At 38.2% G+C, this 120,734-nt stretch overlaps 5 protein-coding genes, 1 long non-coding RNA gene and 1 pseudogene across 10 annotated transcripts; 4 read left to right on the forward strand and 3 right to left on the reverse strand.

Annotated features, from left to right (window-relative positions):
• Positions 1-1,711: 1,711 nt before the first annotated feature.
• On the forward strand, positions 1,712-7,545 carry LOC128528631 (uncharacterized). Its single transcript, XR_008360969.1, has 3 exons — positions 1,712-1,821; positions 2,050-2,139; positions 7,460-7,545. It is a non-coding gene; the product is annotated as an uncharacterized LOC128528631 (long non-coding RNA).
• Positions 7,546-28,986: 21,441 nt separating this feature from the next.
• Positions 28,987-50,685, reverse strand: LOC128528697 (4-galactosyl-N-acetylglucosaminide 3-alpha-L-fucosyltransferase 9-like). 5 transcript variants are annotated; one of them, XM_053501733.1, is made up of 4 exons: positions 50,150-50,685; positions 42,536-43,148; positions 32,169-32,361; positions 28,987-30,463 (listed from the first exon to the last, which is right to left on the reverse strand). In XM_053501733.1, exon 4 carries the CDS (start codon positions 30,452-30,454, stop codon positions 29,324-29,326), a length of 1,131 nt encoding a protein of 376 aa, XP_053357708.1. In that variant the 5' UTR covers positions 30,455-30,463; positions 32,169-32,361; positions 42,536-43,148; positions 50,150-50,685; the 3' UTR covers positions 28,987-29,323. The 5 variants fall into 5 exon arrangements, with proteins under 5 accessions (XP_053357708.1, XP_053357710.1, XP_053357707.1 ...); XM_053501735.1 differs by lacking the exon at positions 42,536-43,148 and having other exon boundaries at positions 50,432-50,685; XM_053501732.1 differs by lacking the exon at positions 42,536-43,148.
• sh2d4ba (SH2 domain containing 4Ba) lies at positions 43,777-56,480 on the forward strand. The gene is made up of 8 exons (XM_053501738.1): positions 43,777-44,579; positions 45,947-46,106; positions 46,226-46,373; positions 47,248-47,386; positions 47,607-47,901; positions 53,405-53,532; positions 55,370-55,590; positions 56,215-56,480. The coding sequence occupies exons 1-8, from the start codon at positions 44,336-44,338 to the stop codon at positions 56,305-56,307; spliced, it is 1,428 nt and encodes a 475-aa protein (XP_053357713.1). The 5' UTR covers positions 43,777-44,335; the 3' UTR covers positions 56,308-56,480.
• A 345-nt stretch (positions 56,481-56,825) lies between these two features.
• On the reverse strand, positions 56,826-59,026 carry LOC128529229 (immunoglobulin kappa light chain-like). Its single transcript, XM_053502629.1, has 4 exons — positions 58,868-59,026; positions 58,289-58,579; positions 57,979-58,017; positions 56,826-57,540 (listed from the first exon to the last, which is right to left on the reverse strand). The coding sequence occupies exons 1-4, from the start codon at positions 58,917-58,919 to the stop codon at positions 57,212-57,214; spliced, it is 711 nt and encodes a 236-aa protein (XP_053358604.1). The 5' UTR covers positions 58,920-59,026; the 3' UTR covers positions 56,826-57,211.
• Positions 59,027-60,193: 1,167 nt separating this feature from the next.
• On the reverse strand, positions 60,194-62,649 carry LOC128529412 (immunoglobulin lambda-1 light chain-like; annotated as a pseudogene).
• A 5,899-nt stretch (positions 62,650-68,548) lies between these two features.
• Positions 68,549-81,281, forward strand: lbh (LBH regulator of WNT signaling pathway). The gene is made up of 3 exons (XM_053502653.1): positions 68,549-68,722; positions 77,067-77,169; positions 79,667-81,281. The coding sequence occupies exons 1-3, from the start codon at positions 68,694-68,696 to the stop codon at positions 79,898-79,900; spliced, it is 366 nt and encodes a 121-aa protein (XP_053358628.1). The 5' UTR covers positions 68,549-68,693; the 3' UTR covers positions 79,901-81,281.
• A 13,026-nt stretch (positions 81,282-94,307) lies between these two features.
• lclat1 (lysocardiolipin acyltransferase 1) lies at positions 94,308-118,264 on the forward strand. The gene is made up of 7 exons (XM_053502881.1): positions 94,308-94,490; positions 94,640-94,740; positions 107,174-107,346; positions 108,975-109,173; positions 109,670-109,816; positions 110,652-110,768; positions 114,388-118,264. Exons 3-7 carry the CDS (start codon positions 107,176-107,178, stop codon positions 114,882-114,884), a joined length of 1,131 nt encoding a protein of 376 aa, XP_053358856.1. The 5' UTR covers positions 94,308-94,490; positions 94,640-94,740; positions 107,174-107,175; the 3' UTR covers positions 114,885-118,264.
• Positions 118,265-120,734: the final 2,470 nt, after the last annotated feature.

A 120,734-nucleotide genomic window follows, 5' to 3' on the forward strand; every position in this document is an offset into this window, starting at 1 on the left:
AGGTACACTTGCACAGTTTTTGAAGGAACTCTGCAGGTAGGCCGTGCATGCGGCCGTTGCATCCTGGAGAACCCACCACAGAACTTCTGTGGATGTAGACTGCTTCAAATCCGTCTGTATCTTTATAAAATCCCAGAAAGACTCGATGATGTTCAGATTCGTGTTCTGTGAGGCCAAACCAACATTTCCAGGAATCCTTGTTCTTCTCTATGTTGAAGTTATTCTTAATGACACTGGCTGTACAGTATGTTTGAGGACACTGTCCTGCTGAAAAATAAATGTATGGCAAAATAGATAAATCTACGAAAGGTATTGCATGGTGAAAAAGTATCTGCCTGTATTTCTCAGAATTCAGGACACCATTAATTCTGGCGAAATCTCCAATTCCATTTGCAGAAATGTATCCCCAAACTTGCAAGGAACCTCCATCATGCTTCACTGTTGTCTGCAGACATTCATTATTGTACCATTGTCCATCTCTTAGGGAACCAACTTAAAAGTTTGACTGGCATTTTTCTGCACTCCATTTCCTATGATTTTAGTGCACTGTTGAGATATGCTTAGCCTTGTTTTGAGACAGTCACAATTCTTTCATAAAGACCACTCCTGGCCAGATTTCTCAGGACAAAAAAATGGGTGTTCCTGGGGCCCACTGAATTCCACCAGTTCTTTACTGATGACACTGCTAGACATTTTCCAATGCTTCCATGATGTGTCTTTTATCTGCTGTATTATGCTTTGGAACTTTTGCCTGGGAGAGACCTTCCTGGTGTTGTATAACCTTGATACTTGCCACAGAGTAAGACTTGTGACATAGAACTGTCTTCTACAACCTTGGTAGCAGAGTTCGTCTGTTCCCCACCCATAAGACTCGTGAATGGCTGTTTCTGTTTCGGGTTAATTACTTTATTTCAACTTGCATATGAAATTCATGATAATTATCACTTGCTTGGTATAATTGGTTAATCGAGCAACTGATTCTGATCCTACAAATTTCATGACTTTTTCTTGCAAATATAAGAATCGATGCTGGTTTAAAGCTTAAGGGTAGTCATAGACTAAAAATCTATTTGATTTCGATTTTTCTCCCGTTCAATTTGCATTTTTTAAAATTGATTTTTAAAAATTAAAAATCAATCAATTTAAAATTGATTTTTTTAAAATAGTTAAAATATCTATATTAAACAAATTTATACTATTTTTTCATACTTGCCTGAAAGTCTTTTATTTTTAAAAATCCCATATATTCAAAACAATAATCTTTAATAGAAGAAAATCTGCTTCAGAACATGAGCAGGTCTTTCCCCTATTTCTATCTTTGTAGAATAGAGGACAAGCTTTATCCTCATCTTCCTGTTTTTGAGGCTTAGTAATGGTTTCCATCTTGTGGTAAACCCTTTGAACTTACTCTGTTCCCTTGATTTGTGACTTTGATGCAGATAAGCCTACTACCTAGGCGCTGTTCAAGTTGTAAAGGTTTCTTCTTCCACCACTTTGTTTTCCTTTGCCTTTCAAGCCTTTTGGTTTTCTCTATTTAAAAATAGTTGATATTGCTAGAGATTTTGTTTCTGTCATCTTCCTGACAAGTATGATAATTTCTATATGTTTATTTGATGGATGGAAGGATGGATGGATGGATGGATGGATGGATGGATGGATAGGTGGATGGATATAAAATGTGTATGTGTCATTTTTTTTCAGGATGGATACTTTTATTTGATGTTGTAATCTTTATACTCGCATGGTCAGGAGTGATTTATATATTGCGTTGTCCCAGTGGACAGCGAGAAGGATGCTGCTCTCAATGGAAAAAAAATGGAGGTAAGTATAATTTTATTTTGTCTTATTCTATTGAATATAAAACAAAGAATAAAAAAATGCATGTAAACAGGCAGTATATAATATTTATAATAACAAAGAGTTTAATTGAAACAGGATGTAAGTAAGCATTATCATAAGTTTACTAGTTATCAGTAATTGTCAGTTAGCTTCATTGTCATTGACTGTAATTGTTGATGATTTATGTCCAATATTATTTCATTTTTTTAGATTTATGCTGCACTCTCACTGTTGCCTTTTTAATCACAACACTTAGTGCAGTGTCCCTTCATTATCTAAACATCATCACAGAAGATAAAGGTAAAATATTCCAACAATTTATTGATGCAATCATTATCAGATATCTACAGTGGTCTTAAAGTACAAAGCGTAACTGTATTTTCCAGAACTCACCAACATTTCCCAAAACACAGTCAAATTTCACAAACTACAAAAAAACATTACATGAAAAAGATAAATAATTTCACAAAACATCAATTACATACAGTAAATAGTAATTACATTCCAAAAAACACAACCACATTTTATGAATATTTTGGTATTTTGGAATATTTTGTTTATGTGGAAGATGAGTTCAGGCCACCAGAGATATTTATGTAAAGTCATAAAGCTGTAAAGGCTAAGGTGGAAAAATTTAAGCATGTTTCTGATTTCCAAATTTCCTCATTTTTTGTCCCCTGCTTTGGATGCAACGACAGAAACCTTACAACATTTCGTGTGTCCAAATCTCACTCAAACAAAAGCTAAAATATCTCACATTAACACTGACAGTTAATAATAGCAAATTAGCAATGACTTTGCGTAAGTCAAATAGGAAGGTTAACCAAAACCCCATTTTAAAAGAGACTTGTTTTATTCCTGCGTATTGAAACATTTTACTGAGTTCATCCAAGTAGCAGAGTATAAATTCACTGACTAGACAGGAGAGAGAGAAAAGAGATAGTTGAGGTTTGTAAAAAGTACTTTTCAGGGGTAAAAAATGTATAAGGTGGAAAAGTTTTTATTTAGCGTTAATTTATTTTATTTATTTTATTTAATAAGTAATCAACTTTCTAATTTCTGTAAAATTTAATCAAGGTATAAATACTCCAAAATAATAATAAGGGAGCAGAGTAATTTTTCCCACCTTACCTTTTAAGGCTTCACTTTAATTGTATAAAATCCAACAGAGTAAAATACTGTTCTTAAAATTTAACATAAATTAATTTGTTAATTTGTTTAAACACATATTATATATATTGTCAACCACCAATTGTGCAAGTTCTCCCACTTAAAAAGATGAGAGTTCTCTAATTTTCATTATAGGTATACCTCAACTATTTAAAGAATATAAAGAATTTATTTGCAAATTATGGTGGAAAATAAGTATTTGGTCACCTACAAACAAGCAAGATTTCTGTGGGATCAACTGTGGGAGCAATTATTAGAAAATGGAAGACATACAAGACCACTGATAATCTCCCTCGATATGGGGCTCCACGCAAGAGCTCACCCCGTGGGGTCAAAAAGGTCACAAGAACTGTGAGCAAAAATCCCAGAACCATATGGGGGGGACCTAGTGAATGACCTGCAGAGAGCTGGGACCAAAGTAACAAAGGCTACCATCAGTAACACACTGCGCCGCCAGGGACACAAATCCTGCAGTGCCAGACGTGTCCTCCTGCTTAAGCCAGTACATGTCCAGGTCCGTCCGAAGTTTGCTAGAGAGCATTTGAATGATCCAGAAGAGGTTTGGGAGAATGTCATATGGTCAGATGAAACCAAAATAGAACTTTGTGTTTGGAGGAGAAAGAATGCTGAGTTGCATCCAAAGTACACCATACCTACTGTGAAGCATGGGGGTGGAAACATCATGCTTTGGGGCTGTTTTTCTCTAAAAGGCCCAGGACGACTGATCCGTGTAAAGGAAAGAATGAATGGGGCCATGTATCATTTTAAATGAAAACCTCCTTCCATCAGCAGAGGCATTGAAGATGAAACGTGGCTGGGTCATTCAGCATGACAATGATCCCAAACACACCGCCTGGCCAACGAAGGAGAGGCTTCGTAAGAAGCATTTCAAGGTCCAGGCGTGCCCTAGCCAGTCTCCAGATCTCAACCCCATAGAAAATCTTTGGATCGAGTTGAAAGTCCGTGTTGCTCAAAACATCACTGCTGTAGAGGAGATCTGCATGGAGGAACGGGCCAAAATACCAGCAACAGTGTGTGAAAACCTTGTAAAGATTTAGAGAAAACGTTTTACCTCTGTCATTGCCAACAAAGGGTATATAACAAAGTATTGAGATGAAATTTTGTTATTGACCAAATACTTATTTTCCACCATATTTGCAAATAAATTATTTAAAAATCCTACAATGTGATTTTCAGGATTTTTGTTTATTTTGTCTCTCACAGTTGAGGTATACCTATGATGAAAATTACAGGCCTTTCTCATCTTTTCAAGTGGGGGAACTTGCACAATTGGTGGCTGACTAAATACTTTTTTGCCCCACTGTGTGTATATATACTGCTCAGAAAAATAAAGGGAACACTTAGTCCCGGTTTGACTCGAACCATGCATACACATACAAAGAGAGGCATTTAAGTCAAACTGGGACTAAGTGTTCCCTTTATTTTTTTGAGCAGTATACACACACACAGGGGTTGGACAATGAAACTGAAACACTGGCCAATTTGGTGTTGGAGGTTTCATGGCTACATTTGACCAGCCTGGTGGCCAATCTTCATTGATTGCACATTCCACCAGTAGGAAAAGTGTGTGAAGGTTTAGTTAGCGGAGTAATACTGTAGAACAGTTTTGCTTAAAATATTGCAATACAGGCCTCTGAGTCATCCTATCATCCGGGAGTCGCAGGTTCGAACCCCGGGTGATGCTGTTTACCTCTCACAAGACAGCAAGTCTTTGTGATGTATCAAGAGCCACAGTATCCAGGGTAATGTCAGCATACCACCAAGAAGGACGAACCACATCCAACAGGAGTAAATGTGGACGCAAGAGGAAGCTGTCTAAAAGGGATGTCCGGGTGCTAACCTTGATTGTATCCAAACTGTTCGTCGCTATAGTCAAACCTTTTGTCACTTGTGCCAATGCCAAACATCGGTTTCAATGATGCCAGCAGCGAAAATCTTTGGCTGTGGACAATGTGAAACATGTATTGTTCTCTGATGAGTCCACCTTCACTGTCTTCACTGTCACAGAATAACGGTGGGGAGAAGCCCTTTAGAAGCGTACCACCCAGACTGTTGCATGCCCAGAGTGAAGCATGGGGGTGGATCAGTGATGGTTTGGGTGCAATATCATGGCATTCCCTAGGCCCAATATTTGTGCTAGATGGGCGCATCACTGCCAAGGACCACCGAACCATTCTGGAGGACCATGTGCACCCAGTGGTTCAAACATTGTATCCTGAAGGTGGTGCCGTGTATCAGGATTACACCAATACACACAGCAAGACTGGTGACAGAGTGGTTTGATGAACATGAAAGTAAAGTTGAACATCTCCCATGGCCTGCACAGTCACCAGATCTAAATATTATTGAACCACTTTGGGGTGTTTTGGAGAAGCAGGTCAGGAAACCTTTTCCTCCACCAACATCATGTAGTGATCTGGCCACTATTCTGCAAGAAGAATGGCTCGGCTCAAAATCTGGCCACTGTGCAGAACTTGCATCTGTCATTCCTAAGACGAACTGATGCTGTATTGGCTGCAAAAGGAGGCCCTACACCATTCTAATGAATTATTGTGGTCTAAAACCAGGTGTTTCCGTTTCATTGTGCAACCCCTGTGTGTGTGTGTGTGTGTGTGTGTGTGTGTGTGTGTGTGTGTGTGTGTGTGTGTGTGTGTGTGTGTATAGTATATTTATATTGTATATATACATTATGTATACATACAAAACCTGACATAAATAACATGATTTTTTTGTTTTATCTGTGTGACATACTGTATTTGAATGATGATTTTTAGATCGTTCTGGTTCCATGGCTCTCATAGCATTCATCCATGTTCTGACAGCAATATGTTTGTTTAAACATCCAAGGCACCTACCTGGTGAGTCTAGTAATTAATACATTATGATTGTTTTTTTTTTGTTTGGTTTGTCATGCACATTTGTAAGGTTAACATTAGCTTCTTGCCCCTAAATGATGCAGTGTTAAAGTGCTCGCCCTATCAACCGGATCCTGTAGCCTCTTGCAGCCGGTGGCTTAGAAAAAGCAGATTGCCCGGGGAGCCAGATGCACTTAGCGTTCTGACTTGAATCATGGCTCTACAGACAATCATGGTCATCTGTGAGCTCATGAAACTGGTAGTAGTAGCCTTAAAGTGGGAGCCCCCTAGTGAAGGGTGGGAATTTGATATGACTAAATTAGAGAAAAAATCTGGGAAAAATGCCCCCCCCCCTCCAACCAAAAAAAAAAAAAAACCTTAGGTTCTTAACTTTGATACATTATCCTTTTATTTTTCTATGATCAATATCAACATATTGTTACTTACAGAATTCCTTCACATGATGGTCTACATGTTTGGAGCTGTAGTTCTCAGTACTGTAAATGCCATCGCTCTTGTTACAGAACTCATCCTAAAAGCAGGTATGGTAAGATTCCATTATAAATATGTAGTTTTCATTGTTTTAATATATTATTTTTTTTTTTACCCCTATTGGAGATCAGGTTGTTTAAATGGTACAGTGACGGAGCAAGAAGGATTAATTTTAAGCATACAGTACATTATCTAGAGACCATGTAAAATTTTCCACCATGGCCCTGGAAGTACAAATTAACAAATTAACTTATACGAAATGTCTTTGGTTAGTGTTGATACTTAGATAATACTGCTAATGTGCTTCGTTCATAAGACTACATGTTACAAATGATGTTTATGCTGTGTCAGAGTAATATCCAGAGAAAAGTGCTCTCTGCTCTCTTCTACATACATGACCTCCCAGATGCACATGATGGGCTAGTTTTGATGTGATTGATGAAAAGAGAGTAAGCACCTCCAACTTATAGAGTTGCTTACTTGGTTCCTGGACAGAGATGGCTAAGGCATTGGTGGGATTTAAATTTGTTCTTTTTGAATGGGGAAGAGAGGAGACAGAACTTTCTTTTTAAGTGTGTTATACTGTGCTGTGATGCAGCATGGGCCCTAGTTTAAGTTTGGATTTTTTACATTTAACACCAAACAGCGGGAAGGATGTTTTAGCTCTCATCCTCCTTGGCTGGTAGCAGAAGTGTTCTAGTGGAGAGATAGTGGGAAATACCCAATACCAAACCATGATCCTCTCTGAAAATAGGCTCTTTTGTTAGATTTGAAACCCACCTCAAGTCTCAAAGCCGTTGAGGTGTGGTAACAAAAAGACTCAGCTGATATGTCAACTCGGTGTTGGGGTTAACAACAACGTCATGTCTTTTAACAACTGACATCTGCTGGGGCATGCTTATAAAAGTTGGGCTAGGCTAATACTTTTTCTACTTTCAAAGGAAATACCACAGTTTGTTATTGACCTTAAAAATTGTATATAAGATTTGTATAACCTTTCACCTTAGGATCACCAGGTCCATGTTTTAAAATAATCTACACCAAAAGGTACAATGTAGTGTCTGTTTTTTATTATTATTTAGAAAAAGGGGAACGGACTATTGGAGATCTCCGTCTGATTGTCCTACCACTTGAAATGGTTTTTCTCTTCGGTTGGCTCTTCTTGCAGCTCTACGATTCTTGTGAGTACTCAGAAGAGCAATTATTTATTAGTTGTAGAGTACAAATAACTCACATTAGAAGGTCACTAGTGTGGTCGTCGGTTCGAACCCCGGGTGATGCTGTTTACCTCTCACAAGACAGCAAGTCTTTGTGATGTATCAAGAGCCACAGTATCCAGGGTAATGTCAGCATACCACCAAGAAGGACGAACCACATCCAACAGGATTAAATGTGGACGCGAGAGGAAGCTGTCTAAAAGGGATGTCCGGGTGCTAACCTTGATTGTATCCAAACTGTTCGTCGCTATAGTCAAACCTTTTGTCACTTGTGCCAATGCCAAACATCGGTTTCAATGATGCCAGCAGCGAAAATCTTTGGCTGTGGACAATGTGAAACATGTATTGTTCTCTGATGAGTCCACCTTCACTGTCTTCACTGTCACAGAATAACGGTGGGGAGAAGCCCTTTAGAAGCGTACCACCCAGACTGTTGCATGCCCAGAGTGAAGCATGGGGGTGGATCAGTGATGGTTTGGGTGCAATATCATGGCATTCCCTAGGCCCAATATTTGTGCTAGATGGGCGCATCACTGCCAAGGACCACCGAACCATTCTGGAGGACCATGTGCACCCAGTGGTTCAAACATTGTATCCTGAAGGTGGTGCCGTGTATCAGGATTACACCAATACACACAGCAAGACTGGTGACAGAGTGGTTTGATGAACATGAAAGTAAAGTTGAACATCTCCCATGGCCTGCACAGTCACCAGATCTAAATATTATTGAACCACTTTGGGGTGTTTTGGAGAAGCAGGTCAGGAAACCTTTTCCTCCACCAACATCATGTAGTGATCTGGCCACTATTCTGCAAGAAGAATGGCTCGGCTCAAAATCTGGCCACTGTGCAGAACTTGCATCTGTCATTCCTAAGACGAACTGATGCTGTATTGGCTGCAAAAGGAGGCCCTACACCATTCTAATGAATTATTGTGGTCTAAAACCAGGTGTTTCCGTTTCATTGTGCAACCCCTGTGTGTGTGTGTGTGTGTGTGTGTGTGTGTGTGTGTGTGTGTGTGTGTGTGTGTGTGTGTGTATAGTATATTTATATTGTATATATACATTATGTATACATACAAAACCTGACATAAATAACATGATTTTTTTGTTTTATCTGTGTGACATACTGTATTTGAATGATGATTTTTAGATCGTTCTGGTTCCATGGCTCTCATAGCATTCATCCATGTTCTGACAGCAATATGTTTGTTTAAACATCCAAGGCACCTACCTGGTGAGTCTAGTAATTAATACATTATGATTGTTTTTTTTTTGTTTGGTTTGTCATGCACATTTGTAAGGTTAACATTAGCTTCTTGCCCCTAAATGATGCAGTGTTAAAGTGCTCGCCCTATCAACCGGATCCTGTAGCCTCTTGCAGCCGGTGGCTTAGAAAAAGCAGATTGCCCGGGGAGCCAGATGCACTTAGCGTTCTCACATGAATCATGGCTCTACAGACAATCATGGTCATCTGTGAGCTCATGAAACTGGTAGTAGTAGCCTTAAAGTAGGAGCCCCCTAGTTAAGGGTGGGAATTTGATATGACTAAATTAGAGAAAAAATCTGGGAAAAATGCCCCCCCCCTCCAACCAAAAAAAAAAAAAAACCTTAGGTTCTTAACTTTGATACATTATCCTTTTATTTTTCTATGATCAATATCAACATATTGTTACTTACAGAATTCCTTCACATGATGGTCTACATGTTTGGAGCTGTAGTTCTCAGTACTGTAAATGCCATCGCTCTTGTTACAGAACTCATCCTAAAAGCAGGTATGGTAAGATTCCATTATAAATATGTAGTTTTCATTGTTTTAATATTTTTTTTTTTTTTTTACCCCTATTGGAGATCAGGTTGTTTAAATGGTACAGTGACGGAGCAAGAAGGATTAATTTTAAGCATACAGTACATTATCTAGAGACCATGTAAAATTTTCCACCATGGCCCTGGAAGTATAAATTAACAAATTAACTTATACGAAATGTCTTTGGTTAGTGTTGATACTTAGATAATACTGCTAATGTGCTTCGTTCATAAGACTACATGTTACAAATGATGTTTATGCTGTGTCAGAGTAATACCCAGAGAAAAGTGCTCTCTGCTCTCTTCTACATACATGACCTCCCAGATGCACATGATGGGCTAGTTTTGATGTGATTGATGAAAAGAGAGTAAGCACCTCCAACTTATAGAGTTGCTTACTTGGTTCCTGGACAGAGATGGCTAAGGCATTGGTGGGATTTAAATTTGTTCTTTTTGAATGGGGAAGAGAGGAGACAGAACTTTCTTTTTAAGTGTGTTATACTGTGCTGTGATGCAGCATGGGCCCTAGTTTAAGTTTGGATTTTTTACATTTAACACCAAACAGCGGGAAGGATGTTTTAGCTCTCATCCTCCTTGGCTGGTAGCAGAAGTGTTCTAGTGGAGAGATAGTGGGAAATACCCAATACCAAACCATGATCCTCTCTGAAAATAGGCTCTTTTGTTAGATTTGAAACCCACCTCAAGTCTCAAAGCCGTTGAGGTGTGGTAACAAAAAGACTCAGCTGATATGTCAACTCGGTGTTGGGGTTAACAACAACGTCATGTCTTTTAACAACTGACATCTGCTGGGGCATGCTTATAAAAGTTGGGCTAGGCTAATACTTTTTCTACTTTCAAAGGAAATACCACAGTTTGTTATTGACCTTAAAAATTGTATATAAGATTTGTATAACCTTTCACCTTAGGATCACCAGGTCCATGTTTTAAAATAATCTACACCAAAAGGTACAATGTAGTGTCTGTTTTTTATTATTATTTAGAAAAAGGGGAACGGACTATTGGAGATCTCCGTCTGATTGTCCTACCACTTGAAATGGTTTTTCTCTTCGGTTGGCTCTTCTTGCAGCTCTACGATTCTTGTGAGTACTCAGAAGAGCAATTATTTATTAGTTGTAGAGTACAAATAACTCACATTAGAAGGTCACTAGTGTGGTCATAGTTTAACAATATATATTAATGAAACAAACATATATTACTATTTACATAGTAAATATAATTAACTAAAAATAATTCCTGTAAATTATGTCTGACATTGTGTTCTTTATATGATTTAGGGATGAGATTTACAGCCAGGTAAACTCATGATTATTGTTAATAAATATTGATTTAAATCAACACAAAGTGTTCCAGCAACATTTGGTGATCAGGATAAAATGCTGTATGATGTATGATGCTGTATTGTTTTTAACAGAACAAATCAGAATTCAGAAAATGAGAGAACGGGACACGAGGTAAAATGCTTGAAAATGTATTGAAATATATTTATATTTAAGTTTTTTTTTTTGTTCGTTGGTTCATTTAATTAATTTTAAGTAAAACACACACACATACACACTGTATTTACTTGTGTGGTCTGTTTGTGTGTGTAGGTTGTTCAGGAGATGGAGCTCCGTCAGACCCTACCTCTGACTGACTGATCTGAGGTGGTAAAATAAAGGCACCCAAAGACATTACAGGGCAGCGGCTTAAATGTTAAGTCTTTGGATTACTGATTGAGTACAAACCTTAAGTTTACAATCAGTAAATTTTAGTTATAGATAAATAGATGGTGTCATTGTATCAACTTTACACAACCATGTGTATCTGTGTTATTTCTTTTGCTCTTTATTTTGTTGCTCAGTCGTGGTTGTATAGAAGGTAAAAATAAAACCACTGTTCAGTTCTTCATATTTTCTAACTTGTGCTGAAGAAAAAAAAAAGGATACGTCACTCTGTACTGCACAATTCTAAGCCCTGGATGTTTATTTAAAAAAACAGCTAAACAAAAAATATCTAAATGCTGTGAGGTTTAAGGGCTACAGATGCTACTGTAAATGTCTCAAAGCATGACACGGGGGCATAAGGGCGTATCTTGAGCAGACACAGGCATACATAAGCAAAGCAAGATTCATGCAGAGATCTTGTTGCAGAAACAGATTTAGGTGGCCTTAAAAGTCCGAAGTTCTCTTATTAACACCTATGTTCTACAAATTAAGAATCAAAATCCAGTTAAGCACCATGAAGGAGGTTTGTTCTTATGGCATTGACACCTGTTGTGTCTCCAAAAAATGTATCGGGGCATATGGTGCCCACCCCAGGGAGCTCAGGGCACAAGCTGAGGGAAACCCTGGACCTTAGGAACTTATACATTAGCAGTGCACCAGCACACACTCACTCAGACACCCTGTCATAGAGTATGAGCAATTTTGAAATGCAACCTGATCAGCCTACAGAACATTTTTTTGGACTGTGGGAGGAAAGTGGAGTACTAGGAAGAAACCCACAAAAGTGTTTATTTTTAATAAAATATAAAAGTTTATAGGACTATCATTCTTACAGAAGTGTAGTGTGGCATTAATCATCCTGCAGGTCAACATAAAAAAAAATCTCACATGTCTAGTTCCAGGAAGCAGTGCAGAACAGGAGTGACATTTTGTTTTCTGTATGTAACAATGGCATGTACTGCGTAGAAGCTCATTCGACAATGTTTTTCTTAAAACCTGTTTTAAGAACATAGCAAAGCTAAACCGACTGTGGAGCACATTCTGCCGGTTCCTGGTTTGGTGCCAAACTTTAGACAGAACTAACTTTAATCCCAGGTTAAACATTATATGTCTTTAACCAAATACAGGTTTGATTAGTAAAACTGAACGTTTATTACATACATTACTTGTTTTTCAGTAAGTGCTAAATGTTAAGAATTATCATGTATTATATGCAGAGCATCAATAAAAGATTTATCACTTTTCATTGATCTGTTTTCTTTCTATAGCTTAACGTCATTAGAAAAAAAACAGACTCTCTATGTTAAAACTCAGTTGGTTAGTTAAGGTGAAACAGAAGTAAAAAAAATTTTTTTGCTGTTTGTTTTTGCTGTTAAACATGAAGGTAAGGTTTTTCTAGTCATCTTTTATATTATATATATATTTGATATATTGCTTACTATTTATAATTAATTATATATGTAGGCTATATATATATTTATTTATTTTTTTTATTTTTTTTTATGATTGTAACAGAATAAGCACCGTTTTACAATAAAAGTTCCCAAAACTTTCCAAACATAACTGTGTTATGGCATACCAAAGGAATTTAAATAGATTTTTCCTTATGTTTTTGTACATGCATGGATTCATTAATATCAATCCAGGTCTCCATGTCCATGGCCCCTCCAGTCCGGTTGTGGCCCAGCTGGAAGGCGCCGTTCTCCTGCCATGCTTTAGTAAAAGCCCACTGCCTCTGAAAGGTCTGCAGGTGGAATGTAGAAAGATGGATTCAGACTCTGTAGTAAGTCTCTTCCAGCAAGGAGCAAGCAGACCAGATCTCCAGAGTCAGGAGTTCAGAGGCAGAGTTGGCCTTTTACCAGGTGAGATCTCCAAAGGGAACCTCTCAATCTTGATTAGAAATGTGGTTGAAGAACTTGAAGAACATGTTGGAGTTTACAGCTGTCAAATAAATACAACCCAACTGATTATCTCTCGTGAAGTCATAATTGACATTCAGGATATCAGTAAGTAACCATACAATGTTTTAAATACTTTCAATACTGATATTTTAAGGAGTAATACAAATGCACAACACAATTTTTTTCTTTGTACATCTTGGTTTTTTGCATTCTTTTAGTGCATTTTGTGGTTACAGAGGCAGACCATGCTGTCTTTGCCCATGAGGGTGAGGATGTCAGACTAAACTGCTCTGTAGATTCACATGTACCTGTCAGTTTGAAACACACATCTCCAATGCAGAGATAAGGCACTGGTTCATCTGTACATCACCTATACTTAAAAAAAAATCTTATATAATGTGTTTTCTTCTTATAACTTTTTTATTTACTGAGGTTGTTTACAGCATGTATTTGCATAAACAACTTATTTTGTTTCACAGATCCCTTGCAAAAAGTGGCAAAGACTTTGGCTGGTCCACTTTACAATTGAATTATTACAATAAGCTCATGCTCAAATTAACAATTTATTATTTTTGTTATTTACCTTAATTTCATTTGACCTTTATCCAATGCTCTCTCCTCCTTTCTCCTGCTGGAGACCACCTGCCTTTTCCAAAATATTTTAGGTGGCATTAGTGGTTCGCCTCACACCTCCAGGTTCCAGGTTTGATTCCCGCCTCGGGGTCTGTGTGCATGGAGTTTGCATGTTCCACAAATGCTTGGTGGGTTTCCTCCAGGTACTCCAGTTTCGTCCCACAGTCCGAAGACCTGCAGATTAGGCTTATCGCCGTTCCCAAATTGCCCGTAGTGTGTGAATGATTGTGTGAGTGTTTGTGATGGATTGGCACCCTGTCCGGGGTGTACCCAAGTCTCTTGGGTAGACTCCAGGCCCGCCTTGACCCTGCATTGAAGCAGTATTGATGATGAGAGAGTGCCTGTGTGAGGATAGTGAAATGAATTCTCCCTGGTTTTGGAAGTGAATTTATTTGAACCTTTTATTTGGGACATGATGAATTTGTGACAGTCTTGATGTCAATTCACTCACTCATATCAAGGGAAAGGAGGTTGATCCGAATAGAAGATGTATGTGTGTTTGCTTTGCAATACTTTGAAGCCATCATTTAGCCATGAGATGATTACTGAATATCTGAAATAAAGAAGCCAGACATGATATCCAATGTACTCTGAAGGCTGATTTGTTTATGGATGACATAGACAAAAGGTTAGATGCTCAGTGTACTGTACATGTGGTTGACAAACCAGTCCAATCCCCCGAGAACCCACCTTTACATGGGTGAGCTTGGGGTTCCCATGATCCAGTGTCCAGTTTTGCTGGTATGTAATTGATAATCAAAGTTAAGATGTTAATGTTATGTGCTTCTACTATATGGCTGATAGATGTAGTTAACTGGGGCGTGTAGTCTCTCAGCACAAAGCAAAGATTTCACAAACTGACTCGGTATCTATGCCAGTAGCACTTTAAAAGTCACTGAGCTTTTCAGCAATTACCATTCTACTGCCAAAATTCAATAATGGAGATTGCATGTCTGTGCTCTTGATTGCATGTAAGTAATTGGTGTAGATGACACCTGAAGTCAGTCATTAAGAGGGGTGTCTACAGTACATACATTTGACATTTATAATGGACATTGAGAAAGCCAATCAAAACTGACCCATGTTGTTTTACAGCTGTCTACGGTATCTGGATACGTGTGCTTAAATGTTTAGACATATTTAATGTGAGACTGCTTGGAATGCTTGTCAGTAGCACTAAAGCACAATTTTGACTGTAAGTAGTGGTATAAAATGCTTCAACAGCATACAGGCTCAGTCAATATTCAGACACATGTAGTCAAGATTGCATCATTGTTTATTACCACCTTAGATACAGAATTAAAACAAAAGCAGAAGGTTTTTTTTTTTTTTTTTTACACATTACATCTAACAGCGAACAAAAAAAAAAGTTCTAGTGTCAATTACATACAGATGATTTTATTTAACTGCAGAAATTCCGCTTAAGCTACAGTACTGTTTAACTAACCTGGCTATGTATAAATATCCCTAAATTTCCACCTTTGGACTCTGAATACAACCCTCAGAGATCACAGTGTAAATAGTTTTCAATTAGTGCATTTACAAATTTTTGTTTGATCTGCCTTATAATCATGTAAACTGTACATTTTTTTTGACATATTGGAGATACTCTCTGTGTTGGCACCTCTGGTCATGGGAGTCATGATGGTTATTGCTCGATGGTTATTATAGTACTGAATAACTAATTTACAGTATATTATGAAAAGACTTTCTTACCCCTTGCTTTTTGCTCGCACAAACGGCAACATTCTGCTACCTTCTCATCTACACTACATGTTTACATTTACATTCTGGACCATTGCACAAAGACACTTTAATAACCATTGCACAAAGACACTTTTTCTATGCATATTTGCACACCATTATATTTCTATTTGTACATAATATTTCTATTTTGTACAGCATATTTCTATTTTCAGTTTCTATTTTTAATTCTATTTTTCCTAGTTAATTTTTTTTTCTATTGTATTTCTTTTATTCATATTTATTACTTATTATAAGCTTTAATTCTCTTTTTAAGGTCATTGGCGGTCGTGTAAGCATTTCACTACATTTCGTACTGTGTATGACTGTGTATGTGACAAATAAAGTTTGAATTTGATTTGATTTGAATTTGAATTTGATTTCATGGAATAAAACTAAAAATCTAAAACAGAATCTAAAAAGAAAAATCCGGAAATCACATTGTATGATTTTTTAACAATTTATTTGTGAATTATTGTGTCAAATACGTATTTGATCACTTGTCAGCCAGATTTCTGACCCTCAAAGACCAGTTATTTTGCTTTTAAATAGTCCATATGCTTCTTACGGAGCCACTCCTTTGTTTTCCTGGCTGTGTGCTTTAATGCTCTGACTGAGGGAAGGAGGTTTTTGCCCAATATGTCACAATACATGGCCCTGTTCATTCTCTCCTTAATACAGTGCAGTCGTCCTGTCCCCTGTGCAGAAAAACACCCCCAGAGCATGATGCTTCCAGCCCCATGCTTCACTGTAGATATGGTATTACTGGGATGATACTCATCATTCTTCTTTCTCCAAACACGGTGAATGAAGTTAAGAGCAACAAGTTCTACTTTGGTCTCATCTGACCACAGGACTTTATCCCATGACTCCTCTGGATCATCCAGATGGTCCCTGGCAAACTAGAGACGGGCCTGGACATGGGCTGACTTAAGCAGAGGAAGCTTCCGTGCGATGCAAGATTTTAAACCATGACGTCTTAGTGTATTACTGATAGTAGCCTTGGAAACGATGGTCCCAGCTCTCTTCACGGCATTGACCAGCTCCCCCCGTGAAGTTCTGGGCTGATTTTTCACCATTCTTAGCGTCGTTGATACCCCATGTATCTACTTAGACTTTGGCTGATTGTGGGGTGCACAGGTGTCTTTATCACAGCTAACGACCTCAAACAGGTGCTACTAATTTAGAATCATGAGCAGAGTGTAGCTGAAATATTTAAAAGCAAAATAACTGGTCTTTGAGAGTCAGAAATCTGGCTGATAAGCAACTGATCAAATACTTATTTGACACAGTAATTCACAAATAAATTGTTAAAAATACGTGGAAAATGTGATTTCCAGATTTTTCTTTTTAGATTCTGTCTCTCACAGTGGAAATGCACTAGGCTGAAAATTGTGGACGCTTCCATGATTTCTAAGTAAGAGAACTTGCAAAATCACAGGGTGATCAAATACAGTACTTATTGACCTCACTGTATATATACTAGTACTACTACTAATGAATGAAGAAAGCGCAGTCAAAGCCTGGGGATTCTGCATGACCCAAAGCATGATGTTTCCACCCCCATGCTTCACAGTAGGTATGGTGTTCTTTGGATGCATCTTAGCATTCTTTCTCCTCCAAACACGACAAGTTGAGTTTTTACCAAAAAGTTCTGTTTTGGTTTCATCTGACCATATGACATTCTCCCAAGCCTCTTCTGGATCATCCAAATGCTTTCTAGCAAACTTTAGACAGGTCTGGACATGTACTGGTTTAAGCAGGGAGACACGTCTGGCACTGCAGGATTTGAGTCCCGGGCGGCGCAGTGTGTTACTGATGGTAACTCTCTGCTCTCTGCAGGCCATTCACTAGGTCCCCCCGTGTGGTTTTGGGATTTTTGCTCACAGTTCTTGTGATCTTTTGGACCCCACGGGGTGAGATCTTGTGTGTAGCCCCAGGAGATTATCAGTGGTCTTGTATGTCTTCCATTTTTTAATAATTGCTCCCACAGTTGATTTCTTCACACCAAGCTGCTTACCTATTGCAGATTCAGTCTTCCCAGCCTGGTGCAGGTCCACAATTTTGTTTCTGGTGTCCTTTGACAGCTCTTTGGTTGTTGGCCATAGTGGAGTTTAAAGTGTGACTGAGGTCATCTTTTTTCAGGTGTCTTTTATACTGATAAGTTTAAACAGATGCCATTAATACAGGTAATAAGTGGAGGACAGAGGAGCCTCTTAAAGAAGAATGACCGGTCTGTGAGAGCCAGAAATCTTGCTTGTTTGTAGGTGACCAAATACTTATTTTCCACCATAATTTGCAAATAAATTCTTTAAAACACTTACAATGTGACTTATTTTGTCTCTCATAGTTGAGGTATACCTATAGTGAAAATTACAGGCCTCTCTCATCTTTTTAAGTGGGAGAACTTGCACAATTGGTGGCTGACTAAATACTTTTTTGCCTCACTGTAATAAGTCACTCGCCCAGAAAAGCATGAGTTGCTTTTGAGAATTCCTTCAAATTATGCCTAAAAATGTATTTTTTTTTTTTTTGTATTATTTAGGGAGAAGATTTAAAGATATGTATGTGAATTTTTATTATTAATTATTATTAATCAAAATAAATGTGAAGTTATCTCACATGGTGTCTTGATCAGGATAAAATTCTGTAAGGCAAAGCTTATTTGTTTGTTTGTTTTTAATATTTGTTTCTTTGTTTAAAACAGAAAAAAATTATAATTCTATAGAGGAAAGAAGAACAGGAGTTGAGATATGATGTTAAAAAATTGCATTTTTTTATGGGCAACTGTATTCATACTGTATATGAGATTTTTTGCAGGTGTTTATTTATGTAATTATTTATCTAATGCCCGGTGTGAAGATATGACTAAATGTCCAATTGATTAATTATTTCTGCCTTGTCTATCGCATTACTAGCTAGATGTTAAGCAATTAGTTGCAAATATACACTCAACAAAAATATAAACGCAACACCTTTGTTTCTGCTCCGATTTTTCATGAGATGGACTTAAAGATCTAAAATGAATTCCAGATACACAATATTACCATTTCTCTCAAACATTGTTCACAAATCAGTCTAAATGTGTGATAGTGAGCACTTCTGCTTTGCTGAGATAATCCATCCCACCTCACAGGTGTGCCACATCAGGATGCTGATCTGACATCATGAGTGAGACAATTTCATACACCTTATGCAAATGTTTAAAGATTTTCAAACTTCCAGTAAACATGCCCTGCCTTAGGTCAGTTAAGTTTACCACTTTATTATATATTAATTTAAGTGAGATGTGAAATGTTAAAATAAAAGTAGAGAGAACTATTTATTTCAGCTTTTATTTCTTTCATCACAGTCCCAGTGGCTCAGAACTTTACATGCACTTAGGCAGTATTTGATATTATTGCCTTTAAATTGTTTAATATCTTTAATATTGTTTAACATTTTGCAATAATCTGGTGTAACTGATTTTGGTTTGTAGGCTTTCTTGCTTGTGCATCCTTTTTTTTAGCTCTGCCTACAAAGTTTCTATTGGCTTGAGGTCAGGGCCACTCCAATACCTCTACTTTACTGCTGATGTCTTGAGATGCTGCTTCAATATACTGTATTCACATAATCTTCTTTCTTGATGTCGTCTATTTTATTAAATGCGCCAGTCCCTCCTGGACAAAGCACCCCACAACATGATGCTGCCATCCCCGTGCATCAAAGTTGGAATGCTGTGCTTGAAAGCCATCCCTTTTTCTGACAAACTGGAAAATTTTGGTTTTATCATGCAAAAAGTAAGATGTTTTTCCCCTTGTCTGGTTGCAAACTATAGTTTGGCTGTTGCTTCCTTGCTGAGCAACCCTACGGGTTATGCTGATATGAGACTTGTTTTACTTGTTTCACATGCACAAATGGACTTTAGCACCTGCCTTTTGCCCCTTTGTCTCTTAATAAATGCAAGAGTTTGGAAAAAATTGTCTCACAAATAAAATAGATGTCTTAACTAACTTGCCAATACTATGTATTCATTTGTTACCTTGAAATCTATGGAGTGCTTAAAAATCAGTTTTAGCGACTTTAATCTAAATGTATATACAGTAGACTTCACCTGTATATTGCCCAAGCAATATACAGTATGTTTCAATTCAATATGTTCCATTTTCCCTCCTTAAAAGAACCCCAGATCTGCTCCTTTAACTAAGGCAAATCTATTTACAAAAATGCTTGGCTAAATAAATAGGTTTTTAGCCTAGATTAAAACACTGAGACTGTGTCTGAGTCCCGAACATTACTTGGAAGACTATTGCATAACTTTGGCGCTTTGCCCCTAGCTGTAGTTTTCATGATACGTGGTACTGACAATCAGCCTGCATCCTTAGATCGAAGTAGGCGTGGTGGATCGTAAGACACTAGCTGTTCACTCAGATACTGCGACGCAAGACAATTTAATGCTAATATTAATATTTTTTATATCTACATTTGTTTTCTAAATAAGTTCCCTTTCAAAGGCTACACTCGATGCTGCGTAAAAACGCTATGGGAATTTTTTTTTGTGTTGCCGGTTGTGAAGCATGTGTGTGTCAAACACACCAAATTTTGGCATATATAACCTCGGTGAGGTGACGTCATCTGATAAAGCACACCTGCAGGTTATAAATAGGAGCGATCCGGAACCAATTCTCAGATCTTTTTGTCTTCAAAGGACCGAATATTGTGTTTGTGTGTGATGTGTGCAAGCGAATTTAAAAGTATTAACCCACCAATATGGTGAAGTTTGTTAGGAGATCCATGATCCTGCCCTTTCGGAGTGAGATTTCCACACCGTTGTTTCAGCGCATTCCTGGGTGAAACAGTGCAATCTGGCAGACGTGCACGAGACGGGAATCCCCCTTTCTCTCGCGTCCTGGCTGGATCAGAAAGTTTTCGGTCCACTTCTCAAGCACGCTCCTGCGCTTCTTGTGAATGGATAGAAAAGACTTACTCTCGCTTCCGCAGGTAAGTAACGCATGCGATCGCGTTTCGTATTTGGCCGCCGAAGCGGGATTTTCCTAAGCGCTCGAAAAAAAAAAAAAAAAATACAGATTTCCTGTCGGGTGGCCGGTAAGAGAAGCCTCAGATAAACGCCGCTCTCTCTCTCCCTTCTTTCTTGGCAACCTTTATGATGGAATTCATAGAATTGCCTTATTTATCCCGTGTTTTCGTGCCATCATCTTCTAATTATTTGAATGTTGTTGATGCAAAGGCGTGGTTATATGATGATGTCCCAGTTAGAAGAGACGCTTGGGCTATCTCTCCTGGGACATCATCCTCCCTAAAAAGAAGCATACACTCCCCACCAAGTCGTGTAGACTGACATCTTTCCTGTTGGGGAAGAGCTTCAGGCAGCTGATCAGGCTGGTGCTCTACTGCACACCATGGCGGTTTTGCAGGCTTACCAGGCTGACCTGCTGAAAGACTTAAGCACTGGAGGGGCTCTACAACGTTGTTACTGGAATTATGCTGAGCCACAGACCTGTCTCCTCATGCAACAAAGCAGACGGTCCATGCTATCGGCTGTTTATGGCTGCGATGGTGTTCCGCAGAGTTACCTGTGGCTAAATCTCACGGGAGAATCAAGGATAAGGATCGTGCATTCCTCCTTGATGCTCCATCTCACCCTCTGGCCTGTTTGGCAGGCAGGAAGTCATATGAACAAGCCTTCAGGAAAGTCCTTCCCCGCCATGCTCAAGGGTCGGGACTGCCGGCCACCCAGCCCCGACCAGGTCTGACTGTGGCAAGGCACTAAGCGCAGGACTAGAGCGTTATGAGCCGGGCACCCCCTTGTAAGACTGGGGTGCGGTGCGCCACGCTTTGCAATTAGCCTCGAAGACGTCGGACCTACATATTGTCTCCTTCACAAAGAAGAAGTCCTGAGGTCGTCCAGGACCGTGGGGGTGGCTCCCCCCGGAAAGGGGCACGTAGAATTCCTCTCAGGGATAAAGTGTTCTCCCTGGCACATCCAGGAGGTCAGTGTTCCTGCTCCGCCACCACTGGTGTTTCGGACAAAACCGGTCTCCAAGAAATGTTAGTTTTTCGGTTTTTCCTTGCCATGTTCAGGATGCCGAACAGCTATTACCCCCCCCCGTCTAACCGCAAAGACTCTGCCCCTGGAGAAACTGGCAGCGTGAAAGCTACTGCCAAGTATATCTCCTTGTGTACTGAGCACTGTAGTGAGAGCTACAGGATCCAGTTCTCACATCACCTTCCGCGCTTCAACAGCGTGGTCTCCACTTCTGTCAAACTGGAAAGGGCGCATCTGCTGACTCTGGAGTTACAAGACGTTCCTGGGAGTAGGGGCCATAGAACATGTTCCCCTACCAGGCAGAGAGTCAGGCTACTACAGTCAGTTTTTTCTTGGTTCCCAAAAGGAACAGAGAGGGGGGAACGGGCTGCGTCCGATTTTGGATCTTCGCGGGCTGAACCGCTATCCAAATAAGACAGGTTCAAAATGTTGACTGTCAAAGTGATTGCTCTCAATCCAACCAAGGGATTGGTTGTGACAATCGATCTGAAGGACGCATATATCTCACACGGAAATATTGCCACAACACAGAAAGTTCCTAAGGTTCGCTTTCGGGGGCGAAGCTTACCAGTATCGGGTCCTTCCATTTGGTCTAGCTAACCCGCACATTAGACGACTAGCTATGCTGGCTCAGTCTCAGGAGCTAGCGCTTGGACATCGGGATGTCATCCTAGCTCATCTCTGTTCCTGGATTGAGATTTAACGCCATAAAAGCGTTCTCTTTCCTGCTCAGAACACAACATTTTGGGTGTCACCTAGGATGCGATCGCAATGTGGGCACAGGGGTCTCCTGCGCGTGTCAAATCCATTCCAAAAATTTATCTAAATGGACTTTTGCTTTGTGTGTTAGTTTACAGACCACCTAAAGTCTGTTCAACATTTATTCATGAGTTTTGGGGGTTTCTGTCTACTCAAGTGTCTCAGTATGACAGAATATTGGTGTTAGGGAACTTTAACATTCATGTTTGTTGTCCTTCTAAACCTATGGCTAAACACTTTATGAGCCTTATGGATTCACTCAATTTTGTACAGTCTGTCTTAAGTCCTACACATAATGGAGGCCATATGTTGGATCTAGTCTTGACTCGTGGTTTCTCTGTACATATCTTAGAAATATCTGACGCTGGCATTTCTGATCATTATCCTGTTATCTTTGAGCCTGCTATTTCATATGAATTCAAAGAAGACACTGCAAAAAAAAAATCTTAGCAGGTGTATGGCATGCGCCTGTGATGGGTATCGCCCAAATCTATCCGCCGGACATCAGAGAGGACTCCCGTCTGAGGCCGCGCCCACAGAGAGCTGGGAGGGGCCGATTTAGCCATCCACCGAGAAGAGAGTCAGCGCGAGCGCGAGCTGCCATGCAGGCCTACGCTGCCACTCTGCCCGCTGTCCACCGCTCACCAGCCTGTGCTCGCATGCCCACGGGGCACTGCCCACCAGACCTACACGTGCACAATTTCTTTCTTTCCATTCTCAATCCTTTAACCCTTTCCTTCCCCAATTTTACATAAATAAATTACCCTTTTCCCTGTAAGACCTCGCCTTGTGTCCGTGGTTACTAAGCTTATTTGTAGACATATTTTACAATGTATAAGTATTAAATTGGTAGATAATTTTGCTTCTTTCTATAAATTTATACTTAAAGTAAAAAATTATATGTCAACAAAATAAGAACATTTATGGGCAAATTTTTTTTTAAAAATGTGTTAGGATATAAGCTCAGTAATTGTCTAAATGTGATCATAAAAAATTTAATACATTCGACTGCATTCAACACATTTCTGGTCTTTTTTTTGTCATGTCTATGATGTTCTGTGACTTGGTTCTTGGTTTTGGTTTTCTAATGCTGAGAAATAACAAACACACCCATATGAAAAAAACCTGCATGATTCATATAAAGCAATCATATATCTTCCTCACTTAAACAGGTCAGAATTACATCCTATGTTTTATGTAAGCCCAATACATGTCCGATGCAAAATCAGACCGATTATGGCCACTTTCATACTAAAAAGCACACATACAACTTGTAGGGGATTTTTTGGGTCATATATGAATACCGTATGAAGTCTTACATGAGTTTTGCATGACAATAGTGTGCAAATATGTATGATATTAGTAATAAATAAAGGAAATTACTAATATTCATGTACAAATGATGTAAAGTTCTTATACTGCATTGTATGCTAATCTAATAAAAGTCATATTGGATTTATTTACATTTTGTTTATGTTTCATACAGATTTCATATTGTTTTAATAGGGAAATTGTGTGCCTGCTCTTCAAACTTTATATGATTCCACCTTATTCCTTATATTACAGCAATTAAATTACTATAAATGCCTTTATCACCAGCAGGGTGGATTATTGTAATGGTCTCCTCACCAGCCTTCCCAAGAAGACCATTAGACAGTTGCAGCTCATCCAGAACGCTGCTGCCAGGATTCTGACTAGAACCAGAAAATCTGATCACATCACACCAGTCCTCAGGTCCTTACACTGGCTTCCTGTAACATTTAGGATAGATTTTAAAGTACTTTTACTTGTTTATAAATCACTTAATGGCCTAGGACCTAAATACATTACAGATATGCTCACTGAATATAAACCTAACAGACCACTCAGATCGTTAGGATCGAGTCAGTTAAAAATACCAAGGGTTCACACAAAACAAGGGGAGTCCGCCTTTAGCCATTATGCTGCCCGCAGTTGGAACCAGCTTCCAGAAGAGATCAGATGTGCTAAAACATTAGTCACATTTAAATCTAGACTCAAAACTCATCTGTTCAGCTGTGCATTTATTCAATGAGCACTGTGCTACGTCCGAACTGACTGTACTATCTTATGTTTATCTAATTTCTTAAACTGTTTTATTTTTATTTGAAATTATGTTTTTATTAGTTTTACTTAGTCTTTTATTTTTATTTTTATTAAATTTTAATTAGTTTAAAGTTTTGTTGCAAACTGCATTTATTTTTATTTTAAATGAAATTTAAAAGTTTTTGTTAAAATGTCTTATTGCTATTATCTTTTATTTCATTTCATGTTTATTTTCTTCTTCTATGTAAAGCACTTTGAATTACCATTGTGTATGAAATGTGCTATACAAATAAACTTGCCTTGCCTTGCCTAAATCTACATATAATTATTATACATAATTTAAGTCAATATTAAGATATGTCTGCATATACTAATTATATAAGATTTCAGTCAATGACTTATACAAATTTGCAATGGAACACTTTTATTGCAGCTCAAGCAAAGTGACAAAATACCCTGAATACACTGGCCATCAATCTTCAAAGAGCATTAAGGTTTCTGGATGTTTTTCCGTTTTCTTCTTTTCTCTAATTTCAGTAATTTTGGAATGTTGCTTCTGTAAGACATAAATAAAAGTTAAAAAATTTCTTTTTTTTAGGAAGCAAGCTGGACCACAGTTAATGGCTACTTATCAAGTTAAACAGATCAACAGCAGCTTGGGGGAGGTGGGTGGTCTAGTGTTTAGGGAACTACTGTAGGCTTCCAAATGGAATCCCAGGAGGTTGTGAGTTTGAAATTGATTACCACTATTGGGCTATAAATGTAACCATAGACATAAAATTACTCTACAGTATAGGATGCTAAATGAGAGAATCTGAAGGGGAGGGAGATCTTAAAGGGTTACTCCACCCCAAAATGAAAATTGTGTCATTAATCACTTACCCTCATGTCGTTGTAAACTCATAAAAGCTTAGTTCATCTTTGAAACACAATTCGATATATTTTGGATGAAAACTGAGAGAGGAGGCTTGTAACTGTCCCATTGACTGCCAGGTAAATACCACTGTCAAGACCCAGAAAATCGTTGAAGCATAAAGTCATTATTTATAATTTCTTTCCATACAAAAAGTATTTTCGTCACTTCAGAAAATTCAGGTTGAACCACAGATGGCAGATGGACTATTTTGATGATGCCTTTCATACTTTTTGGGGTCTTGACAGTGGTATTTACCTGGCAGTCAATGGAACAGTGACACGCCTCCCAGTTTTAATCCAAAATATCTTATAAGCCATCCTCATTTTGGAAATAGTCAGATGCAAAAACAACCAGGTTACTTTGTTGTCTTGCCTTTGTATGCTTCCTTTGCATAGCCTGTTTGTCACTGTCAGTTTCACTGTTCTAACTAACAATAGGACCTAGGTTTAAAAATACCAAATATCTTGTTTTGTTTTTAAACGTCTGCAAACAATTCAGTTCAGTATTTAAGTACATGGTGTGTAATTATATGCATGAAATTCATTCAGTTACAATTGAACGCAAACAGTCGGTGTATTCTCAACATCAGTTTCATCTGAATCTGTATATCTTGATGGTGGGAGTGAGGCCCTTTTCTTAGGCAGCTTGTTCCTTTCTCCAACCCCAGAAATTCCTTAATCTTAGCATTGGTATGAAATCGATTGTCTGAAAAGTAGTTCAAAGTAGGAAGAGAGATCAGATTAAGGCAGTTTATAGTAAAGAAACCAATATTTTAAATTTACTGCATTTAATTATTCCTGTGCCTATTACTGTCAATGGTAGTTACACAGCTGCCATAACAACTTCGCACATCACAATAGCTTCATATTATTTAATGGGAATGACACGGTGAAAACAAAATGCATTTTAATGTCTCTGCTTACTGCTTACAAACTTGATAGAGGCCATGTACACCGGCCAGCCATGTTTTGGCTTTTTCCCGCACTCCACAGCAGCTAATTAGTCAGTTTGAGGGTATCCATCGTCATCCATCTTGGTGTCATCATATTTATGTATGGCTTCGGTTTTTACCTCACTATACATCCCAGCATCCTCCCCACTTGACCCACTGCAAACTTTCTCATCACAGCTTGCAAATTAAAAGAGAGTTGCTGTTAATCAATTTGAATTACGGCATTTAATGCGATTTCATTATTCACAAGGTGTCTTGCGAGTTTGATTGACTGACATAATGGCAGACACAGTGCTACTGTATATTAACTAAACATGTCACCTGTATGCAAGTTAGCTGCAACGCTTGTGGAAGATAAGTAGGCCTACAATAGATGATATTTTAAAGATATAAGTAGCGAAATAACCGATTTTATTGGTAAAATACCAACATAACAAACAAAAAAAAATTATCCAGCTATAACCTAGCTAAATGCACCAAGGGCTGTCAAAGCTATTGCAGAGTATTCTTAAATATGGTTCCAGTTACTAACGTTAGCTGTTAGCGAACTAACTGTTGTGACAGATTAGCATTAACAAATTCGAAAAAAAAACATATACTTTGCTTACAAATTGCTAAATGCATAAAGCTGAATCAACACTGCTGCCTGAGTAATTACTACAAGTGAAAATTATTCCCACCTTAACTCCTGAAGCAATCTGTAAATCCAGAGCTGTTGAAGCAACAGTTGAAGTTTTACCGTCCTCTGCGTGCTTGTACGAATGAGCCAGTGATCTGTCTTTTCATTGGATCCCACGAAGAAATTCAAACAGCAACCAATTAGCGTATTGGGCTTGCTTATATGTAACGTTAAGCAAGTAAAAGGCTACTTTGAAATTATACAGTATCCAGAACACATGCAAAACAAATGCTGAAACGAAAGGCGTCCTGCTTTCACAATTGCCGAGAAGAAGAAAGAAATATTCCTAATCACACCAGGTGGGGAAAAAAAAGGTCAAATATATATATATATATATATATATAGATATAGATATAGATATAGATATATAGATGAAATAAAATATATGAGAATGGGGTTAGAAATTAACTGGGGCTCATGGTAATAATTCCATCACAATAAACAAAAATGCCCTACAAAATTAAGATAAATGAGCAAAATTTGCTCAGCAGGTTCATTGCAGCAGGTTATTTTTGTATATGTGACATAAACTATGTTGGGGATGATATGCATAAGAATCATTTTGAGATTTTGAAAAGTTGTATATACTAAAATTAATACTGTGATAAAGTTGTGATGTAGAAATTGTCAAATGAAAATGAAATCTGGTAATGTTGGATTTGAAAGAAAAACTGATGTAAAATATGTAACTTTATTATTATAGAACACACTCTAATAACTAATTTTTATAATCAAAATATGTGCTTGTGTATGTAGTTTAAATGTAGATGTGTGTTTCATCTAAAAACCAGTATACAGTATGATTGACTATAGGCATAGGGCTCCACTTAGGACAAGATAAGAGCAAGGGCATTAGATTAAGTACAGCCTTATACTTCTGGTAATATGCTCGGTTTTATACACATTTTAAGAGATGTGGTGGACATTCATATTAAATTAGCATTCTTTCACTATGTTTAGCATCATAAAAATCAATAAGGTTTTAGTCATGTGTAGGACATATATAACATATATGACTGAAAATACATAAATATTATGCATTTTGCATATGTGGTTTTTGCAACATATATGTCCCTTACAAAATTCTGTTGGAACATATAAGAATCACAGGTGTTTTTTAATAAACATTTCCATATGGGCATTACCACTTCCCGGACTACAATAACTTGAACAACATGTCCATACAGACAAAACTATACTTACATTATTAGGGTTTTTTTCCCACTATGCTTTGCTTTGCTTTAAACCATTAGAAAACTGAACACGGAAATCCATTAAACTGCAAAATGCAAAGATTTTATCTATAATTTTGTCTGGTACTGGGTATCAGTATCAGCATTAAAAACCTAAGCAGGGGCAAATACTCAGAGTTGAATTTACATAGCAAACATCAAATTGTTTAAGATGCAAATTAGAAAAAACTCAATGAACAGGAATGATCTAAATCAACCCAGTCAGACTCGATATTAAAGAAAAGACGCGTTATGTTAATTTCACATTTTAGGCCTTGTAAGACATTCAGGTGTATTTCCAGTGTGCACCAAAAAAATAAAAATAAAACATCCCTCCTTTTGTTCCTTTTGCATATTTGTATTGGAGGATTAAAGCCGAGGGATGTTTAGGTGTAAAAAAGAAAAAAGTGCATTATGTGAGAGTTATTTCAGCAATAAATTGAATCACTTTTCTTATTGTTACTGTTTTTTCTCTTTCTTTTTTTTTGTGCAATGCCCTAACGTCTTCTATGGGTGTGTGCAGGTGTGTTTGAGTCAAAGTTCACATTTAACCATTACAGCTTTTTTTTTTTTATCAAATTAGCCACTTGCATGTGTATACAGTACATACATAGACTCATTAATGAACATCATTCATTACTTCTATAATCAAATATGGAAAAATGGTGTATCACGTTCATCCAAGGTAGGAAAGAACAATATTTTTTAATGTGAAAACAAAATATAAATGCTCTCCGTAAACGTAATAAAAACTTTAAAAGTTCATGAAGAGTTCAAGAATATCCATAAAATAAATAATTATGGATCAATTGTGCTTATAATTTATATTTTAGTAAATATTTTATATTAGTAAATTTTATATATATATATATGTATATATATATATATATATATATATATATATATATATATATATATATATGGAAATAATTTTAATTCTTTTAAAACCTGTAGCTACATGTATGATAAAGCAACTGTCATACTTTTTTTTTTCACAAATGTTATGTTTTCAAATTATGTTGCAAAAGCAATACTTCATAAATTAATTGTAAACAAGAAAACAGTGTGGATAATAAAGAATATTTTACATTCACTTAACCAAATGATTGCAGAGATGACAGGTACGTTGTTAAAATGACAGCATGTTCTATGACACTTTAAGTTATCAGAATAAAGCATGTTATTAATGTTGTATTCAGGAATCATTGCCGATATACAAAGGAATCAAGGAACAGTGCTAAAGGTTTATAATGATATCAAATGTTCAAGTTTTTCTCTATGAAAAATACCACTTGTAGATGTCATGTGCAACTTTATACTCTTTGTGCCTACTAATATATTCACATGCATGACAGATATATATGACAAACTCTTGATTCCAAACGGTAAGTTGCGGAGTTGCGGACACATGTTTTCTCCAATCAAAGTAGTGTCTGTAGGCTTCATCATCTTTGTCTAGCGCAAGCAGATGATTAGCCAGTGCTTCAGCATTAGGAAAGTCATCAATATGAATGAAGGAACTACCCGGAGAAAAGTCTTCATAATTTTGTCTCGGTGGCCCGAGGACGACAGGGACGGTCCCAGCTGCGAGAGGACCGTTTAATTTTTCCGTGATGTAATCCTTGTGGACAGAATTCTCAAAAGCGAGATAGAACTTACAGCTAGCCATAACTGGGAAGTAGTCTTCATCTCTCAAGCGTGACCCAGTCATGCGTCCAAAAATAGTCACAGTGATGTACTTCTTTAACTCGTTGTAGTATTTCATTCTGGTCCCTATTCCTGTATGCGTTGCCATGTTGGACACGAACCAGCAGAGGAGTTTGTCTTTCTTTGGGATTACAATGTCATTTGGCTTTTTGCTGACCGTGAGTGGATACCTCACAGAAATGTCAGCATCACGCCTGTAGCTTAACGTGAGGTTAAAGAGGTTCTCGATACCTGGTACCTTTGGCGTGTTGGTCGGTGATTCTACATGGAGCCAGATCCATCTTTGAAAAGGGGGACGAGGAGATGGTGGAAGGTTCGACAAATCCCAGCTGATGGCTTTGTGGAAAATTAGGACTGCATCCGCTTCGTTGTAAAGGTTTCTGTCATCGGTTAAATGGCAGCCGTCGATGTTGTATATTTTTTTACAGTCACCATAGTCCCACTTGTAGTTTTCAGGCAAGAACCACAGCAGCAGAATGGGCTTTTCGGGAGGCTCAGGAGGCTGCTCCGGCTGAACTTGTGCCGCAGAAACAGGTTTAGAGACATTCAGATCCTTGATAAAGTCAGTCTTAAAAGGAGGAATTTCAGGTGCACATCTTGTTGAGGAATACTGAAAAAATAACAAGCAAGAGAAGATTCCTCCGAGCCAACATGTGGCTACCAGGCAAAGCTGTTGATATTTAGATGTGTAAAACATCATCTCAAATACCTGGAAAAAAAAAAAAAAATAACAGATAGTAGTTGTTATAAAAGATTTTACATTAATTTACAGAAGAGCACTTTAAAGTTGGCAAGTTCTTTTGAATTAATTAAAATTTTGTTGACGGTCTTAACATGCTTAAAAAATCATGGAAATCAGCACACAGGTTGGAATCTGCTTGCCTGAGAGTCTGGGCCCTTCACTGGAGATTTTTATGCATAGCTCATACACACGTGCATGTAAACATGTAGAACCTGGTACCTGGATTCCATTGAGTTGAACAGTTCTCACTATACATGATGTCATAGGTGCAACCCAACAAAACAACAAAAAGTCAGTTTTTTTGGGTTGTTTGCAAAATGCATGGAATTGATTTTAATACCCTCCTAGGGGATCTGTATGATCATTATCAAACTGGGCCCCATTTGATCTCAAATAATTGATGATGGCAAATTCCTGAGGGAGGGAGGGCAAGGACGGAGGGAAGGAAGAAAGGAAGGGAGGAAGGAAGGATTGATTTCACTGACCCCCTCTAAAGCCCTGCGTCGGGGCTCTTATCATTAAAACATCTAAACAGGCTCTCCATAGCGCGCCACGTAACAGGAACATGTTATTCTCCTATGACCTTGTGAAGAAGTGCTAAGAAGACACTCTCCTATCTTGTGTGGTCTTATTGTGCATTTGTCCCTGAAGTTGTTTCTATTGAAGGTGGGTATTTTCCAGTAAAGTACGAGAGGCCTTCAAGTCAAACTGGGACTTTTGATTGTGCAGAACAACCGAACATTATTATTATTATGCGAGTAAAACTTGCTTTGTTTCTCCAGACACCTTCATTCACAAGAAATTTCGTCACAAAGTCCCGGTTTGACTTAAACCCCCCTTTTACTACCATTTTTGTTTGTGAATCGTGCTTTACTGTTCTCTCTCTAACACAAAAGAAAAAACAGAGAACATAAGCGTAACGTATTTAAAAATAACAGCCCAACCAATGGAACTAAGATCAAGAAATGTAAAAACAAACAAATAACACATAACCCCAAAATGAAAAGATAATACGCAAATCAGATACTACAGTAAGACTATGCCAATTTATTAAATTAATTCTTTATTGATTTTTTTTTTCCATTTAAACATGTGGCCTTCATATCAATCAGCCTTAAGCCAGTGAGACTTCCTCGAGCGCTTCATTATTTTCAGTATCCAGCCTTAATTATTTTCACAAATTATTTAATTTTATCTCAGATCTAACATAGTGATTACATGCTTTGAACTATTCAATCCAGTCGAGAAATATCATCTTAAATAATCTGATATGTTTAGCAAAGTGTGAAAAAAGAGAAGCTCCTTTAAAGTTAAGCACTAAGCATGACTGGAACAAGTCCAGTCGCGCAGGTTTCTCCAGCGCTCCCTTAGAAATTACGTAAATCTACTGTGTAAATACTAAGGCATACCAACATATGCTGATGTATGATATAAATGAATCACTCTTCACTTAATGAAACAACTGTCTCAATTATTTAGAAATCAACCTAATAATCACACTTGCCCTCATATTAAAAAAAAAAACAAAAAACATTATATATATCTTAGTTCTAGATATTAAAAATAAGTTTTTTAGGTATTGTGAAAATTTTACAAGGTCCATTTTTAACCAAACCGAGAAATATATGATATATATATATAAATCTTTTACGTTTCAACAAGTGCAGCTTACCCCTCCTCTGTCCCGGACCTTCTCATGAGTTTTCTGGCGGTTGTGCTTCCTCCACTGGCTTTCGGTAGCTTCTGGTAGTAGATTTCTTCACACAGCCGCTTCCCCAGAAGTCAATCAGCTTACCGTCACGCCCTACCTGATGTCATCAGGCAAATCTGATACTGGACCTTGAGCTGTTTGAGTTCACCTCCGCCTGAAGACAGAAACAATCAGATTTGCAGCACAAACATCTGTTAGCTGAGTACACAAAGAGCAGTTCAGCGTCTCTTGACTAGTCAAACCTGAATTTCCTTAGCTTTCATACCCCAGTTATGGGTCTTTTTGTCTGAAATACAGGCTCTAATATAGACATACTGTAATAACGACTAAATCTCTATGTCTCTTAAACATTAAGCGAAAAGAAACGATATAGTAACTTCCTGTTTTTTTCACACTTTTTTTTAAGCCTCTTACATGGTTTCGTTGTGACACCCTCCTCCACAATGAAACTGCGTTTCTGAGCTAAAATCTCACAGATGAACCATAACCGCCTCTCCTGTATAGTCACAAGTAAATGCACAGCAATGTGAGTGAGGTCGCAGACCTGTCTACTAAACGTATAACCTTAACTCTGGGCACTGAGAATGTGTCAGAGATTGTCATTTGAAGTCTAGAGTTTTATGAGCCATTCGAAAACGCATGTTTTTTTAGAAGATGATATAAATGAAGCTTACCCAAAAGGGTTTCCTGGTGAACGAGAGAGAATAAGAAAGAGGAAGCAGGAAGGTGACAACAGAGACTCCTCCCCTTCAACCCGTCAGCCAGTATCTTGTTACACGTACACTCATACACACATACACACTCCACCTGTAACCTTTGTTTTAACATGTTCTCTAGACTATGTAAGCCTTTAGTTTGATTTTTCATGCACGTCATCAAGCCAAAAAGAAATTGTGATAAGGAAATAATTACTATAAGTAATCATCCTTTGGAAGACTCTTTAAAATAAGCTGGTTCTTCCAGGATTCTTGTTTTTTCTTTTTTTTTCTTTTTTACAAACAGCCTTTTGGGCGTTTCTCATGAAGATTGGCACACAGGTTGAAATCTTCTTCCATTAAGATGCCCGTAGATTACTAATGGCCAGCAGATTGCCATTAGAACTAAACACACACTTCATCCCACAGTACACAAACATTGACCAGTCCAAGCACCTGCGGAATTATGATCCCCACCAACCTCTGCCAAACAATGCAAATGAAGATGCAAAAATGCGATAGGATTTCTGATATCTCAAAGCCAGGACAATGCCTTAAACTTATGCTAAAAAGTGGCTAATAACTTTCTCTGTGATATCATATTAAGTGACATCACATTGAGTGACATCAGTATCTGGTTCTTTTTGGAGGTCTTAACAGGCTTAAAAGTCACACAGGTTGTATGTATGTTGCGCACAGCTGGCGATGGCACAGGTACTCATTGTTGCTTGCAACTATATTTTCTATTTAGTTTGTGTGGTTTTTTTTACTTCAAATGTTGTTATAGGTTTTTCTTTAGGACTTTATTATTGAGTCAGTACTAAAACATTTCTTGGTTTGAAACATTAGAATTCCACCTTAAGTAACAGCTATATAAAAATGCCAGAAAAGAACGCAGCATATTACTGTATGTAAGCAGCCACTTTTAAGCTCCAGAAGACTAAATGGAAGCTGATGGGTTTTGCACGTAAAAAAGAAGCCGGTGCGTCAGTCATCTGAAGGATTGTGGGTGGTAAAACTAGTAGGTAATCCTGCAAATTATTATAAATTGGAGGACATAAAATTTTATCTTGTCCAGATTTTCTCACAACTGAAGTTAAACCTGCGCCATCAATGAAAATAAAAATGTAAAGAAGAGGAGACGTCATGAGTGGTTTGTGCCAGATTATGTCAAAGCACCTAGCGCTTTTTGGACAATTAGATCATGTCAATGATCAACCAATAGACATGTCAACCAACAGACCCAATCAACCTGATAGATTACCGTGTATACACAAAGTGGGAGGAAGACACAGAAACAAGAAGGTATGAAAACTGTCCAAACCTGCCTATACAGTATATCTGCCTATATATATCAGCTGTGGCGACCGACCCCTCACCAGGAGCATACATATATGCTTGAATGTAATTGTCTACTACTGGATGTCATAATTATATATTTGTTTTTTTATTCAGGATTTCCATAAAAGAAAAAAAAATTGGGAAAACTATACTACATACCATAATATAGCACATTATTACCACAGTACCACACACATTACCATGGAACCAATGTACTGTAGGTACTGTGGTTGTATGATGGTACAGTATGTACCACAATGACTACCATAGTTCAGCAGATATTGTATTTAGTATGATATGATACCACATAATTGTTTGTAATAAGAGGAGTTTCAGGATACTGTATGGTATTTAATTGATGTTAAATACAGTGTAACCATAGATCACGAGCTAGTTCGTTCCTGAAGCAGGCTCGTATTCCAAAACACTCGTAAACCAAATTTAATTTTCCCATATGAAATAATGGAAACTCTAATTATTTGTTCCACAGCCCAAAAAAATAATTACATAAAAAAAAATTCATACAAAATATAAAGTAAAAATAAAACAAATTACCCTGCACTTTACCTAAAAAGAGTAAAAATAAATCCTGACAGATAAGTGTTTACGTTTATGCGCGCAGGCGCTGTGTGTGTGTGTGTGGTTCTGTCGTTATGTGTGTGTGCGTAATTTGACACCGTGCCGGTTCACAAACACACCCAGCAGGGAAGATGATTACCCACAATTCTGCAGTGCAAGAGAGAGAAATGTACCACATGCACATGTACCATTGTACCAAAGTATATACCATGTTAGAACCATGTACCGTAGTATGGTTTGTGTACTAATGTACTGTCAAAAATACCATGGTACAGGTACAGTATCAGGGGATCTTTGTCATGGTGAAATATCCCATGAGTCATATGAAATCATTGTTAGTTTCCTCATGCCAAGGAAGAATGATGTAAAATGTAATATTCAGATAAGTTTTTCTGAACAAAGAAATTTTGTTTTATTAGCACTTTTGGTTAAATCGTTTTTTGTGGCGCTGCCTTAGAGCAACCTTACCTTCAGCACCTATTAAGGATGTTTGTCTAAGAAGTCCTGTTTCTGCGTAAACGTTCACACGTTACCTATTTGTGATGGCATTCTACTATATTTATACAGCCGTAACATTTAGAAATAGATTTCACCTGTCAAGGAGTGATGAACGTTGTACAGTGAGAATCTGAGCCACAAATTAGGATGGGTTGGAGCATCTTTACAATGGTCTATTTCGAGTTTTCCTGGGGCACCGCTAGGGTGTTGATCATGTGGCAGCACGTAATGTACACAGACTTGCAGATACAGTACATGTCAAGAACTTCAGGTCAAGATCATTCTTTTGATTGTGAAAAGCTGCTTTGAGACAATGACAATTGTTTAAAGCGCTATACAAATGAAATTTTATTGAATTGAATTAGATGTATCTACCAATCATCAGGATGGAAAAAAAAAAAACATCTTAGTGACTTTGATCATGGCATGGGTGTTGGTACCAGATGAGCTGGTTTGAGTGTTGAAGAAACTGCAAATCTCTTGGGATTTTTTACACAAAACTAGTCTCTAGAGTTTCAATGGAACGATGCAAAAAACAAAGAATATCAAGTAAGTGACAGTTTTGGGTTGAATAAGCGAGGTCTTAGATTAAAGGCCAGAGTTGAGCTCCTAGGAAGGATACAATAACTCAAATCATCATAAAGATGCTGTTTCAAACCACGTTAGATTTTGTTGAATGAAAGTTTAAGCAGGGTGCAATGACCCAATCTCCTAATGATACTGATCCCTTTGGTACGTTCTTAGTATAGACTGTTTTTACTGTATCTTAATTAATTTCTTTTTTTCTTTATTTGTTTGTTATAAAAGATAGAATCTCCTTTAAGAAATATAATTCAAACAAAGTGCAGTAGATTTCTACCTCTCCCATGGGCACATCCTTCCCAAAATTAGAAGTCCACACTATGTTGTAAAAGACTATAAACGCTTTTGTGATTCTTGTACCCAATTTGGATTATTAGTCATCAATACTTACCGTATGTTTTCCTTTTATTTGTGCATAAGAAAAGACAATGTTTCTTCTTCCTTTGCCCTTCTCGAATTCTCAAAGAAAAAACTTTGATCCTAAAATTCTAATAACTTTCCCTAGATCAGTGCATTATGGACATTATACACATACATGCTATATTGTTTCTATATTAACAAACGTTGATATAGTGCAAACGAGTTGACATTTTTGGTTCTGAGAATGAAATGAAGGGTGTGGATGTTTAGATAAACAGGAGCCAGGAGAAAAAAAGAAGAGAAAAAAAACATGTGGCTTTTGTTTTGTGTAACTACATTCCTGCAGAACGTGCTTATTATGTTATAATAATAAAGTGTCTATTATTTATTCCTCTTTATTAGTTTTTATAGTAGTAACAACATGGGTAGGAAAAAATAAATGCCATGTTCTTTGCTCATTTATCCATTTTCAGCTTTTCTATAATACATTCTATTATTATTAATATTATTATTATTATTATTATTATAATGCACCCCATTGATATACTGTAGAAGTTGTAAAAAAACTATATATATATATATATATATATATATATATATATATATATTCTAAATAATTTATGTTTTTTTACAGAAAAAATTTAAATGGTGAGTAATGTAGTTTTAAGTGAATAAGACATTGGACTGTTGATCTGAAGGTCCCAGGTTCAAACTACCACCAAGTTGCCCCAGTTGGGCCCTTAACCCCTCAACTGCTTGGATGTATAATGAAATACAAATGTAAGTTGCTCTGGATAAGAGCGTCTCCCAAACTAAATGAAAGTGTCACATGTCGTAAATGTGCAATCATATCTATCTAACTGTAAACACAACTGTCACGACCAAACCCTGTTTAGTGCTGGAAATACCTGTATTTGTATTTAATGTAGTCCAAACAGCTGCGAAAATGTGTCTCTTAATTTTGCCAGGCTTAGGAAGGTCAATGTCTCGCTTTAGATAGACCAGTGTGCACCACACACGCACAACTCGAAACTAGAAAGCCAGCTATTTCAATTTTTGTCTTAGTCTTAGTCCTGGGATAAATGTCCCTGTTAGTTTTTATCTTATTTAGTCAATCTTATACTATTTTTGTTTTAGTCAAGTTTTAGTCAACTAAAGGTCTGGGCATTTTAGTCTAGCTTCAGTCTATAAATGCATAACATTTAGCGATAAGGTCAAAATATTATCAATTAACCCTACAGTCAATTTAGTCTAGCCAAAATAATTTTTTTTTAAGTTTTTCGCATGCTGATTTTGTCACTGTTCACTGATACTGTTCATTATCTCATCTTGGGGAAAAAGGTCATCAACAAAAGAATGCTGAAAAATATTCGTTGAGGAATTTCCCCAAGACGATGACGAGACATTACGGGTATCAGTAAACAGTGAGAGTGACGAAATCAGCATGCGATATTGTTGACGAAAAAAATAAAGTAACACTAAACACTATGTCGATAATTTAAAAAGCCTAGCAACGCCTCCATTTCCACTGCTGAGTTAGAAGAGCTACGCTGTGCCCGCCTCCACCCCACTATATATGTGCCTTGAACACACTATATACTGTAATCTCTGCTTTTCCCCCCACTTCATCACTTCACCTAGCAGAATATAGTAGAGTCTCAAGGCCAACAGTTACAGGAACTGCTAGTTTTGCTAAGAACCGCTTAGAAAGGAATCTCCTTATACACACATCCTTCAGAATCAACATACATGCTCAAGGAATTGCCTTGTCCACCTTCAGCAGTTTTACCTGTCCTACAGGTACACCCCAATAGTGAGGAACATCTGGGCTTAATGATGAGGCTTTTTCACCACACCCTGACTCATTATTCTTCTGCATTGTATGTTTCTACTCATACCACAGTGTCAGGTTGCACGTTGTTTTTATTGTCATTTCCTCATTGTATACCTTGGGCTTCAGCGGCTTTTTTATATTTGTTGTGCACTTTTTTTCATTTTGCACCTTTCTGTCAGGAACGTTTAAGCCATTTTGAGTTTAATGGTTTATATAGAAATGTAGAACATTAAAAAAATTCTTTTTTCTTGAGCAATACATAGGGAGTAGAAAAAGAGAGAGGAAAACCTTTTAAAAACAAAAACAAATCAGAAAAACGATTGACCAATAAAGGAGTTCCTGGAAGGCCGGTGTTTCAGATGTAAAGCAGGTCATGGCTCCAGCATTCTGAGAAAACCGTCTTTCTACCTTGATGGTATCTAAGCACTAGTGAAACACTGGGATAAGTGCATTAGGGGGTTATACAGAGAAATGAAGGAAGATTTTACTTTCATAAATGTCTTCTTTAATCTGGCACAGTTAAAAGTCCCATTTTGACTTAAATATCCGTTGTATAGAACTGATTAACATTTAATTGACAAAATCTGTAATGCCCACATCTGTATGCAATAATGAAAGTGAATGCTACATGCCTACAAAACACGTAAAACAAGTATAAAGAAGTAATACGTAAGTAAATAAATAACACACTGGGTCACAGTTACGTTTGTTTGGTTCAGGTCGGCTAAAATTGTCTGAAACAATGGGGGAAACCGTCTCCATAGAGCTGGCAGCACACAAATATATAAAATGGCTAGCTGTATGCAAATGTTAAGATTCCCTCAAACCTCCAAACCTGTTCCAGCATGACACTCAAGTTAATCTCCTTCCTTCTATACACATGATGTGTTACCATTACATGTGTAGAAGGGTATCACATTATTGTAGAAGGTTGTAGGTTCAACCTATAGGTTCACTTACTGTATGCAGGTTCAAGAGTTTTGGTCCGCAAAAGATTCCAAATGCACCACATATTTAAACCTTTAAGCTTTACCCTCAGTACTGACCTGAATTTACCATTCAAATCGGTTCCAGCAATTATGTCACTCACAGTGAGCGTCTCCATTCCTAGGCACAATTACAGCACCAGCCATAACAAGAACCTAAACTAATCATATGCTCTCATACATTCATATATCTGGTAGTGACATTCCGACATTTAATAAACAGCTACAGTATGTTTTTTTTTTTTAAATAAGCAAGCAAAAAATGACAATATTTCCCTTCATTATGTACCATTCTAAGATCCTAGCAAAAAAAAGAATTATGAAAAGACATTTGCATGGCACCCACAAGCATGATCAAAGCCAGAAATGTGCTTCAGGTCATAGGAGAGTATATGATTATAGTTAATGTTCTTTTTATTAGCAATATATACTGTATATAAATATATATAATATATAAAAACAAGTGTTTTAAGCTGCTTACTCATGAGTCAAGGTTAGGTTTAGCTTGTAGGTGTTTCCCCATTCTTCTTGCACAATTGTATGCGGTCTTTGTTGCCATATTTTGCACTTCATAATGCACCAAACATCTGGAGCGGGCAGGCCCGTCCACCCATACTCTGTGTTTAGTTGCCATAAATGTGTAATCTAAGCAGAATATATTGCTATATGCTCCTAAAAGAACATATTTAACATATAAAAGAACACCACAGCTGTCGTTTCCAAAAGGTATTTGAAATGTTGACTCGTCAGACTCGTCAGGCAAGTTTCCAGTGTGCCCCTATCCGTCTCAATTGAGACAGAGCCATGAGCAGTCTCTCACATTCCTTAACAATATTGATGTATTCTTTCCTTAAGCCTTAAGTTGCTTTTATACATGCAGTGACAAATGGTGTTGATGGAGAAGGATCTACCAAAGTGTTTCCTAGACTACACCATGATATCCTCTGCAGAAGCGAGATGGTTTTTAGGACAGTGATGTCAGATGGGTTCAGAGTTCATACATAATTAATTACAAGTGTTTTTTCTGCCCTGCCCTTTACGCATTGAAATTTTATGGGGGTTTTGGGGTTTTTTTTTCTTGTGATGATATTGTGTACTAGGTATTGAGGAATGTTATCCGGAAAGTACTGGATCATTTGCTGATGCATATGTTGGCAAATCAGCGAGCCGCGCCCCATCCTTGCTCTAAAAGGACTTGGCCTTTCTTTGAAACTCCTTGCATACTATAGTATAACATAATTGTTTTACTTATTTACCAGCACTTGTTTCTCATGACCTTGCAGTTTCTACATTTCATTTTGTTATTACTGGTGGTATTTTGGAGGGTGTTGTAGCCACCAGATTTAAAATCAATGCATATTTTCAACACACAATTAATTTCACATGGTAAAGCTTCATACAGTATAATGTATTGTCATTGGGTTTTTTTATGTTTTTTTTTTTTTTTTTTTTTTTTAATAGTACAAGGTAGTGACAACTCCATTTTGTTTTTATTGCCAATTTCCATCTATTTTGAATTATGGTTGCACATTATGACATGAGCCATTAGAATAACCAGATAATGTTATTTAAATGGACTGAAGCTTTCAGGACAATTTGTGACAAATGATATGTGTTTTAGGCATGTTTGTGTTAAAAAAGGTGACAATACTAAGAATGTGAGCTTTTCAGTTTCAATTCAAACAAAACAAAAAACTGTAAAACAGCGGCAGCAGTAAGTAAAGGTTGTCAGCTGTTTGTTGAGCTTAAATGGTTGCCATTTGTTTCATTGTTGTATATGTCAATATTAGTCAATGTATATGACCTGTTTACTATTTGTCTTCATATTAGCATTGTTAATTGTTTTATTTCAAGACTGGTTTGGAGACATATGTACAAATGTTGAGATTGTAACCAGAGGAGGACAGCTTGGTGGCTTAATGGTTAACACTGTCAACCTGCACCTTTATGGTTGCTAAGCAGGTCCTTTGTATGGTCCCCCCACCCCCATGCTTGACGGCTTGGTCTTCTGAGTAGACCGATTGGTATTTCCAAACTGTTCACAGCATACGATTGGGTGTGCTATTTCCTTGTTCCCTGTGTTGGGTTGGCCATGCCCTGGGCCCTAAATTCCCTGAAATAGGCCCTCCCTGACCCTAAACAAAAGGACAAGCCGTTCAGATAATGTGTATACATTAGGGCGTAGATCCTAAGTTTCGTCTAGACTTGGCAGGGAAAATGGATTCTTGGTGTTGTCAAGATAATTACCTTGGTGTTGCTAGAAATGCCTGGGGAAATTGTGCTAGAGGGAGGTGTTTTTGCTTACACATTTTCTTGCACAAAAAGTAAAAAAGTTATCTCATCTAATTACATGTCTGTCGTCATTGGTGGGTGGACAGCAAGGAACATGGCTATGGAGCGCAAAAGCCCTTTAATAGAATGTAAGTATGCATACTAGATGTGTGAACCATGTCATTACATTATGTTTCATGCAGAATAATTCATTAAAAAGTTATTTTGGTAATTAGATTGCCTACTATTAATAGTCGCAAGAATTTCTAAGCTGGCGAGCACCATGCTGTTGTGTTGCGTTCTCATCGCCCTTGCTCATGGCTGTGTATTTTACAGTCTTGTTTATTCCCCTGAGAATGACCGTCACCGTGAAGACGAGAGCCGGCCAAATGAATGCTCCATAGCCCAAAAAGCCAAAATCGCTATCTTTCCATTTGCCGTAAGCTTTTGCTTTTTATAAGATCATCAGTCCTGCCATGGAAGATCCTGTCATGCATCCCAATCAAATCTTAAAATTTGTTTCAACTGTAATATTTAGGAACAAACGGGAGTGAAGGTCTCCTCTGTCAGAAATAAAGCATTCGTTATTGTCCATGTTGTTCCTGCTGTTTTAATTCCATGGTCAGAAAAGTATGGGACACAGAAACGTGTCGGATCTTCACACTGAAGGAGTTCCCAGGGGCTATTTGGTCAAAGCAAATATTGACTAGGGAGGGGTTGTTATCTGAGACTTTTTACAGGAGCACATATCCCTAGGGTATGAACCTTTAAGCATTACAACTAATTAAAAAAGGAAAAAGATTACCAGTAGTTGTAAGATCTTTGTTTTTCTGAGTTGAATTCTCGAAGTATTTCTACGTCTATTTCTACGTCCCTATTTTTTCCATTAGTTTTTCTATCCTGCCCGTTAACAGTTTATTTGCCTACAGTATGACAATGCAAATCGGAGGCCCATATTTCTTTTACCAGTTGTTATAAGCTGATCTAGTAATAAAATCATCACAGGTTCATGAAACTTGACCCAACTTTAGACTTAGATCACAAAACCTGGCTTAAACCTGGGGAAACAAAACGTCTGCCTTGTCTTTTTGTTCAGTAGTCTAAGAAGACCAATCTGCAGTCTCTTTTGATGTCTGACACTTTTGTTTAAGTCGTCTTATTTCTATGCTGCTGAAAATTCACCTGCTTAGTAGCTAATGGAAATGCACATCATTCTTCGGCAACCTGAAGCGTTCAGATGGAGGCGAACTGTAGCTCTCATGTGTTTCTCACACAGACCTAAAATGACAGGCTCACAAAATAAAAACGTTTCACATCAGATACACACTGCCCCCTGTCTTTCGCAGGGCCTGAATAGACACACACACACACACGCACATGCACACAAACACCTCTGATTAGACATAAGTTTTTTGGCCCATAAAATCTATAATTATCCAGGTGTTCTGTTTACATAAACGATCCAATTTTACTGTTTACATAAAACAGCCCTGCATTGTCTATACCACTTATCCTGTGTGGCGTCATGGGGAGCCTGGAGCCAATTCCAGGGCACAAGGTGATGGGTGCCAATACATTGCACACACAATCTCACACACCGCATTACACACTATGGGCAAAAAATCGGAATCGTAAATCAAGTCGTGTCTGAAAGTTGCACATCAGCTCCTGCTTCAAAAAAAAAAAAGGACACGAGGATCAACTCCAGAATCACTTTTCAATTCTTGTGTTTGACAGATGAGCAGGTTATACAACAATCGTTCAAATTGGATTCACTTTATATGTGGTCGATAACCTGAAATGAAAATCGCAAAGAAAGGGGTACATCACTACTTCTGATAAAATAACAATGGAATAAAATGTGAACGAGTACAAGAACAAAATAATTTAAATAATCTTAACTGTTAAAGCAACAGTTCATACCATCATGTTACACTTTTTGGGAATGCAGAGACTACATTTAAACAACAAGTATAGCACAACATAAGTTACTGTGAGTGCGCACATCAGCACCCTGTCCAGCGGTGTCCCCCACCTTGTGTCTCTGTGACCCTGTCCGGGATTTTTCAGGATAGAAATTGAGTATAGAATTCTACATATACTAATAATAAAATATATTCTAATAATTATTCTAATAATTCACTGTTTTTGTTTTAATTTATTGGACTTTTGTTATGCTATTATTATTATTATTATTATTATTATTATATAGTACATTATACATAAAATGGTTTATATACTTTATAATATATAATATTGTATATGTATATAACGCAGACACTTGTATCATTAAATTAATCTAACTTAAATTAAATTATCCTTATAATTACTTTTTTTTAGCTTTATTACATTTAACATTTACTGTACATTACCTGGCTCCACCATCCACCAAGCTCCCCATCTCAATTACAACACACACACACACACACACACACAGATCCGGTTACTCAGATCTTTCCCTTTACTGGTGTTTCTTGACTGGAGCCTCTAAGCCTGAGCAGTGTGCCTGTACCTGTCCACCTGTAGGGTGCCTTCCATTTGACAAATTCCTTTTAGTTTCATCTTAAAGCATATTAAAGTCACCCTCAGACCAAGAGCACTTATCATGAAGGCGCGACATCATGGCGGGGGGTCACTGGTTTCACTAAGGTCCACCTGGCTCCTCTCCAAACCTTGGTGACACAGCGGGACAGCTAACAGACGAGACAGCGAGGGGTTTGAAAAATCCTAAACACCCGCAGCATGACGGCTACGAAGAAGGAGTGACGACTTCAGCAAAATATCCCAGGTGCGTTAAACCAGTCCTCTGACTATAGGTTTTATTTAGAGTTGGAAACAACATTAGAATGTCAGGTTGTCACTGATTAATTTCCGATAACTGCACAGCCCTGGGTTTTATTCCTAGAATTGGACGAAGCTCTTGAATAACTGATCCTATTTTAAACATCATGTCGTGTTTCGAACCTTGTCTGTGTGTTGTTTATGTCATTTTTTAATAGCTCCTCTTCATCTTTTCCTGTTGTGGAGTGCCTGAGGTCAAAGGTCAGGATGATGCAACGTATCCTCCACAACATGTACGTGGAGCCGGACCTCCTCGCCGAGCTGAGCGAAGAACAAAAGCAGATCCTTTTCTATAAGATCCGGCAAGAGCAGGTGCGGCGCTGGATGGAGCGAGAGGCGCAAGGGGAAAGCTCCGAGAAGAACTCGGCTCCATCGTTGAGGCAGGGTGAGAACACTCAGCTCCATAAAGTCCTCAAAGATCACTCACTAAGCGGGATGAAGGATTCAATAAGCCAGTTATTTAGCTGTGTGTCGTAGAACAATGAGGACGATTCAAATTTTTGGGTGCCAGTTTGGTGTAATGTTCACCAGCTATGGTATTCTGGTTAAAGGTCCTATGGCTCATCCTTGTCTTGGAATCATTTAAGGGTTAAGCTGTGTGTGATGTAGTATTTGTCAAAGCAAATTGTTTCCTGCTTAGAAAGTATTCTAATTAACGTCACTTCAGAAAGTCATGAACTTTCAAGGAATGCACAAACATGCTACATTGATTAGTCGGACATGTGACCCTTTCATCCAGCCACCTCATGTCAAGTGTTCTATTATACAGGGTGTGTAAAAAGTAAGCAAGCATTAAAATTACTAATACATTTTACTAATACAAATTCATTGAAGTATTTTGATTAAAGTGAATCATCTTCTTGCATTGTTCACCGAGCCTTTGGTCGCCAGTTGCAAAGAAAAAGGTCCTATTATCTCTGGACTTAGTGTTGAGTTCCTTCCTTTCACTGTACGATGTACGATCTCTGAACAAGAACAATGGAATTCCACACTTCACAGCGTGCTGCAATCTTATCTCATTCCTGAACAGTGAAGCTGTCGGTCATGTTGTTTTTTGTTGTATGTGCTTCAATGCCTGTACTATTGACATGGGAAATATGAAATCCTTTTACATTATGACTCCCGCGATACTACAAGTTCTTTAGCTATTAAATTCTGGCTCGTTAAATTTTACCCAACCTGTACATAATTCTCTGCCTAGCACACTACCCTCTTTATTATGCAGATATAAAAATAGTAGTAATAATAATAAAAATTAAAATAGTACTTGATCCCACTCACTCACTCGTTATATATACCGCTTTATCTTGTATACAGGATCACAGATGAACTACAGCCTATCCCAAAAGACTTAGGGCACACTAGACAGGGTGCCAATCCATGGCATAGGACACTTATTACCGTGTATTGTATTTTTAACCCTCAGAGTTAAATTTTATTTTTGGCAATTTAATCTGAGAAAGCTACGGATGATAGCAAAGTGCACTTTGGAACCAGGGGACTCGAGGTAATCATTTTTCAGCATCACCTACATACTTTATAGCTCAACACTGAGATCTTGTCCATCAATGATTTAGGGCTCGGTTATGAGGTCATCTTAAGAAAATATTAAAGGGCTTGTTTGTCTGACAGGTTTGCCCATGTGTTCTGAAAATGCCATTAAACTTTGAATCGCTTTCAAGCCTGGTCTTGGACTGCTGAGTGAGTGCCAAGCTATCGTTGTGTGAAATGATCATTCGATGATGTCCTCAGGGGAGAGAAAACACATTCAGTGGCTCCATGGCCTTGATGGTGAGGTGTGGGTGTGGATCATGGGTGAAGCTCCTGGGGACAGACCTTATGGGCAGATCATCAAAGAGCTGATGGAGGAGAAAGCACGGAGGCAGGCCCAACTAGAAGCTCAAGAGCTGTGGTAAGTATCTCTATGGAAGAGCAGCGTGTCGAGGGAACAGATCTAGGGAGAAGCGCCTTTATTTATAAGAGGAAAAGAATATTAGCATGTAACATTCTGAAAATTCTGTTGCCCGTAAGGCGAAAAAAGGAAGCAGAGATCAAGCAGAAGTTCAGGGACGCCATCGCTAAAGAGAAGGCGCGTCTGGTAGCTGGGAAATGGAAAGAGGAAGCTGAGGACAGAAAGGCAGCAAAGCAAGAAGAAGAACGCATACAGAAAGAGCTAAAGGTACTGTATCAACCAGTCGAAACCAGTTTTAACACAAGTTTGGCTTCATTTTTCTACATTCTAAAACATTATAGTATATTAGTGGCTCAATGGTGGATGTTTTGCCTGCCATGTGGAAGGCCTGGGTTCGATTCCCAGCCGGTGCCAGGCCCGGATTAAAATGGGGGGGGGGTTATGTCCTGCGTAAGAACAGTATTGTGTCAAGTGCATTTGCGAGACCCATCAGGCACCATCATGAAACTGGCTCTCATGAAGACCTTCTCTTTATCTGGTTAATATCTAAATCTATAACTGAATCTAAATTATACTTCACCTTAACCCTTAATAGCCTAAAGCTTTTATGGCTTTTTTACAACCTAAAAGTTTATTTTCACTTTGGCAAACTCAATCTGAGAGTGTAAATAAGAAAGTGCTCTGAGGAGCCAGGGTAGGTGAAGTAATCTTTTTTTGATTTTTCAGCATCACCTACATCCTTTATGGATCCCCACTGAGGCCGTGTGCATCAATGATTCAGCGCTCAGTAACGGGATCTTCTTAAGACAATATAAAAGGACTTGTTTGTTTTGCCTCTGTGATCGGATTAGACTTTAAACATTAAACTGATTTTTCAAACGGTGTGCGAGATTTCCTGAATTATCGCCAAAAGACGTTGTACGGGTCAACATGCTAGCATTTAGCTATGTAGCATTATTTATCATCACATTATAACCACCTCACCTAATTATATCAGGACTTAAGCATAGACATCATGATGCTGACGCACTGATAGCATTAATAAAAGATTACTTCCTAAAATTAGCATGCCTTTGTATGCGAACCCATTATGTCATGGAAATGTGTCACGAAATATGAAGGAACTTTGTCTTGTGTGCAGAAGCGTGAGGAAGAAGAGAGGCTGAAGGGAGAGCAAGAGGTTCGGTGTGCTGAGGAGAAGCGAGTGAAAGAGCTGTACATGTCGCTGCAGCAGGAACAGAAACAAAGTGAACAGGATGACAAGCGGTGGGAAGAACAGCGTGAGTACCTTCTAGCAAGTATCTACATATAGTTTTTTTTTTACCTTTCAGATTTGTTTGTTCACTTTTTCCCTCTTGTGCAGTTAGTAAGCTGACTTACTTTCTCTTTAATATTAAAACTATTTCTCAATCCTGAGCCTGTGCAGCTGCTGTGTCCTTTTCACCCTCGATTAATCAGTACTATGAAATCCAGCACCATGTACGAATCTCCCCCCCACAGTGCAGCGCTCCAAGGCGGCAGATGAGGAGATGATGAGGAGGGCACGCTGGGCGAGGGATGAATATAAGCGGCAGTCCATCCGAGCCCTGGAGAAAGGCCATTTCAAGCAGCAAATCCCCGTCAGCAGGAGACACAGCGCGCTAGGAATTGAGCCGTCAGACAAATCACAGGATAAAGTCTCGCCCTGTGGCAGAGAACATGCTCGACCCGGCCTCCAGCCTGCGGATCCTCCGCTCTACCGCCGAAGACAGAGCCGCAAATACAGCAGCCCTGCGGTGCAGCCCCTGATGGACAGGTGACTCTACTCTTTATTTTGTGCGTGTGTGTGTGTGTGTGTGTGTGTGTGGGTGGGTGAATGACATTCCGAAATGAAGTGAAAATATACTGCTCCAAAAATTCATTTGAACCTTACATACTACGCATACTAACGGTGTTCGAGTCAAACCAGGACTACTGTATCTGTTCCTTTCATTTTTTTGAGTGGGATTACACCTGAATGAGATCAAGATGTTTTTTTTCTCTCTTTTTTTCAGTCTTTATATAAAAACTAAAAAAACAAAACAACACAGCTCATCATATTACAGAGAAACCACAAAGTTATGTTTTAGCTTTATGTCTGACTGTCCCAGGAGACTCCCTCCATCCATGCTAAATAAACAACTACTTAGAAAACAAAACTTCCCCATAAGTTTTTTTCAGCATTTTTCATTTAGTTTTATAATCATTAAATAATAATTTCCTTTGATGTTAGTTCGCATGTAGTGACACGCCCAAAACTCCATAAAAGGGCATGTGCACAAACAGCTGAAAGCACAAAACTAAAGGCTTTGACAAGCAGTAATCAGAAGGAACAATAAAAATATTTAAAGTTATAATAATAATATTAATAATAATTAAAAGCAAGCTTTAGATTTTTCATCAGGTCAAGGGTTTGTTTAGTGTCTTTAGCAACGTGCATTTTACCATTTCGTTTGTAAATTCTTTGCATTATTTATCAAATAGATTTACAAATAAATGTTGGCTATCTTTATTTGAATTATTTTTTAATTAGTGTCATTAAGAAAAACCTCTTTTGACAATATGCTCTCGGTCTGGATAAGGATGGATGAGGGTGAACAAGGATGTCTAAAAGCTGTACATGTAACAGAAACGTATAATAAAGGGGGAAAAAGAAGCGGGTTAAGCACACAGCACATTCTAGCACATTTCATTAAAAAAGGCCAGAAACCAATATGGCGTTATTCGTTATCAGTTGTAGCCCAGGGGTTAAGGTGTTGCACCACTGATAGGAAGGTCAACGGTTCAACCTGCTGGCACCAGCAACATGTCACCAGTTGGGCCCTTAAACAAGACTCTCGAGCCTCAACTGCTTAGATGTGTAAGAGGATAACGTCTAAGTCCCTTCAGGAAAGGGCGTCTGCCAAATAGGTATAAGTTACATACAGTACATACAGTAAATAGAAACGTGATCAAGTTTCTTCTTTGTTGGAAATTTACACACATGCGATACAAATATACTGTATGTGGGTGTATGAGAGTGTGTGTAGGTGTGTGTGAATGTATGCAAGTATGGGTACGGGGAGTATCTGAGTAGGTGTGTTTGTGTGTGTGTGTGTGTGTGTGTGTGTGTGTGTGTGTGTGTGTGTGTAATGCTTACTAACTAACGCTACCTTCACACTCTCTAAATCACTATGAGCTCAGGAGCCGACCAAAATTAAAATCACATCTTGTTCAGTGTGATGTCACTGAACAAGATGTGGCTTAATATGATGTCCCACAGAAAGTTAATAACCACATTTCGGCATAAGTTTAACGCATCATCACAGCTGACCCGTTTGAGATATCAAAAATCCCTCAAGAATTATAGTGTTTAGATCACATAGCAGTGTGGTCCCTAGGAGGAGTTTATCAAATGCCCTCAGATGCATTTTGGCAAACAACACGAAATAACTGACTTCCTGTTGAGTTTCATGCAATGTGAATGTTGTTCGGCTCAATGAGCTCAGGCATCCTAATGACAGCAGATTCTAACTGAGAGATTTTCAGGAGTTTCTGACTATGTTAAGACCCCAAAAAGCCCAAAATGGTGGTGGTGGTGGGGTTGATCCTTAGGAAAACAATAGGGCCCTTTACACACTATGACGACATATTGACATACTGTACTGCTGATGTCATAGTGCTTGAGCCCTAAAACCCCATTAATTGACACTTTTATGGACGTGAGACCTTTTGAGTGTCTTAAGAGAACATCTTACATTAACAAAAATGGTGGGTTGGAACATGTGCACCTTCGCCAATGATACACTGAGCCCAAATAATGTTTCCAGTCGAATTTTGATTAAGAACCATTTCACAAGAGAGTCTGTCTCGCATGCAATTACAGCTTAGTTCAAAGTTTAAAAGTGAGTCTTTGAAACTACTGCAATGAAGCATTCAATGCATATCACTTGCTGGAATGAAGCAACATATAAAAAAACGTGTGTTCAATGCTTTTCTCGTGTCCCCTTTAACGTGCTACAAATAATATAACTGGATCTCAGTACCTTAATCTCCGGATGGTTGCTTGAGAGGAGTCACTGGCTAAAGCTGATGGATGGCAGGTCACCGATGAAATAGCACACAGCAACAAAAAGACGAGTATTCACGTCCCAGCTTGTCTGAAGGACAAGACAACTACAGGGGACGCGGGAATCAACTCTGGAATCACTTTTAATTCTTGTGTCTGACAGCTTTGCGGGTCACACAGTACATCATAGTTACATCATAGTAGATACTGGAGATGGCGATTCTCTGTCACAGATGGTGCTTGTATGTTGATTCTGTACCTTTGCTCCATTAGTGATCGTGAGGTGATGCATACTGTGATGTCATCCTCTGATCGTGTCACAGTTGTTCCCTGTCGAGTGACTCCAGCTCCAACCCTGGTGTCAGTAAACTTCTCCTCCACACGATGCCTGCAGGCCCCTTTGACACAATCTGAAGTTCCACTGCACGGCAGATTCACTGCAAATACTACACGCAGCGTTACACTTCAGTGGCGTTCTCAGATACATACTTAGTCACTTTCACTTTCTGAAGTGCCAAGGTCCCAAACCCAGGGAAGGTCCCAAATGGGAGGGGTGCGTCAGGAAGGGCACCCCTCCCATTTTGGGACCGGATAAAGTAGGAGGGGTGCATCAGGAAGGGCATCCTGTGTTGTGTCGAAGTTGGTTCCGCGATCATGATACGTTTTCTTACACCCACCCCCCCCTGTTAAAACGGCACACATGAGAGCCGCAGTAACAGTCTCAGACATGTGGGAAGTTATTTACGTAGAAAGCAGAGTGTAAACAGTATCTGATGGTGACATTTCTGTCCATCGGGATGTGTTCCCTTTGCTATAATGAACATATTTAAAGAATAAAACTCACTTGTGGTGTGAAAACAAATCCGTAGCAACGGTGTGATAGGTGTGGGAACATCTTTACTTAGAAATTATGAGGAAAACAGTACAGTATCTGACAGTGACAATGCACAATGAGTCAGGAAATGAGTCAGCAGTAACACTGGTGAGATTTCGTCTAATATTTCTTCTCAAACATGTCTTTTCAGTAAAGTGGAGCAAAACCATAATGCGACAATAGAGACCTGTCAGGTACAGTTTCGAGACAATAATAATAATAATAATAATAATAATAATTTTTAAAAATAGCATAAATAAATCATGGGTTTAGTGTACCAGTAATTAAAAACACAAAACAACGCAAGTCATGATAAGTTTTGTTTCTAGGGCGCGTGAAATTTGCTGTCTTTTTTCATTTTTTTAGGGATTAAAAAACGATAACCATGTCAATTTTGGCCTTTACCGCGCTCCGTAGAAGCGCACTGGGACGCGCATAACCTCTCGCGCGGATGAGCCTCCCTAGTAATGCGCGCTCCCTGCGCCGTTTTGACGGGGGTGGGGCTAAGAAGACGCACTTACTGTACCTACTTTGCCACAAAACCGGCGTGCAAGGCTTGTGTGTCCACGGGAAGTTCGAATCATTTTAGTGACTCGGTTCTTTGAATCTCGTTCATCAAAATGAACAAATCTTTTTTTTTTAGTCATTTCGTTCATTTGATCAGAAATAAATTAAAATGTTTCGTTTTCAATACAAATACCCCCAATATGTCTACATTATTTATCAGTTTTTGCAACAGAACTATTGGCAATCTTAATGGCCCTGCAGTGGACAGAAGAAAAGTGAATGAATAACGTAGTTATTGCATCTGATAGTTACTCAGCACTGGAAAGCATAAAATCTGGCAGATCATCTTTTAGGATGGATATAATTAATGAAAAATTCCATAAATTGTATAATATAAACCTTATGGGTATATTAATTCAACTTATTTGGGTTCCTGCTCATGTTGGTGTGGTAGGAAATGAAAAAGTGGATGCTCTGGCTAAACAAACGTTAAAATTAAAGCAGATTGATTTACAAGTTCCATTAAGTAAAGCAGAAGCTAAAGTGTTCATTAGGAAATATGCACAATCGGTATGGCAGGTACACTGGGATGGTATCGAAACAGGAAGACACTTATATAATATTCAACAACAAGCTGGTGCTGCGAGGAGAGCGAGAGCAGGAACAGAAATGAAGAGAATATAATAACCCGTTTGAGAATAGGTCACACAGGATTGAATAATACACTGTTTAAAATTAACAAGCACCCAACTGGGGAATGTAATCACTGTAGTCAGCAAGAGACAGTTGAACATGTAATACTTCACTGCAGGAAATACAACAATGAAAGACATCACCTTAGTCACTAATTGAAGCTAAGCATAAAGATTTTTCAATAACAGGTATACTAAAGGAAAAAGCCATATATGATAGTATTATTAAGTTTATTAAAGAAACGAAATTAAGTAAAATATTTTAGACAGGTTTATTTTTTTTTTTTTGTCCCCCATATATCGTATTAAATTAATCATATAAGCATGTATCCTGTCCGCACTCCAGTCCAGTCGGTGGCGGTAATGACCCTATAAGTTGGTTTGCCAACCGCCAATAAACACCACCGAAGAAGAAGAAGAATAAGACTTATCGTTCAATACTGTTTCCTGTATATAACATACGGAGGTTTTGCGATGCTTTGCGCATGCGCACCCAATAGAAAATTAACGAATCACTCTCCGAGACGACTCGTTTATCTGAGTCATGTTAAAGATTCTTTCAAAAAAAAAAAAAAAAAAAAAACGACCCATCACTGGTGTCCACTGTGGCGACCCATTACAGGGAGCAGCTGATACAACTTGCCGTTAGCAAACAGGCGCTAACTGGCTAAACTTGTTACCAGTTAAAAGTAGCCACCTTAATGAAACAAGCTCTCAGCTCACTTACTTTTAAAGTTTTCACTTACTAACGCCGTTTTATCTTGTTTACTTTTTTCTCTCTCTTTCATGACATGCACTCTTTTTCAAAAAAATAAATAAAGCTTCTGACCAGCTCTTTCTCTCTTGACTCTCCCACCAATCACAGCTTAATCACAAGTAGCCTGCATACCTCTCAAAATAAAATCCTCTAACTGGAGCCTTTGTTACACCCAGCATTAGGAGATTAGGAGGGTGGGGTCAGGGGTAGCTCAGTGGTTAAGGCGTTGGTTTGGGGTTTGAAAGGTTCTAGGTTCAAATCCCACAACCACCCTGTTGCCCCCCCCATTGGGACCCTGAGCAACACCCTTAATCATCAACTGTTCAGATTCATAATGAGATATAAAAGTAAGTCACTCTGGATAAGGATGTCTACTAAATGTTATGACATTCTCTTCTGTAGCCCTGCATGGGTCCGTGCTCCTCGGCCCAGCTCTAGAGAATCAATCGTACTTTGGTTTTCTGAGGACCAGAAGCCGAAAAATGCCGGATACGAGCGGACGAGCAACACCATCGCGCCGTGGTTTCGAGGTGATCTACAGAAGCTCACTGGTGTGCTTTATTGTGTGACGTTTTAAGCAGAGCTTGAAATCACTCTCACTTTGACTTAATTCAGAATGTTAATAATTACACAATAAAAAATAAAAAAAACTGTGGCTGTACATTTGTAGTACTTTTACAGGCAGTACGCTAAACTCATGCTAACTTTCTGACCTTCTGCTCATACAATCTCTCCTGATCCAACAGTAAAATAAAAACCAGCCATACTTCTTTTGTAAACCGAGCCTTCCGGGTGGAGAGCAGCTGTGTAGTGAGGTGTGTGCGTGTGTGTGTGCGTGTGTGTGTGAGTTAGAGAAATGACAGGGATTCTTAAATAATTCAGCTCTTTCTCCAGGCTAATTACTGGCTTCGTCCTGCCGCTTTTGTCTCATGACGGCTCAAAGGATGTAATTCTTGTTTAAAAGATAGAAAAAATTAACTCCAGAGTGTGTGAAATGCCATCAGAACACACAGCCCAAGGCGTTCCTTTCTTACCTTAACTAAGAGCCATCTAGATAAGGATACATACACACCGAGATACATCAATCCCTGAGTTGAGGGTTCGAGTTACACCAACGCCTGCTTCACATGATGTACATTTGAGACAAGGTAACTAGAGACCTGGCCATGATGCGCTCGGATCCCATGTCAGGAAAGAGATGAGAATTATAGTGTGTAGACTTATTTTATGTAGTTTAGCCATATTTGGTTGGGATTTATTCTCTTACCAAATGCTAACTATAGATATCTGTAATAAAATATTTGTTTTTTTTATTACTTTATATCAGTCGGTTTAAGGGACCAATTTTTTTTTCAGTAAAGGAGAAACAAATGCAAATAAAGAAAAATCTGTGAAATTTGTAAAATCGATGGAAAAACTATCGCTATGAATTATTTTATAAGGGTTTTCACTTTCCTGTAAAATTCAGAATTCTTTGGAAATAGAATAAAATGTAATCGTAATACGATTGAGTCTGTCAAAGAATTTAAAATATCATAAATAATTGTTTTCGTTCTGTCATTCTCCGACCTTTATTTACACTTTTTGCACGTTTGTATTTCTCAAAATAATTTCCAAATTTTCCAACAATTTCACTTAAATTTGTTTGTTGTTTGTCAAATTCACAACTTGTGACAACTCCTACTTGTTTTTTATTTCATGCTTTTTTTATGTTTTAAAATCTTTTCACTTGTAAGATAGTTATTTTGTTTGTTTCACCTTGTTTGGTTTGTTTTTTATCTTTGTTTAAAGATTTTTTTTTCATCAAATGTTTTGTATGTTTTCTCAAAATAATTTCGCAAAATTTCAATCATTTTTAAAAGTTATTTCAGTTTTTGTTTATGTTGTTAATTTGTTTGTTGTTTGTTTGCCTAACTTGTTTTTTTTTTCTTTTCTTTTTTTCTTAGCTTATTTTTATTCAGATTTTTTTTTTTGGTGCATGGTTTATAAATACCCATTTAAAAAAACATTATTTTTTAAATTCTTTCGTGTCCTTTTGGTTTGGGTGGTTAGTTAGTTAGTTAGTTGGTTGGTTGGTTGGTTTGTCGATTGATTATTGCTGTTGTTGTGGTTGTGAATGTCATCACCGAGGTCTCCAACGGACCCAGGCACTCAGGTTAAATGTTACTTACAAACTGATGCCTGATTTTAAGATTAATAAACCAAAAGCCAGCACCTCCTGAAAAAACTCCTTAATGATTATACATTTAAAAGTTTTTTCCTCATTATACAAAAGTCATGTGACTAAAGTTAAAACAAATGTTAAAACAATGTCCTAAGTTTATTGTTGTTGCCATCGTTGTTTGCCCATACTTTTTACCTTTACAGGAATAATCACACGGGAGGAGTCGGAGAAATTACTGATGGATGAAGCTGAAGGCTCCTTCCTGGTACGAGTGAGTGAGAGGATTTGGGGTTACACACTGTCGTATCGCACGGCCACTGGCTTTAAACACTTCCTGATCGATGCTTCGGGGGATTATTACAGTTTTCTAGGAGTGGACCAGAACCGCCACGCCACTCTCGCTGATCTCATCGACTTTCACAAGGTGGGCTAACAGAAGAGATTCCCTTTAACGTTGCTTGAAGAGAATCCGCCATGAGTAAGCTCCTCGTTGGCCCCAATGTCTCCACTATTTATCTTTTTTTCTCTTGTGCTGTGGAATTGTGGGTAATCGTCTCCCATGCTCAGGGGTGTCATCAGGGAGGTTCCTTGTTAAGTTTCCCGATGGAGCAGTGTTTCCGTTTGTGTGTGTGTGTTTGTGAATGTCATCCCACACAGTAGCCCTCGTTCCTCTCAAATAAGAGGGGAGAGAGAGCTATTGTAAAGACGAGAGGAGGTAGGGAGTCATTCCTTCAGCTTCACACACATGCACACACATACACAGCGTGTCCAAGGTTCCACTTTAATTATTTATTTTTTTTTAATTGTCTCGTATTTTTTATTGTTGTTTATTGTTATATGATAAAAAAATTAAGTTTGTCACTTTCTCTTCATTATGTTCCATAAGGAAAAATGGAGACAGCTGTTTCCTTGATTTGTTTTGCTAATTGTTGAGATTACGCATAAAGTTGAGAAATCTTTTACACAATCACTGTGTTATGATAAACTCAGAAGAGACCATCAGGTTAAAAAGTAAACTTGAGATTTAATAAATGCTCTTGCGTTTCAGGAGGAGGTCATTACCACCACTGGAAAGGAGCTGTTAAAGGAGGCATGCAGGCGCACTACGCCCCCTGGAGACTACGGAGGACTTTTTTCATAACTGCTAAATTTCCTCTGCACTTCCACAGTCATTCTTAATGAACTGTTTGAGATGTTGTATTGGAAGTGGAAAGCGATCTCTTGAGAAGTTTGGGGAAAATAATTATTATAAATACACAGACACAGAAGTTTGACCCTCTAGAGATTTAGGCCGTTAGCAGCAAAAAAACAAACAAACAAAAAAAAAAAACGCAAACTTAATGCCGAGTAAAGAATTTACACAGAACTGGATCCCCAGACCAAAATTTAGCAAGTAACATAAAATCAACATTTAAAAAAAAGCACAGAAATGATGTGTTCCTCATCTTAGCAAAACATGTTTCTCATGGCATGATGTGTTTTCTTTGCAATTTGCCAAACACTTATAATGTTTTTGTTTGCTTATTAAAAAGCAACACAGATTAGACCTGATTACATTCTGTCAAATTCAAAGACAAATCATTTAAATTAACTTTTTTCTTAACATCATTTTTGCAGGAACAGCTGTTTTGCTGTTGGATTCTTTATTGAATTATTAAATTTTTTTTGCATTCTTGGTTAATTCTCTGTCTAAAACAATCACTCTCCTTCTTCACTTATTCATGCATTGATGAGCAACCATATGCAAATCAGATTTCATGAGAAACACTGAAACTGAAACGCCTGTTTCTAAGTCGATGCATCCCAGGGGTACATAAGTGAAAAAAAGGAATAAACTCTGCAAAAGTTCTTTCGTTATGGTTTTATTTGAAAATTTTAGATGCTTTTTTTACTATCATAATAGCGTTAAACACATAAGCAGGAAAAAACAAAACAGTCGCAATAGTCATTACACAATAACAGAAGCAATTGTTTTAATAGAAAAAACACACTCATTACTAAAGACAGAGTTGTTCAATGAGGTGCATTTTATATTTCCTTGCACTCTACATGCACTGGTCCAGGCTGGTGCTCTGGCTCAGCGGTGTGGAAAGCGCCGGGTGACTCAGACGGCACGTGTAGGTTTTCCCAGAGCTCCAGCGCTGATTACTGAGCTTCAGAACGCTGGTCTTGGAGAACTTGCCGTCGGCCTGGTGCTTAGACGGAGCCGTCTGCACCTCATCGCCCGTCACGCTGCTGCTGTCCTCAGACCAGGACACGCTAACACTGTCAGGGTAAAAACCCTCAGCCACACACACCACATTGATATCACCCTCAGAGAGCGGAGCACCAGAGGGGGAGAGCAGGAGCAGGGACGGAGGAGACGAGGGACGAGCTGCGGAGGAGAAGGACATTTTGGAAAGGGTTGGTGAAGTTTTAAAACGCAGGAGTCATAAAAATCAGGTCGCTTATTTTTACACAAAGTCATATTTTAATGTAAAAAAAATAATAATAATTAAAGAAAAAATGAAAGAAATAAAAAAAAGGTTTATTTTTAAGAGTTTATTTTTTATAAAAGAGTTTATTTTTTATAAAATAATAGCAAAAAAATTATTTTGCTATTAAAAAAAATTGTGTACATGTATATATTAACTGAATGTATTTAAATACTAATAGGTTATCATTCATTATTCATTAATGATAATTAATGACATTAGTCATTAAATTTCATTTGGCTACAAACCAATCCATTTTCCACCAACTACATCTGTAATTGAGAAAAATAACACTAATCCCATTTATTCAGTAATTATGTGAAGAGATTATTACTCACCGATCCTTAACTCGGTCCCTAGGCCGATGCTGCCGTGGCACGGTGGAACAGCGCTGTACAAAAACTACATCTGTACAGCCCCCTGCTCCTGCTTAGACTCAGCTCCTCATTAATCCCAATACAGGAGCTCAAACTGACACATCAGGAGGAGTTTCATACATGTGATGTGAGAAACCGTTAGAACTTGTTTTTTTAGGATTTCACAATTGGTGTAGAGCTCCAGGATTGAATGGTGTGAATCTTCAGGATGACTGAAAGTCTCAGGAGGTTTTTGTACGAGGGTCTCATTGAACCGAAGCACTGTGATGGTTGTCGCAAATGATGCATCCACAGTAATACACAGCTTCATCCTGATCTTCAACGCGAGCGATGTTCAGGTACTCGTCTAATCCGTTGTCTGTATATGAGAATCTGCTGGACAGCCCACTGGCTCTGGTGCTATCCGCTAGTAAGAACGTTGGGGTATCTCCAGCTTTCTGTTGGTACCATGAAATGACCCAGTTTCGTGTATTACTATCCCTTCTGCAGAGAATCTGTACATCTTGTCCCACATTGATATTCATGATCTTCTCCTGGGTCAGATGCACTATGGCCTCAAACCCTGGGGGGGGGGAGAAAGAAGCCAAAATTTAAGCATTTAAGCATATGATCTTAAATTTTCTTAAATGGGATTTCCTATTAGACCAATGCAATGCAATAATTTTTTTTTAATAACTTACTTTTTTATGTATATATTTTTATACAATGTAAACATGACTTATGCAATTTATGCCGTGAAAGCACTTTTCACACACTTTTATTTGGACCCTCAATTATTGACCAAACGCACTGTAGGGCATGAGGTCTACACTGAACCTTTTTTTTCGGCATTAAATTAAAAATGTCTTACCTGAGAGAGAGAGCAGGAGTCCAGCGAGAGCGGTGGTGCTCAGGATCTTCATGATTACAGGTGAAGGTGATCAGAGAGCAGAGACGAATCAGTGACTTATGATGACTAAAGAGGAGTTATACCTTTATATACTGATGCTTATAAAGAGAGGCAGCTCTGGTCTTACACTTTCACTACATTACTACTTATTCAAATTTGCATAAAGATCTCGAAGAGGGTGGGGCTAATAATTGAAGCAATTGCTGGCATATCATTAATGGTTGGGATATTCCAGCTTGTTTCAAAAGACATACAAAATAAGCATAAATGCATGAAAATATGATGCAATCTTTGATAAATAAGGACGGTAGTCTTGGAAATAAGCTTGGTTTCAGAAGTGCACTTTGAGAACCCTTATTGCTGAAAGCAGAACTCTATTATTAGAGTGAATTTGCATGCACTTTCTGTTCTCACTTGTGTTGCTGACTTTTTCCACAACTGTGGTTTGATTCAGTGAACCTTACCATACATTAGACTACATTTGATATAGACTAACTGACTTGATGGTGGGAAATGCATAACGTGATAATGTGAGCATAAATGCTTTCCCAAACGTGCATGATAAAGACAATAGTTGAGAGGAAATACTGTCAGGTCAATGAGTAGCTTTGCACATCACTGCACAAATAAAGATTGTTTTCTGCATAATATCTGATACAGCATCAGATATCCAATCATCAATGCTATGCCAGCATATTACTCCTTTTGAACAGTTCCAAAATAATACTTAATCAGATATTAAGGATTTATTAGGTCTCATGGTGTGAATGATGGAGTGATCAAAAGATGGAAAATATTTTTGATTAATAAGAACAAAGCACAGGTCAAACCCTGTACGTTCTTATAACTGATGTATAGTACAGCGTAGTATTGAACATATACAGTAGTTGTTGGATATACTTGTTGTTATGTAGGCTACACCTCACAGTATCTGAAACATTGTTGTCATGGTTACATGACCAGGTGAAACAGAGTATAAAATGTACTGTATATATAGTAATTTATGGGTGTATGTTTATATAAAACAACTAAATATTATAAAAGTTAGAGTATCCTAAAGTGTTTTATTCCTTTTTTAGCAATGCAAACATTAGCATTCACCATTCAGTCATAAGATTATATTGTGTAGGTTCCTCTTGTGCAACTGGTGGAACCAAGAGGTTGCTGGTGGTTAGAAGTTACTATCATGGCTAGTATTAACGTTGTTTTTTGGGAGGGGGTGATTTGTGCTGCATTGGATTTCCTGTCGGATCGGAGTAGACGGGCCGGACTTTGGTCCCGTGAGCATTGGGTGCCCATGATACTGTCACTAATTTACTGGTATATAATTAGCTGCTGTTAGAGAAAACGAATCAACAGTTCCTGATTAATCAGAATCAGTAATTCCGAACCTGTCATGTTTCCATTATGCTAAGGGAAGGAATTCATAATGATGTGCAACTTGACATTAAAAGAGGGATCATAAGAAAGCTTTATTAGGTTTGCTCTTAGCCTGATATTGTTGTTCTTTACAAACAAACTCAATAGGTAGGAGATGAAGCAGATATCACCATTAACATCGGCAGGCCACAGGTTAATGTTCACAGCATAACTTTATTATCCAGATCTCAAGCAAGCTTCTACAGAACAAACACAATTCTCAAATGCGTATTCATTCATGCTTATTGTATTTCATCCCTCTACATGCACTGGTCCAGGCTGGTGCTCTGGCTCAGCGGTGTGGAAAGCGCCGGGTGACTCAGACGGCACGTGTAGGTTTTCCCAGAGCTCCAGCGCTGATTACTGAGCTTCAGAACGCTGGTCTTGGAGAACTTGCCGTCGGCCTGGTGCTTAGACGGAGCCGTCTGCACCTCATCGCCCGTCACGCTGCTGCTGTCCTCAGACCAGGACACGCTAACACTGTCAGGGTAAAAAACCCTAAGCCGCACACACCACATTGATATCACCCTCAGAGAGCGGAGCACCAGAGGGGGAGAGCAGGAGCAGGGACGGAGGAGACGAGGGACGACCAGATATCACTAGGGGATAAAAAATTAAAGTGATTTATACTGAAATGCCGCACCATCAATTTAAAAATGTCTAAAAAAAAAACTTTTATTAAACTTTCCTTCTTTCTTTTGGAAATTTATCCGGTACTTACTACCTGATACTAAATAGTCTACAAAGATCAAAATCAGTTATGATCAAAACTAAAACATTTTGGCAGATAGAATTAAAATAATATAAGAAATAATGATAAGACATATATAGTCAAATACAACTGCTTTTTAATAATACTAATTAATCATTCTTTTAATTAGTATTAATTTAATACTAATTAAATACTATTAATTAAGTATGCCTAACAATGTATTTTAATGCTTTATTATTTATTTGCACATTATAATTTTACTGGATCCTACCTAATAATTACATTTCCTTCTGTTTATTCACCTACAGTGATGTTTTTCCCCTAATAGTTAGCTCTGTTTGAATTTTTTGTACATCTATTCGTGAAAAAAATAATTTTAGCAATTATTAAAAATGTCTGTAACGATGAATGAAGTCCTAAAAAAGTAGAACATAGAATCTTTAACATTTAGATTTTTTTTATTACAACAATAATGAACTATTCATACTGTAAAAAATGTAATCTGCTTAATTAAAAAAAAGATCTTTTTTTGCAATAATGTACTTAATCATTCATGCTGACAAAGTTATCAGTGTAATAAAGATGTAATAAATAAAAGAATGATTTTTTTTTTCTTTACTTACAGAGGTTGGTGCCTTGGCCGAACACAGAGGCACACGGTGTTAGAGCTCAGCACAAAAACCTCAGCGCTGTAGTCCTGATCCACTGCTGATGCTGAACAGGGAATAAACAGCAACAAGAGAGCAGAAAGATTAGCAGATTTAAATCTTTTTATTCTGTAATTATTCATATTAGAAGGATGGGTGACATTTTTTTTTATAAAGGCTGTATTTACAATTTCTCATACAGTCGGTCTGCTAGTAATGTGTTGTAATGTAGTGTCAGTGCTTTATGTGCAACTTTGTGAATTATGGGAGAATAATAACTGAATTATATACTGCTCATGGCTTTGAAACTGTTAAACTAGATTTCTTGCATTGCTCTGAAACTCCACCTAATTCTCTTCAGTGGACGTGTTGCAGGAGGTTTCTGTACGACGTCCCCACTGGACTGTAACACTGTGCTCCTCCACACCCAATACAAGCGCAGTAATACATGGCTTCATCTTCAGCTCTCACTGAGTCAATGTTCAGATAATCCTGGTTGCCCGAGTCAGTGTACGTGAACCTGTCAGCTAAACCACTCGCTCTTATGTCATTGCGGAGCAGAAACTGAGGAGGACCACCAGCCTTCTGTTGGTACCATGAAATGTAATGTTCATCATCTTCTGCAGTGCAGAGTATCGACACCTTGTCACCTGTTTTTCCCGACTTGGACTTCTCTTGACTCAAATTATACGCCGTCAAACCTGAGAGACACGAGAGCGACATGCAGATTACACCACAGCTGGACTTATGAGTATACTGGATGAGTATTACTTAGCAAACTATGAAATAGTGATCAACTCATCATGGGGGGTCATTCCATCACCACTTTGTTGATTACTTTCCCCACCCCGCAGGCCCACAGGTGTTTTATAGGCGTACTCTTACCAGTCAGCGTGAGCAGGAGTCCAGTGACAGACACAGCGTTCAGGAGCATCATGTCTTCAGTTGCGGAGACGATCAGAGAAGATCTGAGTGCGTTTAGTTACACCGGCCTTTTATAAAACAAAAAAAACACAGCAGCCTGGAGAGAGAGAGAGAGAGAGAAAGAGAGAGAGAGAGAGAGAGAAAAGCAGAAGCAGGTGGTGGGAGTGTGTTTCAGTTCCTCATCTTTTTTTAATCTCAGTGCCGTTTCTCAGTATAGCTAAAGAAGGGGAGAAGCCCCAGAGCTCTGCACACCTGCAAGGGCCAAAAGCAACCCCCTCACGCTCTCCTACACACACACACACACACACACACACACAGGAAGTAACCATGCATGAAAGTTTGTTTTGCATAATGTTGCATAAACATCTTATCATCTATTTTGTTGCTCTGCGTAATATACACGGTGTATCATGTTCGCATATTATTTGAGTGCATCCAAAAAAAAGGTTGTGGTGTGTACGTGCGTGTGTGTGTGTGGCCGGGGGAATGGTCAGTAACACAAACACAGTGCATGGAAAAAAAGATGTTGTTTGTGTTTTATGGCACACCTACAAGTGTGGGACGTACACGCAAAACACCCATACAGTTCTTTCCATGTTTTGCAAGTGTTCACCTCCTTTTTTTTTTGTTCCTTAAGATGCTTTAGGTGTCTGGGCTCTTCCATAAGCAGGTAAGGTGATGACATACTTTAAACACACAAATGCTATTCAGATGATGCTAATTATTATTATTACACACACACACACACACACACACACAGGCATTCATTTCATAAAGATCTCATGCTTTGTCTGAATTCTGAAGACATCCAAAACCCTAGTTACTGACACTGGAGAATACTTCCAAATGCTTCAAACCCAGATAAATAAATAATATTCAGTCATCTTAGCTTTGGCTTCATTTAGAATTAATACATGTACTTACTTTTTTTTTCAATCTCACATGATTGTCATATAAAAGACTAAAAATAGAACACACTGTGGCATGCTGTCCTTTAAATCCCCAGTAGAGGGCAGCCTTGCCTTTTGTCTTGTACGTAATATCTTTATCAACCAGCAGATGGCAGTGTTGTTTAAATAAAATGTTTGTCTCTCTAGAGCTCAAAAGCATAAATTATGTTGCATACAATATTTGTAATGTAATATTTTTAGATTAGAATTATATGTACAATCCAAGTTCAAAAGTTTGTGCACCCTTAGGGTACATTAAATAAAATATATTTTTTTAAGGTTTAAAGAACTTTCTCACACACTGTCTATTAGTGAATAGACACACTACATTATCCGTCCAAAATTTTGTGCACCCCGAACAATCGTATGCATTCATGATTACTCAGGATGTCTTTGCATTACTGTTTCCCTTTACTGGCATTATGAGGCCTGAACCTGTCCCAGGAAAAAAGTGTGTTTAAAGACAAAGTGTGTTTAAGTCCTGAACCTCAATCTCACTAAACACCTTTGGGTTAAACTGGACCTGGAGCCTCTTTGACATCCTGATATCAGTGATGGAGCTCATTAAACTTTTGTTTAGGCCGAAACAAGGTGTTAAAGTAAATTCCACAGAGATCCTATACATTATTTACAGCGGTGAGAAAGCTGCATAATCCCAGCACAGTAGTGTAACTGATACTGGTTCAAGTGTAATGCTAACCTCTAACCCCGCACGTTATCACTCACATTTTCCTCTTAAGTCCAGATGCTTGGCTAGAGGTAGAGATAAGAAGTTGTTTATGATGGAATCTGTAATATTATTTCTTCTGTAAGGCAGTAAAAGCACGGTGCCAAGGATCATTCATGGGGGGAAAAACAGTCAGATAAGGTTGAAGATTATAAAGATCTGCCTTGTCATGGTAGTAAATGTATACTGTACTGTTTATAAATGTAATGATGCTGAGTTGCCAGTTCGTCTGAGACTAAAGAGCCAAGTTCATTAATAAAACCGCTCTGCACCAGTCGTCTCAGATGATTGGGGGGGGGGGGGGGATCATGGTCAGGTGGTTTTGTTCCGTCTTCCTTTTCATGCACACCTTCTATACAACTGGTGATGTGAATCATGTAGAGTATGCGAGAGGGAAAAAGTAACCGACAGTTTTGGTACAAACCTGCAATTTAACTTCGCCACTATTAGGGCTGCACAATTCGAATAAAATAAAAATCATGCTGCGATTATTTTGTATCACATTACAAATTTTTTAAGTGTAAATCACTTCCTGTTTATATGTAATTAATCGTCGCTGCCTTTTGAGATCAAATACGGCCTAGAGACTTAGAGCTCGAGATGGGGCCAATCTGTCGCACACACTCACACTTTCCTCATCCAAACGCTACGGGCGAATAGGGAATGACAACTAGTCCAATTTGCATGTCTTTAGAACGTGGGAGGAAACCAGAATACCCGGAGAAAAACCCACCAAGCACAGGGAGACCTGAGGTGGGAATCGAACCTGGACCCTGGAGGTGCGAGGCGACAGCAACATTTTAAATGTGACTGATAATGTCCTGAGAACCAAACTCAGGACGTACAGTAAGGCAAAAAAGTATTTAGTCAGCCACCAATTGTGCAAGTTCTCCCACTTAAACAGATGAGAGAGGCCGGTAATTTTTGTCATAGGTACACCTCAACTATAGGAGACAAAAAAATAAAAGAAATCCAGAAAAACACATTGTATGATTTTTAAAGACTTTATTTGCAAATTATGGTGGAAAATAAGTATTTGGTCACCTACAAGCAAGCAAGATTTCTGGTTCTCACTGACCTGTAACTTCTTCTTTAAAAGGCTCCTCAGTCCTTCACTCATTACTTGTATTGATCGCATCTGTTATCAGTATAAAAGACACCTGTCCACAACCTCAGACAGTCACACTCCAAACTTCACTATGGCCAAAGAGTCGTCAAAGGACACCAGAAACAAAATCGTAGACCTGCACCAGGCTGGGAAGAAATCAACTGTGGGAGGAATTATTAGAAAATGGAAGACATACAAGACCACTGATGATCTCCCTCGATCTGGGGCTCCACACAAGATCTTACCCCAAAATGATCACAAGAACTGTGAGCAAAAATCCCAGAACCACACGAGGGGACCTAGTGAATGACCTGCAGAGAGCTGGGACCAAAGGAACAAAGGCTACCATCAGTAACACACTGCTCCGCCAGGGACTCAAATCCTGCAGTGCCAGACGTGTCCAGGCCCGTCTGAAGTTTGCTAGAGAGCATTTGGATGATCCAGAAGAGGATTGGGAGAATGTCATATGGTCAGATGAAACCAAAATAGATCTTTGTGTTTGAAAGAATACTGAGTTGAATCCAAAGAACACCATACCTACTGTGAAGCATGGGGGTGGAAACATCATGCTTTGGTGCTGTTATTCTGTAAAGGGACCAGGACGACTGATCCGTGTAAAGAAAAAAATGAATGGGGCCATGTATCGTGAGATTTTGAGTGAAAACCTCCTTCCATCAGCAAGGGCATTGAAGATGAAACAGCCCCAAAACATCACTGCTCTAGAGGAGATCTGCATGGAGGAACGGGGCAAAATACCAGCAACAGTGAGTGAAAACCTTGTGAAGACTTACAGAAAATGTTTGACCTCTGTCATTGCCCACAAAGGGTATATAACAAAGTATTAAGATGAAATTTTGTCATTGACCAAATACTTATTTTTCACCATAATTTGCAAAAATATATAAAAAAAAAAACTTTACAATGTGATTTTATGTTTTTTTCTTTTCCTATTTTATCTCTCATAGTTGAGGTATACCTAAGATTACAGACCTCTCTCATCTTTTTAAGGGGGAGAACTTGCAAAATTGGTGGCTGACTAAATACAGTTACCCCACTGTATCTTTATATCTCATCCATGAATATCTCTTCAAGCAATAGATTTATAAATATCATAAAACACAATGCATGATTGCCTTTATTCCTTACAGCATTATGATTGTAATATCATTGTTTTAGTTTATAATGTGTTTTTTCATGCATTTTTATCAAATTATTTGTTGATGCATTTTCTATATCCCTTATCCTGTACAAGGTTGTAAGAAGACTGGAAGCCTATCCTGATAAACTTCGGGCACAAGGCAGGGTACACCCTGAACGTGCCCAAGGGTGCCAATCCATGGCAGGGCACACAACGGCTCAATCCTGAATTTTTTACATCACAGATTAAGTATGGATTGAATTGATGTGCAAAAAGCCTACAAAAGGGAACACCTGATTGGAATTGAATTAAAATTGATTTAAACCCCAGCACTAAGGTTAAACATTGATATGAGGTCCATGTTAATTATAACTATTACAAGGTTAACAATTGATCAAACCTAATAGTTTATCGGTTTAGTTGTTTCTAACATTTCTTTTCTCCTAAGATCACATATCCTTACTTCACCTGCAAAGTGCTCCAGTAACTTGGCGCCAAAAAGATGTAGCTTAGATCAAGGGCATACAAACTTGGCATGCTTTTATCTATAAAAATATACCGCAGCATGAAGATCTTCCTCTGCACTAACGTAGTAATTGATTTATCTCCTGGAAGGGCTTTATTATCCAGGGCAGGCTTGTCATAGATCTGGAGTCTGTGCCAGGAACACCGGGTGTGAGTCAGGAACATACTGTACATCTTGGATCGGATGCTGGTACATGCACACACACACACACACACACACACACACACACAGTGGGTCTACGTTGCATGTCTTCAGACTGTTGGAGAAAACCGGAGTACCCGGAGGAAGGCCACCATACATGAGAACATTTCCAATCTCACAATCACACACACACACACAGACCTGGTGGGAATCGATCCCTCGACCCTGGAGGTGCAAAGTCAGAGTGCTTAACCTTACACTATGCCACTATGCCGCTTATGAGTGTATGGTAATGCAAAATTGTGCCATAATAGATAATCAATGACATGTTTATAGTGCAGTAAAGGAATGCTTGGCAAATTTGACCTTGTGATGACATTAATAATGAATAGACTCCATGAAGAAAATCTCTTATTTCTTTATTTTATTAAGTATGCAGACCTGCAGTTTAACTTTAACTTTATTAGGGCTGCACGATTTGCTAAAATAAATAAATAAATTACATTGCTATTATTTTAAATCATAATAATTTAAACCGTGATATTTACCTATTAAATTCAATCTTGGACGTGATGCAACTTACAGTATTTAATTCTAGCCAAAAAAAGAAGAACTATTAAATGTAACATTATGGATTCAAACATATTTGTCTAGGCTGGCCAAGATATAAAATATTGACAGTCTCTACATTTCTATTCATGTGTCTATTAATTGTGATATATAGCAGCCTTTTGAGATGAAATCATTGCACTGGTCCTTATCACGGTATCCGATCAATTGTGCAGCACTAATGTACCTTTTACTTTCAGGTGTGACTGAGGTCCAAACGCGGGACGTATCTTCATAGATCATTCACGAATATATTTTTTAAACAAAGGCATGATGAAGATTATAAACAACAATGTCATGATGCATCAGAGTTTTGCATTACAGCATGCTTATAAAGGAATGCTTGGAAAATTTGACCTTGTGATGACATCACCAGTAAATAATCTCTATTAAAAAAAAATCTTTCATTTTATTATTATTATACTTGTATGTGGATTTAAAAAAGGAAGAAAACAACCAAGGAAATGTTATATGCAATAATAATTTTGTAGCTAGTATTTAGCTTTTAGAACATATTTGTGTGTGTGTGTGTGTGTGTGAGTGAAGCATCCAACGCCTCGAAGCCTTTCTCCCACTGTCGTCATTAAAACACGCCTGCTGATTGGCTCCCGAGGCACGCGCGTCACCGTGCTTATTCCCACACTGCCATTCATGAATATTCTGCGCCGAGGGGGCGTGGCCTCCGCGCAGGTCCCCGCCTCTTGGATTTAAAAAGCAAGTCTGGTGCGCGCGTGCTGGAGACTGCCAGTGTTGTTACATGGAGGCGCGCGAGTGACCGAGTGATCCAGTGATCCAGTGATCCAGTGCTGCTGCTGTTTAAGCGCCTGTGAGATCTCTGAGCCTTGATTTCATCCCACTGCGACCAGTTCATGTCCTGAAGCTCTACATGACTGCCTGCTATCCTCAGGTGTACCAGTAAGTCTCTCTCTCTCTGTTGGTTAATTTGCTAATTTTTTTAAAATGTACCTTGATTGTCTTGTTGTTGCTTGTGTGCCAAGGACTTTAAATATGAATTAATATTTTTTTTTATTTAATAATCACACAAATAGTGTTTTTCTGATTAAAAAAAAAAAAAAAGTGTAAGAGGGAAAAAATAAGAAAAGGAACAGTTGCAACCAGACTTCCTTTATCAAGTTCAATTGCAAGTTAATGCACCACTGTTGATCCTAATATTGCACAGATATGTAGCGAAATATGGACTGAATTGATATTCAGTCTACACCTGTGAGTTAGAATTCAACTTCAAAGGTTCTTCAAACATTATTATTTGTTTCTTTGCTCCCAACACCGTGTTCTTGCATCGCCTGCAAAGGTGTCAAAAACGACCAATCTTGGGTATCCAAGGGTGTGCAAACTAATGCACGCTTCCTTTCGAAATATCAAAATGTACCGCACCATGAAGATCTTCCTCTGCGCCAATGAAGTAATTGATTTATCTCCTGGAAGGGCGTTATTTATATCCAGGGCACGGATGTGATAGATCTGGAGTCTGTGCCAGGAACACCGGGTGTGAGTCAGGAATACTGTACATCCTGGATCGGATGCTGGTCCATCACAATCACACACACACACACACGCATACATTGCATGTTTGTAGAAGCAGAAACGAGCTTGCAGATCTTGATTTAATTTTTATTTTCAAGTGGATGATTGATTGTTTGTTTTTGAGTTGGGAAGACACAAAGTCAAATGATCATAAACATCATGAACGGCTTTGATTAACTTTGGTCGTGATTTCTGACTATGTAGAAACAACCCCAGAAGATACGGCTATGTAAACAAGCATGACCTCCAGACCTACTTCCTGGATAAATGTCGCTTTTTGCACGTTGCCAGTGTGGTATGAGGTGCACATGAAACTAGAGCTTGAAGCCCCCTGGAAAGTCCAGACCCACATTTCTCCTGATCATCCTTAATGGAAAGCTTGGTTCATTTAAGGTTTCCTTAACAAGCTTTGAACCTCGCATTTGAATTTAGAAATGTCAAAAGCTGTAATCAATCGAACCTCCTTTAAAGCTTGGTGTGACTCGCGCTGGAAGTTTCACGACGGTATTTCCACTCTGATCCTGTGCTGCGGTCGACGTGAGTCACTTGGTTGTTACTTTCCTAGCCTCTGTGAAAGGTCACGTTCCGTCATGTGGAATCGACCCGCAGCTGCTTAATAAAACAGGGAAATAACCGCTAGTTCAAAATAGCTCTGTGTCGGATGCAAGTTCTCACTTCTGCTTCTGAAGGCCTGGGCTGGGATTTGAGGCTCCGTCATCTGTTCCTGCACGGGTGGTCGGCTAGTTAACCGTGTTATCATTTCTCTTGTTTTATTAGTAGATGATGGACATAACCCAGGCTGGAATTCACACGTCCTACCATTTGAACAAATTCTCATGAAGCAAAGTGATTCTTTACCGATGTATAGTCGAACTAGTTTTTTTTTTGTTTGTTTTGTTTTGTTTGTTTGATTTTTTATTTTTTTTTTAAGCTAAAGGGGGAAAAAACACCACCCAACAACCCACCCCTGGGGGAAAACGGAGCCCCCATTAACAGCACTTCCGCCGCCATGTCAGTGTGTAGCTTCGCTTACTGTTTATGTAACCTGTTTGCACCGTGAACAGGATGTCTCGACTTGACCTCCTTAACACAACTTCAGAGCTTGCTTTCTCTCTGTGCACGTACTGCTTTCCTGCAATAGCTTGCAATCTTTTTTTTTTTTTTTTTTTTGTGCAAAACCCCTTGATCTGTTTTCTTACAAAGGCCTCGTGTTTCCTTTTTAAACACAACTTGTGTTTGAGGAAGCCTCGGTGATTCCGAAGGCGTTTTGGTGATTTGCCCCTTTATACTTTTTTTGCTTAGATTTTTTTTTCATGCTTCACATCAAACTAACCTAGCCTCGTTGGAAACTTGGCCCTGACTGGAAATGTGTGTGGGGGGGAATAATGGGCCTCATTGTAAAGAGCTTTGGTGGGATAAACATGCAATCGGAGGACCAGGATGGTCTGGTTCATGTTTTTTTCCAGCATTGTGCTCAGGCTTAAATGTGCAACGTTTTTTTTTTTCCTTTCTCTTGTAGGGTTTACCTGAGAAAAGGCAAACGAGCCTCATCGTTAAGATGGTTTTACAGAGGAAAAAAAACAACAGTGATTTGGATCCAGCATTGTGTTCAAGCTCAAACAGTGAAAGCATGGTTTTGGCTCTCTCGGGCACCCTTTAAAGGTTCTTTGGCTGGGAGGGTGGTACTACAGTGTAAAGTGGAACTTGTTTAACGATTTACTGTATGAACTGTTGACCGCCCACACGCCAGTGGTTCCTTTAGTAATGACGGTAATCATCTGTTTAAGTGAAGATGGTGTGAGATCATTTTGCTTCTCTATTTGTTTTATGAAATTGGTCTGCTCCACCGATTTCATGAAGAATGTCTGCCTTCCCTTTTTTGATTCTTTGATTCTTGAAGTTTTTTTTTTTTTTTTTTCTTTCTTTTTTTTTTTTTAACCCCAGGGCATCCATTACCTTTGCTACCCCGCAGCCAGGGATGATTTAATAAGGAACCAATTGGGTCCAGGTCCAAGGTGAAATCTAATTCCAGCACTTTTAGTTTTTTTTTTTTTTTTACTTTAAATAGCGCCGTCTTGGGTCGGTCTCAGATCACATGTTCTTTCCCGTTGTGTTTTTGTTTGTCTCACCAGCTTTTATCTCTTTTTCCTTCCTTGCATCCATCTTAAACTCTACTCTTATCTGATCATATGAAGAAACCTTATCCTTCGCTGGGAAGCTCAGTTTATGCTCATCAAGCTCCTGTTGCCACCCAGGGAAATCTAAATGCTGTTCAGGTCAAAGCGGGACTTTTGATTGTGCAGAATAACAGAATACAGTTCTGAGAGTAAAAACTCCCTTATCTCTCTATATAATCCCCTGCTACACTAATGTACTTATCAGAGTTTCACTAGAGCTTGGATATCAAGGTTTTCTTAGCATGCTGGAGCTGTGAACAGACTGCCTAATTCTCGTCTGGAACGCTGGCCCCCCAGGAACTCGTAAGGTCAGGACTGTACTGGGGATGTGGCAATAACTCCCAGCCGAGTTCCTATAATGTGCAAGCGATGTTCGGGAATTGTGTACAGTTTTCACAGACAGGTGTGTCTTTTCTTTCTTGCAAGTTGGCAAAAAGTTGGTCTTGGAGGACCAAGAAGGATGGCAACAGTGGTCCAAACTCCGGTTTTAAGGCTTTGTTTCTTTTAAAGTGGTAAAGGCTATCTTGGGTCACCGTCCGGCTTGAAACCACTGGCTTTGGCACGCTCCGTCCGTACTCCCCTGCATTCTTTCCTGACCTTTCCTTTGCGCCTGCCAGTCCATGTTTATTCGGCGATCACCGTTTTCCGTGTCAGCTTCTGTAGCTCTGGCTTCAGTGCTGACGGTTAAGATATAGTGCCGGGGCAGATGGGAAACAGCGCGAGGTATGTGTAGTCTGATAGCCCTGTGAGTTTAGTGTGTGTCAGCACAAAGGGATAAAGCTGATGCATTGTAGGTCAGTCTTTTTTTTTCCCCCCTCCCTAGCAATAAAGACAAGTAATGTATAATCGGGGCTATATATATATTGTGATGTGATGCATCATTCTAAATGAGGTAAGCCTTTCTATAGTGACGCAGATAAACTAACGACACCGTCGTTTTTATTTAGCTCACGCAGGCCATCGAGGAAATTACCAGCGACTCAGAGGGATGAACAAAGCACGGTTTTATTCGCACAAACATCCTGAGCCGCTCGGGTTCGACTAATCCCCCAGTCTGCGTGCTCCCATGTTTCCTATTAAAGCGGATGAAGAGATTTAGATGCCAGGAAGGCTCCAGGTTCACATGTGCAAAAGTGGCACTGCGTGTCCTGCGTAGAGCTTATGGAAAATCTTCAGTAATGCTTCCACAGCTGATTACACAGCAGGAGGATGATGAGCGCAGTTAGGAAAAGGCTCTGGGTGTTCAGCAACATGGTTGTCTTTTGTTTTGAGCCACCGTGTGCATGTGCACGTGTGCGCTGATGCTGATCTTTCAGTGCTTCCGTCTGCCACCCAGATTTCCTGTCTCAGCAGGGTTCGCACCCACCCCTGTTATAACATCATATTTCTATAACCCCTGATTTACTATACAGAAACTTAAGCCTAGTAAAGCACATTAATACAAAGATTGATGCTAGACAAATCCGTCTCACTCGGTCAATTTGCTTTGATGCTAAGAATAGACCTTCTCAGCGCTAATGGTCCCCATACACTCCTTGTTGGATCCATTTAAAAAAAAAAAATGTTTCACTCTGACCCTCTAGATGTTTCCAGTTCCGTGGAAAAGATTACGGAGCGTTCTCTAGAGTGAAGACCTGGACGTTTTTAACCCGTTTGTATTTGTAAAATTTGAATTGTTGCTCCTCTCTTCTCCTCTCCAGCCGGCGTTTGTGTTATATTAGGCCGGTGTTCTGTTATTCTTAGCCGAGCAGGATGTTTATGTGGCCTCGGAGCTGAAATATCGCTGGCAGCGCACAAGTGTTTAGATTTCAGGCACACGTCTGCGCAATCAGCAGACGTCCATTAAGTCTGCGTGCACTCTGTCTCTCCTTTCCTTATTTCTCTTTGTGTCTCGTCGGCCATGTTTTAGCGCCCCCATAAACCAACATTTACATTTCATAGTAAATACCATAGATGATTGTGGTACCAGTGAGGCCTAATTCGTGGTGCTTTTCTTTTTCATGGAAAAAGATTCATGGAGCCATGTCTTTTTTTATCTTAAAGGAAAGCAAGAAGATTTGTGTCTGTGTGGTGATATTTGGATTTCCAGCTGTTTTCTGTTAGGCCACAGCTATGCAGAGGAAGTCATAAAACACAGGTCTGAAATTAAAGATGTCTAATGCATGACTCTCTCTCTCTCAGTCACACACACACGCGCACACACGCACGCACGCACGCGCACACACACACACACACACACACACACACACACACAAATGCTCTTTATATAGTATATATTTTAGGTTTAAAATGCCAATACGCTTATCGGTTGGCCCCGAATCTGGTGAACGGGACTGTCTAAAGTTCTCTGTTTAATATAACCTTTCATTCAAGTCATTTGGAGACCCGGAGACAAACATGAGTGCTGATAATAGCATGAGTGCTAAATACAGAGCATAACAGTGCTTAAAACTACAGTGGAACCTTGGATTACGAGCATAATTCATTCCAGAAGCGGGCTCATAGTCCAAGATACCGAAACAAGTGTCAAAAAAATAAGAGCATGCATGATACATAATACTCGTAAACCAAGATTCGTTCGTTTTTCAAGTCAAAATTGATTAAAAATCTTTGCTCGTCTTGCAGAACGCTCGCAAACCGCGTTACTGGCAATCCAAGATTTCACTGTACTATATATGCATCACTTAATGTCCCAGGTGCTCTAACAATCGTTGATGACACTGTCGGTTGCAGCGTGGATGAGAGTAGGTCTGTACGGTGCGCAGTACTGAGGAGAGAGCAGCTGCCTGCCGAAACCCATATTCGCGATCGGTCAGAGGAACACTTTTAGCAAGAAAACACATTTGATGTCAACTTGAACAACGCACTGTCTCAATAAACTTACCTCCACCTCTGTTAATTACACTAACTGTTGGTCGCCAGTTCCACCAGTCACATTTAGCTTGTTCTATCAGGCGCGGAAAGATATGAATTGCCAGAGCAAAACAACCGGTTAAAAAAACAAACACACACCATTGATCATCAACGTATTGTCATTTATGTAACTGCGCTACATCAGTCCTGCTGATATTCAGCACAACGGCACTCCATCTCGTGTGATATTGTTTACATATATTCAATGGCACAGCAGTTGCGCCAGCCTTTTCCTTTATCATGAAACCCATACTGTATAAATATGGAAATTATGAACCGCCCCTAAAATTTTCAAGCCCCACTCTCTCCCTCCCCTCATTTTCCTGTTAAAAAAAAATGTATGGTCTGTATTTGACAGATTCCTTTTTACACTAGGTGCATATTTCCTGTAACTGTAGCTAAAGAATGCGCTAGCCATATTACTCAGCTCACTCTTTGATACAGCAATAACGGCTTTTTTTGCACCAGCATGACATAACATGATTAACCAACTAGTTGTATTAGTCACTCGCATTTGTCTAAACCTGTAAATCTTAATAACGAATTATGACAATCACGACGAGTTGTTAAACAGTAAACGAATATCATACAAACAGATGCACAAAGGCATTTCAGTTCAGCTTGTACAAAATGACATGCCATAGTCCAGATGAGATATATTTCTCTGTAACCAGTTTTTCAATGCTAAAAGTATGTACAAGCTGAACATTAGTCTCTCATGGATTAAAACGGAGAACAGAACCATCTGAAGGTTCTTGTCTAGTTTGGAGGTGATGCAGGAACAGGATGATGTTCGCTTCTTTCTTGAACCGCCTGATGTACATTGTAGAAAATGTCATGGAATGTTCTGTAACTAAATCCAGCTGTACGATTTGGCCTGCTTGTGATTTTGATGTAAAGTCGTTGCACGAGGAACTTTAGGGGGCTAATGATCCCTCAAGTCAGTAGGAATCAGTCTTACAGTGTGCATGGTCCGATGTTCTTTTCTAGCAAGTGTCCTGTATCTTATCAGTCTGTATCAGGTAAATGTTTAGATGTTGGCTAGATAAAAAAAAAATAGTAAAGGTCTAGAGTAAAGTTCTAGGGTAAAGGTCCAGCCTACACTGATGATTTAGATCCTGAACATTCCCGTGAGAAGATGTCTGGGATATTTTTTTCCTTTTTCAAGCCCCACCTCACCCCAGGCTTATGTAAATTCTTTAGTTTTAGTTTATTTAGCTGGGCTTGTAGTGTGTTTGCTGCTGTGTGTGTGCGTGTGTGCGCCACACTGACCACTACACCGGCAGACTTTAAATAACTTCTGTGAGAAAGGAGCTTCAGCGAAGTCTCAGCTCGTACAGGAATAGATGCCCGTTTTTAACAACGCTGCCATATTCGTTCTTCGCACGAAACCATAAAATAGTTTTTTTTTTATTTTTTTATTTTATTTTTTATTTTTTTGGATGGGGTGTGTCGAGGTCCAGTGTATTTTGTGCAGGATCAGATAATTGCAGCGAGCATTCTGCTGCAAAAAACCCGAATGGAAACGTCTTCGTGTCAGATCCATGTGATGCACTCCTGCACACCCACAGCTGTTTCATAATGACTGCTGTTTGATGAAACTCACTTCATATATACAGTAATAATATACGCATGTATAAACGCACACACCAGAATGTAGCGTGTAGCGTAGACCATCGGCCTCGTTGTGGTAGAACGTTCCGAGTACAAGCGGCTGTGGTATGTTTAATTTAAAATAAATAATGAAAATGCCTCACGATAGGGCCGAGGCGCAGTATTACATGCAAGAGGGTCTTCTGTCTTCTTGGTTGGATAAGTTATCTTGTTAGAAAGACCTCTCGTATATCTCAAACACTTAAGTTGAGTAGATGCTAGAAGAGACCTGGACGAAGTCAAATGCACAAATCAATAGGGTTTCTTAAAACTCTGGTTGCTTAAAAGTTCTTGAGTCCTTGTTTGGATCCTATGTTTAATGCTGTTGTTGTTGCTGTCGGGTTCTACATGTTATGTTGCAGGTATCCAAAGCAAAGACGCAACTCTTGTTCTTTGGTAGTAGTTAAAAGAATCACAATATGGCTTTTAACATTAAGAGCGAAAAAACTTCAAGAAGAAGTTTTGTAGTTGTTCCTTCTAACAGTATAAAGAAACCTAAGAGTTCCTTATATGGTGTTTGGTTGGCAAAGGGTTCTTCCTTCTGATATGGGCTCTAATTGGACTCGTACAGGATTGTGAAGCATCCTGTAGAAGAACCATTTACTGTACTGTATGCACCAATTAATAAGGTAGTGTTTTTTATTTGAATGATCTGCTAAGACGCACCTTTCTAAAAAAAAAATTTAAAAAAAAAGAAACCTAATGGTTTCTTAAGGAAACTAGTTTTCTATGCAGGTTCTACTTGGAAGATTATACACTCCATCTTGGAGAAATTTCATCCTTCAGACCCAGAAAGAACCTCTTTATAGTAAAATTATGTGGTATCATTTCTCGATAGTAAAACGCTACATGCTGCAAGATCTAAAGACCTAAGCATCTAAGGCATTTCTAATAAAAAGTCCCTCGTTTATTAAGTCCAGCAAGGTTCATAAGGTTAAGGCAGCTTTCCTGACCCGAGTCTTTGTCTGCAGCTCCACGTTCGTGCCGTGCCGTGAGATGACCGAAGTGATTATCAGCAGCACTCCAATGGAGGACATACGGCTCAGCCCAAGTAAAGACCGCCTCACTTTCCAGGTAACCAACTTTTTGATCCTCTTTCAAATTTCCATGAACAGCAAAATAAAAAAATTTGCTTTCAGACAAAAGTCATATTGAAATTCTCAGCTAAGGCTTTCCACTGTGGGCTTACTTTCACAAGTATAAAGGTTGCTGCTGTGTTTTTTTTTTTTTTTTCCAAAATAATATCAAAACCAGTTCCTCAAAATATTAGGAAATTTCCGAAATCATTTTGTTTTCACTTTCTAAAAAAGTAAAACACCAAAACAAATCTAATCTAATAGTGTTACTACTGTAGACGCGCTAATATTTACTCTTTAACCCATAGCCTTTCTAATTTTTCACCTGACACTTTGGTGATACTGGAGATGTTCACAGAAGCGTTCGCAGAAAAGCCAAAGTCACCAAAAGGAGAAAGGACACCGGTGGATTTCGGAGTTTTGTGAGGCAATAGAAAATATGAAGTCGGGATTGTGGTTTGCATTAAAATTGTCTAAGTAATAAATTTGAATCTTGGAAAATCTGCGCATTCGAAATCATGCAGTACCGTTGTGTGATCTCATTATCCCTGCACCATGTTCTTATAAACATATTCATTTTGTATGTTTGGTTTTCAGTAATGCATTAAAAAACGCCACCCTAATTTGTACTTAGCATATTACCCAGACTGCCTTTTCTGAGGACGCTTTTCCGTTCTTTGCTTAGAGAGCGGGGGGGAACCTTCTCATCTCATCCCAGCTGCAGTCCTCAGGGACCTGCTTTCTTTCTTTGTCTCCTTCTTTAGTGCCTCCCTTTCAGTGCACAGTTTTTTTTGTTTTTTGTTTTTTTCCCTTTGCTGCACCAAGATACACACACAAGCTATTTTAAGACTGTGTATGTGTGTGTACGTGATAATTGCGGTTCTGAGCCGTGCAGGGATTTGATGCAGCCATCTCAGCTGATATAAAAGCTGACAGTGACACAGGATAAGGATGTTTTCTCTCGTTTCTCCGAGACGGACGAGTCTGGAAGGAGTGCGCTCATCCTCTGATGCACTCTGATGCCTTCAAGAGAAATTTATGTCTGACAGTATGGTGTTGTGTTTCACACAGACCACTCATCCTTGATGGATTCTAGTTTGGGTGAAACCCAGGACAGCTTTCCAGTCCTTTTTTTTTTTTTTTTTCCTTTTGATTCAGTCTGGGAACCAACATGTTCTTACAGGACGTGTCAGGATGGTGTGAAGAAGCAGATTGTTCGGAAGTGTTTTATTCTTTTTATATCACAGCAGCTGCCCATGTTGTCGATAAGAAATGCAACAGTCATGCATCTCTTATTTCTCTTCTTCTTTTCTCCTACCCTTTTTCATGCCAATTCAGGCTCATATTTAAAAGAACGTTTCATTTCTTTCCCAAGAGACGGCTTTGCTACCACATCTTATGTCTACAACCTCACCCTTTTCCCATCCCTTCAGTTCACGTCAATGAAAAAGGCAAAGCTAAAAATACGACTCTGGTCCAATTCTCAGGAGATGTGAAGCTTTCAGGCAAATTCTCTTCCTGGGGCCAAGACCAAGGGATATAAATAAAAAAGCAGAGCACGCGTGAGACGATTACAAGCCATGGATGTTTTTTTTATAATTATTTATTTATTTTTAATGTTTTAGCGTTATCACGGGTTCTCAAGCAATCTCACATCTTTTCGATGTGCACAGAACTCCGCACACGTCTTGCATCTCCATGGCATTCACATTCTTGTTACTTTTCCTATCCTGCGACTAACGTTTTAATAATCGGTTTGTGCTTAAAAAGAGTATCGTACTTCTGTACCCTGTTAATGCAAGCTGTAATAAGAGGCAGATATAAAAATTATGCTTTAAGTTGTTTTATATATATATATATATATATATCCTGTGTGTGTGTATATATATATATATATATATATATATATATATATATATATATATATATCCTGTGTGTGTGTGTATGTATGTATATATATATATATATATATATATATATATATATATATATATATCCTGTGTATATATATATATATATATATATATATATATATATATATCCTGTATATATATAATTTTTTGTTAGGTTTTTGTTGTTTAAGAAAAGTTGCAAGAATGAAAATAATAAAACCAAGTGACCGTGTTCGGGCCTATGTTGGCTGTAGATGCCAACGACAATTATACAGCAATTTCTCAATTCATGATGAGTAAGAAAAATGTCTACTGCTAGGGCTGCTCTTAGTAAACGAACTAACACCTTCTAAGCGGGGAATTTACCAGCTCTGTGGAATAAGTAAACTTGTAACCTGACACTATGATGTACTAATACTGGAAAATTAACATGGTTTCAATTCATCACGCCGCTCCAACACTAGTTCACTGTATAATGTGGAAAGTTTTTGTTATAAAGTGTCTGGTTCTGGAACTGTTTAAAATGTGACACTTTGATATGAAAAAAATGCCTCTTTTTTTTTTTTTTTAATCCCCCTTCTCCCCATCTCACCCTCCTCGCAGATATTTCCTGATCCATCTGATTTCGAACGCTGCTGTAAGCTGAAGGACCGCCTTCCGTCCATCGTAGTGGAGGCAACCGAGGGTGAGGTGGAGAGTGGCGAGCTGCGCTGGCCGCCAGAGGAGCTCCTGATCAGACGGGGAGAGGGAGATGAAGAGGATGATGAGGAGGAGGAGGAGGAGGAAGAGATTGATGGGAGTGTACAAAAGGGACAGCAAACGCAAAGAAAAGACTGATGTGTACGCGCATATGCACAAGCATGGTTTAAGAGTCCTTCATTAAGAACGGGATGAGAGGAGGAATGTGACAAGAGGCTGATGCTGATCTTACACCTGGTGCTAAATTAAAGCTTTACCAATACAGCCCGCTTATTATGAATACCCTTACGTCATGCAAGATAACTTTACACCGAGTTCCTTTTAAGCCTCGACACAAGCCAGCGTAGCCACCCGCCATAACGCGTTCTCGTCTCTCGCTCGCTCTCACACTCCTTGTTCTCGCACGCACATTTTCTCGCACACATTAATATCCATATATAATTCCGCATATGTTCGTCGATGTTTGAGGGGAGGAATTTAGTTGTCTGGCTTGTTTTTTTTTTTTTTCAACAAGCGCAATATCCCTCGTGATAGACTTTTAGATGATCATACTGTACACACAGTGTTTGCTTTATTTTCTGCAATAATAATAATAATAATAATAAATGTATTGATTTTGACGATTGATGTTAGGTGACTATATAGGGTTAAACAGCAATGGCATTCAGACTGTTCAGTTTTCACTGGTGTGAAGGATAAACTTCCAAAACACACCAGTTAAGTTCATTTTCAAGCCGTCTGTTCTAACTTACAGCAAAATGAAGCCACGAGGCCGATTTCGCACTGAAGCATCAAACTGTCTAGGATGTTATTGCTAATTTTGGGTTTAGCCTAGTCACCATTTTGTTTTTGTTGTTTGTTTTGTTTGTTTTTTCATTTGGAACATTCTTCCATTTAATACTGTATGTAAATAATTTTTGTACTCAGAAGTAGTCATTTTCACTGTGAATATCTGCATGTAGTTGTTTGTCTTTGTACTGTACATAGATCAGTTTCTTTTCAGTGAGCTAACGATTAGCATGCAGTGGAAGTTGACACAAATCCAAATCTGTCGTTTAATGCTAATCGTGTTCTTTACCCGTCCCCTCCCCATCGCTTTAGACATAACTCATTGCATTTAGAGTACTGTAAAAATTTATATTTGGATTCCCAGTGTGATTGGAATACATCCTCTTCCCTCAGTGGAAAGGTTACAAGAAGGTCACCTTGGCACTGAGAGCACCTTTGTATATTGACACAATGTCTAGCCATTATTTTTATTTCTGGTCTGTTTCTCGTCTACTTGCTGGCTATGTATAAAGGCTTTGGTCTCAGTCTGTGTATGTGTGTATGCGGGTGTTAAGAGGGTCAAGTGTGTTAAGTATGTGTAAGGGTCCTCTGTGTGAACTGCTTGTAGATTTGCTCTGTATTATGTGTACAGCTCAGGGAGAATAGCTGCCATTTTTTTCTTGGTTATGATTTGTTTCCCCTCTCCACCATTGTTGTTGTTGTAAATAAACATTTGGAACGTACTTTAAAACTTTGTTGTATTGTTATTTTGTGTGTGGTAGGAAATATGAGCATTTTGTGTGAGGTAAAAAAAAAAAAACTTTTTTGTGTGAGGTAAAATGAGTCAAGTTTAGCATTTTGTTTGAATGTGTGAGGTAAGATTAGAATAGTAGTTCATTTTAGCATGCTGTCTAAATATGCGAGGTAAAAGTAGTGTATATATATAAGCTTTAATTGTGTATATGAAAGGTACAACTAATACTTCTAAGCAATTTGTGTGACATAAAACTAGCAAATGTTGACTTTCTTGTGAATGTGAAGTAAAACTAGTCAATTGTAGTTTTTGTGATATATGAGGTAAAACCAGTCAATTTTAGCTTTTATGTTTATATCTAAGATAAAACTAGTCAACTTGTGCTTTGTGTGTATGGATAAGGTAAAACTAGTAAATATAAGCATTTTGTGTAAATGAGTGAGGTAAAAAAAAAAAAAAAACTTTTAGCAAATTCTATCAACTTTTTTTTTGGTGAGGTTAAATTGCTTAAGTTTAGCATTTGTAAATATATACTGTATAAGATAAAATGAGTCAAGTTTAGCATTTTGTTTGAATGTGTGAGGTAAAATTAGAATAGTAGTTTTAGCATTCTGTCTAAATATGTGAGGTAAAAGTAGTATATATAAGCTTTAATTGTGTAGATGAAAGGTACAACTAATACAACTAAGCAATTTGTGTGACATAAAACTAGCGAATGTTGACTTTTCTTGTGAATGTGAAGTAAAACTAGTCAATTGTAGTTTTTGTGATATATGAGGTAAAACCAGTCAATTTTAGCTTTTATGTTTATATCTAAGATAAAACTAGTCAACTTGTGCTTTGTGTGTATGGATAAGGTAAAACTAGTAAATATAAGCATTTTGTGTAAATGTGTGAGGTAAAAAAAAAAAAAAAACTTTTAGCAAATTCTATCAACTTTTTTTTTGGTGAGGTTAAATTGCTTAAGTTTAGCATTTGTAAATATATACTGTATAAGATAAAATGAGTCAAGTTTAGCATTTTGTTTGAATGTGTGAGGTAAAATTAGAATAGTAGTTTTAGCATTCTGTCTAAATATGTGAGGTAAAAGTAGTATATATAAGCTTTAATTGTGTAGATGAAAGGTACAACTAATACAACTAAGCAATTTGTGTGACATAAAACTAGCGAATGTTGACTTTTCTTGTGAATATAAAGTAAAACTAGTCAATTGTAGTTTATATGTAAGATAAAACTAGTCAACTTGTGCTTTGTGTAAATGTGTGTGGGAATGTTGGCTTTCATTGTGAATTTTGTAACATTTTCTCTGAATGTGTGGGACACAGCTAGTAAGTTTTTACATTTGGTGTAATTGTGAGGCGTAAAACTTTTAAGTATTTTACGTGAATAACAGTTGGTAAATGCTAACATTTGTTGTTAGCATCATTTAAAAACTAATCAATGTGAGCTTTTTGTGTGGATGTGTAGGGTAAAAAAAATAGTAGAATCTGTGAGCTAATAGTGGTAAATGTCAGTGTTTTGTGTGAACTATGACATAAGACTAAAATGTTAGCTTTTATTGTGAATTTTCTAACATTTTCTCTGAACGTGCCAGGTAAAACTAGTAAACATAAGCCTCTTCTGTGAATATACAAGGCAAAACTAGTAAATAAGGATGGTTTAATGCAATGTCTGAGGTAAAATATGGGAATGATGTATATGTGGAAGGTAGAAAAGTTATTCTTAGAGGTCTTTTTTAAAACAACGGGGCAAATCTCACCCCCTTTGTTTTCTTCATTATGTTCTGTTCATGTAAAACAAATATAACTTAAAAAACTTTTGGTTTCAGTTCCTTTTGCAGCAGCTTTAAAGCAATGTGGCTTGACTTCCTGCAAAACATTGTGTGTGTGTTCTGTGCACGGTATTTGAATGCATACTGTATTTAGTTGCACAAACCACATTGTGCCTTCCTGCCTTCCCAAACTTACCTCGAGCCTTGCACACTTCCTCTGTGCAAGCTGAGGGCTTTCGCATTCGCGTGTCTTTATTTCTTCTAAGGGCATTAACTAGAGGTCATCTGTCAGCTCAAGATAAAATGCAATAGTTAACTAAAGAACTCTTTTTGCCTTAAAATGGTGATTACACTAGTTTGTGATGTTTTAGTCTTAAAACAGCCTCGCAAATGATATTATAAAAATATATGTATATACTTTAAAAAAAAACTATATACACTAGTTAAATACATTTAGGATCTCCTGCTGTAAGTACCTGTTGTTAAAGGTTACAAAGTTTTGAGAAATAGTTAAAAGTTTAAAGCTAAAAAATAAGCTGATCAGCTTTAATGTATTTAGTAATATTATTATTTCAGGTTGAAGCCCACATACTTGTCTGCCTGTCTTTCTGTATGACAGAACTCTCTGCCCAACTTATTATTACAAAGAAATAAAACATTTGTAAGGTTGAGTATCTTACAGTTCGCCTTGTTTACGCTAAGTTGTTCTACTTTTGGTGTCCGCCAAATACACTCCTTGTTTGGTAATCGAAGAGTGAATCACAGATGAGAAATCAAAAAAAGTAGAATGGATAAAGATTACATTTTGTTTTAAAACTACTTCAGGATGTTAAAATTTTTACTGCTGTTATTTCAGCTGTAAAAATATGAGATTATCCCAGTAAAAATATTCAGTTTAGCTTTTCTAATTAATATACTGTGTATTGGTGCAGGTGTTTGTTTACATTGAGCAAGTAGTTTATTAATACAGTAGCTAATTTATTTTAAACTAAATTATTAAATCCGCCACATAACTGTTTATTACATGGCTTTTATTCAACATCTAAGTTTTACTTATGATGCAGGTTAAATTTCAGGCAGATATTTAAGTCCAGTACTGCAAAAGTTTCAAAAAATTTAAACTTAATTTTAAAGACCCACAGTTTGATGCATGTGCAGTTATATAAACCTTGTGGGTTATACTCTGGCACAAACCTGCACATATCTTTACTTCAACTCAATGTTTTGATTTCTCTTATGGTGCAAGGTTCATTTTAAAAGTAAAAAAAATAATAATCGTTTCTGTGTATTGAGGATTGTGGCAGCTTATAACAGTTAATGCATTATGGTTGTTTCTGTGTCTTCCGCATACTCTGTGTATACACTGTAAACTATCACCTTGATTGGCTCTGTTAAGTGATGCATATAAGCATGCCCACCTCAAGGAAAAAGCATTAAATTGATTGGCTCTGTTGAGTGATGCGTATATAAATATTTGCTTCTTTCATTTCTGTATTTTCTAGCTTTTCACAAAAATTCATTATGGTGTGACAACCTTATATGTGTTTCCGTCTTGGACTCGTATCTTGCTATGCAACAAACATTAGTCTCCGCTATTGTTTTGTACACTGAACAGCCATAACAATAAAGACACCTGGGTTCTCTGAACCCTAAAAGCATGACTCCACAAGACTTCTGGGGGTATGCTGTAGTGTCGGCCACTAGGAGGTTAGCTGAAGATTAATTGCTGTAAGTTGCAAATTGTGGCCTCCATGGATTGTCCAGCACATCCCATAGATGCTTGATCCATTGTGATGTGGGAATTTGGTTAATGTTATGCCTGATTTATATAATTACAGATTTATAATTACTTACAGATTTTAACTACAGATTTATCAGACTTTTCCAAACCAAACAACATGTAATTCACATCATGCATGTGTCATACCAGTTGCATTCAGCTTGAAATAAAATTTCTTAGTAAAGCAAAAAATAATCATTTGTAAAGAACTACATTTTTTTAAACCTGGTATCTGAGGACCCAAAGTTAATCTCCCATTTCGATTGTGCTCCAACATCAGACAAGGAGCGCTAGACAATTATCACCTTACTCAGTTGTGAATAGCAATGTTTTTAAGCAAAAGGAAAGTTTCAAAAATGTTTATACCGCAGCAATATTGCAGTCACAGTTCTGATACTGTACGTGCTTGACACATGTAATTTAAATTACAGCCTTATACTAATATAATTCTAATGCCCAGGTGTACGTAACATGATATATGCTCTATATAATCTATATTTAATAACAAACCAAGTAAAAAATAATATATATAATTTGCTGATTTGAGGACGTTTTCTTTAAAGCAACATTTCTGCAATTTTTATATGTCAATATCTGAAGCTGAATCTTAAAGGAGAACATGTTTTGTGAATATATGACGTAGAACTTATAAATAAGAGCTTTTGAGCAGATAATAAAGTAAATGTGAGCCATCTCTCTATCAGTGTGTGACATAGTAAACATAAGCATTTTGTGCAAATATGTGAGGTAAAACTAGTAAATGTAAGCTTTTTTATTATTTTTTTAAATTTTTTTATAAATGTGTAAGGTCCAACAAGGAATCTTATAAATAAACGTATAAATATATGAGGTAAAACTTTTTATATGTCATTTTTACTGAATTTCAGAGGAATAAATTGGAAATATGAGATTTTGGTATGAATATATAAGGTAAATCATTTTTGTTTCTAGCCTATTTAATGACTATGTGAGGTATAAAACTAGCAAATCTCACTTGTTCGTGTAAATGTGTCATTGCCAATGAGAAATGTTAAGCTTTTTTTATAAGAATTAAAAAAAATTATAAGGTAAAACATAATCACATCACTTGTAAATGAATGAGGCAAAATAAATAATTATAAGCCCCGTTATGAATGTTTGAGGTAAAACTAGTAAATAAATGCGTAAGGTCTAACAATAAATTTTGAACTTTTTGTATGAATATGTGAGGTAAAACATGCAAGTGTGATCTTTTTTTTTCAATGAGACATTTTGAACATTTTATGTAAATTTTTGAGGCAAAACTACATGTAGTACCTTTTTTGAGCTAAAAAAATCTAGTGCTAGTAGGGGGCAGGAGTGGCTTGGAGGTTAAGGTGTTGTGTTGTGGGCCAGGAGGTCCTTGGTTTAAGCCCTAACGCCGGCGGGTCGCCACTGTTGGACCCTTGAACAAGGTCCTTCACTCCTAAGTGCTCAGACACAATCAGGCTGGCAGCTCATTCCTGTAAATAACTGCCAGTGAGGTAAAACTAGTAAATGTAAGCTTTTTGGATGAGAAGGTTTAAGCTTTTATATGAGTTTGTGAGGTAAAACATCTGTAACAACTGTAAGCTTTTTGATTAAATGTACTGTATGAGATAAAAGTAGTTAATATGAACCTTTTGTATGAATGTTTGAGGTACAATGAGGAAATGAGTGTGTGTGTGTGTGTGTGTGTGTGTGTGTGTGTGTGTGTGTGTGTGGTTAAGTAACAGGTTAGTGAGATGGATCAGTTGAAGAGTGACTTAGTTCCATGCTGAGGTCCTCAGGTTACTTCCTGGAAACAGTGAGTAGACATTCCACCTCCATAAAGACATCTCCTGGTTACACACACCCACACACAAAGTGCACACGCACAGCACAGCTGAGTTATTTATGCAGTGGACAGTGCTATAGTTCACTCAGGTAGACCAACATCACCTCATCATGGTGTTAACACTTGAAAAAGTGTCGGGTAGTGTGTATTCAGCATTTCTTTTTTTTTACCCCCAGGATTACAATTGTAAAATGGATAACTTTCTAATTGAAATTCTAAAACATGGCGTTTTGTTATCTGCTTAATATTATATTAAAAACTTGATCACAAATTGCTCAATAATCTTTTCAAATGTTCCCAGCTTTTAATCTTAATTTTGTGTGTATGTTCCTGTGCATGAGCGTGAAGTGGATGTGTGTGTGTGTGTGTGTGTGTGTGTGTGTGTGTGTGTGTGTGTGTGTGTGTGTGTGTGAAGAGGATGTGGACAGTTTTTGTGTGGTTTCTGAGCCACATGGACAAGAAGTGTGTGTGTGTGTGTGTGTGTGTGTGTGTGTGTGTGTGTGTGTGTGTTTTAAATTATTCTCAGGGTCATAGTTCTCAGTCACTGATAGCTCTTCTCTCTCATTCCCAGAATTCTTTCCAGTGGAAACAATCCGCCACTGATCCTTGTCTCTCAACACACACACACACATGCACACACACACCCTCTTGCTCACACTTTCCAACCTGTCAACTTACACCCTGAGCTGTCCTCACACACAGACCGGCACCCGTTCACCACAAGTACTGCTTTATATACATAGGTGCTGGCCACACACTTACACTCACACGACATAGACCATTTGTCCGCCTTTTTGTTTCTGTCTCTCTTTTTTGTACATTCTCTCATTTTCTCTGTTTGTCTCTTTTTCTCTCTCTCACCATCTGTTTAACATTCTTCCTTTCTATCTTTCTATTTATCTATTATCATCTATCATCTATCTATCTATCTATCTTTCTATTTATCTATCTATCTATCTGTTTCTACTCGGTTGTCATCTTTTTCTCTCTGTCTATCATTCTTTCTGTCTCTATCTGTCCATCTACTCTCTTTCTATCTTTAGTATATCAAACCTTTTTTGACCCTGAATAGGTTGTAAATCTTTTGGGATTGATTGGCTTTATTTCATTGTTGTTACTGATTCTGACAGCATCTCTCTCCCGCTCTCTGTCTCTCCCTCTCTATCTAAGATAAAATGACCACAAGCTTGTTAACGTGTCACTCACTCCTACATTTCTTTTGCTAAAGCGCATGCCAAGCTTTGATTTATTAATGGAAAAACTTGTAAATAAGCAGCAGATTAGGGCACTACTTGGGTTGTAAATTGTCATCGGTGTTATTTTTACAAGAAAAAGTGGATTTATTTTTTTTACGTTTCAGTTATTAATTATTAGGGTCATAATTAGACTTTGACGTCTACACCAGATTACACCATTTTATGTTCCTGTTTTTGTACCTAGGTTCTTATATGGTTCTAAATAAAACTCTTCACCTGGGTGGTGCTGGACTCCTCCCATTTACAGTATGCATGGAATTTTTGTATGAAAACATTTCAGGGTGTGATGCTTTAGGAAGCAGGTTGTTTTCCGATAACAATGCAAGTGTTTAATTATAAACTTATAACTCGAAAATATTCTTACATTGAATAAAAAATACATATGAAAGATTGTTTTTAATGTTAGGGAGGTTGTATTGTGAGGTTTTCTGCAAGATGTTTCTTTAACAAGAAGTTTCATGGATGTCGTTTTATTAGATGTGAGTAAAAAGATAAATTCGTTACCATTAGGGGCAGCGGTGGCCCAGGAACTTGAAGCTCTGGGTTGCTGATTGAGGGGTCAAGTCCCACCACCACTGTTTCATCACTGTTGAGCCTTTGAGCAAGAACATTAACCCTACACCCAGGCAGGTTGCGACAGGAAGGGCATCTGGCGTAAAACCTGTGCCTGGTCCAATGATCTGATGTGGCAAACCCTAGGAGAAAAGGGGCCAAGGAAATAAAATGTTAGCGGCCATAGAAATAAAATGTTAGCATTACTCTGGTATTAGACGATTAAAACACTTAATGATATGCAGACACGGAAAAATAATAAACTTCACACATCATCACACAAACCCATTATTTATAATTTTCCTACAACCTTTGTTTTTTATTCTTCGGTGTGTCTCACAGCTCGCGTGAGTGTTTTAATATGCTAATGCTCTAATCTGCACACTTCCTCCACCGACACTGATATAAATAGGGAGTCGTTGTCGTCGTCTGCTGATTATTTATGCTTGGAGAATGTTCTGGAAAAACTAAGCCCTTAAGAAACAGAGAGAACAGAGAGAAAGAGGGGGGTTATGGGTCTTTTACCTGAATAGATTCATGCCGTGAATGGATATTAAACCCAAACTAAAAGGGTCGGACATCACAGACGCACACTAGCCTGAGGACCCGAAGAGAAATGGAATACTTCAGATTGGAATGTAGATTAAATAGTAAAGATAAATTTAGATTATTGCACTTTGCAAGTGCACTTCTCTTGTTCTTCTCTCCCAAGAAAGAAAAAAAGAGAGAGGTCAAAGGTCACGAGAATGTTAAAAACACCAAATTCTTTCCGACGAAGCCTTATTAAAGTGCTATCTATAGCCTGTTTTTAAAATAAACCAAAGACAGAATGTCCGAAGTTGAAAAGAAAACATTCTCTGTAGTGTCTCTTAATTCGCCGTTTCCTCCCTCCCTCACACACACACACACACACACACACACACACAGACTTTGTGTCCATGTGCACCTAAAACCACACAAAGTCTGTCTACATTGTCTTACGTTCATGCTCCGTGTGGGTTTAAAACACACATCCGTTCAATAAAATAAAAAAAAAAATGTCCAAATCCACATCCACATCCTCATAAACATTTGCACACACTCTGAATGTCAATGCAGCTGAAAGTACATTTACATAAGGACACGTTCAGACATTCTATTTAAAGAAGGGGAGTTCGAGTCAAAGCGGGAGTTTTGATTGTGCAGAATAACAGAATACAGTTATGAGAGTTAAAAACTCCCGTTATTTCTCTATATAATCCCCTGCTACACTAATGCACTTATCGCAGTGTTTCACTAGTGCTTGGATACCATCAAGGTAGAAAGTTTTCTCAGAACGCCTGAGCCATGATCGGACTGCGTGCTTCATGTCTTAAACCCTGGCCTCCCAGGAACTCCTTCAATTGCTCAAACAAATGGAAATAGCTTGGAGCGAGGTATGTACTGTACTGGAGATGTGGCAATAACTCCCAGCTATTCATGTGAATGTGTGTACAGTTCCCATAGACATATGCATTACTTCTGGCGAGTTGGTGACTAGTTATCTATTGATTTTGCATTCCACTTGCTGGATGTCAATGGAACCAACTACTCAGAGCTCCCTTAGCTAGGGTTGTCATTCACAGACATATGGCCTTCTTTAAAACATTTGTAGGGCTGCAACTAACGATTATTTTGATAATCGATTATGTTTTCGATTAATCGATTAATCGGATAAAACCTAACCGCTTCTTTAATTTGATATTTTGCTTATAACTATTAAAAAAAACATAAATCAGAGTATTATTTATGTATAAAAATAAACTTAAAAAAATGCAAAAGCCACATATAGAGTTTAATAATCTTTAATTTTGACATTTAAAACCTTAAATGAAATGTAGTATATAATATATACAGTATATATATATATATATATATATATATATATATATATATATATAGTTTAAAAAATACACTGATCTATTCAGTTGATAAGATATAAACAGCTAAAATAATGTATTTTGTATAATAAAATGATGTATGTATAAGTAAAACCACAGTAAATTACAAGTTAACTTTGTAGTGGACTATTAAAAAAACTGTAGAAATGCAAAAAGCTAATAGTCACAAATATACTGTTATTTGCATTCGCTGAAAACCACAACAATCACTAAATGTAATATTCTACTCTTATTCCCACCGTGTAATTTAAGCTAATCTAAAGTAGGCCATTTAACTAATCACTCATGAGGTGATTGCGCAATGTGATGCTAGCGAGTAGCACGTGAACAGATATAGCGCGACTGTCCCGAAGTTAGCAAACAGTTTAAACAAAAGCACTTAAACTATACAACTTTTACACAATGGAGATACAGTTTTTACTGACCCTGCTGACGTTTCGCCATCCGTAACACCAACACGTTTTCTCTTTAAGTGTTCGTGCATGACATGCCATGAAAGCTCGGTCTTGCATAGCGTGCAGGTTACCGTCTTCTTAGAGGCGTTTAATGTAAATCACTCACATACCTTGGAGGACTCGGGGCGCGCGCTTTTTCCTGCCGGCGCTTCTGTTACCTCCATAACGAATTTCATTATCGATAATTATCGATTTTATCGATTAGTTGTTGCAGCCCTAAACATTTGCAACAGTAACATTTGTATCAGTTTCACTTGAATGCACCTCATACTATCAAGGCCAGAATTTGAAAGTACAAACATTTTAATCTGGTTATCAGAATATTTCAGGCAGAAACCTGGTTGCCTCTGCAGGGAGGTTAAAACTTGGGCTTTTTAGTCTGTGAGTTCCATTCCCAAGCCTGATGAAAAGTTAGGTTCCTTTAAACTTTTCTTTCTTAAGTTCCCACCTTTATACTAATAAATGTGAGTGCATGTTGTGAATTCTTTGGGCATCTGCACGTACTTCATTAGCGGAGTTGCTGTTGTGGCAAGGAAAGGAAATGACAGAGATGAAATGATTGCTCGCACGGGATGAGCCGCGCATCCAGACGGCGAGACCGAGCTGGAATTGAAGGCTCGAGCGAAACAAACCATTAGGGTTTGAACAGTCTGTGAGAGGGGGAAAGGCAAACAGCAGAAAATACGCTTGTGTTATCGTTTGCGTCCGTTTTGCATAATCGAGGTTGGCTGCTGCGCACGCAAGACGCATTATTTATGCTTTTATGATGGTTATGCGTTGAGACAGATTGCAAAACAGGTAAGACAGAAAGCTGATTTTGGTCATACCGCTTGCTATTACACCATATTTGGTAACGTTTGTGCTGAACGTCAACAATCTTTAGCCTGAAGGATTGTTTTTCGTTCATTATTTAGGCGCATTCCTGTTTCAGGAGAGACGTTGTGCTGGCACAGGCCGACATTAAACCTGTCAGACTTTGATTTGACCTCCTGGGACAAAATGTTGACCCTAGAGTGGTTTATAGATAAACGTCTCAATCCCCTTCAGATAAAAGCACATGCCAAAGCGACCAGGTCATGGAAAAGTCTTTAGTCTGGCTAAGAGCTCGGGCCACACGTGTACACGTGGACATGCAGACTTAACACATACACACACACACACACACACATACATCCTTTGGTGCTGAGATAATGTGATGGCAGGATTGGTCCCTATTAAAAGGGTTTATTTGTCGAGCTGTCCATTTTTCCATTGCCCTTAAATGGAGTGCTATGATAACTCATGGAGGTCCCGGTTATACAACCACTTCCAGTCCTCCGTTTGCTCTCTGGATGAGATGGAGAACAGCGCAAGAAAATATTTGCTCTGTGTCTGCACCGGGTAGTTAATAGACTTTTCTAACCCTTTCAACATTCATCAAGTGTAATTTTAATACACTTCCCCTGAACCTTTCCACATTTGTCACTCTCTTAAAAGCGAGAGCACACGTGCCACAACCACTTCTGGATGCCGTTAAAAATGTAAAAGAAGGAAAAAAAATATGTGAACTCACGTTTGTGTCTGTGTGTTTTTATTGCAACAAGATATATTTTTAGTTTTTAAAAATATCGCGGCACTCTTTAACCTTCCCTTGTAAACGTCTTGATTCCATTTTCAGAGGTTTTGCGATGTCCCAAATTCAGGGAGTTACATACGTGAGCCCCTGTTAATTTAAACAGTGCCAACTCCCAGAGAGCTGTCTTTGATTATTTTTCCATAATCAGTATTTATTAGCATTGACATGGTAAGGTTTTCTGTATGAAGATTAAGAGTTTATGGAAACCAGTGTTAATGCATTGCAACAGTCAGTAAGTTTTTCACAACAGGAAAGTGTTCAGGTCAGACGAGGTTGAGGGTTCTTTGTAAACATGACAAGGTGCATTTTTAGTCATATTAGCTTCAGGAAAAAAAAAAGAGAGCCTGGAGATGAAAAGACCTGTAATGCCAATGCATAGGTCAATGATGATAAAAAAAAAAATTATATGTGCTTATACAGAATCCTTGCCAGTGTGTGTTAAACTGTTTATTTAGGTGTTCGGAACCAAACACGTTTTACTTTTATAAAACTAGCAGAACATGGGAATGACATTAAGAAAATGTAGAACTCTTGATTAGCTGTTGTTGTTTTTTTTGGTCATAGAAAGAACTTAGAAAGAACATAGACTTCCATGACTTTTGGAGCATGTTTAATGACTCAGTTCCGAAAGGAACAGGCAATGTCTCATGTCTCTAAAACTAACTTCTCTTACAGCCATTCCACAACATTAAGTGACTACAAAGCCATTGTTGGACTCTTGACCAAGTTCCTCCACCCCATTTGCTCAGATACAATCTGGTGTTGAACTGGCAGCTCGACCCCGTAAGTAACTGCCTTACTTTACACAGAAACGCTAGATGTATCTTTAGGGTGGGAAGTATCCATCACCCGATGTGCCAGTTGGCACATAAACGGATCCCCCATCCCCCCCCCCCCCCCCCCCCCCCCAACTACAACCACCCTTCACGCCTTTCAAGTCTGCCCCAAGTCCTAACCTCCTGGTAGAGGCAACCATGGTTTAAAACTGAAATAACCTGGTGCTGGGTTTGCTTGTCCAGTTGATATCTCAAAGTTCCAGGGCCACTGAACTTCAGTTTTTTAATGTTCTCCCATGTCTCAAGCTTCTGTGGGTCTTCAAAATCCCTTCTCAAGTATTGAGTGTGTATGTGTGCATGGTACACTGTGATGGACTGGACTGCTCTTTAATTCAAAGTGTATTCCAAATTAATTCACAACATTCCCAGGAATTTCCATGACGACCACCAAATAAAGTGCTTACTGGGTATGAATGAAAGAAAATCAACTAACAAATGAATTAATGAATTAACAAATATATGAACAAATGAATGAATGAGTAAATATTTTTTATCGACAAATAAGTTAATGAACAAATTAATTAATGAATAAATCAACAAATGAATGAATGAGTTAATGAACAAATGATGAAATTAATTAATAAATGAATGAACAAATGAATTAATTGATAGATGAATTAACAAACTAATTAAGGAATGAACAATGAATGAACGCATGGACAAATGACTGATCGAATAGATTAATGACCAAATTAATCAGTCAACGGATAACTGACTGATCGAATAATCGAAAATTGAATGAATAAATGAATGAACAAATGAGTGAATGAATAAATGAATTCATGAACAAATTAATGAAATCATTAATTAATGAATAAATTAATTAATTAATTATCCCATTCTGGCACCGATAAAACACGTGTCAACTTCTTAATCCATGTCTGTGTCTAATGTAAACTTTATACAAAACTTCCGACTCATTTTCCTGAAGGAGACGAAGGGTGCCATTATTTTTGGACTTGACCAGTGACCAAACGGCGGCCCCTGCCGACTCCCTGCACGGTGATAAAGACTATGGCGGCCACCACAAGCTTAAAATCTTCGAGATTTACATCTTCTTGACACTTTACAAACTCACCGAAGCTAGAAATGAAAGAAGAAAACGTATTTAGCCGAACGAAAGCTCGATAAAAGATGCTCGTATCCGCTTTAACGTTACAGCTTACCGTTAGGCTACCTGGCTAATAGGTGACTCGCTAGCCTGATGCTACTGTATGTTTTTTTTTTTAAGCCCGTGTCTTTTTATTCGTGAATTCATGAAATACACATTTGGAGTATAACGTTATTTTACGTTTAGACTGTGCTGAATGTGTTAACTCGATATTTATGTGAAGCAGGCTGTGGAATCCGTTCTAGCTGCTATGATGCTAAGCATCTAGCTAACAGATAAAAACATCAAACCGGAAGTTAAAAAAAACACCAACTGTCACAAATTCAGGTAAGTCCAAGAGATTTTTATTTGTATTATTATCATTTTTTTTTTATTGTTTGTATATATTATACCTTAAGTTATGTGCGTTTGGACTTGCTTTTTTTACGCTACCGTTAGCAAGGGCTGTGCTTAGCTACCGTTACCTCAGCCTCCGGGTACTTAGCTTTAGGCTAACACTAACATCCATATCCTAAACTCGTGAGATAATTTAAAATTTTAACGGTTCTTTTATACAAACTGGAACGCTGACAGTCTGTATGTCATTAAGTTTTGCGCTAACATTATTAACAGGAGCGCTACATAGGGGTCGAAAAAGCAGTGCATTATTTTTAAAGTGTGCCTCAGGTGTAGTGAGTGTGGGGGGATTTGGGACACTAATGAATATAGTCGGCTTTAAACAGCCAGGTTTTAATGCTCTGGCCTTAGTTTAAGAGATCAGGGTTTAAGTTTTAGTGAATTCAGGTTTATTTTATTTGGTTTTAATTAATGCTTTAATTTTTAGCTGTTATATCATGTAGTCCATGTTAAACATGTAAATTTAAATCTGGCCAAGTAAACAAACAAACAAAAAAAATTTTCTTCCTAAATATTGCTCCTTACTTTCTCCTTACTTTTTCTTATAGCCACTTATAATCATATAAACTAGTGCCTTTACAGGTTTACAGCGTTGTATACAGTAGGAATAGGAATTACCAGTCACCTCCCGATATATATTTTTGGAATATCTTTGTGTTGATTTGATTAAAACTGCGATTCTGTTTCAGGGAATAAAATAAAAGAAACATCTTGATTCAGATAAATCGAGCCTGTTCCTTATAGCATTAGTTTTCTCTCTTAAAAATCAAGCGCAGCATTTAAACAATACAAACTAACTTCAAATACAGTGGAACTTCGGTTTGCGAGTGTTCCGCAAGACGAGCAAAGATTTTTAATACATTTTGACTTGGAAACGAACAAGTCTTGGTTTACAAGTACCGAGTATCATGCATCACGCATGCGCTTCTTGTTTTGATGCCGAGCGTCACATGATCACAACTGAGCCAACAGTTTTTTTTTTCTCACTTGCACTGCGGAATTGTGGGTAATTGTCTCCCCTGCAGGGTCTTAGTTCTCATCTCTTACTGACTGCGTGTGGGTTTGTAAAACACCACACACACAGACCCCTTCTACTTTTGCCTTCACAAACACACACATACACACACACTCTTTCTCTCTGTTCTACACAGAAACACTGCTCTGTCACGATTCTTTTCAAAGGTAAAGTGCAGGTTAATTTGTTTTGTTTTTACTTTACAGCGGTGATTCTGTTAGTGTGTCGCTCAATAGAGTGTCATTAGAGAGATTTCTTTTTTATTTGTCCAATAAAACAGTGTTTCCGTTGTGTGCGCGCGCGCACGTGTGTGAAAAGAGTGGAGGAAGGGTAACTGAGAGGGAAAGGGGCTCCTCACTTTAGCTTCACACACGCACACAGTACCTGCGCGCACAAACAGAAACACTTATCTGTTGAGATTTATTTTCCCTTTTTTTTCCTAAGTAAAGTGCAGGTTAATTAGTTTTATTTTTACTTAATATTTTGTGTTTATCATTTTTATGTATTTATTTTTTGGGCTGTGGAACGACTAATTTAAGTTTCCATTATTTCTTATGGGAAAAAAATGGGAGTGTTTTAAAATACGAGCCTGCTTCCGCTTGCTCACAATCCAAGATTCCACTGTACAAGTATTTAACGTTTAAAATTTAAATAAAATTAAATAAAAAGCTACCAGCATAATTATTATTTCTAAACAAACTTGGCAAATGATTCACTCCTACCACACCGGATGAAAATGTGTAATTAATTCAGAATGCGCCACCTGTAGGATTTTAAAGGTGATGTTTTACTGCTTCAAATGCCTTTAAAGTTTCAAAACTCAACTTGACATTGAGTGTGCAGTTTAGGCGGCTGCATAAAATGTGTTTCTGTTGCGCCATTCGGAAGCTTCGGCACTCTGTACAGAATCGTTTATATCGGAGGCTGATCAGTCATGGTCAATCACACTGAAAACCAGCCAATTCTGGACACTGGCCAATCAACCAGTGAAATTTTTTTTTTTTTTAAATGGCGAATTGTAATTCAAAACTGATTTTTTCCTCCTATCTCTGCTATTTAATGAATTAAATTAAAAACCTTGGCAGCTGAACAATAAAACTCGCTTTTACTTTCTGTCCAAGTGTTGCACCCATTCCTAGTCATAAGAACTACTGTCTTTTCAGGTTTTCGGCACTGTATTCTTTATGCATGGTGTGTTTTTCATCAGTTTTAGGGCATATTGAGTAACAGGTTGTTGGCTACATCTACCGTATGGTTACACTCACTGCTTAGTCTTTTAGTTTTTTTTTATCTTGCCATTGATCTGCTATTTGTTATGACCACGTCTTTCTATTGCAGTCATATTCCAAAATACAAACTAACAATTTTGTTGGATTTAACAGGCCGTCATTGATCTATGACTAGTAGAGGAGAGGGACAAATGGATAAATCAGGATTCTTTTGTGTGCTGAATTGTGTATCGTTGAACTTTGATCACCGGTCTACGTGCTGGCTGTTACGTACACCACCCAGGATGTTCTGTTTGTCTAAGTCAGGTTCATCTGTGATCAATTCAGTAAAATTATTCTAAAAGGTTAGCTGACAATTTTAATTGTAATGACTTTAGTGTTTTTTTTTTTCTACATTCATTTTGTGCGGCATTTACATGAAAAATCATGCCTTTATAAATGCACAATCTCTAAGCTTTTCCTCTATATTAATCATATATATAAAATATATAAAATCTCCTTGAAGAAATAAGATGGGTAACAATAGATCATGAAGTAATTTTTATGACTCAGTAAGACTCACAACCTCACTTTCTCTTTAGGAGAAATGAAAAAACGCACACACGTCTTGTGTAAGGGGGCGATGAGGGCGAAACTGCGCTGATGCCAAAATTTCCAGCGAAATCAGAGACCGAGAGCTTGCGCTCGATATCACGACCAGATAAAAAACGAGACGCTCTTTAGGAAAAACTTTGTCATGACTCATGCACTCTCGTTAACTACTAACTAAAATAAACAAGGCCGGTTTAGGAGTGCAGATGTTTTCATTTTTGTGAATACCGCTTGCAGGTGCAGGTCTGGAACGGGTCGTATTGATGCTGTAGGTAATAGGATGGATGATTTGAATTGACTTGTTGAAAAGTGTTTCCTTAGATACGCAGAGCAATTTAGATATTTATTTATTTTGTTTTATCATGTGAAAAAGAATCTAGAGTAGGAACAGTATTTGTAAAAGGGATTGAAAAAATGTGAGATGTGGAGGATGCGGTTTTAGGAAATAATCGTAAGTGGAGTTTATCATCCCTGAGTTGATTATGCTTATAATAGCATGTCCTGAAGTGTTTTAATTTTTATTTACTGAGCGGTTTGCTATCTCAAATTATTACCAATTTTACTGCTGAGACTTTAACTGCTGAGAAAAAAAAACATGCAATTTGTCATGTTAATGAGAGTCCATTAAAGCATAAACCCCTTTTTGCATAAGACTTTCCTTTGGCAGAAAACCTTTACCAAGTTCTGGCACTGGAGATTCCTTCCACTAATTAAAATGTAAAAAAAAAAAAAAAAAAAAAAAAACTTTGCCATGTCAGTTTTTCCTTTTTTTTTATTAAACAAAAATTTTCTTTTAAAATTAGTTTTAGACTAAGTGGAGAATCCGTCATAGACGTCCCCTGGTGACGTAGTACATACAAGCTGTTACTATAGAAATGGTTATATAGTTACTATAGATATTTGATCAGATTCGATATCAAAACTTTTCCTGTCTGATTTATTTCAAGCCGCTATACTTCTTACAGGTCGTAAAGTATTAAATACTACAAAAAATTGTTCGTTGTGTAACTTGTGTGGTTAATCTTTTGCTCCTCACTCCAGTCCAGTAGGTGGAGTTATTGCGCCAACTGCTCATAAATTCAAAAAGAAGTAGCACTCATGCTCTAGCAAAACGTGAGTATTTGCAGAAGATGCGATTGGTTTCTAGTTTTTGCAAAAACTGTGGTAAATTTTACAAATTCCTCAATTTTACAACATAAGTATTTTTAGACGAGTATAAGTTTAGCTACAAAATTTTTAAATTGTAAATTGATTTTAAATAGAAAACAGACCCAACGATTGAGTTAATGGAGTTGAACTACAAAAAATCAATTGAATTCTGTGTAACTGCTGTAGTAGAAAAATCAATTAATACTTTTCTGACCAATTAGAATCAAGAATTGTGGCGTAAACATGGTTGTAATTTTTTTTCAAGTTTTAATGAGGGATGTGTTAAGGATAAAGCATATTCGAAGGACAAATCCATTTCATTAAAACAACATCGCACTAATAAACAGTTTAAATTAATATCTAGTTATATTAGAGCCTGAATGAATCAGTGACTCTCCATTGATTTTTGACTTTGCTTCCTGGCGAGTACTGGCGTGACTGATTTCTGTAAGGTGTCTAAAGTCTCCCAGTGTTTTATTGTTGTCTTATTGCTCATTACGATAATAAGTTTTAAACCATACACACTGTCTGTGCCATAAACATATAAGCCAAGTGGAAATGTTTTCGGTTTCACAATTACACGTATAATCATTGCAGCATCATGCAAGCCGGGGCTAATTATCTGCATGGAAAAGGCCGTAAATGAGATTTCACCTCGTCTCCGTGCTTATTTAATGCCGAAATGGTAAAACAACTAATTGTCATTTTAGGGTCTGTCTGCGAGAAATAACACAACTGCCTCTGTTCATGTTGTGGAGTTCATTTGTTTGATGCAAATGTGAAGTTTGCGAATACTAAATATCAGAGATGGGACTTACCGGGGACCGGCCGATACAATGTTTTACAAATATTGTCAATTCAATATTATTTTGTTTTTACTTTTGTTACAATTCTAATCAAACTTGCCAAATAATTTGCTCCATCCTACCTGCCAATGTGTGAATAGTTTAGAGCATGCCACCTGCAGGATTATAGAGGAATGGCAACCTTGTATGCAAACATACTTTATATAATTTTATAAAAAACTATTTAGCGTCATTGTGGTGATGCATGTAATGCCACACAAAAAAATAACGGATGTGTAACTGCAGCAATTTAAGTTTTTCCCCGATCAATACAAAATATAAGATTTGCAATATCTTTGAAGTTGAATTTTGGAGTTAACGCTGGAGCTCTTATAATGAGACGGCGTGATTAATGGAAAAAGACGCTTGATCCTCTTTATCTGATTGGTCAGAAGAGAAAATCAAACCCAGTAATTTTCTTGCTTTACAAGCTTCTAAATGAGGCATTATTATTTTTAAAATAGTTATGCATTTAATTACACTTTTCTATTGTTTGTTTGCAAAAATGTTTACGCAAATGTGTATATCTATACAGACTAGACCAGAAGGTGCCAACTCGCGGCTCCAGGTCCGCATTTGGCTCTTTCATCCCTCTTCTGCGACTCCCTGTGGCTTTGGAAAATAAATAACAAGTATTTAATTTTAATTAATTTTTAATTTTAATTAATTTTTCAAAATTGAAGATGTGGCTGAGTTGCTTTGACCGCTCTGTTGCTTTAACTAACCAGCTACCTGGAATCGTTGTAGTTTAACTTGCCACAAGAAACCTAGGAATTGACACGGGGTGACGTATAGGGGACCAATGAAACATAGATTATAATTTATATAGCAAATAAATGAACGTTAACCACCATAGCATTTTAGCTAATCTGCGGCTAATCTTGCAACAGACTGACTCTGTTCATTTGTCCATTTATGGGTTAGCTGGTGTTAGGATGCGCTAACCAAAGCTGAACCAAAGGACACCAAAGCTTCTACATTTGAGCTTTAAAACCGCTACTTAAAAAAAGCTAAGATAAAGGGTTTGTCACATTCTTTTTATACAGGCTGTATGTTGTACCCCAGATGTTGGATAAGCGATTAGGGTTTATTAAGTGCGGCATATTAGACACTGCAAGTGAAACTAGCCATATAATTCTATAAATTTCTTGCAAACAGTCATAAGAAAAAGGTGGAATTTGTCAAAGTTTATGAGCGGTAACATTCTGAAGACATGAAGTTGAGCTGACCTGGATTTATTCTGTGTAAACACATTATTTGTTAGTACTGTACTTTTGAAACTGTACACAGCCTTGGTCAGATAACCGGTTACACACTTGGACACGGTCCGTGCTTAAGTAATGCAATAAACCCGTATCGTTCCGAGTCATCGTTCTTGGATTTCATACTTTCCATGGGTGAAGGTGGAAATCAGTGCCGGGATAAATGAACTCGATCTTATGCTGAGTCACGGTTTATGAGGAAGATATACTGGAATTTTATGACTTGTGGCTTATACAATGGAAACAAACAAGGGGGGGGGGCGGGGTGAGAGATGAATCGGCGTGTGACTGAAGCATGAACGAAAACAAGAAAGACGTCTGGAGTCTGTAGATACGCAGTAGCTCAGTAATCTATTAGAGTTTATTAGATTTATTGGAGTGTTTGTTCAATGGTAAATTCAATTGTAGTTGGGCTACAGTGGCAAAGTAAATAAATAAAATTTATCAAAAGAAATAATGATTATAAAAATTAAAAAAATTACATTTATCTACAGTACATTTGGTAGATGGGGTGAGGCGGCATGGTGGTGTAGTGTCGCCTCGCATCTCCAGTTTTCTCCCACAGTCCAAAGACACACTGATTAGGTCGCTCCAGGTCCACCGCCACTCTGTATACAGGATACAGGTAGTCCCAGACTTACAAATGAGTTCCATCCCAGGAGCATGTCCGTAAGTCGGATTTGTTCTTAAGACCGACAGTCTCGTACGCCTTTTATACAGATATACAATGTAAAGCATACCAATTCCCTTGACCTAAATTTTTGTCCCCTTTCCCCACACTGCCATCTTGTGGCCAAAAACCGTAAATGCCCTTAAGGAAATTAATCTTATACATGTCAAATGTAAGTGTTGTCTCTGCACCTTCAAATTGCGAGGGGAACGGCAATTTGTATCAGAGCTGTTTTCCACTGTATTGGACTGTGAACTCATCGTGCTCCTGGACTGATTTATTGAAACCGGGGAGGCCGACACATTTCTCCTGCAGGAACTCTGACTGACACGGGCAGCCTTCGGACCATTTGAAGAACGGTGACTATTTTAGTGCCAGCACACACGAAGGCTGCCAAAAAGGTCCTGGTTAAAATCACAGAAACCGTGCGTTGCCGTGATGCTCGAAATGAAATGAAATGACATTCTTCTCCATCTTGCGTATTCATTCAGCACGTAAGCAGCATCAACGTAAGCGCTGTTTTAGCCAGCAGCCTCGAAAGTGTCATAGAAGACACTGTAATGATGTGACTTCTTAATGGAGAGGAAGTTGTTCAGCTCATTTTAGAATAAAGACAAATACTATTGATTTCATTTATGGATTTAAATCGCTTAAAGGATACTTTCACACGTTTTCCCTGATATCACAGTCCCAACGTGTGGCGCTTAACACGAGTGCGTACGTGACTTGGTGAATGATACAACGCTTTAATCATTAATCTTCACAGGCGCAGATGTGATGTGTGTGTGTGTATGTGTTTGAGTGTGTGTGTGTGTCCTGACAGCTCATTCACAAGGTAGATATTGTCGTGCAGCTGGGTGGAAAAAAATAAATCAACAAAGCCCAGTTTCCAGGCCTCCCACTGCCCTCCCTCATCAGCACAGACAGTAATTAACTCTGTGTGTGTGTGTTTGATGGATGGTAAAAAAAGGACAAAGTCTTCTGATTTTTTTCCGCTATTGTCCAGCAGATCGCTGTGACCTCATGTGACCCCTGTTAGACTTCTCTCTGGGAGTTTTTCCATGAATGTCACGCCTTATTTTTCCATCAAGTCATCTTTTGTATTTTCTAACATTATGACCCTTTTATTACTCTTTGGGTCAAACAATCTCATCGCCACGGCAACGGCATAAATATGATATTAAAATAAAATGAGTCGGGCATGCACAGAGCTCAAGTTTAAACAGATGTGGATTTATCTTTTCATTAGTTTGATCCTGTGTTCTTTTCCTTTCATTGTAAGATAACCAGAGAAAGAATATAAATCATACTTCTCGCAGTCTTCTGCAAAAGTCATGGTTCAGTACGTACCTCAGGTGTGAAGTCACGGTTTGGTACATCGTCAGTACAGTGAAGCATTTTGAGTGAAACTTGTGAACACTGGCAAATTAGTCATAATTTTCTAAACACAGAAGGAGTGGCACTAAGTCACACACCTTTCTTTCTTTCTTTCTTTCTTTAATAATAGATAAATTAAGACACCTACGCATTAAGTTGTTTAACCCACACAAGCCCAGACACATGGAATATAACAACCAAACAGAGCGACTGGAGCACATGACGTTTCCTCCGCCCCATGTGGCATGAATCACGGCGAGACGTTCTTAACGTGCTTTATATCGATTTCTTCAAGGAACGTAGTCAGAACAGGTTCAGTATAAAATATACAATTATTTTTTAAATCAAAATAATTGTTTAATAGAATGAAATTCACTTTTGGTATTAAGAAAAAGCTTTATAATATTTGCTAGTTGTGTCATGTGTTACGCGGCACAGCAACATTTTAGAAATTGTCATTGTTAAACAGGTTCACAGATTGTCACATGACTGCAGCAGGATGATCGTTATATGTCACTTAGAGACTTCATGAGTTAAAGCCAAAGATAAAGCAGAATAAGGAACTTTACGGAAATTTTAATAGTAAGAGACACGTAAGAGACACCCGTGTCGCTGTGGGTTCTTACGGACTGGGACTACTTATGGACACTTTGGGAGAAATAGAACCACATTTAGTAACTTAAGCTTCAGTTGTTCCGGACTTCAGACTTTGCAGATGATAAAAAAAAAAAAAACACCAATAATAATAATAACAAAAAAATAAGTATGTAAAAGAAAAAAATTATTAATAGTTAAATGTAAAAATTAATTGATTTAAAGTGCCAAATAATTTTTTTTGTGTAAATTTTTTTTATATCGTTTTGTGTTTTGTGTTTTTTTTCCCTTTAAATATAGCTTTATATGTGCATAAAAAACGATTATCAGAGGTAGATAAGAAATCATATATGATAACTTTTTTGTAACATAAAAATGCAAAATTCTAGGGGGGAAAAAGTCTTAAAATGTAAAATTTTCAAGTAATGAGTGTCCTGTGCAGGGTTAAGGACTGTGACAGCAAGGTCATTAGCAAAAAGTTCAAACAGTGATTCTTTTAAAAAATATATTACCTAAAAACGATTTGCTCCTGGTGATGGATATAATAATAATAATAATAATAATAATTATTATTATTATTATTACTATAGTTTTTAAATTAATTAATTCGTTCATTCATTCATTTATTAAAATGTTTTTCGGTACGATTCAGTTAACCCTTTTTAATTCATAATGTGTTTTAATGACAGTATGTTAACTCGCTTGGCTTTCCACTGGCACAAACATGTTTTCGTATGCCCAGGCCGAATTTCTTAAAACATTTCAGTTCTTAAGGCGAAAAATCGCGCAGCGGAGCGTGCATCTGCCGAGAAAATACATAATTGGTTCCAAGTCAGCAACTACTGTACATCTGTGCGTTATAATAGCAGGAGTCGCGCCAGTTGCCTCTGCAGAACAGATCATCCTTACTACTTATTTCCCCAACCGTCCTATTATTTATTTATTTATTTATTTATTTATTTTTCCTTGTTTCCGAGAAAAACATTGACTGTAAACTTGTTTTCAGGTACGCTTAGTCCAGGGTTCTGACCAATATGCTTCTTAAATGTTGTAATATATATATTCATATATTTATTTTGCTGATACAGAGTTAGGATATTTTAGGACACTGTTAGGACGTTTCTCTAATAATTAAGTGTTTTGTTTTTGTCCACAAAAGCACATCACATTTTGTGGAGCATCTCAATGTAACTACACCTATGGTGAAAATCCTGAAAACACTAAAAAGACAAGTAATCCATCTGCTAGGTAAGAGCAAAGTAAGAAAGGTTTATTAAAACAACTTCTGTAAATTATGCTGTAACTCCACCATATTGCCAAAAGTTTGTGGACAACTGACCGGAAATAATTACCACAAAATCAGAAACACTCACTTGCATAGGACTTTTTATTTATTTATCTATTTATTTTAAAAACACACTGTAGCCAAACACTGTGAATGATTTTGGCGCTTGGTGTGCATCTCGATCAAGTGAAGAACGTTGCAGACACTCAGAAACTTCGCCTCAGGTTTGCAAAGCTGTTGGTAATTAGTTTAACGTGCTGAGAAACGCCGATGTAGGTCACGGCGCAGCCGCGGCGCGTCGCACAAGCAACTCGATCCCGAGTCTGAGAATGCGGAGTCAGCTGTGAGTCTACCCGCTCGTTTCCTCTTCTCATAGTGGAAACTATTTCTCTCCCCTCCCCCGAACCCCCGACCCCACCCGACCTCATGCAGACCCAACAAAAACACAATCTTTCCACTTGACAAACCACCACCCACCATCCAGAGGTCTAGGTGTGTTTGTGTGTGTGTGTGTGAGAGAGAACATTCAAACACATCAGCGAGTCCCAAGTGCGGGAATGTAATCACTTTGTGTCGAGTCATCATAGCCTTCGTTCTTGGATTTCATTTTTTCCGTCGGCGTAAAAGGAGACGCATGACCGATTCCGTAACCGCGTCTCTGTCCTGAGTCAGGGTTAAACGGAAAGCCGAGGCTGTGCAAAGGTGTTTCAGGAGGCGTTAGAGCATCAAAGGTTGATGCAACATCGCTGGAATCTTTAGGCTATGCATTTAATAAAGCTGTAAAGCTGGCGTGTCTGTACATTTAAAGATGTGTTTATGAAAAAACTATTTAGGGTATGTAAGATGATTAATAACGCATCAAGATGGTTTTTGAATTTTTAGTCTGTTTGTTTTTTCCTGCATCATGTAAAAAAACTACCGAAGAGTTTTTATGGGGGTGTATTTGGCTGAGCTTGAGGTAACACACAGGCTTTGTTTCATCACAAACGCCAACGTGAAGATAAGATATGCTAATTTGAGATTTAAATGGAAAACGCCCTTTCAAAAAAGAAAATTATTGTATTTTTATCATTATAGATGGCGCTGGACGTATTCTAAACTTGCTAATAACTGATACAGAATAAGAAATCCTTTAAGAAAACTCATTAGTTCATTAAAAAATTCAACAGATGGCGCTGTAAAAAAAATTTATACGCACTTATAAGTGTGCAGTTGCGTTTTTAAAAGGTACTGATCAGTTAAATTATGTCTGTCAATTTGCGAATAACCAACAGAAAGAAAAAAAAAAAAAAACAGCAGTGACATCCAGAATCTAATTTTGATTTTTTTTTTGTAAGTAAATTTTTACATTTCTATACATTCGCATTGGACGAGGTGAAACGTCATCATTCCTTTATTATCCTACATGTGACGCTCTAACTATTTATACATCAGGATCCCGTAAAGCTGGAGGGAAGTTTGTTTAAAAGTCAAAGGTCGGTGGAAATGTAGCGATTTTGTTCAAGTAAAATGTTATTCTCTTTGACTACTACTAATAATAATTCTTTTAACTTTTACTAATACCTATATTTTTAATAAATATTACTTAATACTTTTAAACTTTTATACTAATTGTAACTAAATTTGAATTGGGAGAATTATTAAGTTGCGATGCTTACAGTATTGCAATACAAATGAAATCAGAACCCAGTTATTGCGGTAATATCGTATCAGGTGATCCCCAGTGACTCCAGTCCCCCAGTGGACACCATAAGGAACCATTATGATTATGCGTATTAATACTGGAATCTAATAGCTGTTAAAAGAAAAGCAGATTTTTCAGCAAGAGAAAGAAAAATAAATAATAGAAATAAATTAAGCAGGAAATAAACCCTCTCTGGCTTCTAAGCATCTCTAAAATCATACTGTTTTTAGGCTTTTAAATCATTAAATGATGGTAAGTCTATAATTATTCGCACCCTCACTGTAGAATTGAGTTAAATTTTTAGAAAAGACAGAAAATACATCATTGTTCAATATAATCCCTTTGCTTTCGAAAGGTTATTGTTGAAGGTTGTTGGTTGGTGCAGGATTAAAACAATCAGCAATCAGTTTTTCCCCTCTTCTGCCTATTAAAGCTTTCCAGTCATTAGCACCAACACTCTGTGGACCTGGTGTAACCACCGACCCAAAATTGATTTTCCAAACCAACACGCTTCGTGTTCTTTCCAGCTCTGTCACCCCGACTGACCCGATTTTTTTTTTTTTTTTTTTTTTTCTCAGAGGTCAATATTTCAGTCAGCTTGTCTCGCTGAGGTCTGTCTGACTAACAGATTAATCAGTTCATCTTCCTCTCTGTCTCTCTCAGGCATGGCGACGGTGTCCATCAGAGGCGTGTATTTCATTCTCACGCTGTTCCTGAGCAGTTTTTTCGGCAGTGTAATCATGCTGGGCCCGGCGCTGCCCATCATGCTGTTGTCTCCGGCCTGGTACCGCTGGCTAACGGACCGCATCGTGGCCACCTGGTTCACCCTGCCCGTGGTATATACACACACACACACACACACACACACACACATTTTTTTTATTATAAGCTAATTATTCCTATAAACCTCGTCCTGATTTGGATTTGGAAATCCGCTCCTTATTTTATTTAATTTTCCTCTTAGTTCTAACATACACGACATAATTCACAAAGGTCATCACTCTTACCATGTGACTAAAATGCGATGCAATAAAGCGGCTAAGCCATCAAAAACACACGTTGAGTGTCCACTCCTGATGTTTCCTAAACACATCCTCCTGCCCACATGTGGAAACGTAAATGTGTTACATGTTTAACTCATAAATTGAGCAACTTGTGTTTACTCAACACTGTGTTACCCAGAGAAACCGGTACTGTGTATCATAAGTGTGTATCTGAGCGAGAACACTCTGGTGTTGGAGGGGGAAGAAAAAGCAACCGAATCCACTCACTCGTCAGGAATTCGGTGTGTGACCCTCATCATGATTGTGGCCCAGATTTCACTTTAAACAACTGCGAGCCAGTTTACAAAGAAGTATTTATAGGAGAATAAATAAGTGTATAGTTTTTTTTTTTTTTTCTAATTAATCCTATGTTAGTTCCAGAAAGGAAACAGTGTTCCTTCCATTAAACAGGTCAGTTCTTGTTCTCACTGACGTAATGGTAGCTACAAACGTTTATTTTCTCTTCCCAACTTCTCGTTTCCTTCATCTTAAAGTTCAGAAGACAAAATCACAGACTGGAAAAAAACTGCAACAGATAAAATACTCAGTGCTGAATCTGTGGGAAATCCCTAAAAAAAAACTGGAACTGGAAAAAAATGACATCTGTATTCAGAATTAATTTTCAAATATGCACAATTAGCTTAGAAAAAATAATTCATTGTCTTATACACAGAGCTGTGAATCAGAGCTAGACTCAATCAGATTTTTGGCTCGATTGGATTCAGTAGCTCTAATATTTAGTGTCTGACTCGTCTCGAGCAGCTAGGTCTTAAAGGTTTAAAATATTCATTTGCTTCAGCTATGAATCGCTAATCTTTTGTGTGGAAAATCAAATTTTATAATAGAGAGCCACCGTTTGATCGGCCCTGACTAGTGATTGGCCTTTAGATATACGAGTCAGCGTTTACATTTACAGCAATCGTCAGACGGCCTTATCTAGAGCGACTTACATCTTGTCTCATTATACATCTGAGCAGTTGAGGGTTAAGAGCCGTCCTCGAGGCGCGGTGCCAGGGGTTGAACCCGGGACCTTCCGATCAGTAAAGCCTTAATCACAGGGTTTAAAAAAAACACGTGTTTTTCTTATCTTTTATTCATTTAATTTTTTTTAACACAGATAGTAAACACAAGAAGCCCTGCCCGGCGGCATGATTGCAGCCGCAAAGTTTTGAAACTTTTCTTGTTCTGAGGTATAACAAGGCATATTATTTTATAATCCTACAGGTGGTACGCTCTAAACTATTCACATATTTTCATCCCGTGTGGTAGCAGTGAATCGTTTGCCAAGTTCGTGTAAGAAATAGCAATGATGGCGGATGACTGACATCCTGCCAATCAGCAGTGAAGAGAATATTGTGATAGTATTGCGGGAGTAGACCAGCCCCGCCCACTCTATTTATTTACTTTATTTTTCTCCCCAGGCTCTGTTAGAGGTCGTGTTCGGGGTGAAGGTGATCATCACCGGCGACGGCTTCGTTCCCGGCGAGCGCAGCGTGATCATCATGAACCACCGCACGCGGCTGGACTGGATGTTCCTCTGGTGCTGCCTGCTGAGGCACAGCTACCTCCGCCTGGAGAAGATCTGTCTCAAAGCGGCCCTCAAAGCCGTGCCTGGATTCGGTTAGCGAGCCGCCACAAGCGCGCGCACACACACTTCACACAGCATGCCGTCGAATCGAAGCCGTCTGGCAGTTTATAGATGCCGTAACTCGAGTGATGACACGAATGGAGTAACTAATTAATGCCATCAGGATCATCGTTCCTCAAGGTTTTCATACAAAAGCCAAGTGTTTTATTCCTTCCCACTTGAATTCCTTAGAAAACATACTGAGCGTGTCATGTGATCAGGTGCTAATATTTAGACTTCCACATTAAGTGGCCTCAAATGAATGTTGTGATCGAATCGTCTCCTCTCTTCTTTCTAATCTAAGCTCCTTGACTTGGTCTGTTGTGTATGCGTGCGTTTTTGCACATGTTTTTTGTGTTTGCATGTATTTGAAAGTAATATTGTTTATTATTGACTTTTTATAGCTTTATCGCTGATAATATCGATGAAAGATGACGACTCATTTGGATACCTTTGTTATCTGGTGTGCGTGCGTGTGTGTGTACGTAGGCTGGGCGATGCAGGTGGCATCATTCATCTTCATCCATCGCAAGTGGGAGGAAGATCAGAATCACCTGACCAACATGCTGGAGTATTTCTGTGATATCAGGCAACCGCTGCAGCTGCTTCTTTTCCCTGAGGGCACCGACCTCACCGGTGAGACGCGCACACACTCCCAATAGGTCGCACTCGAACACACTAGACAACCTAAACTTCTTTAAAAAAATTTTTTAATCCATTCATTTAAATTTTGTCATTTACAGTTACATGATTAGTTTTGCAGATAGACGAGGCTCTGAAGGTTTACAGCTTTTTTTATTTTAAAGCTGCACGTAAGGCCCGGGTGCTTGTTCGATGCTATTTTTAGTCCTGGCTTCAGAAGAGATTTTGAGATCTGTCCAACGGTGACATCTTTATTTTAGTGGATTTAGTGTCTCTGTCTCTCTTTGTCTATCTGTAGCCTGGAGGATTGAAGCACATAATCCCCTCTGTACCGAGCTCAAAGGGGATCAGAAAGGCCTGATCTAATTACTGCCGAAGTGTGTGTGTGTGCACGCGCGTGTTTTTCTGTGTCTGAGCGTGATCATAGTGACCTCAGTCAGCCGATGGCTATGTAAGGCAGTATTCCTAGTGCTCTCTCTCTCCCTCTCTCTATTTCGTTCTCTCTCAGGTGTGATGGATTAAAACAAATTAAATGAAGTAACTAGAAACCTAAATGTTTCGCTTAACATGTATTTATTTATTTATTACCAGAAGGTTATGATGCCTGTTGTTGTACACTAAATTTCACATGATCCCACAATGGTAACAAGCAAATTTTCTTGTTAAAAATACTTTTTGTGCACTTTTTAAGTGTACACCATGTTTATCAGTGCAATCAGGGCTAATGTTTAATTCTCAGCACACGTGCAAGTGTAAAATTTGTATAATTAACAAGTAGAGGTAAGGATCTATGATTAAGCATTCTCTACGTTTGTGTGCTCTTGTGTAGAGAACACTCGTGCCAGAAGTGACGAGTACGCCGAGAAGAACGGCCTGCCGAAGTACGAGTACGTCCTGCACCCGCGCACCACCGGCTTCACCTTCATTGTGGAACAGCTCCGTAAAGGTCAGGAGGGTTTTCGGTCCTCATTAACCCCAGCACTGCTGGCTAATGTTTGATTCTGTACTACTACTGACCAGCTTTCAGTACTTATCTAAAGCTGGGTAATATTCAGTACTTAAGACAATTTTTGAAAAGTCGTTTTTTCATTGACTGTTTAGTGCTATTGACTTCTACTGACTTTTTCCTTAGCCAACAAAACTACTCAGTTTTTAGTAACAACTCATTAATTTTTCAGTATGCTAATTTTCAGTACATTAATGCTACTGACATAATTTCTGTAAATAGAATTTCTGGCTATTTTAATCCCTTTAATCCGATCCAATTGTCAGTACTTTTTTTTTATATATATATTTTTAATCTTTATTGTTGAGTTTTTGCGAGGCGTTTTGATTTTTCATTTTTAAATCATTGATCAAACTTAGCAAAACCTTCTTTGTCAGTGTTAAATATGGTGTTTTTATAAATACAGAAACTAAACTTATTTTTTAGATATTAAACCGTGCAACACTTAGCCATCCCCTGTACTAATCCCCAGTGTAATTGGGTTGAAAGGATTGTGTCTCTCTTGTGACTTCATTGTTTCTCCAAGCTCTGTGTTAATTAATGATCAAAGTTTCCCCCCCGGGTGATTCCCATCATGCCCTGGGAATACACAACTCGACATTTTTTTTTTTCTTGTTCTGTACCATGAACCCGGCTGTTTGACAAGAAAGTGTTCATTTTTAAAAAAAAATTATTATTATTAACTGGAAAAAGACAACGCAAGCTGTGATGGTGTACTTGGATGGTGTGGGAGTCACTAGGAAAAGAACGGTGCTAGTTTAGTAGCTAGCAAGCTGAGTGAGGGATTTAAAAATTATACTGTAAACATTTGCTATAACTAACGCAACAAAATTAAAGCTAAATGTGTGTTACATAGTGTAATATATAGTAGCGTTAGTACCCGATGGGAAAAGAGTTTATAAAAATAGTTAAAAGGTTATAAAAAAAATAAATGATATTTCATCTGTGAAAATATGAACTAATCCCAGTAAAAATATTCAGTTTATCTTTTGTATTTAATATCTATTGGTGCAGGTTTTTGTTTACATTTGGCATGTAGATTATTAGTAGCTCATTTTAAAACAGATTATTAAATCTAAACTCTAAGCTAACTTAATACTATTTCCATGAGTAATATTAGAGTTTATACCTTGATTTTAGCACATAACACCGGGCTCTCATTTCTTGTATCGTACACACGACCTCATAAACTACGTCATAAACTTCTGGCAAAAACCTACTGCCAAAGTTACATTAAATTCTGAATATAAATAATAAATAATGTAATGTATTACATTCATCCATTTGCTAACCAGCTGTTTGATTCTAAATCATGATTCATTTTTGTTTTGTCGATGTTGTCCTGTCGTTGCTCATACAGCTGGCGTTTGACCCGTGTCCTGTTTGTCTTAAATAACTAGGATAAACTGTTTCTCCTTTCCTCAGAACACTTCAATATTCCAGGTAGTGTTAATTGTAGCACAGTGGCATTTCACTCACACACACACACACATAGACATATACACATACACACACTGCAATGCGGTAAACCTGGCAGCCATATAGCTGCGTGAAGCAATCAAAGCTGAACGATACTAATGCACCACTAAACAGGTGTCAAACTCACTGACGTCACACCCAAGAGATCCTATTCCAGTAACGTGTGTTTGTGTGTGTGTGTGTGTCCAGACATGTCATCCAATAAACGCATTGGCCATGCTTAGATTTTGGCAGGTTTCTCTTCTGTAAGCAGCCTAAAGTGTGTGTGTGTTGGTGGAGATAAACATGCTATATTTATAGAGTGTTACGCTCAGGCACTTTGCCAAAAATACACCCTGATGAGCGTAGTTCTTTTTTTGGCAACCTGCAGCCAATAGCTCATTTCTCGCAGCCATTGAAACGTACACCAGTGAAGTTTATTTTGAGGCGCGTGTCTTCGGGGACAAGGCTGACTCACCAGGCGAGGCGACGTAGCGAGGGCTTGATGGTATCGGGACGTGAGCGGATATTAAATCTGCGACTTGACGTGCTGATGATACAAAAGCTCAAGCGATAATCCAGAAATAAACATTACGGTGACAAACCCAGCGATGCTGATGCATTTGTTTAATTTTACTTGGCAATCTATTCAGTGAACAGAATTATGGAGTTTGGACACGGTTCAAAAGATCCTGACTGTAACTGGATTCACTACTACTGAGTCATTCTCAGTGCTTCCGAGCCCGCTTTAATGCAGTGAAAGTACTGAAAATAGGCAAGCTGTATGAAAGGATTTAAAAAGACGTCATTTAAAAAGAGAAGCACTAAAATTAGTCAGTATCACCGAAGTACTAAAAAGAAAAATGTGAAAATGTCAGTATCTTTTCTATCTGAATGATAGCTTGTTGAATTATAGAAAGTAGTCCGTAGATGTAAAGGAGTAAAAAATTGGCCATAATGTAATGACGTACAGAAAAAAAGCATCACTACTTTTAAGATCACTGAAAACGGACTAGCTGTAGTAAAGAAATTATTTTTCTACTATTCTTCACACCTGGACACTTTTCAGTACTGAACATTTTAGTGCTACATTCAGTATATATTTTTTTAAGATCCTAAAATGTGTACCTGCAAGCTACTGGTTACCTGAAATAGTCTGAGTAGTAATACTGCTAACTTTTTAATACTTCAGTAAACAGCTTACTATGCGGTGGACTGCTTATACGACTCTGTGACTTGAAAATAGAATGACAATACACTACGATGAGAAAAATTGCACTAGAGAGTACAATTAAACTAAAAATATAAATTTCTAATAAAATAAAAAAATGACAAATTTGAACTGGAAATTTTACCAAAATTAAGTGTTAATTTGGTGTGTGTATGATAGCAGCAGTATGATTTAAAACATGAAGCATGAAATTGACTGATAATTACGTGGGTGTCCACAGCAGTGTGATTGTCCATGTTCTAAAGTACTGCTGTCCAACACTTCTGTACTACTGTCTGTGATAAACAGTGTGGGGGAAAAGGGACAGATATTAAATCAAGTGGATTGGTATGCTTTACATTGTATATTTGTATTAAAGCTGTATAAGACTCACTTTATCCAACTTAAGAACAAATCCGACTTAAGATCGTGCTCCCAGAACAGAACTCATTCGTCTGGGGTTACTCGCCAATTTTCGAAATAAATAAAATCAACTACCGACGCTAATTCTACACTTGGCACAGTAATCAATATTCCTACTACTACCTGTTTTATATTTTTACTCCTACCACCACCCAGTTCGTTTAAGTTGTAGCTTTTAAACAGCTGCCTAATTTCCTTTGCATTAATAAAAGTTTTTTTCTTTTTCCTTCAGAACTTCAAAACTTATTTTCTATAATTCAGTTTCCAGTACTACATCTTCCTGTTCTAATGGTTATTTAAAATTATAACTACTGGATCATTCTCACTTTAACACGTTTATTATTAGTACCTAATGAAAATGTAAATGAAATGCAGGACCTGAGCGTAAATAAACGTACATGTAGGACAAAAAAAAAAAAAACGTTAGAGAATTTCACTTCCCTCCTTGTGTATGTGTGTTTTTCACAGGGGACAATCTGGACGCGCTGCACGACATCACCGTAGCATACCCGCACAGCGCCCCTCAGACGGAGCGCCACCTGCTGGCTGGCACCTTTCCACGTCAGATCCACTTCCACGTGCGCCGCTACTCTGTGTCCTCTCTGCCCGAGGAGAACGAGGCCCTCCAGGCCTGGTGCCAGGATCGCTGGGCGGAGAAAGAGGAGCGCCTGCGCTCGTTCTACAGCTCTCAGCAATTCGACAAAGCCAAAGCTCGCATCCCACCCTGCAAGAGCGAGCCGAGGGTGGCGCTGATCAAAGTCGCGTCGCTCTGCTACTGGAACGCCTTCATCGCCTTTTCCCTCGTAGGACTCTGTCTCTGGACGCCGTTCCGCATCTACTTCCTGGTGGTGTTGACCTTCTTCTTTGTTCAGCAGAAGGTGATGGGTGGGGTCGAGCTGATCGAGCTGGCGTGCCATCGACGGCTGAAAAGAACGAATGATGAGCCAGGAAGAAAGAAAGACTGACAGGTCTGAGTGTTTGAGTGTTTTTTTTTTTTTTCACTAAACAGGAAGTGGCACCCTCTTCTGGACCCAAGTGTGAACTGCAGACCTGGAAGGGAGGAAGGGATGAAGGAGGAGTATGCTTGGTTCCTAGCTGCCTAGGACGAACTTAATCTTCAGGGCTGGAAATGTGTGTAATTTTCGCTGTATGAGGAGCGGAGTGTGTGTGTGTGTGTGTGTACGTGCGTGTGTGTGTGTATACATTTTTATCCACCCACACTGTCTTATGTATCATTGTTTAACTATGTGTTCATATGTTTATCTTTATTTTCCCTTGTGTTTCTGTTTAAGCGGTAATTTTAGTCATATTTTCTTATTCCACTTTTTAAAATGTATTTGTTTTATAATTACTGATCCCCAGTGCACAAAGCTGGCACTGATAACCGTTTCAGGTTCCTGATACAGCCAATTAAATTAAAGGGGGGGACAAACAGCAACAAAAAAAAGAAGCACTTATAGTTGTCAGATGTACGTATATGAAAAAAAAAAGGATTTAAAGCGAATGTAATGATGCTTATCTTTGGCTGCGTCCCAAAGCTCAAGATTTAAGTGTGTGTGTGTGTGTGTGTGTGTGTGTGTGTGTGTGTGTGTGCACGGCTTTAACTGCTTTACACGTGAGAAAAACCCAAAGCTGGATTTTGAGGAAAGGATTAAGATTGAAAATACTGATTCTTAAGCACTACTTTATTAACGAGTAACGACATTCGCTGTGACGAGCAACACACAGGACAGCTTTACATATACACATTGCCTTAAACATTGTATAAGAAGGTTGCTATATATATAGATTATGTATATTGCTACAAGTCCAGTTTGTACTGTTACGCTCTGGAAATATTTGACTGCTGTGTTTCTGCATAGTGCTGCAGTGCGGACTGGTTTAAAAAACTTTTAAACATCTACAAATCAACTAGGTGAGAAGGCTTCGTCCCAAATGATTCTGCCAGGTTTTTTTGGTGCCCTATACAGTATCTACGTTCAATATGGATTTGAGATTCAGCATCTCAGTCATTAGGAGTACAAACGGTAGGGAGATTTGGCTTTTAAACACTAAAGTTCTCATTACTCCTGATGTTTGACCGATCAGGAGTCGATTATTTATCGCGGGATTACTCGAAACGATGTTATTATGATACATAGCTGCCTGATTCGGTTGTATTTGTGATTCTGGAAGCAGTGTGACTTTATAATTCTATTTATTTATTTTTTAGAGTTTGGTACAATTTTCAAATCTAAATCATTAGAGTAAAAGATTTCACCACTTCAAATGCGCAAATGTATAAACGCTCATAAAAAAACAAACAAACAAAAAACTAGGAAAAATTAAGTTTGGAGTCAGTGTGGCGATACGTGAATTGACTCATCTGATTTTTTTTTACCCTCCTCCCATCTCTACTATAGAGGGAGTTAATGCTTTGTTAAATCTGAGCATTTAAAGTGAGAGATCTTTCCGGTCCTTTACCAAGTATACATACACTACCGCCCAAGAGTTTGGGATCACTTGCAAATTTTTTTGTTAACAAACTTTTCTACATTCTAGAACAATATTGGAGATGTCAAAATTTTGAAATAACACGTACAGCAGGTAGGTAATTAAGTAACAGTCAGGATGTTGTTATTTTAAGACATAAAGGTCAGCTGTTCTGGAGCAGTTCTTGCAAGAACACTATTGTGTCAAGTCCATTTGCAAAACCCATCAAGCACCATGATGAAACTGTCTCTCGTGAAAACCTTCGCAGAAGAACTTCTCCCTGCAGCAGAGAAGAAGTTCATTTAGAGTCACCAGCCTCAGAAATCACCAATTAACAACCAGCACTTCAGATTAGAGCCGTTATGAAGCTTTACAGAACAGAAGGAGCAGATAAACATCTCAATATCAACTGTTCAGAGGAGATTATTGTGTGTTTTGGATGAACGCCTTCAGTATTGTTTTACAGTGTAGAAAGAAATAAAAATCAGGAACAACCGTGGAGTCAGGAAGTGATCCCAAATTTTTAACTGATAGTGTATATTTAAAAAAAAAAGGACTTTATTCCCTACCTAATGCATTTGAAGTCATTTGGGATCGAGCCATATTCTAGTACTTTATCATTCAGGAATAACGGCTCCTACATAGTGAACTGTATATTATGGTCAGCCTGTTAAGTGCTCTAATTATTGGTGTGTAAGGATACTTAGTGCCCTTGAAAACCTCAGCTCTGCTCCTTATAGAGTCCCTATACAAGTATAGACTAATTATATTGGTTTCTGGTTATTTGATATTGAACCGATAAAAACCAAGTTTTTATTTTTTGTTTGTTTATCATGTACAATGAGTCATAAATGAGGTTTCTGTTAAATCAAAGGGTTATAAGAGGAGTTTTACAGGGTAACACACACACACTTGTAGATATCCCTTCCGTCCATCAACAAATTTATATAAGCTCTAATATTTTCAAAGCCAATCCGTTCAAACTTGCTTGTTTTTTCTGTGTGTGTGTGTGTGTGTGTGTTACACTACATTAAGTCAAGAGTTTGAGGAGTGTTAAAAGTTTACATGTTTTTACCAGTGCAGAACATTTAGATCTGAATCCAGCCACTGTGATAAAGAATGTTCTATAATCATACGCATTGCAAGATATTATTTCTTAATGCTGGCTTTAATAGCGGCACACAGCGATCATCGGGGTCCAAGCACTATTCTTTTTTTCATAAATTATAAAAAATATCATGAAGCTTTTTTTCTTTTTGTGTGTGTGAATTTCATATAAACGGGTTCGAACTTTCTCTAGAGTTGGAAAGAGTAAGATTTGCATGTTTTCAAGATCAAGTCCCTAGACGTCCAAACGCAGCTTTATTTATATTCAGGGAACGAGTAAGTAAAAAAAAATTTACAACTTGCACATCAGCTACATAATAATAATAATGCAGTCGCATGAATGCTTAACTATACGCAAATATAGAAATTAAATTCTGCTCGACGAACAAGAGATTGTTGGTCCTAACGAGGCCACTGCCGTCCAATAGATTATAATTACACCTTGCAAATGAACATCGCTCTCTAAGACACACACACACACACCTACTGTACGTGAGCAGCGCAACGTCCCGTGGTCATATAGATTCACATCGTGTGTATGAATGTAGTTCTCCTACAGGAAATTTCAGGTGCATCATAGGATATAAGATAGCGGTCGGTTCCTAATGCACACGTGTTCTCAATTTCTGTTCTCGTTTACGCATCGTGTTTTTTTTGCTCGCAGGTCTCGCGCTATCCTCAGGTACACTTTCATTTTCTGTCACCTTCATTTTCTTCATGCTGTTTAAGATCTATGCTGCAATAAATATCTACCTTTTCAACCTCACGTGTCTCGTCCCTTATGCTTTTTAGGAACCAATGCTGAGATCTTTAGCAGCACGGCGGAAAAGTGTGATGTTAGCATGAAATCAGTTTTAAGACACCTACAACTCCAAGGTGCCTTTCTACTGTTGTGTTTCTTGGGCGTTTGCTAAGCCACATACATACATACATACATACATACATACATACATACACACCATGTCATTAGTTCATTGTGGACATGGATTGAAAATATGTCCAAGGGTGAGTCTGCACTTTAGCTGTAAAATTTATTTTAATTAATGAACTAGGATTAATTGATGAACGAAAGACCACTCGCTTTGTAGGCCACATAAACACCAACACAAGTTCCTTACCATTTTTTTTGTGTGAAAGTGTCCCAAAGCACAGTGTTCACTATGTACAGCAGATCATGAGAACACCTGAACGTTGGCTCATTATAGATGTGGCCTAAACTACACGTGCTGCTTAGTTGTCACAAGTGTAGTATCAGTCAACACAGATCACAAACACACCATGCGATTTGTGACACCCGGAAAAAAAATGTTTATCAGCCTTACAAAGTAAATACTTGGGATCTCGTTTGGGACGAGCCCATTTGGGATGTTTACTAAACCACACCCTGTTCACCACATTGTCTAAACGAACACCCATCTGTCGCACCACTTTCCCGACCACAAACCATACTCGGTACCAGACCATATAATCATCACCGCCCTGATGATGTACGATGGCTGCGTCCCAAACCACAGATCTTCCTTTCTAGGCTGCATACAACCCACTCACAGCCAGTGAGCGACGAGTTAAACCAGAGACGGCACGCAAACATTGCGGGCGTCTCCCAAATCACATCCTGTTCCTTACATTTTCGAGTTGTCTCGGGTGATGTGACCATTCAGGACACTTCCACTGGGGTTATAGGTTTTATATACTAATTTCTCACGAATGCACAGTTCGGGCAAAATGCTGCACAATGTATTGAACGTGTGTACAGTATGTTAATATTGGAGAATGGAATCTTGCCATGATGGTCACACACACTTGCACACACATGGAGACAGGAGACATTTCAAGGTGAAACACTGTTGCCTTGACAACTACCACAGACTCCCAGGGAATGTGTGATGTCAATGCAAAGCAGTCAGCTCTCGCCCCTTTTCCCTTTACTCCTTCTCCGCTCCTGATGGAAATCTGGGTGGAGTGTGTCTCAGTTTGTGTGAGTCTCAGTCTCGGTCTCTCTCACAAACACATCCTATCTGCTTTGACATAATGGAGGTAAGCAGAGACCTTTACGCCTCAACGGAATGCCTCCATATGGCAAATCTAACCCCCTGTCCACACGTGCCACGCCCCTGCTAAAGTACCTTTTACCTAAAGGGAGCGTTCAAGTCAAACCGAGACGTGTTTGATAATATTTCTGGTGAATTGAGGCATAAAACAGGTGAAGGCTGTAAGCATCACAGTACGGTGATGAGACTCTTAGCCGCCGTGTAAAACATTTGAACTGCGCAGATGTTATAAAGAAGGCCGTATGTCCGTGAATGACGATCCCGGTCGTGAACATTCAGCGAGTGGAACGTCTGATCTTTGAAAATTAGCGGATGGGCTTCCAAGTGGTGCAGTGGTAAAGTGCTCGTCCTATCATCTGGAGATCGCGAGTTCGATTCCCGGGTGATGCTGTAACCTCTCTCAGCTGAAGGTTTAGAGAAAGCTGATTGGCCGAGCTCTCTCTTGGGGGAGGGGGTGAGAGGTACTTTGTGCTCCCACATTAATATCGGCTCTACAGCCAATTAGGGACGTCTGTGAGCTCACGCAAGGGGAAGGAGCGGATAGCACTGTCCTCAGAGTGTGTTAGCGAGCAGTTTAAGAAGACACGGTCGACTGGCATCACGTGGTTCAGAGGAAACAAGGGATAGTCTTCAGCCCTCCTGACTGATTAGTAGTAGCCTTAAATTGGGAGACCCCTAGTGGTGGGGAGGAATTGGACACGACTAAATCAGGGAAAAATCCCAAAAGAAAAAAATCATCAGATAACTTTTCACCAACTTGTGACAAAGAAGAGACGCATCTGTCTGTGTGAACTGGACACACAATCATTCAACTCCACTTGCACGAATTCGGCTAAGAGTTATTCCCACATCCCCTGTACAGTCCTGACCTCGCTGGGACATCTAAAGAGTTCCTGGGAGGCCGGGCGAGCTCATGTGCTGAAAACTTCCCAAGCACTCCTCTGCATAATCAAACCCCCCTTGTTTTATATATAAGGAGGGAGTCTTTTGGTAAGGAACAAGGGAACACTCTTCGTTCAAGCGTTCCTAAAGTAAATGTTGTTTTATAAATTCAGATAAGAAAGTGAAGCTTTTTCAGGCATGTTTGTTCATGACTTGTGATGTAAAAATAAAGTGTTGCCTTTGTAACAGGGTATTTTGTCAACAATATATTTTTATCTGTTTACATTTTTAATGTAAGTATGC

The sequence above is a fragment of the Clarias gariepinus genome, chromosome 8 (genome assembly GCF_024256425.1).
Source record: "Clarias gariepinus isolate MV-2021 ecotype Netherlands chromosome 8, CGAR_prim_01v2, whole genome shotgun sequence".
Taxonomy (NCBI): Eukaryota; Metazoa; Chordata; class Actinopteri; order Siluriformes; family Clariidae; genus Clarias; species Clarias gariepinus.

Coding starts and splice junctions, on each gene's coding strand:
- LOC128528697 (XM_053501735.1), bottom strand. CDS start 30,454: ATGATGTTTTACACATCTAAATATCAACAGCTTTGCCTGGTAGCCACA.
- sh2d4ba (XM_053501738.1), top strand. CDS start 44,336: ATGTCATTTTTTAATAGCTCCTCTTCATCTTTTCCTGTTGTGGAGTGC. Junction 46,374..47,247: donor GCATACAGAAAGAGCTAAAG/GTACTGTATCAA, acceptor TCTTGTGTGCAG/AAGCGTGAGGAAGAAGAGAG. Junction 47,902..53,404: donor GTGCAGCCCCTGATGGACAG/GTGACTCTACTC, acceptor TCTCTTCTGTAG/CCCTGCATGGGTCCGTGCTC.
- LOC128529229 (XM_053502629.1), bottom strand. CDS start 58,919: ATGAAGATCCTGAGCACCACCGCTCTCGCTGGACTCCTGCTCTCTCTC. Junction 58,580..58,867: donor ACTCCTGCTCTCTCTCTCAG/GTAAGACATTTT, acceptor CCCCCCCCCCAG/GGTTTGAGGCCATAGTGCAT. Junction 57,541..57,978: donor AGGGACCGAGTTAAGGATCG/GTGAGTAATAAT, acceptor TCTCCTCCGCAG/CTCGTCCCTCGTCTCCTCCG.
- lbh (XM_053502653.1), top strand. CDS start 68,694: ATGACTGCCTGCTATCCTCAGGTGTACCA. Junction 68,723..77,066: donor TGCTATCCTCAGGTGTACCA/GTAAGTCTCTCT, acceptor CTTTGTCTGCAG/CTCCACGTTCGTGCCGTGCC. Junction 77,170..79,666: donor AAGACCGCCTCACTTTCCAG/GTAACCAACTTT, acceptor CCCTCCTCGCAG/ATATTTCCTGATCCATCTGA.
- lclat1 (XM_053502881.1), top strand. CDS start 107,176: ATGGCGACGGTGTCCATCAGAGGCGTGTATTTCATTCTCACGCTGTTC. Junction 109,174..109,669: donor CAAAGCCGTGCCTGGATTCG/GTTAGCGAGCCG, acceptor GTGTGTACGTAG/GCTGGGCGATGCAGGTGGCA. Junction 109,817..110,651: donor TGAGGGCACCGACCTCACCG/GTGAGACGCGCA, acceptor GCTCTTGTGTAG/AGAACACTCGTGCCAGAAGT.